The sequence below is a fragment of the Bufo bufo genome, chromosome 2 (genome assembly GCF_905171765.1).
Source record: "Bufo bufo chromosome 2, aBufBuf1.1, whole genome shotgun sequence".
NCBI lineage: Eukaryota > Metazoa > Chordata > Amphibia > Anura > Bufonidae > Bufo > Bufo bufo.
This window is the reverse complement of record NC_053390.1, coordinates 74,013,451-74,157,629: the sequence shown is the minus strand read 5'-3', so window position 1 is coordinate 74,157,629 and position 144,179 is coordinate 74,013,451. Positions and strand designations below refer to the sequence as shown.

Here is a 144,179-nt window from a genome sequence, read left to right as displayed (position 1 = left end):
CAGGTCCAATATGGTCACATTGTAGAATTAATAAGAAAAAAGTAAAGTTAGTAAAGATGTTTGCAGTTGCCGGTTTGAGGTGGCCCCAACACTATGCAGGGACCCCAGGACACCATGTGTTGCTGCTCTCTGGAAGGGATGGTAAGGTATGGTGCACCCCAATGGGAAATTATTCCTGAGAGTCTGGGTCTTCAGTAAGGGTGGGTTCACATATGCATTGTAAATTATTTTACACCGTTCCGTTATAACAGGGTTATAATGGAATATAGCGGAATTTAACGACAGCATGCAAAACGGAACCCTTTAGAGGCATTCCGTTTTGATCCATCCTATGTGTTCTATAGGCACAAATAACGGTTACGCCTTGTTCCGTTATATACGACAGAAAAAAAAAGTCTATAAAAAATGTCTACAAATGTCCATAGTCCAAAATACCCTTGCTGTAGGGAGCTACATGTTCACACAACAGCTGGAGAACCACAATGTGCACCATTCCACAAAACTGTACAAATGCTATGATAGTAAAGTGAATGACTACCACACAACAAAATGACTTCAGTAGTCAATTATTGTCATTTATGTTTAGATTTCAAGAAAATGTGGCCCTAGGCCTATAGATACATGCAACTAATATACCACCATATAGTGTTCAACACCCAGTATCATGCAATGGTCCTATTTTACTGACTAGGACTCAATACTTACTGAGCATTATTCAGTAGCCTTAGCAACTGTGCCACCTGTCATTCAGTTGTGTCTCTCCACGCCCAATGAAAGATCGAGCAGTAGACTTTTTCTAGAGATATGCATTAATGAAGGAGGACATAGGACCAGTATAGGATAACTTGTTTATTATCTCATGTTCCAGGTTCTTCTTTTGGTGAATCTACCAAAGATAGAATGGAGTTGCAGAAATGTTCTGAAGATCCTGAGGTGTTTTATTTCTGACCAATAGCAGAGAGTAATCTTTTTGGATATACATTATGTGGCAATGTCCCTGAACAAAATGTCCTCCTGAAGATAAGTCATGTTGCATAGAGTCTCAGTAGCGGTATATACTTTCCATACCGCCCTTCTCCAGGACTTTGCTCTGTCATTGTCTTTGTGTGGGGTATAAAACTTGCCTTTCGTTTCAACTGGAACTTTTTAAAATAAAACTGAGGAATTTCTCTAGTCAATTAATTGGTTTAGTCTGGATTTAATATTGTATCTGGTGTAATGGAATTTTCTGGGATTACTATGGTGTTTAACCCCTTTAGTACCTCACGATTTCTCAAAAGAATGGGTTCGCAATTCAGAGCAGCGGTGCGGAACGGAGGCACGGAACCCCACGGAAGCACGGATCTTCCCTCTCTTTCTCACTCTAGAGCACCCTGTTCCTCCCCTCTTGGTAGGAGCGGGTTGGTTCTGCTTCCTGCCATGAGGGCATGGGTGTTCAAGTCCATATAGAGTGGAGGTAGGAAGCCCATGCCAGAGCTTCTACTCCAAGGGACCGTATCCAGTTCTTATGTGAGACCTTCATTCCAGAAAAATAGGCAGAATTGTGAACACTGCTTCCAAAAGCCTAGACAGCAAAGTGATCAGCAAAATCACAGCTTTACAGGCCCTGCTGCAGGTGAGAGAATTTGGCTCAGACACCCAACACCACGGCCTCTTTCAGGCCAGGCAAACACCAAGTCTGCATGACATTGTGGACACCTATATTCACAAGTGTCATTTAATTGCCACCTAAACAGCCACCATATCTCAACATCTGGTGACAGAAACTGCACCTTGTACCTACTACTGCTGGATGTACCACAAGTTATATTTTGCACTAAGTAGAGAGAAAATTTTGTACTTCTGGCCTGGTTCTTCAAAATACCTTCCGACAGCCATGACCCAACACCTCATCAGGGTCACTACTACTCCCAACCTTTGCACTGGTTCATGCTGCCATCATTCCACTGCCACTGTTGTCTTCCTACCTTCATTTCCCATAATGTATGAATACTGCTGCTGCCATCATGCCACTGCCGCTGTCTGCCAGCCTGCAAACATGTTCTGTACCATATGACTGCTGCTGCCGCCACAACCACAGCTGCTACACCTTGCTGCTGATCATCTACTGCAACCACTATTAACGCTACAAAGCCGCAACAGAACTACTACTACTACTTCCCTAAACAGCCTACTACTGCCTTGACTGTTCCATGCTATGCTTCTTATGCTACCCTATCCACATGCCAATATTACCCTAACCTTTCCACATCCACACTGTACTCCTGCTGCTCCCAAATAAAATGGAGAATTTTTCTAGGTGCGTTCAGAATGAGCCTCTCTTTCTTCTGACAGTTTTCACTTATGGATGTATAAATACGGGCAAGCATTGAGCCCCCATTAACACATAATTTCTGGATGCTTGGTCTGAATAAGCCACTCTTTCTTCTAACAAGTAGCACTTATGAGTGTCATATAGGCAGGCATTCTCACCTGTGAAGGTGCAATTTTTGGATGCTTGGTCCCCCAGCAAGCCACTCTTTTTTTCCCTTAACACCGTGTGTGTTTAAAAACCATCTGCCCCGATAAGGGACAATTTTTGGAAGTTTTATAATGTGAAAAAGCATAATACATGCCACGGCACGGTGTGTTTTTAAATACATTCTTAATTAACGCCATTAAACATGCGTTTACCCATTGCTATGTATGTCATTGTCACTCTGACATTATTTGTTATTGCATTCAAGATCTTAGGGAGGGGGAGAGAAGATGCAAGAATTCATTAAAAATGTAACAAAAAGAGAGAGTATCTTTTTCTAAGAATTCTGAGTCCTATGAGACTAGAGGGAGTTATCTACAAATTTTCAGGGCAATTGGAGCAACTCTGGTTTGGGTAGAATCAATTCGGTTCAGAACCAAACCTTTTGAAAAATTCAGTGAACCTGAAACGAACCAAATCTCAAAATGTTTGATCTATAATTTAGATCCTTTACTCTGTACTTAGTTGAAATTCCTTTGATAGACAGCCATTTTCAGGTCTCTCTAAATATGATTGATTGGGTTCAAGTCAGGGCTTTGACTGGGCCATTTAAGGACATTCACAGAGTTGTCCCTAAGCCACTCCTGTGTTGTCTAGGCTGTGTGCTTAGGGACATTTTCTTGTTGGAAGGTGACATTTCAGCCCAGTCTGAAGGTCAGAGCACTCTACAGGGTGGGCCATTTATATGGATACACCTTAATAAAATGGGAATGGTTGGTGATATTAACTTCCTGTTTGTGGCACATTAGTATATGTGAGGGGGGAAACTTTTCAAGATGGGTGGTGACCATGGCGGCCATTTTGAAGTCGGCCATTTTGAATCCAACTTTTGTTTTTTCAATAGGAAGAGGGTCATGTGACACATCAAACTTATTGGGAATTTCACAAGAAAAACAATGGTGTGCTTGGTTTTAAGGTAACTTTATTCTTTCATGAGTTATTTACAAGTTTTTGACCACTTATAAAATGTGTTCAATGTGCTGCCCATTGTGTTGGATTGTCAATGCAACCCTCTTCTCCCACTCTTCACACACTGATAGCAACACCGCAGGAGAAATGCTAGCACAGGCTTCCAGTATCTGTAGTTTCAGGTGCTGCACATCTCGTATCTTCACAGCATAGACAATTGCCTTCAGATGACCCCAAAGATAAAAGTCTAAGGGGGTCACTGGATATGCGAAATTACTACATGATGATGTGTTTCCCTCTTTATGCACTGAAGCTGGCACGTTCCTTGAGTTTTTCCAGCAAGATGGTGCACCCACCACCACATTATGGGTGTCAGGTCTGAGCATTCCTAGATGAACAGTTTCCTGGAAAGTGGATTAGTCATCGTGGGCCAGTTGAATGGCCCCCAAAGTCTCCCGATCTGACCCCCTTAGACTTTTATCTTTGGGGTCATCTGAAGGCAATTGTCTATGCTGTGAAGATACGAGATGTGCAGCACCTGAAACTACGGATACTGGAAGCCTGTGCTAGCATTTCTCCTGCGGTGTTGCTATCAGTGTGTGAAGAGTGGGAGAAGAGGGTTGCATTGACAATCCAACACAATGGGCAGCACATTGAACACATTTTATAAGTGGTCAAAAACTTGTAAATAACTCATGAAGGAATAAAGTTACCTTAAAACCAAGCACACCATTGTTTTTCTTGTGAAATTCCCAATAAGTTTAATGTGTCACATGACCCTCTTCCTATTGAAAAAACAAAAGTTGGATTCAAAATGGCCGACTTCAAAATGGCCGCCATGGTCACCACCCATCTTGAAAAGTTTCCCCCCTCACATATACTAATGTGCCACAAACAGGAAGTTAATATCACCAACCATTCCCATTTTATTAAGGTGTATCCATATAAATGGCCCACCCTGTAGATCAGGTTTTCATTAAGAATGACTGATCTCTGATTTTGTACTGTACTTCCCTCCCGGTTTTGACCTATAGTATCTCACAAAAGTGAGTACACCCCTCACATTTTTGTAAATATTTTAATCTATCTTTTCATGGGACAACACTGAAGATATGACACTTTGATACAATGTAAAGTAGTCAGTGTACAGCTTGTATAACTTGTAAACTTGTAAATTTTGTGTGCCCTCAAAATAACTCAACACACAGCCATTAATGTCTAAATTGCTGGCAACAAAAGCGAGTACACCCCTAAGTAAAAAAGGCCAAATTGTACCCAAAGTGTCAATATTTTGTGTGGCCACCATTATTTTCTAGCACTGCCATAACTCTCTTGGGGTCATTATCATGTTGGAATACCACCCTGCGGCCCAGTTTCCGAAGGGAGGGGATCATGCTCTGCTTCAGTATGTCACAGAACATGTTGGTATTCATGGGTCCCTCAATAAACTGTAGCTCCCCACAGCTGGCAGCAATCATACAGCACCAAACCATGACACTCCCACCACCATGCTCGACTGTAGGCAAGACACACTTGTCTTTGTGCAGTGTCCCACTCTGTGTTGGAAGTGGGCCCCTTAAATCTCATGTATGTCATTTTATGCCATTGTATTTTCTATGTATTAAGCTGCAAATTCCCTACAACAGGCTGGTAGTTGCATTACATCCATTCACCCCTAGGTGGTGCTGGCACCACATATATTATACACCTTAGGGTGTGTCAGTTCTGTGTAAAAGGAAGTAAGTTAGATGAGGAGTAAGGAGAGAGGTAGTGATGTGTGAGGAGCAGGAGATGCAAAGTCCAAGATGTAGCTGCTATCCTAGCCCCTTGGCCCTGGCCAAGCTGAGGGAGCATGGAGAACATCCTTACTGCTACCTAGCACAGACCAGAGTAAACTGTGGATATAGAGAAATTAACACTTTTTGACAATGTTATGAGATAATAGTAAGTACTTTTATTTAATATATTCACTCTATTCGAACTAGGACCCTTAAAATATACCTTTTACTATTTATCATTAAAATATATGCCCCGCTTTGGTGGCTGATAATACACAAAATTGCAGACCTAAAGCCGGCTACTTACTACTACACGTATAGCAACCACCACGTTTGTGACAAATATACAACCATACACAAATAGATAGAGGGGAAGGTCATACCATACTTAGGTGAAGCGGCTAGTATCCTTATTAGAGATGTCCCGAACTATTCGCCGGCGAACAGTTCCCGGCGAACATCGCTTGTTCGCATTCGCCGCGGCGGGCGAACATATGCGATGTTCGGTCCGCCCCTTATACGTCATCATTGAGCAAACTTTGACCCTGTACCTCACAGTCAGCAGACACATTCCAGCCAATCAGCATACCCTCCCTCCCAGACCCTCCCACCTCCTATCAAAAAGCAAGGACAGCATCCATCTTAGATTCATTCTGAAGCTGCAGTGTTAGTGAGAGCAGGGAGAGTGCTGCTGCTGCTGCTGATTTAATAGGGAAATCGTTAGCTAGACCAGTGTTCTGTGTCCACTCCAGTCCTCAAAGACTCATCTGATCTGCTGTAAGGACAGCATCCTGACAGCACCCCAAAAATCCCTTTTTAGGGCTAGTACATCAGTCTGATTTTTTTTTTCTCTGTAATATAATTGCAGTTGCCTGCCAGTGTGTGTCAGGCCCACAGAGTGTACTGTGCCCACTGCCAGTTCCCACCACTCATATCTGGTGGCACAGTAGCTTGCAGATAAAACAGTAAAACAATTTTTTCTCTGTAATATAAATGCAGTTGCCTGCCAGTGTGTGTCAGGCCCACAGAGTGTACTGTGCCCACTGCCAGTGCCCACCACTCATATCTGGTGGCACAGTAGCTTGCAGATAAAACAGTAAAACATTTTTTTCTCTGTAATATAATTGCAGTTGCCTGCCAGTGTGTGTCAGGCCCACAGAGTGTACTGTGCCCACTGCCAGTGCCCACCACTCATATCTGGTGGCACAGTAGCTTGCAGTTAAAACAGTAAAACTATTTTTTCTCTGTAATATAATTGCAGTTGCCTGCCAGTGTGTGTCAGGCCCACAGAGTGTACTGTGCCCACTGCCAGTGCCCACCACTCATATCTGGTGGCACAGTAGCTTGCAGTTAAAACAGTAAAACAATTTTTTCTCTGTAATATAATTGCAGTTGCCTGCCAGTGAGTGTAAAGGGCTAGTACATCAGTCTGCTTTTTTTTTTTTCTCTGTAATATAATTGCAGTTGGATGCCAGTGTGTGTCAGGCCCACAGAGTGTACTGTGCCCGCTGCCAGTGCCCACCACTCATATCTGGTGGCACAGTAGCTTGCAGATAAAACAGTAAAACTATTTTTTCTTTGTAATATAATTGCAGTTGCCTGCCAGTGTGTGTCAGGCCTACAGAGTGTACTGTGCCCACTGCCAGTGCCCACCACTCATATCTGGTGGCACAGTAGCTTGCAGTTAAAACAGTAAAACAATTTTTTCTCTGTAATATAATTGCAGTTGCCTGCCAGTGTGTGTCAGGCCCACAGAGTGTACTGTGCACACTGCCAGTGCCCACCACTCATATCTGGTGGCACAGTAGCTTGCAGATAAAACAGTAAAAAAAAAATTATCTGTAATATAATTGCAGTTGCCTGCCAGTGTGTGTCAGGCCCACAGAGTGTACTGTGCCCACTGCCAGTGCCCACCACTCATATCTGGTGGCACAGTAGCTTGCAGTTAAAACAGTAAAAAAAAAAATCTCTGTAATATAATTGCAGTTGGATGCCAGTGTGTGTCAGGCCCACAGAGTGTACTGTGCACACTGCCAGTGCCCACCACTCATATCTGGTGGCACAGTAGCTTGCAGTTAAAACAGTAAAAAAAAAAATTCTCTGTAATATACAGTCAGGTCCATAAATATTGGGACATGGACACAATTCTAACATTTTTGGCTCTATACACCACCACAATGGATTTGAAATGAAACTAACAAGATGTGCTTTAACTGCAGACTGTAAGCTTTAATTTGAGGGTATTTACATCCAAATCAGGTGAACGGTGTAGGAATTACAACAGTTTGCATATGTGCCTCCCACTTGTTAAGGGACCAAAAGTAATGGGACAGAATAATAATCATAAATCAAATTTTCACTATTTAATACTTGGTTGCAAATCCTTTAGTCAATTACAGCCTGAAGTCTGGAATGCATAGACATCACCAGACGCTGGGTTTCATCCCTGGTGATGCTCTGCCAGGCCTCTACTGCAACTGTCTTCAGTTCCTGCTTGTTCTTGGGGCATTTTCTCTTCAGTTTTGTCTTCAGTAAGTGAAATGCATGCTCAATCGGATTCAGGTCAGGTGATTGACTTGGCCACTGCATAACATTCCACTTCTTTCCCTTAAAAAACTCTTTGGTTGCTTTTGCAGTATGCTTTGGGTCATTGTCCATCTGCATTGTGAAGATGTAACGGTTTCGTACACACACACACAGGGGGGAGGGAAGTGACCACTGCGCTCCACCCTTACCCCTGGCCCTGCCTACTTGCCTCGCGAGTCCTAATGACAGGGGACAACTGGACGGCAATCCCTAACTTGGAGTAAGTGCAGGGATGACAGACAGACAAACAACAGGACGTGAACGGACCGAGTCAATACCAGGAGAGCTGCAAAGTACAAATGGAGCAAGCAGAGAATTGTCAGGAGAAGCCGGGGTCATAAATACCAGGAGAGCAGAGAAGTACAAGAGGAGTCCTAAGAGAGTAGTCAGGTGGGAGCCGAGGTCACAATACCAGGACGGAAGCGCAGTACAAGAGGAGCAGGCAAGAGGATGGTCAGGAACAGGATCAGGTAAGTATTTAGCAGTCCAACAAATAGCCAGGAACCTAGAAATTAACAGGCAACCTGTAGCCAGCAGGCTGCCTGTATTTATAGTGGGGAGTGAGGGTCATGTGACGTGGCCAGCGTCACATGACCGACAGACAAACCAGTCGAGCACCGAGTGATTAGCTCGGCGCTCAAGGCAGACTAGGAGCAGGGAGCCACCCAGCTAGTAAAGCCGCCCTGGGAATGAGGTCAAACACAGAACCTCATTCCAAAAGCTAAGCAACAGTTCTGCGGGCAATGGGGGACCGAGTGCACCTTCGGAACCCCGTGACAGTACCCCCCCTTTTTTACGAGGGGCCACCGGACCCAAGACTTCAGGCGATGGCTTTTCAGGGTGTTCTAAATGAAATTTACGAACAAGTCTAGGAGCATGAACCTCCCTGGCAGGTACCCAAGATCTCTCTTCAGGTCCATACCCCTTCCAGTGAATCAGGTACTGCAAGGAATTACGCACCTTCCTGACATCCACTATTTTAGACACCACATACTCGACAGCATCATTAACAAGAACCGGCGGAGGCGAGGCTTTTGATGGTACTACCGGTTCAAAATATTTTTTAAGCAGAGATTTATGGAACACATTATGAATGTGGAATGACTCAGGCAGCTCAAACCTAAAAGATACTGGGTTAATCACTTCTGTGATCTTATATGGTCCAATAAAACGAGGAGCAAATTTTTTAGAAGTTACCTTGAGAGATAGATTCTTGGAGGACAACCATACTTTATCCCCAACCTGAAAGTTTACCCCCCTTGAACGTCTCCTATCGGCCTTGAGTTTTTGAGAACATTGAGCCTTTTCTAGGTTCGATTGAACCCGGGCCCAAACTGTGCACAGTTCGGAGGAGAGTTTATCCGCTTCAGGGTTAGAGGAGGAGACGGACGACCCAGAATGAAAACGGGGATGAAAACCATGGTTACAGAAGAAAGGGGAGACCCCAGCAGAAGAATTGACATGGTTATTCAAAGCAAATTCAGCCAATGGAAGGAATTTGACCCATAATTGCTGGTCATCAGCAACATACAACCTCAAGAATTGTTCCACAGACTGATTAAGGCGTTCAGTCTGCCCATTACTCTCAGGATGGTAGGCGGTGGAAAAAGACAATGAAATTTTACATCTTTGACAGAAGGCCCTCCAGAATTTGGACACAAACTGCACACCCCTGTCAGAAACAATATTTTCCGGGATGCCATGTAAACGAACAATCTCTCTCACAAAAATAGATGCCAGGGTTTTAGCATTCGGAAGTTTAGACAGGGGAATGAAATGAACCATCTTGCTAAACCTATCGACCACTACCCAAACCACAGTCTTACCCTCCGCCAGCGGTAGGTCAGTTATAAAGTCCATCGAGATATGGGACCAGGGTCTACTGGGAATGGGTAGGGGTCGTAGGTTACCAGCAGGGCGAGTCCTAGGTGTCTTGGACCTGGCACAAACCTCACAGGCTGACACGTAGGACTTAACATCCCTAGTTAGAGTGGGCCACCAATAAGATCTAGAAACCAGATCCTTAGTGCCCTCAACACCTGGATGTACACAAAAGGCAGAATCGTGACACTCACCCAACATCTGGAGACGAAATTGTACGGGAACAAACAACTTATCTGTTGGGGTGGATACCGGTGCCAGATGTTGTTCAGACCTAATGCGAGCCGAGATATCCTGGGTAAGAGCTGCTAAGAAGATTTTTGCTGGTAGGATGGATTCAGGTGGTACCTCAGTAGGTTGAAAAGCCTGGAAGCTCAGAGATAATGCGTGCGCCTTCACATTTTTACTTCCCGGCCTGAACGTGATGGAAAAATCAAAACGAGTAAAAAACAGAGCCCATCTGGCTTGACGGGGATTCAACCTCTTAGCAGACTCGAGAAACATAAGGTTTTTATGGTCAGTGACAACAGTTACACAATGTCTTGCCCCCTCCAGGAAATGCCTCCACTCCTCAAATGCCCATTTAATGGCCAGCAGCTCCCTATTCCCTATGTCGTAGTTTCTCTCCGTGGGAGAGAATTTCCTGGAGAAGAAGGCACATGGTCTCAGATTAGTGAGGCTAGCAGGACCTTGTGAAAGGACTGCTCCTACGCCGTCCTCGGACGCATCCACCTCCACAATAAAAGGTCTCTCCTGATCAGGCTGGATCAGAATGGGAGCGCTACTAAATGCCTCTTTTAATTTTTCAAATTAAGAAATGGCCTCAGTAGACTAATTCTCCAAATCCGCCCCTTTCTTAGTAAGGTCGGTCAACGGTTTAGCAATTACGGAAAAATTCATAATAAATTTACGATAGTAATTGGCGAAACCTAAGAACCGTTGTAAGGCCTTTAAGGATGAAGGTCTTACCCATTCCTTAATTGCTAGTACCTTACCAGGATCCATCTTGAAGGCGTGAGGAGTCAGAACATGCCCTAGAAACAGAATCTCCTGTACACCAAAGACACATTTCTCTTGTTTAGCGGATAGCTGATTCTCCCTCAACACCTCTAATACTTGTTTAACATGAGACACATGGGATTTGAAGTCAGGAGAGAATATCAAAATGTCGTCAAGATAGACAATAACAAATTTACCTAAGTACTCCCTAAGAATGTCATTCATGAAGTTTTGGAACACAGCTGGGGCATTGCTGAGTCCAAAAGGCATCACTTGATATTCAAAGTGTCCTACCGGAGTATTGAACGCCGTCTTCCATTCGTCTCCCTCCTTGATTCGGATTAGATTGTATGCCCCTTTCAGGTCAATTTTGGAAAACCAGGTTGCCCCCAGAACCTGGTTAAATAAATCCGGAATCAATGGGAGGGAGTATCTATTCTGGACAGTGATTTTATTTAATCTCCGGTAATCGATACATGGCCTAAGACCACCATCTTTTTTCTTAACGAAGAAGAACCCCGCCCCCATAGGAGAGACAGAAGGTCTAATATGCCCTTTACCAAGGCTCTCCTTAATATAATCTTCCATGGCCTTGCGTTCGGGCATAGAAAGATTATAAATTCGTCCTTTAGGAAACTTGGCCCCCTCTACTAACTCTATGGTACAATCATAAGGTCTATGGGGGGGTAGAACCTCCGGGGTTGGTGATGAGAATACATCAGAATATTCTCCAACAACAGAGGGTAAAGTATCAGACTTTACTGAGACCCCAGCCTGTACCACGGACAAGCACGAGTCACACTTAGGCCCCCATCTCACCAACTCCCCATTGGACCAATCTATAGTGGGGTTATGTAGTCGGAGCCAAGGCAACCCTAGTACCACCTCAGCAGGTAGGTTCTCCAGGACTAGAAGCGAACATCTCTCTGAGTGGCACACACCCACGGTTAGAGAAATCTCCGAGGTACATAAGCTCACCGTACCACCAATAAGAGGAGTAGCATCAATAGCCATGACATGGATAGGAGTTGGTAAGGCAAACATAGGAATACCCAATCTTACAGCATACTCAGAGTTAATAAAGCTAGCCGCTGAGCCAGAATCAATAAAGGCCTTACCCGGCCATTTATCTACTCCCAGAGAAATCGTAATGGGTACCGAAAGCTTACATTTAGAAAATTCAGGGTGTACCTGGTCTTTAGGTTGCCTTGTCTTAGGAGACTTGACAGAGAGGACCTTCTTAGGACACTGGTTGATCCAATGGTCAGGATCTCCACAGTAAAAGCATTCTCCACGTCTGCGGCGAAGATTCCCTCGGGTCATGCCAACCTGCATGGGTTCCTCGGTGGAGACCTCAGCATTGTCTCTGGGATAGGCCTCTGGCTGGACCACCATCTGGGAAGAGAACTGTTGTTCCTGTCGTCTCTCTCTAACCCGTCGGTCAAGTCGGACAACAAGGGTCATCATCTCCTCTAAGGTCTCTGGAAGTTGATAACTGACCAGAAGATCCTTTAATTTATCAGACAGACCTGACCTGAACTGACTCTTCAGGGCTGGTTCGTTCCATCCTGAGGGGACACACCACCTTCTGAATTGGGTGCAATAATCCTCCGCTGGTAAATTGCCCTGAACCAGTGCCTTTAGAGCCGTCTCGGCTACTAGAGCCCTGTCTGGTTCATCATAGAGGGTACCTAAGGCCTGAAAGAACCCCTCCACAGAATATAAACAACTGGTGCCAGCAGGTAAAGAGAACGCCCAGTCCTGGGGATCACCCTGTAATCGGGAAATGATAATGCCCACGCGTTGACTCTCGGGGCCAGAGGACACGGGGCGCAAACGGAAGTAAAGTTTGCAACTCTCCTTAAAAGAGAGAAACTTCCTCCGGTCTCCAGAAAAGGGTTCTGGGAGCTTAATCTGGGGCTCAAAATGCGGACTGGAGGCCTGAGGAGAGGAAGAACCTTGCCCTAACTCAAAAGAACTGAGTTTTTCCCCTAACTCCTGCACCCTCTGCGTCAGATTAGAGACATGGTCAGTCAGGGTCACCAGAGGATTCATAATACAGTAGTTATTAGGCCTGTTAATCTGTAACGGTCGTGTACACACACACACCGGGGGGAGGGAAGTGACCACTGCGCTCCACCCTTACTTCTGGCCCTGCCTACTTGCCTCGCGAGTCCTAATGACAGGGGACAACTGGACGGCAATCCCTAACTTGGAGTAAGTGCAGGGATGACAGACAGACAAACAACAGGACGTGAACGGACCGAGTCAATACCAGGAGAGCTGCAAAGTACAAATGGAGCAAGCAGAGAATTGTCAGGAGAAGCCGGGGTCATAAATACCAGGAGAGCAGAGAAATACAAGAGGAGTCCTAAGAGAGTAGTCAGGTGGGAGCCGAGGTCACAATACCAAGACGGAAGCGCAGTACAAGAGGAGCAGGCAAGAGGATGGTCAGGAACAGGATCATGTAAGTATTCAGCAGTCCAACAAAGAGCCAGGAACCTAGAAATTAACAGGCAACCTGTAGCCAGCAGGCTGCCTGTATTTATAGTGGGGAGTGAGGGTCATGTGACGTGGCCAGCGTCACATGACCGACAGACCAACCAGTCGAGCACCGAGTGATCAGCTCGGCGCTCAAGGCAGACTAGGAGCAGGGAGCCACCCAGCTAGTAAAGCCGCCCTGGGAATGAGGTCAAACACAGAACCTCATTCCAAAAGCTAAGCAACAGTTCTGCGGGCAATGGGGGACCGAGTGCACCTTCGGAACCCCGTGACAGAAGAGCTGTCCAATGAGTTCTGAAGCATTTGGCTGAATATGAGCAGATAATATTGCCCGAAACACTTCAGAATTCACCCTGCTGCTTTTGTCAGCAGTCACATCATCAATAAATACAAGAGAACCAGTTCCATTGGCAGCCATACATGCCCACGCCATGACACTACCACCACCATGCTTCACTGATGAGGTATTATGCTTAGGATCATGAGCAGTTCCTTTCCTTTTCCATACTCTTCTCTTTCCATCACTCTGGTACAAGTTGATCTTGGTCTCATCTGTCCATAGGATGTTGTTCCAGAACTGTGAGGCTTTTTTAGATGTCGTTTGGCAAACTGTAATCTGGCCTTCCTGTTTTTGAGGCTCACCAATGGTTTACATCTTGTGGTGAACCCTCTGTATTTACTCTGGTGAAGTCTTCTCTTGATTATTTAAAACACATGCACCTACCTCCTGGAGAGTGTTCTTGATCTGGCCAACTGTTGTGAAGGGTGTTTTCTTCACCAGGGAAAGAATTCTTTGGTCATCCACCACAGTTGTTTTCTATAGTCTTCTGAGTCTTTTGGTGTTGCTGAGCTCACTGGTGCGTTCCTTCTTTTTAAGAATGTTCCAAACAGTTGTTTTGGCCACGCCTAATGTTTTTGCTATCTTTCTGATGGGTTTGTTTTGTTTTTTCAGCCTAATGATGGCTTGCTTCACTGATAGTGACAGCTCTTTGGATCTCATCTTTAGAGTTGACAGCAACAGATTCCAAATGCAAATAGCTCACTTGAAATGAACTCTGGACCTTTTATCTGCTCATTGTAATTGGGATAATGGGGGAATAACACACACCTGGCCATGGAACAGCTAAGAAGCCAATTGTCCCATTACTTTTCGTTCCTTAACAAGTGGGAGGCACATATGCAAACTGTTGTAATTCCTACACAATTCACCTGATTTGGATGTAAATACCCTCAAATTAAAGCCGACAGTCTGCAGTTAAAGCACATCTTGTTAGTTTCATTTCAAATCCATTGTGGTGGTGTATAGAGCCAAAAAAGTTAGAATTGTGTCTATGTCCCAATATTTATGGACCTGACTGTAATTGCAGTTGCCTGCCAGTGTGTGTCAGGCCCACAGAGTGTACTGTGCTCACTGCCAGTGCCCACCACTCATACCTGCTGGCACAGTAGCTTGCAGTTAAAACAGTAAAACAATTTTTTCTCAGTAATATAATTGCAGTTGCCTGCCAGTGTGTGTCAGGCCCACAGATTGTACTGTGCCCACTGCCAGTGCCCACCACTCATATCTGGTTGCACAGTAGCTTGCAGTTAAAACAGTAAAACAATTTTTTCTCTGTATTACAATTGCAGTTGCCTGTCGTGTGTGTCAGGCCCACAGAGTGTACTATGCCCACTGCCCACCACTCATATCGGGTGGCACAGTACCTTACATGCATAGTACCACTAATCAAAAAAAAAATGACAGGCAGAGGCAGGCCACCCCGCAGGGGCCATCGTGGTGCTGTGATTTCCTTTGGCCCTAGAATAATGCCCAGTGTTCAGAGGCCATGTACCCTGAACTCGAAAAGTTCTTAAGACATAGTTGACTGGCTAACACAGGACACCCAATCTTCTACAGCTTCCGCTCGGAACCATTGACGTACCATCCTCCTCCAGCTCAGCTTCGGGCACCTCTCAAGTTACCACTCGCCCTCCTGCCGCCACCACCAACACTAGCACCACAGCTGCTTCACTTGATCTGTCAGAGGAGTTATTTACACATCAGTTGGAAGAAATGAGTGATGCGCAACCATTAATGCCAGAGGATGTAGATAACAGGGCTATGTCTCAGTCAGGCAGCATTACACACATGGACGTACGGTGTGATGATGATGATGTTGTACCCGCTGCTGCTTCCTTTGCTGAGTTGTCAGATACAAGTAAAGCGGTTGATGATGACGATGTGTCCGTAGATGTCACGTGGGTGCCCGCTCGAAGAGAAGAAGAACAGGGCGAAAGTTCAGATAGGGAGACAGAGAGGAGGAGGAGACGATTTGGAAGCAGTGGGAGGTCGTCGCAAGGAGCTAGTGGCACAGTCAGACAGCATGTATCGGCACCCGGGGTCAGCCAGACAGCACGCCAATCAACGCATGCTGTTTCCACCACCAGAATGCCGTCATTGCAAAGCTCAGCAGTGTGGCATTTTTTTTGTGTGTCTGCCTCTGATAACAGCGATGCCATTTGCAACCTGTGCCAAAAGAAACTGAGTCGTGGGAAGTCCAACACCCACCTAGGTACAACTGCTTTGCGAAGGCACATGATTTCACATCACAAACGCCTGTGGGATCAACACATGATGAGTACAAGCAGCACACAAACTCAAAGCCACCATCCTCCTCCTGGTCCAGCATCTTCAGCCACGTCAACCACTGCTGTCCTCCTTGCCCCCTCTCAACCACCCGACACTCCGCCTCTCACCTTCAGCAGTTCCTGCTCATCTGCCCACAGTCAGGTGTCTGTCAAGGAAATGTTTGAGCGTAAGAAGCCAATGTCACAGAGTCACCCCCTTGCCCGGCGTCTGACAGCTGGCTTGTCGGAACTCTTAGCCCGCCAGCTTTTACCATACAAGCTGGTGGAGTCTGAGGCCTTTAAAAAATTTGTAGCTATTGGGACACCGCAGTGGAAGGTACCCGGCCGAATTTTTTTTTCACAAAAGGCAATCCCCAACCTGTACTCTATTGTGGAAAAGGAAGTCATGGCATGTCTGGCACACAGTGTTAGGCAAGGGTCCATCTGACCACTGATACCTGGTCTGCAAAGCACGGTCAGGGCAGGTATATCACGTACACTGCGCATTGGGTAAATCTGCTGACGGCTGCCAAGCATGGAATGCGTGGCTCTGCAGAGGAGTTGGTGACACCGCCACGACTTGAAGGCAGGCCTGCTGCCACCTCCTCTACTCCTCCTACTCCATCCTCTTTGCAAACCTCCTCGGCTGAGTCCTCTTCTGCTGCTGCGTCTTGCTCCACATCAACTGCACCCCACCAGCTCCCCAGGGGCTATTCCACATCCCGGATACGACAGTGTCACACCGTCTTGGGGTTGACTTGCCTGAAAGCAGAGAGTCACACAGGACCAGGACTCCTGTCCGCCCTGAACGCACAGGTGGATCAGTGGCTGACCCCGCACCAACTGGAGATCGGCAAAGTGGTGTGTGACAACGGAAGCAATTTGTTGGCGGCATTGAATTTGGGCAAGTTGACATATGTGCCGTGCATGGCACATGTATTGAATCTGATCGTACAACGCTTTGTGCATGAGTACCCAGGCTTACAGGACGTCCTTAAGCAGGCCAGGAAGGTGTGTGGCCATTTCAGGCGTTCCTACACGGCCATGGCGCACTTTTCAGATATTCAGCGTCGAAACAACATGCCAGTGAGGCGCTTGATTTTCAAAAGCCCGACACGTTGGAATTCAACACTCCTAATGTTCAACCGCCTGCTCCAACAAGAAAAAGCCATCAACGAGTATTTGTATGACCAGGGTGCTAGGACAGCCTCTGCGGAGCTGGGTATTTTTTTACTGGACGCTCATGCGCAATGCCTGTAGGCTCATACGTCCTTTTGAGGAGGAGACAAACCCAGTCAGTCGCACCGAAGGCACCATCAGCGACATCATCCCATTTGTTTTCTTCCTGGAGCATGCCCTGCGAAGAGTGCTGGATCAGGCCGTAGATGAGCATGAAGAGGAAGAGTTGTGGTCACCATCACCACCAGAAACAGCCTTATCAGCATCGCTTGCTCGACCTGCGGCAACGCTGGAAGAGGAGTCTGAGGAAGAGAAGCCAGAGGAGGAATGTGGCTTTGAGGAGGAGGAATACCAACCACAGCAGGCATCCCAGGGTGCTCGTTGTCACCTATCTGGTACCCGTGGTGTTGTACGTGGCTGGGGGGAAGAACAGACCTTCAATGAGATCAGTGAGGACGAGGAACGGGACATGAGTAGCTCGGCATCCAACCTTATGCAAATAGGGTCTTTCATGCTGTCATGCCTGTTGAGGGACCCTCGTATAAAAAGGCTGAAGGAGAACGACCTGAACTGAGTGGCCATGCTACTAGACCCCCGGTATAAGCAGAAAGTGGCTGAAATGTTACTGAATTACCGGAAGTCGGAAAGGATGCAGCAGTTCCAAAACAAGTTAAAAAGTATGCTTTACACAGCATATAAGGGTGATGTCACAGCACAACGGGAATCTAACAGGGGAAGAGGAGGTGAAAGTAATCCTCCTCCTACCACAACCACGCCGGCAAGGACAGGACGCTTTACAGACGTGTTGTTGATGGAGGACATGCAGAGCTTTTTAGGTTCTACGCATCGCCACAGCCCTCCGGGGTCCACCCTCAGAGAACGACTCGACCAACAGGTAGCAGACTACCTCGCCTTAACTGCAGATATCGACACTCTGAGGAGCGATGAACCCCTTGACTACTGGGTGTGCAGGCTTGACCTGTGGCCTGAGCTATCCCAATTTGCGATAGAACTTCTGGCCTGCCCCGCTTCAAGTGTCCTGTCAGAAAGGACCTTCAGCGCAGCAGGTGGTATTGTCACTGAGAAGAGACGTCGTCTAGGTCAAAAAAGTCTAGATTACCTAGGGACTGACAGTGGGGGATGCATTTTACTAAAAAAGGCCTGATGAGATGCCTTGGGCTAAAAATGGTCCACACGCTGCTGTATTTAATCTCTGCATGCCGGATGACTTGCGTGACTTCTCCGCCACCAACTAGGGCTCAAGCCGCAATGTTTTAGTGCACTTTCTGCCTGGAACAATACCTAATTTTTCAGGCATGTGTACATGCCTAATTTTTCTGGCCTCTGGTGCTGCACTGTGGCTGCAAAAACAAAACAAAAAAAAAGGCACATACATGTGTCAATTCCCCTTCGTGATCGTTACCTTGTTGTGGTGAAGGGGCTTGCGTATCACAATGAAGCGATCACCTCTATGAGTGTGTTGGCAATGGCAATGTTGGCACACCCCAGATGATAAGGTCGTTGCTTCATTGTGAACAGACTAAAAGCGATCGGCTGGATAATTTTGCATAGAAAAAACATTAATTTTCTTTGTGATCATCTAAGGTGAACATTAAAGCCTACAAGGCCAACAATGGGCCCACACTGGAGAATCATTGTTTTCTGGGTCACTTAACTGTCACTGAACTACCTCAGCACGACCATAGGCTTTGAAAAACTGCCATCGCCTGCAATCTCCCAAACGTGCGCACGAGCACAGTCATCACTTCACCAAGATTGACGCATAGAGGAATAAAATTTATGTCATGAGTGTGTCAACTATTGACAACTCTTTGCGGTTGTCTAAACTCTATTCCAGGGGTACTCAACTAGTTTTATTAAAGGTCTACATACCTGGGTCTGCAGTCAGGTGAATGTCCGAGCTGAACGCCAACAGTAAAGATGCCATCTTTTTAATGTCTTGCAAACTTTGTAGAACTATTTATAATTGTTTTTAGTGTGAAAATTGGCATTTTTTCTCTTTCACCAGCCCTTTGAAATTCGGTACAAAGGGGGTGACTGCCATTCGAACACACTGGTGCAAATGCTCATCTGTGATCTGAGTGCGGTATCTGTTCTTCACCAGATTCATAGTGGAGAATGCAGATTCACAAGTGTATGTAGAACCAAACATAGTAAGGACATGGATTGCTATTTTTTGTATAAGTGGATATTTAGCTGGAATAACCAGTTTTGTCCAGAAGAAAACGGGGTCACAATCATTCAACTGAACTTTTAAGGCTGGGTTCACACGAGCGTGTCCGGATTAGTTCCGGATGCGTCCCGGTGTGTTGCGGCAAACCCGCGCGAGTAGGAATGCAATTGCAGTCAGTTTTGACTGCGATTGTGTTCCGATGTTCAGTTTTTATCGCGCGTGTGCAATGTGTTTTGCACGCGCGTGATAAAAAACCGACTGTGGTACCCAGACCCGAACTTCTTCACAGAAGTTCAGGTTTGGGATCGGGGCTGTGTAGATGTTATTATTTTCCCTTATAACATGGTTATAAGGGAAAATAATAGCATTCTGAAAACAGAATGCTTAGTACAAGGTCAATTGAGGGTTAAAAATAATAAAAAAAATTAACTCACCTTCTCCTCTTGTTCGCGTAGTTCTCCCGGGCTTGAGTTCTTTAAAAGATAAATTATGGGCTAAAGGACCTTTGGTGACGTCAGATCACATGCTACATCACCGCGGTGATGGACCATGTGATTGGAGCATGTGATCTGACGTCACCAAAGGTCCTTTAGCCCATAGTTTATCTTTTAAAGAACTAAAGACCGGGGAGAACTACGCGAACAAGAGGAGAAGGTGAGTTAATTTTTTTTATTATTTTTAACCCTCAATTGACCTTGTACTAAGCATTCTGTTTTCAGAATGCTATTATTTTCCCTTATAACCATGTTATAAGGGAAAATAATATAGTGAATAGACTGTCACCTAGCAACCATGCGTGAAAATCGCACCGCATCCGCACTTGCTTGCGGATGCTTGCGATTTTCACGCAACCCCATTCACTTCTATGGGGCCTGCGTTGCGTGAAAAACGCAGAATATAGAGCATGCTGCGATTTTCACGCAACGCACAAGTGATGCGTGAAAATCACCGCTCATCTGAACAGCCCCATAGAAATGAATGGGTCGGGATTCAGTGCGGGTGCAATGCGTTCACCTACCGCATTGCACCCGCGCGGAATACTCGCCCGTGTGAACGCAGCCTAAAACAGCATCTTCTTGCAGATCAATTAGCTCCATCTGTAGGGTAGCAGAATTTGCCCAGGTAAAAGCATGATGGGCCTCAGTAGCAAAACGCCCAATGTTTTTTACCAGATATGGATTTTTAATACATAGCAAAACTTCTTGGCCAATTGTGAAGTCTTGGAAGCGACTTTTAAAATTGTCAATTAGGCCTTGCATGAAGTCCCCATGGTTGGAGAATACTCTTTCTTTGGTATTTTCTTGTTGGCTATATTCCTCAAGCTTTGGAAAATGAAGCAAGTTCTCTTTAAGATCACTTTGAAAAACTTCTAATTTCTTCTGAAAAGCCCTCACTGCTTCCACAAGGTCAAAAATAGTTTGATTTTTGCCTTGTAGTTTTATATTTAAAGCATTTAAATGACTTGTAATATCTGCCAGGAAAGCAACGATTTCCATTTTGTCTTTGTTACTCATAAATGTCAAAAATGCTTTTGCTTTTTCTGTCTTCTCTTTTCCAGCTCTTTCCGAATACTCCAAAAGCGTTCTAAAACTCTGCCCTTACTAAGCCACCTTACATTGTTGTGGACACGTAGATCACTGAAGGCAGCATTGACATCAGTTAAAAAGTCTTTCAGCAGACGATGTTGAAGTGCTGAAGAGGCCCGGAGAAAATGAATCAGCTTCATAACATTTTCCATGACATTTGCATATTTTTCTCCAAGGTTAGCACACAAGATAGACTGGTGTATTATCCAATGGTAAGAAATCAAACTAGGATTGAGCACTTTCAAGCGTGGCACCAACCCTTTCTCTTTTCCTACCATAGCAGGAGCTCCATCCGTTACAACTGAAATAACTGAATTCAAGTTAATGTCCCTTTTCTTCAGCATTTCTGTAATTGCTCCATAAAGATCTTCACCTCTTGTGTGAGCATGGAGGGCAGTCATGCCAAGTAGATCTTCACAAAAATCTTTTTGTGTGTCGTCATAAAATCTAACAAATACCATGAGCTGGGCATTTATCAGTGGCATCACACGATTCATCCACAGCTAATGAAATGCAATCTGCCTTTTTCATTTTCACCTCAAGCTGGGAGAGCAGATCTTGTGGCTTGACTGGTAGGGCAATGCTTTGCTCAACTAGGCAACAATTGTTGTCTCCTACAGACCTGCTGCTAGATTTTCAAGTTGTTTCCTGAGCTGTCTTGTCTCTGTTGCTCCCCCTGGCAGCACTTTGATACTCCCCCTAGCAGCACTGTGATGCTCGCTCTGGCAGCACTTTGATACTCCCCCTAGCAGCACTCTGATGCTCGCTCTGGCAGCACTCTGATACTCCCCCTAGCAGCACTCTGATGCTCGCTCTGGCAGCACTTTGATACTCCCCCTAGCAGCACTCTGATGCTCGCTCTGGCAGCACTTTGATACTCCCCCTAGCAGCACTCTGATGCTCGCTCTGGCAGCACTTTGATACTCCCCCTAGCAGCACTCTGATGCTCGCTCTGGCAGCACTCTGATACTCCCCCTAGCAGCACTCTGATGCTCGCTCTGGCAGCACTTTGATACTCCCCCTAGCAGCACTCTGATGCTCGCTCTGGCAACACTTTGATACTCCCCCTAGCAGCACTCTGATGCTCGCTCTGGCAGCACTTTGATACTCCCCCTAGTAGCACTCTGATACTCCCCCTAGCAGCACTCTGATACTCCCCCTAGCAGCACTCTGATGCTCGCTCTGGCAGCACTCTGATACTCTTCTGCTCCCTCTGGAAGCACTGTGCTACTCTGAAACTTTCCTGCTTCTTCTGTCTGAGCGTTGGTGTTCTACTTAGGCTACATTCTCTCCCTCATAAGCCTAGGGCTGGATGATATGACTTAAAAATTTTTTTTTGATGATCTTTAAATATTGCAACAGAATGAGATAATAGTACACTAAGGTCTCCATTAAAAATACACACTTGCTTCTAGTGGTTTTTATTTTTGGTTCGCGAATCCCATGGATTTCACGTGTTTTTCACAAATTTTTTAGTTTTTTTTATATGTTCTTACATTTCTATTACAACGGATATGTCAAAAATGTCAAAAAGGTATGACTTGGAGCATACTGCATTTTAAACATCTCCAATAAACCAAATAAAAAAAGGTTGTCCGGTTTCAGAAAGTATCCGGACAACACTGAAGATTAGCCTGAATAGAGAATAGAATGGTACTTACCCTGCAACTCTAGAACTGCCGCTCAAGTTTTCCAATCTGGGTTCTGTTTTCTCAGCTGCGATGGTGATGTCATGTCCATAACATGTGATCACTGCAGCCAAGCTGGCCTCTTGGCTGCAGCGGTCACTTGTGAAGTTGCTGTTGCACCCAAGTAAACAGAGCCTAGTAGGGAGAACCAGAACAGCAGTGCTGGATTCTCTAGGTAGGTACTGCTCTGTTCTTTATTGCATCCTATTCCTAAGTGTTGTCTGGTTTCTTATTCAAACTGAACAGCCCATTTAATGGCCAGACACTTTTTTGTGATTTAGCGATTTGGTGGTGTAATGGGCCACTTTTATTTTTTGGGATGCCAAAATAATTTTGGAGTTTTTTTTATTTTTACATGACTCAATTTTCTGTGACACTTTCTTTGTTATTAAGTTTTATCACAGATTTTTTTTTTTCCTGCAGGGGGGAAGACCAAAGAATTTTTAATGTCTTTTACAGTATTTTCACACCTGTGGCATGGCTATCCGGCAGGCTGTTCTGGCAGGTGAACAGCCCGCCGGTACCACCATGCCGCAAGTGCCCGTGTGCTGCCGCTCCGTCCCCATTGACTGTAATAGGGGCAGGGGGCGGAGCTACGGCACAGCACGGCCAGAGATTGCTGGTCTAAAAGTCCTGCATGTCCAACTTTTTAGTGTGGCGATCACTGCCGTGCTGCGCCATAGCTCCGCCCCCACCCCCATTATAGTCAATGGGGACGGAGCGGCAGCACAGCAGTGCACGGGTAATTGCGGCATGGCGGATCCGGCGGATAGCCATGCCGAAGGTGTGAAAGTACCCTTAGCTTGCAAATTGACACTAACAGTGCTTTAACTCGCCAGATTTTGTGGCAGAAAATTTTGCGACTGAAAATCAGTTCCATTCATTTCAATGGGGCGGCAAGCACATGGATTTTTCCATGACTTCAGGTGGAACTGGTTTTCAGTCACGGAATTTTCTGCCACAAAATCTGCCACTTGTGTAGGTGCCCTATAATACATAATTAAAATAGGTTCCCTATTCTGTGTTGGTCATTTTGATATTTATGTAGTCTTGTGTGAATGGGGAGGATGTTTATTACAGTTTTGGGGAATTTTTTGTTTTAGTTTGTATGTGGTTCGACATGGTGCAGATTAGGTCAATTTCTGCACCTAAAGCAGAGTGTAAATGAAATTTGAGTAATCTCATTTACACTCTGGCGGTAATGTATTATGCTGTGGCTTATACGTATGAAAATCTGTGAGGAAAAAAACGCACTTGGGGTGCTTTCACACTTGCGTTGTGAGGATCCGGCAGGCTGTTCAGTCCCGCTGGATCCGTCACACCGCATGACAACTGAAAGCATTTGTAGACTGATCCGGCTTGCGGATCCATCTACAAATGCATTGCAAGTGCGGATCCGTCTCGCCGTTTGCCGTGCGGAGAGACGGATCCGTCTTGTATTTTTTTTTCACAGTTTTAAAGGTCTGTGCATGAGCAGACCGGATGGACGGATCCGTCCTTCAGTCTTTTCTTAATGCCGGATCCGGCGTTCAGTCATGTGTTCCGGCATTTCAGGACGGAGATAAAACCGCACCATGCTGCGGTATTATCTCCGTCCTGAAATGTCAAAAAGACTTAACTGAAGACATCCTGATGCATCCTGAATGGATTTCTCTCCATTCAGAATGCATTGGGATAATCCTGATCAGTTTCTTTCCGGCATAGAGACCCGAGGACAGATCTCTACGCCGGAAAGGAAAAACGCCAGTGTGAAAGTACCCTAAGGCCTCTTTCACATTGGCGTTGTGAGGATCCAGCGTGCACTTCCGTCGCCGAAAATGCCCGCCGGACCCGTCACAACGCCACACACCTGAAAGCATTTGAAGACTGATCAGTCTTAAAAATGCTTTCAGTGTTACCATGGCAGCCAGGACGCTACTAAAGTCCCGGCTGCCATGGTAAAGTAGTGGGGAGCCGGGGGAGAAGATACTTACCGTCCGTGCCCCTCCCGGGGTGCTCCACAATGACGTCACAAGGCCCCTACGTCGCACGGATCACGTGATCCATGCGATCATGTGATCCATGCGCGTGGGGCGCTCTGACGTTATAGTGGAGCGCCCCGGGTAAGTCCCAGAATTAGTAATGGCCACATTAGTGCCCCAGTAAGAATAATGCCCCCAGTAAGAATAATGTCCCCATTAGTGCCCCAAGTAAGAGTAATGCCCCCATTAGTGCCCCCCTTCTCTGCTTTTGCAAAAAATTATAAATAAAATTAGCATTCACCTGGCTGCGGTAAACATTCGCTGCTGACTGCAAGCTCAGGACCGGTGCTCCAACGTGATGACGTCTTGTAGGTCCTGTCCTGAGCTTCTAGTCAGCAGGGAGTGTTCTCCACAGCATGAGCAAATGGAGGTGGAGGTACCGTAATTTTATTTATTTTTTTACTAGCCCAAGTAGCGGTGGAGGTAAAGGCTGTACTAATGGGCGTTCCATGATGGAAGCGCTCATTAGTAAGGGTACTTTCACACTTGCAGCAGGACGGATCCGACAGGCTGCTCACCCTGTCAGATCCATCTTGCCACTACTTCGCCGTGCCGCTGCTCTGTGCCCATCGACTATAATGGGGATGGGGGCAGAGCTACGGTGCAGCACGGTGAGAGGCCGCCAGACTAAAAGTACTACATGTCCGACTTTTTCGTCTGGCGGCCTCACGCCGTGCACTGCCATGCTGCGCCGTAGCTCCACTCCCGCTATAGTCAATGGGGAGTGGCAGTCCGGCGAAATAGCGGCAGGACGGATCTGACAGGGTGAACAGCCTGTCGGATCCGTCCTGCCACAAGTGTGAAAGGAGCCTAACAGTCCTTACAGGAAAATTCTGGCACCGGCAAGGGAACTAAAATACCAGCCTTGCTGGTGAACTACTGGCCGGGTGGCAACCCAAGCCACAGAACAGACATATGATAGTTTTGTTCCACATCCAATTCCCATTATTGGGGGATTGGATGCGGCCCCTTAATTATAATGGGGCCACAAGAGATGCAGACAGCACACTGTGTGCTGTCTGCATCTTTTTCCGCTCCATTGAAACTAAGGGGTCCACATCCAATGCCCCAATAATGGGAATTGGATGCGTAACAAAACTATCATGGTTTGATGGGGCTTTATCACTTTATTTAATCAGGTTACCTAAAGAAGATGGCCCAGGAGAGATGGGAACACGACACTGACTGGAGTCCTTTCCTGCAGTCAGTGACGTGTTCCTGCCTCTCTGTAGCCCTCTCCACGCCCCCCTTCCTCCCCAAATGTGACATTTATTTCATTGGTGGCAGCGGTGATGTCCCTCCCCTCTCCAGCAGCAGGTAAGTGTCCTTTGGAGCTTGAAGCTCCCTTACGTGCTGCCGCTGCTGCAGGGGAGGAGGGACCTGTGAGCGCCCTGAGGGAGAAAGCGCTGGTGCCTGCATGTGGAGGGAGCCGTCTCTCACTGCGCCCCTGGGAAGGAGGAAGTGCGTCGGTAAGCTCCTCCTCCTGCACGTACCAGAGTGTGCAGGAGAGGAGGAGCGCTACATGTCTCACTGCGCTCAGTGCTCTGGGAGTGGGACAGGAGGAAGTGCGCCGGTAAGCTCCTCCTCCTGCACGGTACAGTGTGCAGGAGGAGGAGCGCTCTGAAGGATGGCCAGGGTCCGGACAACTGGCGGCCGCGGTCCGTATTTGGACCGCGGTCCGCCAGTTGAGTACCCCTGCTCTATTCGATACACGTCCCCTGATAGGGGACGTAACAGGGATTAAACTGATAAGAATAGTGCTACTTAACACACCACTCATATAGGGTGGCACAGTACATTGCACGGCGCACGTGCAGTGCCCCAAATTGGAAGTGTGAGGACCAACCAAGCATCTTTTTCCATCTCCTGGTTCCTAAAATCTATTCCATACACCGACCCCTGATAGGGGACGTAACAGGGATTAAACTGATAGGAATAGTACTACTTAACATACCACTCATATAGGGTAGCACGGTACATTGCACGGCGCACGCGCAGTGCCCCAAATTTGAAGTAAGAGGACCGACCAAGCATCTTTTTCCATCTCCCGGTTCCTAAAATCTATTCCATACACCGGCCCCTGATAGGGGACAAAACAGAGATTAAACTGGTAAGAACAGATTTTTTAAATAAAAAAAAAAAAAGAGGACAGCCTCTGCGGAGCTGGGTATTTTTGGGCCGCGTTACTGAACGCTCATGCACAATGGCTGTAGGCTCATGCGTCCTTTTGCGGAGGTGACAAACCTGGTCAGTCAAACCCAAGGCAACATCATCGACCTCATCCCATATGTGTTTTTTCTAGAGTGTGCCCTGAGAAGAGTGCTGGATCAGGCCGTAGATGAGCACGAAGAGGAAGAGTTGTGGTCACTATCACCACCAGAAGCAGCCTTGTCGTCGTTAATTGCTGGACCTGCGGCAACGCTGGAAGAGGAGTCTGAAGAAGAGAAGTCAGAGGAGGAAGGTGGCTTTGAGGAGGTGGAAGACCAACCACAGGAGGCGTCACAGGGGGCTTGTTGTCACCTTTCGGGGACCCTTGGTGTTGTACGTGGCTGGGTGGAGGAAGAGACCTTCAATGACGTCAGTGAGGACAAGGAACGGGACATGGCTAGCTTGGTATCCAACCTTGTGCAAATGGGGAGTTTGCGGTTGTGCAAATGGACTGTTTGCGGTTGTTTGCGGTGCGATAAACGGGGAGTTTGGTCTGTCAGAGTTTGGTCTGTCACTGTGAAGCGGGCGTAACCCTTACACTACCTGATCGATACAACATCATACCTGATGTTTTAAAGCACGTTATTCCAAACAATTTAGGAATGTTAGGTGATTTATTCCCTTTATGGATTAAAACCCGACTCTGCGTCAACTACGTAATTTTCCATGGGAGTTTTGCCATGGATCCCCCTCCGGCATGCCACAGTCAAGGTGTTAGTCCCCTTGAAACAAATTTTCCATCACTATTGTGGCCAGAAAGAGCCCCTGTGGGTTTTAAAATTTGCCTGCCTATTGAAGTCTATGGCGGTTCACCCGGTTCGCCCGTTCGCGAACACTTGCGGAAATTCGCGTTCGCCTTTCGCGAACGGAAAATTTTATGTTTGCGACATCTCTAATCCTTATATGTGGGGAGTCTTTCCCTAATGCAGTCCTCTCTAGCCTTTGCCCAGGGACCACCCCTGATGGTGGGGTTTCCCTGTCCCCTTACTTTCCCTACTTTCCCTATATCACCCTAACAGTGAAAGTGAACGGTGAAACAAAAAAATTTCATATAGCAATGATACTGCCGCAACTAAGATAGATGTTGCCCAGAAGTCAGGTAACAATAAAATACCCCATAACACAATACACCAACGCGTTTCGCCCACTCAGGGGCTCCTCAGGGGGTCTAGGTTCAAATGATAAATTCAAATAATAGCACAAAATACAGTGTCAACTTGGATATATTCACCATAAGGTACATTCTATTATAACAACTGTCATCCTGAAAAATGCTGCAGACATCACAAATAATGAGACAGACCTTACTGTATATGCTGGGAACTGGAAACATCACTAGCTCCTAATAGATGACGGAGATGCTACTAGTAAATCCCCGTTCCTGTCCTGACTGCCTCCTCCCAGGGACTCGATGTGGCAGTGGCATGAATTGGGGAGATTTGCTCTTTAAAAATGTGCGGACCTTCATGCATGCCCTTAGGGAGACCGCCCTGTGGGTTTCCAAACACAAGTAAGAGTCACTATTATATCCAGCATCTGGCTACTAGAGTGTGGACAAAGTGAGGACGGTTAGAAAGGAACTCTCTCATACCAGCCAAAGGAAAATCTCAATGCACCTATTGTCAAGCCTGTTACTAGGATTGCAGCTAAGTCAATCGTGTATGCATCATATGGGTTGTCACCCTTGCCATGTAAATGTACTGCACTAACTACCTCAAGGCAACTGATTAAGTAAAAAGTTAAGTTGTTTACAATCATTGACTCCTCATCATTTCTATCAGCTTCCTTTGCACCTAACGGTGCTGGCGTCACGAACACCACCTCCACGGCACCTTAAACCATTCCACCAAGGGCACCTCAACCACCATCTTGTGGCAGTCCCTGGACAACAGAGTGTGCCCCGAAGGAACTGGTGCTGTCCTTCTTTTCACTGCACACCAGCCCACGGAGCCCTACAGAACAGTGAGTAAACAACTACTACCCCTATCGGCCCACCAACACTCACATATTTCCCCTGCGGCCCGGTCACTACATTTGTACTCCTCACCTGGTTGCCACAAAACACGCTTGACATCATCTGAATTAAATAAGTTTATCTTGGTCTCATCAGACCACAGCACATGGTTTGAGTAATCCATGTCCTTACTCTGCTTGTCTTCAGCAAACTGTTTGCAGGCTTTCTTATGCATCATCTATAAAAGAGGCTTCCTTCTGGGTCATGCAGACCAAATTGATGCAGTGAGCGATGTATGGTCTGAGCACTGACAAGCTGACCCCCTAACCTCTGCAGCAATGCTGGCAGCACTCATATGTCTATTTTGAAAAGACAACATCTGGATATGACGCTGAACACGTGCACCCAACTTCTTTGGTCGACCATGGAGAAGCCTGTTCTAAGTGGAACACCTGTCTTGTTAAACCGCTATATGGTCTTGGCCACAGTGCTGCAGCTCAGTTTCAGGGTGTTGGCAATCTTCTTATAGCCTAAGACATCTTTATGTAGAATAAAAATTCTTCTTTTCAGATTCTCAGAGAGTTCTTTGCCATGAAGAGCAAGGTTGATCTTCCAGTGACCAGTATGAGAGAGCATGAGAGTGATAACACCAAATGTAACAAACCTGCTCCCCATTCACACCTGAGACCTTGTAACACCAATGAGTCACATGACACCATGGAGGGAAAATGGCTAATTTGGCACAATTTGCCCATTTTCACTTAGGGGTGTACTCACTTTTGTTGCCAGTGGTTTAGACATTAATAGCTGTGAGTTGAGTTATTTTGAGGGCTCACCAAATTTACACTGTTATTCAAGCTGTCAGATCTTCAGTGTTGTCCCATGAAAAGATAGAATAAAATTATTACAAAAATGTAAGGGGTGTTGTCACGCCCATATGTAGGAGGGAGACACCACAGCGGATGAAGAAGGAGAAGGAACAAGGTCATGGGCGTCCGCAGAAATTTTTCCAGGGGGGGGGGGGGGGGGCATAATTTTATTGACATCCATGCTCTGCTTGTTTCTGAGAATGTAATGAAGGGGAGGGGCATATTCATTATCACAAAGTATAATAACGCATGAGCTGTGCAGTGGCAGATCCAGAGCCTGGTCTCGGGAGGGGCACTTCCAGATTATTTTCTGTCCGCCGCCACAAAACAATGGTGCTTATAGAACAGACTACACAGTGTAGCGGTATACTTTATATTGTGTGGCACAGTGTAGGCTATATGTGTATAATATAAACATATTTCATATGAAAACTTGGCTTGGCCCTTTGGGATCTCGGACACCACTTCAACACTGGCTGGGGGGCTCGGTGGAGCTGATGTTGTGTTTTATCCTTATGAGAAAGATTTCATAATAAGGATTTGGAGAAGGGGCAGCGGAATAGCAGAGCAGGGAGAGGCTGGTGCTGCTACTAGGGGGTCATACCATGGGGGAGTAATAAAGCCCACCATAAACATACCATAAAAATACCCCCTTGTAATGCCCAAAGTTGAGCTAATGTCCCCATAGTGCCCCCATAATGTGCCAGTATAAAATACCCCTATATAGTGCCCCCAGTAAATGCCTCCATGGTGCTCCTCTCCCCCCTTCCTCCTAGTGCCCCCCATAATGTACCAGTATAAAATGCCCCAGTAGATGCCCTCAGTGTCCCCCATAATTTGCAAGTATAAAATACCCCTTCCTAGTGCCCCCCATAGATGACCCCATAGTACTCCTCTCCCCCCTTCCTCATAGTACCCACCATAATGTGTCCCAGTATAAAATTCTACTGTACAGAGCCCCCCATATAAAACACCCCTTCTTTGTGGCCTCAGTAGATGCCCTATAGTGCCCCAAATAATGTGTCAGTAATAACAGCCCCCCATCATGTGCCAGTAATAACAGCCCCCATCATGTGCCAGTAATAACAGCCCCCCATCATGTGCCAGTAATAACAGCCCCCCATCATGTGCCAGTAATAACAGCCCCCCCATCATGTGCCAGTAATGTCAGCCCCCCCTTGTGCCAGTAATGACAGCCCCCATTATGTGCCAGTAATGACAGCCCCCCATTATGTGCCAGTAATGACAGCCCCCCATTATGTGCCACTAATGACAGCCCCCCATTATGTGCCACTAATGACAGCCCCCCATTATGTGCCAGTAATGACAGCCCCCCCATTATGTGCCAGTATCCAGAGCCCCCCATTATGTGCCAGTAGCCAGAGACCCCCATTATGTGCTAGTAGCCAGAGACCCCCATTATGTGCCAGTAGCCAGAGACCCCCATTATTTGCCAGTAGCCAGAGACCCCCATTATTTGCCAGTAGCCAGAGACCCCCATTATGTGCCAGTAGCCATAGACCCCCATTATGTGCCAGTAGCCAGAGACCCCCATCATGTGCCAGTAGCCAGAGACCCCCATTATGTGCCAGTAGCCAGAGACCCCCATTATGTGGCAGTAGCCACCAGTATTGTACACAAAAAAAAAATAAACACTTATATGTGCCAGTAATGACAGCCCCCATTATGTGCCAGTAATGACAGCCCCCCCATTATGTGCCAGTATCCAGAGCCCCCCATTATGTGCCAGTAGCCAGAGACCCCCATTATGTGCCAGTAGCCAGAGACCCCCATTATGTGCTAGTAGCCAGAGACCCCATTATGTGCCAGTAGCCAGAGACCCCCATTATGTGCCAGTAGCCATAGACCCCCATTATGTGCCAGTAGCCAGAGCCCCCCATTATGTGCCAGTAGCCAGAGCCCCCCATTATGTGCCAGTAGCCAGAGACCCCCATTATGTGCCAGTAGCCAGAGACCCCCATTATGTGCCAGTAGCCACCAGTATTGTACACAAAAAAAAATAAACACTTATACTTACCTCCTTGGCAGTGATGCGATGCTGGCCTCTTCTGGCCTGTGTCGCGCGCTGTACGGCTCAGGCGGCGTGATGACGTCATCGCGCCGCCTGCGCCTGCCTCTGATAGGCTGCAGGCCTAGTGCCTGCAGCCTATCAGAAGAAGGGAAAGAGACACGCCTCTCCTTCCGCTGCCTCAGCACAGTCATCTGTATCGCTGCCCTGAGGACGGCGATACAGATGAGATACCCCGCCGCCGCCCCCCCCCCCCCACTTCTGAGCAGCTCGGGGGGGCAATCTTTCCAGGGGGGGGGAGATTCCAGGGGGGGGCACGTGCCCCCCTTGCCCCCTCCTGCGGACGCCCATGGACAAGGTACAAGGCCTGAAAGCAAGGGAAGAAAGAATGACACCTCCTAGTCAAATCCCTAGTCACAATCCTGACTCCTTTTTAAGCATCCTCCACATGGGACGCCATCTCCATATTACCGACCATTCTACCACTTAGCAATGCTTTGAAAAAGGTCTATCGGACCGAAACGTCTCCCCTAGTCATCACAATTTAGAGTGCTTTACAAATATTACAAACGGAGAATAGCTTGATTTTTTTATTTTTTATTTTATAATTTTTCAGAGGGAATGCCATGAAGTTTCAAAATGTTGTCAACAAACACTTGTACCACAAGCCGATACATAGTCCTTAACACACTTACGCAACCCCGGCTACCAGAATCTATGAGAGATGAGGTCGGCAGTGGATCTACTCCCAGGGTGTCCCGTAAGAACTGTACAGTGATGTTCCTCAAACACCTTGGGCAAGAATCCGATGCATCTCCCTGAGCCTCTAATACTTTCACCTCTAGGTCAGGGTACAGAGCAGAAATTACCACTCCTTCCGCCAGTATAGGACTCGGATTTTCAAAATCACCACTATGTGACAAGGCCTCTGCCTTGACGTTCTTACCCCAGGACGATAGGTGACAGTGAAATTGAATCTAGTTTAAAACAATGACCATCTAGCCTGCATCGGGTTCAGTTGTTTAGCTGACTCCAGGTAGGCCAGATTTTTCTCTGCAGCAGAGAGTTTTTAGAGAAAAAGGCACATGGGCGCCATTTAAAAGGTGATGGGCCCTGTGATAAAACTGCTGCTACCCCCACCACGGACGCGTCCACTTCCACAATGAAAGGTTGTGAAACATCCGGCTGCACCAATATAGGGGCAGAAGCGAAGCACTCCTTAACCGCAGAAAAGGCTTGCAACGCCGAATCAGACCACACTAAGACATCCGTCCCTTTCTTAATCATGTCAGTTAAGGGTTTTACCACTGTCGAATAGTTCTGGATACATTTTCAGTAATAGTTGGTGAATAGAGATGAGCGAATTTCTCAACAATTCGATTCGGTCGGTTCGCTGAATTTTCTGAGAAAATTAAATTTGATCCGAATTAATTCGTGGCGAATCGCGTTAAAAAAACTGCTATTTCCTGGCTGCAGAGAGCCTGTATAGTGGTGTAGAACACTGTGCCTTGCAGCAACACGCATAGTGAGTCTGCTGTGGTAGTGAAACAATACTGTGAGTCAGTATGACATGCAGATGACAGACATCGCTCTTAGAATTACTGCACACTTCACTTCTTTGGGAAGTTACGGGGCCAAAACTGACCAAATTACTCAAGTGTGAACTCAGCCTTACAGGTCGATGTTAGCGTCAGGTATAAAGAACCGCGCAGATGTGAGATGGGGAAACAGCTCTCCTTGTCTGAACACTGTGTAGATTAAATTAAATGATCTGGACTGACATTCTGCTGTTTGGTCACAAGATTTCGCTGTTTCCTAAACACAGCGAACAGACTGCATACACTGCATAAACACTTCCATATTCATGAGAGGGTTACACAGAGCCTGGAGAGGAAGAGAAATGGTGCAGCCCTATTAGAGGGAGCTGAGGAACTGTGTCAGCAGAGGATCCGACGGTATCCAGGTGTGAGAGCACCCTCAGTGACCAGAGCTGCAGGTAAGTGAAGCTAATCGTGTCAATACCATGTGTCATGGATGTTCCCGCGACAGGTGGCAGGAGATCCGTAAGACTGGCAACACGTGGTTTGATCTGACATGTTTTCCGTTTTGATCAAATGACATCTGTGTTGTTTCTGGTGCTTGCCACACCTTCTTTCCCCAGGTGTAGCTATTCGGGTTATTTAACCATCTCTACTTATAGTTTCTCTCCTCACAATGCTGTGCGGTTTATAGCTTCTGTTTGGACCTTTTGGATAGATTGTGGTTGGATCTCGGCTGAGTTCCTGGTGCTTCCATTGCTCCTTTAAAGTTAAGTCTTTCCTTTGCCTTTTGTATTTTGCTTGGGTTCTGTGTGTTGCATTTCCCTATTGTTTGTATTAGGCCTGAAGGAGACTCCTGTTCGTCCTTCCTTTTGGAGGAACAGGTAGTCTCATCCCTGCCATTAGTACCAGGGTCCTATAGGGCTTGATAGGATTCTAGGTATTCCTGCGTATGAACTAACCTACCTTTGGGATCTGTTCATACTAGTAGTCAGTCAGGATTTTGGTTAGGGTTTTCACTAGGAGGTGTCCATTTTCCTTCCCTAGTTCTCAGGCCTGATTCCCTGTTCCCCCCTTCCCTCCTATGCTCAGTGTGGTGTTTCCCTCCCACACCAAAGGTGACACCCTAAACCTGGCCAGAGGAACGAGGATTACTTTCAGGAACGCTGATGAGAGCAGAGGAGCAAAGCTACAAACACTGCGGGACCATATGCTTATTGGAGAGGCTTTTGTTCGGTTCAGAGTCACCAGCGGATGAAGAGCAGACCCGCGTTGGTAAGATGGTTCACGCACCTAATTACAGTGTCGGTGTCTAGAGACTGAGACCAGGCCTGTAGTTAGTTAGTTAGGGCCTCTGTTTGTGTCAGGCCACAAGTGTTGCTATTGTCCACTGCAATGACTCCATAACTTAAAGGGACATTTCACATTGGAGAGCTGATAAACTTCCCACAAACTCAAGCCAGGCTGACAGTTTGCTCAGAAGGAATACTCAGGCGCGCGCTACAAGACCAGTTATAGAAGAGAGAATCCTGTAGAGCTTTGTACGATTGTAAGCTGTTGTGCTGCACCGCAGGCTAGCACGCACCACACACCCATACAGTTATTCTTGTTTTTTTAGGGTAATAACAGGTAAGGTGTGGCAGTTTAGTCATGCCCGCCAGTAGGTAAATTGCCACACTTTCCTCCTGCATCCATCGGAGGGCGCCGTGCTAAGTGTATGTAAATCTATTGGAGATTTCCAGAATTTGTGGTTGTGTTCATTACCAAGTTTAAATAAAATTATGTTTTGGCAAAAGCTGGTGGTGGAGTTGTTTTCCTCGTTCGTGACTTCGCTATATCCCGGGGAGCCCACCCCGGTACACGGCTTACACAGAGGCCCAAAATCCTACTATAGCGTGAATCACCATCATCAGCTGATTCCACATAGATGTCTACAGAACCTGTTCTACTAAACGCTTGTACAAGTAGAGCCCCCCTGACAGAGTGGAGAGGGTGTCGCCACTAAGTTTGTGTTGATTTCACTGATTATTTTGCCCTTCCTCTGATCCATCAGAACAATAACCCCCCAAAAAAACGATCCTGTCTGTTGAGCATCCGCCTTCACTCCGTCAGCTTCCATCAGTATTGCTAATGCCCAAAAAATTAAACAGGAGTGAATCCAAAACAGAGATGACACATGAATGGAATATTTGCATGTCTTCTGTGTTTTGTACCCACTCCTGCTTTTGGCTCCCAAATCATAAGCCAATTCTGATGGGACCATACAGGTCTTACAGCTGCTACACAGACAGGATCCGTTGTGTGTCTAATTTTTCCTTCCTTCTGACAGATCAGAAGAAGGGTAAAATAAATGATGATGTCAACCAGGCCAAAAAGGCAAAATAGTGGCCCAGTCATAAAGTGGGGAGGGTGAGAACAGCATGAGAAGTCCACAGAGTAGCCCAATGTCATAGTGTGGAGGTGGCAGCAGCATCATCAGGAGACCACAGAGTGGCAAGGTCGCAGCAGCATCAGGAGACCACAGAGTGGCAAGGTGACATAGTGTGGAGGTAGCAGCAGCATCAGGAGAACAAATAGTGGCACAATGACAGAGTATGGAGGTGGCAGCAGCAGCATGAGGAGACCACAGAGTAGCAAGGTGACATAGTGTGGAGGTAGCAGTAGCAGCAGCATCAGGAGACCACAGAGTGGCAAGGTGACATAGTGTGGAGGTTGCAGCAGCATCAGGAGACCACAGAGTGGCAAAGTGACATAGTATGGAGGTGGCAGCAGAATCAGGAGACCACAGAGTGGCAAGGTGACATATTGTGGAGGTGGAAGCAGCAGCATGAGGAGGCCATAGAGTGGCAAGGTGACATAGTGTTGAGGTAGCAGCAGCATCAGGAGACCACAAGGTGGCATAGTGTGGAGGTAGCAGCAGCATCAGGAGACCAAAGAGTGGCACAATGACAGAGTTTGACAAAAGTCATTCTCTCCACATTTTGGGTGGACAGTCGAGTTCTCCTTGGGGTAACTATGGCCCCTGCCGCACTAAACACCCGTTCTGATGCCACACTACTGGCCGAGCAGGACAGCTTTTCCAGGGCAAACTCGACCAGTTGCGTACACAAATCCAGTTTGGCTGCCCAGTAGTCCGGCAGATCTTCAATGACGGCTGGCAGGGTGCACTCCAAGTATGCTGGTTCAGGTTCTGCCCTATGTCTAGCTGCTGGTGGGTGAAGAAAGCTGGTCATCAGCAACTCTAGACTCAGGCGGCTGCTGCTGATGGAGCTGGTACTGCTCCTACCCCCCCCCCCCCCCAGCAGCCTTGGAAGAAGAACGTGAGCACAGAGGGCCCCCCGGTCAGACCTGCGAGAGGATGGACGATGGAGCAGATAGGCAGCGGTCAACTGACTACATAGGATGTCTCTAAAGTAGTTCAGTTTGTCCTCCCTCTCAGCAGGTGTAAAAAGGCCCACATTTTGGACTGGTAGCAAGGGATCTAACATGGTGGAGAGCCAGAAGTCAGCCCTCTGCCGAATGGTGACAATTCAGCTGTCATTACGCAAGCAAGTCAGCATATATCGGGCCATTTGCGCAAGTGACTCGGAGGGACTCCCTGCCTCCATCTCCACTGCATACTGCCATGGTGTGTCTGGGTCATCTGCCTTGTCTTCCTCAACTCCCTCTTGCTCCTCCGGCTGCTCCTGCTCCTCCTGTCCTGTCACCTGTGTAAAAAAAAACACCCATTTTGCTACACATTTCTTGTGCTCCAATGTCCTCCTCCTCCTCTAGTTCAGCCCCCACAGGGCTCATGTGGCCGCGAGTTGAAGGCACCACATGTCCAGTCCCCTGACCAGCCAGATTTACCAGCATCTTTTCCAGGATATGAATCAGTGGAAGGACGTTGTTCATCCCGTAGTCCTGGCAACTGACAAATAAAGTGGCCTCCTCAAAGGGCATGAGCAAACGTCAGGTGTCACGCATGAGCTGCCACTGGCTAACATCAAAGTTACACAGGGGAGTACCTCTGTCCGCCTGCATCATCAAGAAATCGTTTATGGCCTTTCTGTGTTCGTACAGTCAGTCCAACATATGGAGGGTGGAATTCCAACGGTTGGAAACGTTGCATATCATCCTATGTTGGGGGATGCCGTTCTGCCTCTGTAGCTCAAGGAGGGTGTGCTTGTACGAGTGGCTGAACTGGGTGGAAGACTTCAGGAAACGCTTGACAACCAGATTAAACTAGGTGACACCGCAGGGTGACACCGCCGTGCCCTGCCCATGTGGTATTCTGGGGGGGCACTGTGAATTGTCCCTGAAGTGGAGGCTGAGGACAAGGTGGAGGATGAGGAGGCGGACATTGTCGCAGGACCAATGGTGTGAGAACGTGCAGGCGGAAGCGGCGTAACCTGGCGAAGTTGCTGGTTTGGCTGGGCAGGAACCACATTTACCCAGTGGGCCGTAAAGGACATATATTGTCCTTGACCTTAGTTACAGCTCCACATGTCGGAGCTGCTGTGCACTTTGGCAAACACTGACAGGCTCAAGGACTGGCCCACCTTCTGTTCTACATACGTGTGCAGGGCTGGTACATATGTGTACAGAGCTTGGGACTCTCCACCTCGGCTCGGCACAACCCATCAGTTCTCTGAAAGGTGCAGAGTCCACCACTTCACTTGGAATGGGAGGGACTGCAGTACCAGCAACTTGGCCAGGAGCACGTTCAGCTTCTGCACCGATGGATGAGTGCACGCATACTGTTGTCTCTTGGCAATCGCTTTGGTGATCGATTGCTGACGGAATGACTGACTAGGAGGAGGAGGAGCAGAAGCATCGGACCAGCAGATGATGGGAAGGACAGATAGATTCCTTCAGCTGAGGTGGTGGAGCCTTGACTGCCTAAAATCAGGTGCTTGCCACTGGCGGTTGCTGCAGCAGATTGTACCACCACATTGGAGCCACGGTTTTCCCAGGCCACTTTATGGTGATGCTGCATATGTTGACGCAGGGCCATGCTTCACCTTCTGCCCACAGATTCGACAAATGGCCATGTTCACCTTCCCCAGCAGCTTAACAAAAAACTGCCACACCGCCGAGTAGGCGATTTTACCCTCAACACTCCGCACTGACCGACTGCTACTGCCACTGCCTCCGTGAACCCCTACACCACTACTTTATGGGCCGGTAGGGTGCTGCGAAGCGGGGGGTCTACCCCAGGCACATTTGGCTCCCTACCTCCCACTGCTGCCACCCTGCTGACTCCCAGCCACGCTACCAACTTGCTGGCTCCACTGCTGCCTAACGCGCAAGCTGCCACCCTCTTCTCCCGATGATGATGAGGCCCCTTCATCACCCGGCTCCCAATTGCGATTGGCTACATTATCATCGAGTACTGTCTGCACGTCACTGATGTCCTTCTCGACGGTCTCTGAGCCAGGAGCCTGACAGCTCCCATCACCAGCTCCCACGCCACTCTCCTCATCACTACTTGCCCGCCGACCAGAGGCAGATGTCTCCTCCGGATCTTGGCTGGGCAGTAACTGCTGACTGTCCCCTAGTAGCTCGTCCTCGCTGTATAGTGCAGCTGAGCCCACAGCATATAGTACTTCTCTGGCTGAGGGAACAGAAAAGAACAGAGGCAGGTTGGGGACAGGTGAGGGCACAGGGCCTGCTCCCGGGCCATGCCAACTAAGGGCTCTTTTACACGAGCGGATGCCGTGCGGGTAATCTCCTGCGTGAAAGACAGCCAAGACCCATTCCGGACAGCAGAGAAATGGAGCATTAACATGATTAATAATGCTCCATGCCTCTCTGATCTTTTTACTACAAAATCACAGTGAGATAAAGTTGTCACTGTGATTTTGTAGTAAAAAGGTCACAGAGAGGCAAAGAGCATTATCAATCATGTTAATGCTCCATGTCTCTGCTGTCCTGAATGGGGCTTGGCACTCTTTCATGCAGTGGATTCCACGCACGGGATCCGCTCCTGTGAAAGAGCCCTAAGGGTTGTAGTAAAAGAAAATCCAGCACCTCGTATCTTTGCTTGACAGTGTTTATTCCACAATCCAAAATGTAAGCGGTAACGGAACCTTCAAAATACAAGCCCCAATACAAATACAGGGTGTGAGTATGGGAGCTAAATTTTCCCAGTCACTTGCAAACGTCACCATGGCATACTGGGAGGAGCGCTATATATATGATGTTGACAATCCCTTTGGGCAGCATATAGAGTGGTATGGCAGATATATCGATGATATGCTGTTCATTTGGTCTACGGATATATCTGCCATACCCTCTTTCTTGCAATATCTGAACGATAACCTCTATGGCTTGCGGTTCGTTGGAGCACATGACGGCTGCACAATTAATTTCCTGGATTTAACATTGACTGGTATTCCAGGCCAGACAATATGTACCCGAACCTACCGTAAACCCATAGCGGGAAATACGGTACTTCGAGCTGACAGCCATCATCCGCTCCATACGATAAAAGCCATCCCAGTGGGTGAGATGATTAGAGCCAGGCGCAATTGTAGCAGGGACACTGATTTCCATGAAGAAACACAGATAATTGCAAACAGATTACACGATAGAGGATATCCACTGTGGATGACTGAAAGGGCAACCAATATAGCCAAAAATAAAGTGAGGCAAGACCTTTTTGTTTGGAAGCCCCTTGAATTATAAAAAATCCAATAGAAATGATAATAATAAAGAAAAAAATGCTGTAAATAGACAGGTGAGGGGAAATAAAATTAAATCAGACCATGAGGATAAACCCACTAATATCCCAACACTTGTACTAACTTACAGTAATCAATTTTCCACAATAGAAAAAGTGGTATCTAAATGTATCCCAATCCTGTATGAAGACCCACAATTATATAAAATATTAGGAGGAGGACACAGGGTGGTATCCAAGAGACCTGCGTCTTTGGCTACCGTTTTGTCTCCGTCATTTTTTAGTTCAAACCCAGTGAGAAAATCACGGACATGCTGGTTGTGGTATACAGGCTTCACACGATGTGGTAGCTCACCATGCAGAGCTTGCAATTATGTCACTCCAAAAAAACTATTCCAAGATTCAGATGGAACTAATAAATATCATATTAAAACCTACATCAATTGCAACACATCAGGAATTATATATATTATCGAATGTGAGGAATGCCGGTTAATATATGTTGGTTGTTCAACCAGAAAATTTAAAGTAAGGTTGCTTGAACATATCAACTATATATTAAATCCTGCATATGTCAACATCTCAAGTGCGGCAAAGCACTTTATCATGGCACACAATAGAAGTTTATCTTCATTTACAGCTTATGCCATTGAAAGAGTGTTTCTGCCCACAAGAGGTGGAGACTTCAAAAGGCTTGTATACCAGAGAGAAGCTTTCTGGATTCTTAAACTGAATTCCAGATTCCCTGCAGGATTAAATCAGAGAAAAGAACTCATGTATATTCACTAATAGCATTAAATCATACAATGTTGCAACTTTGAAGAAAATATAGCCTAATTGAACTGTGATGTATTGTAGCCAGCAGATATAGAGGAGTATTCAGACAGAGCGTTTTTTTATGCTGGGATCCCTCAGTGTATTTATACTGAGTCATGTATTCATTCATTCATTATTATTATTTTTTTATATCCCTGACCTGTCTTTGTCTGTATTTTTCCTCCCTATCTGCTGGACCTTATACTATGGAATGTCTGTTTATAATGGCTTATTCCGGATTTTAACTTTAACGTTAAATGTGTTTTTGTACACTTAAATTTCTGTGAACACTTCTAATTAGAACACCTGGGATGACCAGCACCGCCCTGCTAGTTTAATAGGGGAGGGATTTGTTAAGTTCACGTCTATTTATACACTGTGTTGGAAATTTATTGTGGAGGTCATGATTAAGAACCATCTGGTTCGAAACATGTAGACCGCATTGGGGCTTGTATTTTGAAGGTTCCGTTACCGCTTACATTTTGGATTGTGGAATAAACACCGTCAAGCAAAGATACGAGGTGCTGGATTTTCTTTTACTTCAAGTTTGTCAAATCGGGGTCTCATCCCTTCCGTGCACCTTTTAAACTGCAGATGCAGGTGAGCTGGACTTTTACCATTATGTCCCTAAGGGTTGTGTCTGACGAACCCACGACTCTTGGCTGCGGGTGTCTTATGTCACTTGGGACGAAGTGGATGACCGAGTCAACCATTCAAGAACCGCTGGGTTGCTGGTCAACCGCTAGATGACATCGGGAGCTCAGGCCTCTCGAAGTGACCCCTGCTGCTACACCCCCTTATTCTGCTGCGGCCTGTACCTGCGCCAGAAACATTTAGGCCTGTGCCCCTCCCCTGTGCAGGGCCTGTAACTTCTCTGTCTGACATACTGTTTTTTTTTTTTTATTATAAATATCTTTATTGCTTTTCTTACATATAAACAATGTAAAAGAGATATCTGGTCACAGAGAATGAGCATTTTTGACAGGTACATTTGAACAATATGTTACTTTGATGCTAGGCAACGTACATACCTACAAAGTCATCTAGATCAAAAGATGCCCTAAATTAAGGTAAATTCTCTGTCACACATATCAAAACAAAAACAACCCCCCCTCAAACACCAGAACCACCCCAACGTACCTGGCCTGGTACGGCCGCCACGACGGGCGATAGGACGCTCATGCCCCTCTCTAGGGTATTTCTCAAACCTACATAGGGACGAATCCTATTTAATGTGGACTAATTATAATGATTATTAATTATTTTTTATTATTTATTATTTAGAGGTGATAGAGAATTTATTTATTTAAATTAGGGCGTGGCCACAGAGAATGGGTGGTCATCAGTTCCAGTCCGGATATTTCTTCTTCTCGCCACCTCCCCTCTATAAACCTATTTCTGTAATATAGCTCATCCCACGCCGTTTCATACTCTCAAAGTTTGTTACTCTTGCCATTAGACTTTGCATTCATTTATTGTTGGCGATCTATCTTTCACCCATTGTCTCAAGATTATTACCTTGGCCAATAGAAGTCCCTTCAGCCAGTAAACCTGTTCGTTTTTAGTAGTTTTATTTTTGTACTCGGGGGGGAGAAGTCCAAGCACAACCACTTGGATGGTTAAGGGGGGGCTATTCCCACTTAGTACCGCCATCTCCTGAAATATGCTGCCCCAAAAGGTCTTGATAACTGGGCAGTCCCACAGCATATGTACATACCCTGCAGCTACAAGAGAGCATTTCAAGCAACTAAATTCTTGTCCCTTGTTGCTATACATTTTAGATAGAAGACTCGGGGTAACATATAAACGGTGTATTATTTTAAATTGTGTCAACCGGTGTTGTCGTGAAAGGGAGGCCTTCTTAATGTTTTGATATATTTCCCGCCATTGTGAAGGGTTACATTCCCCTATATCCACCTTCCATTTATCTACACTTTTAAATTTAATGACCGTGCTTAATTCCTCAATAAATCTCCTATATATTAACGAGACCCTAACTTTATTCCCTACTATATTATAACAAAATAATAAAAACCTCTGAGTGGTTGTTATCAAAGGTATTTTTTTAAGTGTGCATGCTAATGCATGTTGTAATTGGAAATATCTATAGTGTTCTAATGCAGTAATTGGTGTCTGCTGAAACAATTCCCCTATTAATTTAATTTTCCCTTTCGTGTATATATGTGAAAATAACGTAATACCTCTCCGAGTCCAATAGTCGTTTTCATTAAGGGCAAAAAACTCTGTTAACGCAGGGCTGTCCCATAGCGGGGTAAAATCCAGAACTTGAGGGGCCTGAGTAAGTGCCTTAATTTTATTCCAGGTCTTCTGTAACGCTGCCCCGATGGGACAGACGAAATCCGCACACTCCAGAAGCCCGGATTCCAATATGCTAAATATATTGTATGTATGCTGTTGGCGTTGCCCTAGAATATGGGATAGTAGTACTCCATCCCCCGTATTGACGCACCACTGTAGTTGTGAACACAAGTAATAGATTTGAAAGTGAGGCAGGCCAAGGCCACCGTTACTTGCCGCCATTCGCAGGTATTGTAGCTTGATGCGAACCCTTTTTCTGCCCCATATCAGGTCATTTATCAATCGATCAATCAAATTAAAAACACTATCCTCAATCCAGGCAGGGCAGCAACTAACCGTGTACAATATCCAGGGCAACAGAACCATTTTGATCAACGCAATTCTATTAATCTGCGAAAGCGGAAGTTTCTGCCAGACCCTTATTTTTTCCCTTATTTTCCCGACTAGGGGGGTAACATTTAATATATTGTAGTCCCTGATGGTGCTGCCAATTTTTATCCCTAAATAATCTAAGTGGTCTGCTGGGGCAATAATTCTGACCCTGAGATCGTTCAAGGGGGGTATCCGATTCAGGGGGAAGAGTACAGACTTTCCCCAATTTATCTCATATCCGGCAATTCTACCAAATTCCTCTGTTATCCGCATAACATCTGGGACGCTTCTCCATCCGTAATAAAGGGAACACTTAAACAACACAATGTAACTTCTCTGTCTGACATACTGTTAAATCAAATCAGTAAATAAAAAGGAAATTAATACATGCCAAAAAGGGCAGTAATTTTCTCACTTCACCACACAACAGCTAATAAGCCCCTCCCCCCCCACTAATTCACAACAAAAAAGGCTTTAGAACATATAACTGCGGCAGTGAACGGCAAATAATAAAAAAAAAATTGCCACTAATATACGCCAAAAAGGGCTGTAATTTTCTTACTTCACCACACAACGGCTAATAAGCCCCCTTTTTTCCCCCACTAATACACGACAAAAAAAGGCTTTAGAACATATAACTGCGGCTGTGAATGGCAAATAATACTTTTTTTTGCCATTAATACACACTGTCAGGAAGTAATAATTCAATTAAGAATTATTAATTATGGTCATAAAAATAATTAACCATAAAAAAAAAAAAATTATAAAATTTGTCATAAATTCTTAAAATCATGATCTGGTGAATTGTAGACAACCTAATTGATACAATTCACATCTGAGTCCGACTATTTCCTCAGATAAATAAGTTATTTTTGACATGAGATGACGCTAATGATAAACATGTAGTTCTGCATTATACAATAATACACAGATTTATTGGTTACAAGGTTATATACATATATAAGTAAATAAACACAATGATACATGCAAATGAATATATATAGCGTTAATATAAAACATTACAAGCTTAACAATACATGTGAGTGGAAATAACTTGTCACATTATGACCAAGCTATTATTAGGTTAGGATATCCAAATAGGAACATACTTTGTATACATTACTTCTGTTCAGAGAGAACCTCATGATATCAGGATGGGCATGTCTAATCCTAGACATCAATATGGAATGCTAAATACATTCCGCTCCCCCCCCCCCCCTCTCTAACCAACTACACATCACATGACTTCAAGATGGGCAAATCCATTCAAGGATATAACTTAGAAGAGATAACTGTATCCTTCCCCCCTATCCTGGACTATTTTCACACATATGACTTTGGTAAGGCTATTAAGACAAATAACAGGGATCTAGGATCTTTGCTAGACCATATCTTAAATGGGTAGGACTTGAACAAGTCTTTCCTGTGGGAATCCATCACTTAGCTTGGCGAAGAATGTTCTATCTATATATATATATATATATATACACTGCCCAAAAAAATAAAGGGAACACTTAAACAACACAATGTAACTCCAAGTCAATCACACTTCTGTGAAATCAAACTGTCCACTTAGGAAGCAACACTGAGTGACAATCAATTTCACATGCTGTTGTGCAAATGGGATAGACAACAGGTGGAAATTATAGAGAATTAGCAAGACACCCCCAATAAAGGAGTGGTTCTGCAGGTGGTGATCACAGACCACTTCTCAGTTCCTATGCTTCCTGGCTGATGTTTTGGTCACTTTTGAATGCTGGCGGTGCTTTCACTCTAGTGGTAGCATGAGACGGAGTCTACAACCCACACAAGTGGCTCAGGTAGTGCAGCTTATCCAGGATGGCACATCAATGCGAGCTGTGGCAAGAAGGTTTGCTGTGTCTGTCAGCGTAGTGTCCAGAGCATGGAGGCGCTACCAGGAGACAGGCCAGTACATCAGGAGACGTGGAGGAGGCCGTAGGAGGGCAACAACCCAGCAGCAGGACCGCTACCTCCGCCTTTGTGCAAGGAGGAACAGGAGGAGCACTGCCAGAGCCCTGCAAAATGACCTCCAGCAGGCCACAAATGTGCATGTGTCTGCTCAAACGGTTAGAAACAAACTCCATGAGGGTGATATGAGGGCCCGACGTCCACAGGTGGAGGTTGTGCTTACAGCCCAACACCGTGCAGGACGTTTGGCATTTGCCAGAGAACACCAAGATTGGCAAATTCGCCACTGGTGCCCTGTGCTCTTCACAGATGAAAGCAGGTTCACACTGAGCACATGTGACAGACGTGACAGAGTCTTGAGACGCCGTGGAGAACGTTCTGCTGCCTGCAACATCCTCCAGCATGACCGGTTTGGCATTGGGTCAGTAATGGTGTGGGGTGGCATTTCTTTGGAGGGCCGCACAGCCCTCCATGTGCTCGCCAGAGGTAGCCTGACTGCCATTAGGTACCGAGATGAGATCCTCAGACCCCTTGTGAGACCATATGCTGGTGCTGTTGGCCCTGGGTTCCTCCTAATGCAAGACAATGCTAGACCTCATGTGGCTGGAGTGTGTCAGCAGTTCCTGCAAGACGAAGGCATTGATGCTATGGACTGGCCCGTCCGTTTCCCAGACCTGAATCCAATTGAGCACATCTGGGACATCATGTCTCGCTCTATCCACCAACGTCACGTTGCACCACAGACTGTCCAGGAGTTGGCAGATGCTTTAGTCCAGGTCTGGGAGGAGATCCCTCAGGAGACCGTCCGCCACCTCATCAGGAGCATGCACAGGCGTTGTAGGGAGTTCATACAGGCACGTAGAGGCCACACACACTACTGAGCCTCATTTTGACTTGTTTTAAGGACATTACATCAAAGTTGGATCAGCCTGTAGTGTGTTTTTCCACTTTAATTTTGAGGGTGACTCCAAATCCAGACCTCCATGGGTTGAAAATTAGATTTCCATTTTTTTATTTTTGTGAGATTTTGTTGTCAGCACATTCAACTATGTAAAGAACAAAGTATTTCAGAAGAATATTTAATTAATTCAGATCTAGGATGTGTTATTTTTGTGTTCCCTTTATTTTTTTGAGCAGTGTATATAAGCAATCATTTAATGCTTTGCTAGATTATGAGTCTTGATTCTTCTGCAGGTAGAATGAAGTCTCACAATATCCTAAGACTACATCTCAATATGGAGATGATCAATTAATTAATTAATTTATTTATTTCCCAATCTAGATCGTATAATTTCACCCACACTATCAAATTAGTCTTAATAAAATGAAATATCATTCTCTGTGTCTCTTACCAAGTCCTAGTAGGAATCTCACTTCTGCTCCTAGGAAAGCTGGGTGGTCCATCATAGCATATCTCACCATGGCTTTCATCTTGATAGACCCCTCTAGAGAGCTCCACTTCTCTCTCCTTTTCCTCTCTCTCCATGTGGTTTATGACCACAAACTTATCAGTTAGACACACCTTCCTAGTTTGGAACTTTCCAATCATTGTCAGATGGGCGTGACTATTGATAAAAAATGTGACATCATAACCTTACCCAGAATGCACTTTTGCTACTGTTGTAATGTCACCTACTCATACCTAGGTGGCACTGCTGTATAAGCTATTTGCATCATAGTATAAAGGGTTAACTTATGTAAGTCTGAATAAAACGTATTCTATACATTTGACCTTAGAAGCTTTAATTCAAATCTATAGGGATTAATTCTGACACTTGTAGCAATTAGAGACAGACCTCTAGGCGTCTCTCTGAATGTTTCTCACACTGTTGATTTATGGACTGTAATGGTATGAATGGGCCTTGTTTTCTCACAGAGATATCAGTACGTCCTGTCATACCAAAGATGTGATTAATTGTTACAAAACACACATCTTTAAAGATACTCCTTTAGAGACAAATATTCTCTTAATGAGAAATATATATAATATACTGGATGCATTTTGTCTTCATAACATACAACTATATAATATAAAGTAATATAAATATATATATATATGTCCTACTGATTGTTTTATGCTAAGGACTAACTAAGGCTCATTAAATGAATACATATTGTCACGACTGTGACTGATCCAGACAGGTCTGGGAGGAGAAGGTCGCAGCGACTTGCTACTCGCGATAGCTTGTGAGTTTGCTCCATGGTTCAGGGTATGTCATCTGGGTTTTGCCTTGTGAACCTTTTTGTCCTGACTGGGAGTTTGTAGGCTTCCTTCTCAGGTGAGTCCTGTCTGCCACTCCCAGCTACTATATTAGTTTCACTTTCACTTGCAGTCATTGCCAGATATAGTCCTTACTTCCAGTTCTATTCTGACCTTTGAAGGAGATCGTTTGATGGTGTTGCTGTGGAGCTCTTGTCCGGCGTGGACTGTCGTTATTGGGATCGCCTTCTCTGCTCGTGACTGGATAAGTCTATCTCTGATATAGTTTGTTTGTTGCTGTCTTCCCCTGCTGTTCTCCTAGACATGAGTGATGGTGACTAGTGCTCCCATCGGCCTTCCCCACTCAAGGCTTTTTAGGGTGACTGAGGGTTTAGGCATCCTGCCCGCCGCACGGGTTCACACCCCGTCTAGGGTATCAGGGCAGACAGGTGCCAGCTTAGGGTTAGTCAGGGGTGGCCATACTATTCCCATCCGTAGATAATGGTCCCCCTTCCCCTCCGTCTGGTGCGACACGACTGCTGCTGCGGTAGCGGTCGTGACAGTATATCTGGCCTTTTAAAAAAAAAAAAAAAGTGACATTTCTCTTTTTTTTTTTTTTTTTTGCTTGCTGTTTTGCTTTGTATTTTTCTGTTCCACTATGGATCCGGTTATGGTTTTGGCGAAACAATTACAGGGATTATCCCTTGAAGTGGCAGGATTAAAAGCAACAGTGCTGCAGCAGCAGCAGCCATCCTTGGGTTCCACCGTTGCTACGGGAAACCAAGGTACTCCTGAGCCAAAAGTGGCTTTACCTGATAGGTTCTCAGGAGGGAGAGACCAATTTGTAACCTTCAGAGAAGCTTGCAAATTGTTCTTCAGGTTACGCCCTAGATCCTCCGGCAGTGAGGAACAACGGGTGGGTATTGTAATTTCTCTCCTGCAAGGAGATCCGCAGGCTTGGGCTTTCTCCCTACCATCAGACTCTCTGGCCCTGGGTCTCGTATATGATGACCCGGACAGGGTCTCACTGGCTGAGTCTAAGCTACGTAGACTTCGGCAAGAGAACCGGTCTGCTGAACTATATTGTTCCGAATTCCGTAGGTGGGCTACTGATACGTTATGGAACGACTCGGCCCTTAGGAGTCAGTTCTGCCAGGGGTTGTCTGAAAAATTAAAAGACGCGCTGGCGGTATACGAGGTCCCTGGGTCTCTGGAGGCTGCTATGTCTCTGTCCATAAAAATCGACAAACGACTCAGGGAGAGACTATTAAATTTTACGGAGGCCTCTATAGGGCAGGGATCGGTTTGTTATGATCCAGTCGAACCAATGCAAATAGGGGGCGCCACTAGACGGGTGAATCCTCCTAAGTTCCGCTGTAGGTCAGAGGTTTGTTTTCGTTGTGGGGGGAGGGGTCATTTTGTAAAGGTTTGTCCCTCAGAACCCAAGAGACCACAAACAAAGGAGCCGCCGGAAAACTAGAGTCCCCAGATTGTGCGGAGGATAACAGTCTGGGCGTATTCGTTTCCTCCATACGCATGTCTCAGTTTTTGTTGTCCGCTACCGTTGAGGCGGGCAATAAGACTGAGATCTGTTCCGTCTTTTTGGACAGTGGGGCGGGGGTCAACTTGGTGGATTCACGGTTTGCTCAGGCTCTGGGTTTTACTCCAGAACCGATACGCAGAACTATTCCTGTTTTTGCCATCGACTCCTCCCCTCTTACTCAGAAAGAGTTAACTCAGATCATTCATAATATCCATCTGCAGGTAGGGGACCTCCATAAAGAGCATATCTCTTGTTATGTCCTGGACGGTCTTCCGGCTGCTATGGTATTGGGGCTTCCCTGGCTGGTGACTCACAATCCAGTGGTGGATTGGCAGGCCGGGGAGATTGTGGAGTGGAGTGAACATTGTAAGGACAACTGCTTGAGTAGTAGGTGCTCTACACTCTCTGTAACATCTTTACCTGCCTTTCTGTCAGATTTTATGGATGTGTTCTCTGAGAAGGGTTGTCAGGGGTTACCACCTCATCGTCCATATGATTGCCCGATTAATCTATTACCTGGGGCAAAACTACCTAAAACCCGGTTATACAATCTTTCCGGCCCGGAGAGGAAGGCTATGAAAGATTATATTTCGGAGAGTTTGGCTAAGGGACACATCAGACCCTCTTCTTCACCTGTGGCTGCAGGGTTCTTTTTCGTTAAAAAGAAAGATGGGGGCCTACGTCCTTGCCTGGATTTCCGGGAATTAAACCGGATAACTATCCGAGATCCCTATCCTCTTCCTCTCATTCCCGACCTCTTTAATCAGGTTGCTGGTGCTAAATGGTTCTCCAAAATGGATCTCAGAGGAGCCTATAACCTGGTTCGCATCAAAGAGGGGGATGAGTGGAAGACGGCTTTTAATACTCCGGAAGGGCATTATGAAAATCTGCTCATGCCATTTGGTCTTACTAATGCGCCTGCAGTATTCCAACATTTTGTCAACGATATTTTTAGTCACCTTATCGGGAGATTTGTTGTGATATATCTTGATGACATCCTGGTCTATTCCCCGGATCTGGATACACATAAGATCCATGTGAGACAAGTGCTGCAGATATTAAGGGCCAACAAATTGTTTGCTAAGTTAGAAAAATGTGTGTTCGCCGTAAAAGAACTGCCATTTCTAGGGTATGTGTTGTCAGATTCAGGTTTCCGCATGGATCCAGAGAAAGTCCGGGCGATTATAGACTGGGATCTGCCTGAGAACCTGAAGGCATTGCAACGCTTCCTGGGGTTTGCCAATTTTTATAGAAAGTTTATAGAAAACTATTCCTTGGTGGTCAAACCACTGACGGACATGACCCGAAAGGGATCCGATTTTTCCAAATGGTCACATGCAGCCAAAACTGCCTTTGCATCTCTGAAGGAGAGATTCACCTCGGCCCTTATTCTCGTACAGCCAGATGTCTCGCTTCCTTTTATTGTAGAGGTTGACGCATCAGAGGTGGGGGTGGGAGCGGTACTATCTCAGGGCCCGTCCCCTGGTGAATGGCGTCCGTGTGCTTTCTTTTCGAAGAAATTGTCTACTGCAGAAAGGAACTATGATATTGGCAACAGGGAACTTTTGGCTATTAAGTTGGCTTTTGAGGAGTGGCGTCATTTTTTGGAGGGGGCGGTTCATCCCGTCACGGTGATTACTGATCACCAAAACTTATTATATCTGGAGTCTGCTAAACGTCTCACCCCTAGACAGGCTCGGTGGTCGTTATTTTTTACTAGGTTTAATTTTGTAATAACCTATCGCCCGGGGGCAAAAAATACTAAGGCGGATGCATTGTCTCGAAGTTTTCCTGGAGGGGGTGATGTTGAGGTACCAGAGCCCATTTTGCAAGAGGGGGTGGTGGTCTCTGCATTACACTCAGGTTTAGAGGGGAGGGTGTTGGAAGCTCAGGGGGACGCCCCGGCCTCCTGCCCCTCGGGTAAACTGTTTGTGCCAGAAAATTTACGACTGGAGATACTAAAAGAACACCATAACTCCACACTGGCAGGACACCCAGGTAGTAGGGAAACCTCTGAGTTAGTGTCGCGTCGGTTCTGGTGGCCTAAATGGCGCCAGGAGGTGTTGAATTTTGTGTCTGCATGTGCTACCTGTGCTCGTTCTAAGGTAGATCATACTCGTCCGGCAGGGCGTCTTTTACCTCTGGCCATCCCCAACAGGCCTTGGACGCACCTGTCAATGGATTTCATTACGGATCTACCAGTATCAGTGGGGAAGACTGTTATTCTTGTAGTTGTTGACAGATTCAGTAAAATGGTGCACTTTATTGCTCTTGCCGCATTGCCTAATGCTAACACACTGGCTCAGGTTTTTATTGACCACATCGTGAAGCTTCACGGGGTCCCTTCCGATATTGTTTCGGATCGTGGTACCCAATTCGTTTCTAAATTTTGGAAAGCTTTTTGTTCTCGTTTAGGGGTTCATCTGTCGTTTTCTTCATCTTTCCATCCACAGTCCAACGGTCAGACTGAACGTACCAATCAAAACCTAGAGACATATTTGAGATGCTTTGTTTCCGAAAATCAGGAGGAATGGTCATCTTATTTACCGTTAGCCAAGTTTGCCATTAATAATCGTCGTCAAGAATCCACCGATAAGTCACCATTTTTTTGGTGCGTATGGTTTCCATCCTCAGTTTTGTACGTTTAGTGAGGGGGGGCCGTCTGGGATTCCCGAGGAGGAACGATTTGCGTCTTCACTTTCTTCAGTGTGGCAGAGTGTGCAAGAAAGTTTGAAGAGAATTGGTGGTAGATACAAAGGTCCGGCTGATAGGAAGCGCTCTGAAGGTCCGGACCTTGGGGTGAATGACTTGGTGTGGTTGTCTACCAGAAATATCAAGTTGAAGGTTCTCTCGTGGAAATTAGGTCCGAGATTTATTGGTCCTTATAGGGTAATTAAGATCATTAACCCGGTGGCTTTTCGTCTGGAGCTACCTCAGACTCTAAGGATCTATAATGTCTTCCACAGATCTCTGCTTAAGAGATATGTAGAACCTCCTGAACCATTGCCACTACCGCCTCCACCGGTGGTTGTTGATAGCAGTCTTGAGTTTCAGGTAGAAAAGATTGTTGATTCAAGATATTAAAATACTAAAATTTAATGTTGATAAGTGCAAGATAATGCACCTGGGACGTAAAAACCCAAGAGCAGAATATAAAATCAATGATACAGTCCTAACCTCAGTATCTGAGGAAAGGGATTTAGGGGTCATTATTTCAGAAGACTTAAAGGTAGGCAGACAATGTCATAGAGCAGCAGGAAATGCTAGCAGAATGCTTGGGTGTATAGGGAGAGGAATTACCAGTAGAAAAAGGGAGGTGCTCATGCCGCTCTACAGAGCACTAGTGAGACCTCATTTGGAGTATTGTGCTCAGTACTGGAGACCATATCTCCAGAAGGATATTGATACTTTGGAGAGAGTTCAGAGAAGAGCTACTAAACTGGTACATGGATTGCAGGATAAAACTTACCAGGAAAGATTAAAGGACCTTAACATGTATAGCTTGGAAGAAAGACGAGACAGAGGGGATATGATAGAAACTTTTAAATACATAAAGGGAATCAACAAGGTAAAAGAGGAGAGAATATTTAAAAGAAGAAAAACTGCTACAAGAGGACATAGTTTTAAATTAGAGGGGCAAAGGTTTAAAAGTAATATCAGGAAGTATTACTTTACTGAGAGAGTAGTGGATGCATGGAATAGCCTTCCTGCAGAAGTGGTAGCTGCAAATACAGTGGAGGAGTTTAAGCATGCATGGGATAGGCATAAGGCCATCCTTCATATAAGATAGGGCCAAGGGCTATCCATAGTATTTAGTATATTGGGCAGACTGGATGGGCAAAATGGTTCTTATCTGCCGACACATTTCTATGTTTCTATGTTTCTATGTTTCTATATGTTCGCCGCTCTCTTCAGTACCTGGTGCACTGGAAAGGTTATGGTTCCGAAGAGAGAATGTGGGTTCCAGCATTAGAGATAAAAGCGGACAGACTCATTCAGACTTTTCATAGCTCCCATCCGGAGAGGCCTGGTCTTGAGGGTCCAGGGGCCCCTCGTAGAAAGGGGGGTACTGTCACGACTGTGACTGATCCAGACAGGTCTGGGAGGAGAAGGTCGCAGCGACTTGCTACTCGCGATAGCTTGTGAGTTTGCTCCATGGTTCAGGGTATGTCATCTGGGTTTTGCCTTGTGAACCTTTTTGTCCTGACTGGGAGTTTGTAGGCATTCTTCTCAGGTGAGTCCTGTCTGCCACTCCCAGCTACTATATTAGTTTCACTTTCACTTGCAGTCATTGCCAGATATAGTCCTTACTTCCAGTTCTATTCTGACCTTTGAAGGAGATCGTTTGATGGTGTTGCTGTGGAGCTCTTGTCCGGCGTGGACTGTCGTTATTGGGATCGCCTTCTCTGCTCGTGACTGGATAAGTCTATCTCTGATATAGTTTGTTTGTTGCTGTCTTCCCCTGCTGTTCTCCTAGACATGAGTGATGGTGACTAGTGCTCCCATCGGCCTTCCCCACTCAAGGCTTTTTAGGGTGACTGAGGGTTTAGGCATCCTGCTCGCCGCACGGGTTCACACCCCGTCTAGGGTATCAGGGCAGACAGGTGCCAGCTTAGGGTTAGTCAGGGGTGGCCATACTATTCCCATCCGTAGATAAGGGTCCCCCTTCCCCTCCGTCTGGTGCGACACAACTGCTGCTGCGGTAGCGGTCGTGACACATACATATTATATATTTTGCTTCATTAATAAATACCTAATTGTATAGGAAATTATCACCAGCTGCATAGAGCTTATCTTCATCTCCCATCATAAATTTATAAGTAGACAAGGAGGCCTCTTCTCAGACTGGTACATTCATGAGAAGAATAGCACTGAAGAGCATGGCTCTTAAAGGCAATGAACATCCATCTTGACTAGAATAATTGGATATCAATGCATATACCTATGAAAAGGCACAACAACGCCAAAAAGGGCTGTCATTTTCCCACCACACAACGGCTAATAAGCACTTTTTCTTTTTCCCCACTAATACACGCCAAAATATGCTTTATAACATATAACTACAGCCGTGAACGGCAAATAAAGTTTTTTTTGCCGCTAATACATGCCAAAAAGGGCTGTAATTTTCTCACTTCCCCACACAACGGCTAATAAGCCCTCCCCCCCCCACTAATACACGCCAAAAAGGGCTTTAATTTTCTCACTTCACCACACAACGGCTAAGAAGCCCCTTTTTTCCCCCCACTAATACATGACAAAAAACGGCTTTAGAATATATAAATGTGGCTGTGAACGGCAAATAATACTTTTTTTTTGCCACTAATATACGCAAAAAAGGGCTATAATTTTCTCATTTAAACACACAACGGCTAATAAGCTCCTTTTTCCCCACTAATACACAACAAAAAAAGGCTTTAGAACATATATATAACTGCACTGCACAATGGCTAATAAGACCCCAATAACAAGAACGGTTTGCTGGAATTACAGAGGTATCATCTAATACACCCCAAAAAAGGCTTTAGAACATATACAGTAACTGCAGCCGCGAATGGAAAATAAAGTTGTTTTTTTTGCCAGCAATACTTGCCAAAAAGGGCTTTAATTTTATCACTTCACCACACAACGGCTAATAAGCCCTTTTTCTTTTTCCCCACTAATACACGCCAAAAAGAGGCTTTAGAACATATAACTGCGGCTGTGAATGGCAAATAATATTCTTTTTGCCACTAATACACGCCAAAAAGGGACGTAATTTTCTCACTTCAACACACAATGGCTTAGAAGCCCCTTTTTTTCCGCCCACCAATACACGACAAAAAAAGGCTTTAGAACATATATATAACTGCACCGCACAACAGCTAATAAGACCCCAATAACAAGAACGGTTTGTTGAAATTACAGAGATATCATCTATTGCAAACCTGAAATGAGCAGCAGTATAATGGCAGTTTAGTGCAGCAAGGTCTAATAGGATTGTTACTATTATCCAGGCTGTACACTCCCCTATTGGACTCTGTTCTGCTTCAATACTGTGGAATAATTCCTCCCTATCCTTTCCCTACACTTCTAATGCTCTTTCCCTGAACTTCTATTGAGCAAAATATAAGTTTTCAAGTCTTTCCTAGTACTTTCCCTAGCGCCTGGTAACATCTCTCCCTACAAGTACAGGCTCAGACTGGCCCACCGGAGAGGCGGGGGATTCCTCGGGGGGCCCCCAGTCTCCAGCGCCCGGAGCTAAGACGGAGGAGTAATTATTTCTCTTGTTTCTCAGGAGAAATAATTATTGTAACCACTAGGTGGCAGTATCGTACAGTGATGACAAAAAAGGCTTTAGAACATATAACTGCGGCCGTGAATGACAAATAATACTTTTTTTGCCACTATTACACGCCAAAAAGGGCTGTAATTTTCCCACTTCACCACACAACGGCTAATAAGCCCTTTTTCTTTTTCCCCACTAATACATGCCAAAAATAGGCTTTAAAAAATATAACTGCGTCCGTCAACGGCAAATAAAGTTTTTTTTGCCGCTAATACATGCCAAAAAGGGCTGTAATTTTCTCACTTCGCCACACAACGGCTAATAAGCCTTTTTTTTTCCCCCCACTAATACACGCCAAAAAGGGCTTTAATTTTCTCACTTCACCACACAACGGCTAAGAAGCCCCTTTTTTCCCCCACTAATACATGACAAAAAACGGCTTTAGAATATATAAATGTGGCTGTGAACGGCAAATAATACTTTTTTTTTGCCACTAATATACGCCAAAAAGGGCTATAATTTTATCATTTCACCACACAACGGCTAATAAGCTCCTTTTTTCCCCACTAATACACGACAAAAAAAGGCTTTAGAACATATATATAACTGCACTACACAATGGCTAATAAGACACCAATAACAAGAACGGTTTGCTGGAATTACAGAGGTATCATCTAATACACCCAAAAAAAGGCTTTAGAACATATACTGTAACTGCGGCCGTCAATGGCAAATAAAATTGTTGTTTTTTGCCACCAATACTTGCCAAAAAGTGCTTTAATTTTCTCAGTTTACCACACAATGGCTAATAAGCCCTTTTTCTTTTTCCCCACTAAGGCTACTTTCACACTAGCGTTCGGAGCGGATCCGTCTGATGTTTCATCAGACGGATCCGCTCCGATAATGCAGACGTTCGCATCCGTTCAGAACGGATGCGTCTGCATTAAAACGTAGAAAATTTTCTAAGTGTGAAAGTTGTCTGAGCGGATCCGTTCAGACTTTCCATTGAAAGTCAATGGGGAACGGATCCGCTTGAAGATTGAGCCATATTGTGTCATCTTCAAGCGCATCCGTCCCCATTGACTTACATTGTAAGTCTGGACGGATCTGCTCGACTCCGCACGGCCAGGCGGACACCCGAACGCTGCAAGCAGCGTTCAGGTGTCCGCTCACTGAGCGGAGCGGAGGCTGAACGCTGGCAGGCGGATGCATTCTCAGTGGATCCGCCTCCACTGAGAATGCATTGGGGCCAGACGGATGCGTTCGGGGCCGCTCGTGAGCCCCTTCAAACGGTGCGCACGAGCGGACACCCGAACGCTAGTGTGAAAGTAGCCTAATACACACCAAAAATAGGCTTTAGAACATACAGTATAACTGCGGCCATCAACGGCAAATAAAGTTTTTTTGCCGCTAATACATGCCAAAAAGGCCTGTAATTTTCTCACTTCACCACACAACGGCTAATAGGCACCTTTTTTTTCCCCCCACTAATACATGCCAAAAAGGGCTTTAATTTTCTCACTTCACCACACAACGGTGTTACGAGGGTGTCAAGAACCACGCCTGACTCCGTTATACCCGGGGTCAGGAAGTCGCAGCGGTTGGCTGCGCGCTCTATGTAAGATAGGGTTGTTTCATTATGGTAGCTTTCTGGGTTTGCTTTGCAACCCTTTTTGGCTCACTCAGGGATCCGTAGCTCCTTCTCCTCAGCTGTTCCTTGTTCAGCACTCCCAACCTCCTTACACTGCATGCAGAATTATTAGGCAAATGAGTATTTTGACCACATCATCCTCTTTATGCATGTTGTCTTACTCCAAGCTGTATAGGCTCGAAAGCCTACTACCAATTAAGCATATTAGGTGATGTGCATCTCTGTAATGAGAAGGGGTGTGGTCTAATGACATCAACACCCTATATCAGGTGTGCATAATTATTAGGCAACTTCCTTTCCTTTGGCAAAATGGGTCAAAAGAAGGACTTGACAGGCTCAGAAAAGTCAAAAATAGTGAGATATCTTGCAGAGGGATGCAGCACTCTTAAAATTGCAAAGCTTCTGAAGCGTGATCATCGAACAATCAAGCGTTTCATTCAAAATAGTCAACAGGGTCGCAAGAAGCGTGTGGAAAAACCAAGGCGCAAAATAACTGCCCATGAACTGAGAAAAGTCAAGCGTGCAGCTGCCAAGATGCCACTTGCCACCAGTTTGGCCATATTTCAGAGCTGCAACATCACTGGAGTGCCCAAAAGCACAAGGTGTGCAATACTCAGAGACATGGCCAAGGTAAGAAAGGCTGAAAGACGACCACCACTGAACAAGACACACAAGCTGAAACGTCAAGACTGGGCCAAGAAATATCTCAAGACTGATTTTTCTAAGGTTTTATGGACTGATGAAATGAGAGTGAGTCTTGATGGGCCAGATGGATGGGCCCGTGGCTGGATTGGTAAAGGGCAGAGAGCTCCAGTCCGACTCAGACGCCAGCAAGGTGGAGGTGGAGTACTGGTTTGGGCTGGTATCATCAAAGATGAGCTTGTGGGGCCTTTTCGGGTTGAGGATGGAGTCAAGCTCAACTCCCAGTCCTACTGCCAGTTTCTGGAAGACACCTTCTTCAAGCAGTGGTACAGGAAGAAGTCTGCATCCTTCAAGAAAAACATGATTTTCATGCAGGACAATGCTCCATCACACGCGTCCAAGTACTCTACAGCGTGGCTGGCAAGAAAGGGTATAAAAGAAGAAAATCTAATGACATGGCCTCCTTGTTCACCTGATCTGAACCCCATTGAGAACCTGTGGTCCATCATCAAATGTGAGATTTACAAGGAGGGAAAACAGTACACCTCTCTGAACAGTGTCTGGGAGGCTGTGGTTGCTGCTGCACGCAATGTTGATGGTGAACAGATCAAAACACTGACAGAATCCATGGATGGCAGGCTTTTGAGTGTCCTTGCAAAGAAAGGTGGCTATATTGGTCACTGATTTGTTTTTGTTTTGTTTTTGAATGTCAGAAATGTATATTTGTGAATGTTGAGATGTTATATTGGTTTCACTGGTAAAAATAAATAATTTAAATGGGTATATATTTGTTTTTTGTTAAGTTGCCTAATAATTATGCACAGTAATAGTCACCTGCACACACAGATATCCCCCTAAAATAGCTAAAACTAAAAACAAACTAAAAACTACTCTTAAAAATATTCAGCTTTGATATTAATGAGTTTTTTGGGTTCATTGAGAACATGGTTGTTGTTCAATAATAAAATTAATCCTCAAAAATACAACTTGCCTAATAATTCTGCACTCCCTGTATATTCCCCTCTCACACTTCTCTGGTTGCCAGATATAGAGCTTCCTGCCTGGACATCTATTCTGACCCTCTGGAGCTGTGTTGCTGCGTTCTCTGGTTGTTGGTCCAGAACGCTACCCTCCGGATCCCTGTTGGACCTTTGTGGTCTGCTGTGGTCGCCCACCTCGGTGTATGTGTTTGTCTGTATTGTCTGTCCTCTCCCTGGTGTTTCCCTCTTAGTGTCAGTGGTGCGGACTAGCGATCCCACCGGCCCGTTCACTATCTAGGGCTCATTTTAGGGAAAGCCAGGGTTTAGGCACGTGATCGCCGCACGGGTGAGGCACCCGTCTAGGGACGTCAGGGCAGTCAGGTGCCAGCCGCAAGGTGAGTCAGGGGTCACCACCTTTGCCTCTCCCTTGGGCAGGGCTTTCCCTTTTCCCTCCCTGTGCGTGACGCCGGTCATTACAAACGGCTAATAAGCTCCTTTTTTCCGCCCACTAATACTTAGAAATTATTTCTTTTGTTTCTCAGGAGAGATAACTATTGTAACCACTAGGTGGCAGTATCGTACAGCGATGCAGTCTCCTACTGGTGTAAATTGTACAGGAGGCCCCGCAGTATCTTCTAAACATCCCGGCTGCTGGCAGTGAAGGAGGAGAGAACATGTCTGGCCATCCTCCTGCCCTCCCTGCTGTCAGAAAACTGTCTCCTGGAGAGAAGGACTCCTCTGCGGTGCTGGGCTGATTTCTCAGGTGTGTGACAGTAGTGAGCTGTAGGAGACTGTAAGGGGGAAATAGGGGATGTGTTTATAGCCGACACAGATCTGTGTATGTGTGCCGCTCTCTGCAGAGTTCAGATGGCATTGGGGGGACTCTGCCCTAGGTCCCCCCAATGCCTCTGCTTTAGGTGCACCCTCATAAGTGTCCAAGCTCCAGATGCCCCCCAATGCCCCTACTCTAAATGCACCTCTAATATTGCATCTTTTCCAGTTGCCCCCCCCTAATACCCCTGCTCCAGGATCACCACTATTACACTGCCTCAGGTGACCCAAATGCCTCTGCTTTAAGTGCACCCCCATTAGTGCCCCAACTCCAGATGCCCCCACTCTAAATGCATCGCTAATATTGGCTCTTCTCCAGTTACCTCTGCTCCAGGATCCCTGCTATTACCCTGCCTCAGGCGACCCTAATGCCTCTGTTTCAGTTATGACCCTCCGTTTGTGACCTTTGCTCACATTGCTCCTCTAGCACCTTTGCTTGGGCTTTGTTAAAGGTTAGGACCTGCAAAGGGGGTTGGACTTATGCCCGAAAAATTCTGCACAGTGCGTCACATTCTGTATTGACACGAATGGTTTACATGGCGGCAGAGATGATATTCCGTATTTACAGGCATCACTGCTGCCATGTAAAGAGATACTAGTGGAGTGGTGGGGGATTTAAAGGGTTGTCCAGGTTTTCAAGTTATCATCTCCACACCATAGGGCATAACTATTTGATTAGTGGGGTCCGATTCTGCGAACTCCACTGACTCCGGGAACGGGTCCTGTTCCCCCTTTTTGATGGTGTGGCAGGCCACACATCCGCTCTGCTGCTCCATTTATTCTCTTTGGCACCACTGGAAATAGCCATCTCTAGTGACCCCATAGAGAATGGATAGAGAGGCAGGGCATATGCTCAACCTGCCACTCAATCAAGAAGGGGAATCAGTGGGGGCTCCAGCGTTCAGACCCCCATGGATCACTTAGTTATCCCCGATCCTGTGTATAGAGGATAACTAGAAAAGTGGACACAGGCCCTTTAACAGGCGAGCATTTCTATTTTAGTTTGACACATATTTTGGGCCAGATTTTTTATTTTTAATTTTTTTTACACCCAAAGAAGACCTTTAAGGATAGGGAATGTGAAAAAGTCCAACAGCTATGACACGACAGGTGATAAGCGTCTGATTGATGGGGGTCTGACTGCTGGGACCCTCCATGGGAACGTGGTCTTAAGACTGTTGTGTACATAGGTTGGCGGCAATGTAATTGAATGTCTCAGGACCCCTTTTTTCATGATCAGTGGGTGTTCCAGCAGTCAGACCCCAGCAATCTGATATTTATCACCTATCCTGTAGATAGGCAATAAGTCATTATGGCAGGACAACCCTTTTAAATATACTGCAGATTATGTGCAATCTGAGGAGGTTATGATTTGGTAAATTTCATGCCAGACATTTATGCTTAAAGGGGTTAAAGGGTTTGTCTCACTTCAGTAAATGGCATTTATCATGCAGTTAATACAAGGCACTTACTAATGTATTGTGATACTCCATATTGCCTCCTTTCCATCACATTATACACAGCACGTTTCCGTGGTTATGACCACCGTGTAATCCAGCAGTGGTGGCCGTGCTTACACACTATAGGAAAAGGCTGGCAGTGCGCATAGGCCAACACCTTTACCTATAGTGTGCAAGCACGGCCACCGCTGCTGGATTACATGGTGGTAATAACCACGGATACGTGTTGTGTATAATGTGATGGAAGGGAGGCAATATGGACAATCATAATACATTAGTAAGTGTCTTGTATTAACTTTCTCTACATGATAAATGCAATTGCTGAAGTGAGACAGCCCCTTTAACCCCTTTTAAGTGTGCTACACTTAATAGGGTTAGACATAAATGTCTTGGTGTGTGCATTGCATGTTTCCTAGGTGTGATTGGTGTGTGCTATATATGATCTATGTATCAGAGGTGTATGTGCAGCACGTGACATATGCATCAGTGGCATGTGAGCCACGTATAAGTGTCTTGTGTCCCACATGTGTCTAATGAGTTATTGGTGTGCGCTGCATGTGTCTTGTTTCTGACTGACTTAAGTGCAGGATATCCATATATGTATAAATTCTGCTGTGAATGTCTGCCATCATACTTCATCTTTAATATTTCTGTGATCACTGTAAGGGCTCATGAACACGACCTTCGGATATTTTGCAGTCCGCAAATTGGGGATCTGCAAAACATGGATACCGGGTGCGTGCATTCCACATTATGCAGAACAGAACAGCCGGCCTCTAATAGAACAGTCCTATCCTTGTCTGTAATGTGGACAATAATAGGAGATGATCTATCATTTTGCAGAACGGCCATGCGGACATCTAGACACAGAATGCTTTTTTTTTTTTTTTTGCAGCCCCATTGAAGTGAAGGGAATGCTAAGTACACTGGAAAATGGCTGAATCCAAGGTGGCTGAGGCTATTTATAGGGCTGTGCCATCACAGGGTTGGCTGGCTGCTGATTGGCTGCATGCATGGCATTGTGGGTGATCCCTCGTTCCCAGAGTTTATTGCTCCATGTCCTAACATGTGCAGCAGCCATTTTAGGAAAAAATTCGATTTGTTACCACGAAGCGTGAGGAAATTCGGATTCGGTGCGAATTGAATAATTCCTGAAATTCCGATCTAATTCCACTTTGTCAGCTTTGATTCACTCATCTCTATTGGTGAACCCCAAAAACCGCATAAGAGCCTTCAGATTTTCGGGAAGATCCCAGTCCATTACCGCACAGACTTTCTCTGGATCCATTCAAAAACCTGAAGTTGACAGCAGGTAGCCAGAAAATTGCACCTCGTGTACAACAAAAACACACTTCTCTAATTTTGCGTACAACTTATTATCCATAAGGATCTGCAACACCTGTCTAACGTGATCCTGATGTGTCTCCACGTCTGAAGAATAAATTAGTATGTCATCTATATAGACGACTACAAACCTCCCCACCAGGTGATGAAAAATGTTATTCACAAAATGCTGGAAAACCGCAGAAACATTGGTCAATCCAATTCAAGGCATGACCAGGTTCTCAAAGTGACCCTCTGGGGTATTAAAGAGACTTGGAGGGTGGGCAAAGGCAGAGGCTGGGGAGGAGTAAAGTGAAAAGAAGGCAGAGCAGCCTGGGCTCCTACACACTGAATGCCGCCCCTGGGCACTTGCGAGTGCTCATTTGCATATGAATTAAACTTAGTTTTTTCCTGCTGGTGCAAGTCTAAAGAAAAGAACAAAGGTACCGTTACAATCCTCTATAGGTGTGCTACAGAGCCATGTAAGCGCTGTATATGGCCATATGGAGGTAACAGACTCCCTTTAAAAGCCATCTTCCATTCATCCCCTTCCTTGATCCTGACTAGATTATATGCCCCCCTTACTGTAAGTCCAACTTGGAGAACACCTTGGCACCAACAATCTGGTTAAACAAATCAGAAATCAAAGGAAGGGTGTAAGGATCACAGACAGTTATTGGAAATCCAGACATGGCTGAAGACCTCCGTCTTTTTTTTTTTAACAAAAAAAGAACCCTGCTGCCACAGGATACTTGGAAGGTCTTATGTGTCCCTTAGCCAAACTCTCAGCAATATATTCTCCTATGGACAGTCTTTCAGGTCTAGAGATGTCGCAAACATCAAATTTTCCGTTCGCAAACGGCGAACACGAATTTTTGCAAATGTTCGCGAAAGGGCGAACTGCCATTGACTTAAACAGGCAGACGGATTTTAAAACCCACAGGGACTCTTTCTAGCCACAGTAGTGATGGAAAAGTTGTTTCAAGGGGACTAACACCTGGACTGTGGCATGCCGGAGGGGGATCCATGGCAAAACTCCCATGGAAAATTACATAGTTGACGCAGAGTTGGGTTTTAATCCATAAAGAGCATAAATCACCTAACAATCCAATTTTTTTTTTTAACAACGTGGTTTAAAACATCCAGTGTGTGTATACGATCAGGTATGATGTTGTATCGTAGTGTAAGGGTTATGCCCGCTTCACAGACATTGACAGACCAAACTCCCCTTTTAATGCACCGCAAACAACTGCAAACAGTCCATTTGCCCAACCGCAAACTCTCCATTTGCACAAGGTTGGATACCAAGCTAGCCATGTCCCGTTGATGTCATTGAAGGTTTCTTCCTCCACCCAGCCACGTACAACACCAAGGGTCCCGGAAAGGTGAATTGAATTGATTTTTCGAACGGGGAGATGGTTAAAAAAACGCTGGCTCCCTCCCCTTTGTTTTCATCCACGGTCACTGCGTCTGCGCCGTGCAATTTACTGTCACACCCGATATGAGTGGTATTTTCTGTAGTACTATTCTCATCAGTTTAATCCCTGTTACGTCCCATATCAGGGATTGCCTTTTGTGAAAAAAAATTTAGGCCTGGTACCTTCGAATGCCTTCACAGTGACAGACCAAACTCTGATACACCAAATTGAATTGGTTTTAGGAACCGGGAGATGGAAAAAGCAGCTTGGTCGGTCCTCTTACTCCCAAGTTGGGGCACTGCGCATGCACAGAGCAATGTGCTGTGACACCCTATATGAGTGGTGTCTTAACTAGTACTATTCCTATCAGTTTAATCCCTGTTACGTCCCATATCAGGGATTGCCTTTTGTGAAAAAAAATTTAGGCCGGGTACCTTCCACTGTGGTGTCCCAATAGCAACAAATTTTTTGAAGGCCTCAGACTTCACCAGCTGGTATGGTAAAAGCTGGCGGGCTAAGAGTTCCGTCAAGCCAGCTGTCAGACGCTGGGCAAGGGGGTGACTTTGTGACATTGGCTTCTTATGCTCAAACATGTCCTTGACAGACACCTGACTGTGGGCAGATGAGCAGGAACTGCTCAAGGCGAGAGACGGAGTGGCAGATGGTTGAGAGGGGGCAAGGAGGACAGCAGTGGTTGACGTGGCTGAAGATGCTGGACCAGGAGGAGGATGGCGGCTTTGAGTTTGTGTGTTGCTTGTACTCATGTGTTGATCCCATAGGCGTTTGTGATGTGCGATCATGTGCCTTCGCAAAGCAGTTGTACCAAGGTGGGTGTTGGACTTCCCACGACTCAGTTTCTTTTGGCACAGGTTGCAAATGGCATTGCTGTTATCAGAGGCAGACACACAAAAAAAAATGCCACACTGCTGAGCTTTGCAATGACGACATTCTGGTGGTGGCAACAGCATGCGTTGATTGGCGTGCTGTCTGGCTGACCCCGGGTGCCGATACATGCTGTCTGACTGTGCTACTAGCTCCTTGCGACGACCTCCCCCTGCTTCCAACTAGTCTCCTCCTTCTCTCTGTCTCCCCTTCTGAACTTTCCCCCTCTTCTTCTTCTCTTTGAGCAGGCACCCACGTGGCATCCACGGACACATCGTCATCATCAACCACTTCACTTGTATCTGACACCTCAGCAAAGGAAGCAGCAGCGGGTACAACATCATTATCATCATCATCACACTGTACGTCCATGTGTGTAATCCTGCCCGACCAAGACATATCCCTGTTATCTACATCCTCTGTCAATACACTGTGTGCAGAATTATTAGGCAAATGAGTATTTTGACCACATCATCCTCTTTATGCATGTTGTCTTACTCCAAGCTGTATAGGCTCGAAAGCCTACTACCAATTAAGCATATTAGGTGATGTGCATCTCTGTAATGAGAAGGGGTGTGGTCTAATGACATCAACACCCTATATCAGGTGTGCATAATTATTAGGCAACTTCTTTTCCTTTGGCAAAATGGGTCAAAAGAAGGACTTGACAGGCTCAGAAAAGTCAAAAATAGTGAGATATCTTGCAGAGGGATGCAGCACTCTTAAATTTGCAAAGCTTCTGAAGCGTGATCATCGAACAATCAAGCGTTTCATTCAAAATAGTCAACAGGGTCGCAAGAAGCGTGTGGAAAAACCAAGGCGCAAAATAACTGCCCATGAACTGAGAAAAGTCAAGCATGCAGCTGCCAAGATGCCACTTGCCACCAGTTTGGCCATATTTCAGAGCTGCAACATCACTGGAGTGCCCAAAAGCACAAGGTGTGCAATACTCAGAGACATGGCCAAGGTAAGAAAGGCTGAAAGACGACCACCACTGAACAAGACACACAAGCTGAAACGTCAAGACTGGGCCAAGAAATATCTCAAGACTTATTTTTCTAAGGTTTTATGGACTGATGAAATGAGAGTGAGTCTTGATGGGCCAGATGGATGGGCCCGTGGCTGGATTGGTAAAGGGCAGAGAGCTCCAGTCCGACTCAGACGCCAGCAAGGTGGAGGTGGAGTACTGGTTTGGGCTGGTATCATCAAAGATGAGCTTGTGGGGCCTTTTCGGGTTGAGGATGGAGTCAAGCTCAACTCCCAGTCCTACTGCCAGTTTCTGGAAGACACCTTCTTCAAGCAGTGGTACAGGAAGAAGTCTGCATCCTTCAAGAAAAACATGATTTTCATGCAGGACAATGCTCCATCACACGCGTCCAAGTACTCCACAGCGTGGCTGGCAAGAAAGGGTATAAAAGAAGAAAATCTAATGACATGGCCTCCTTGTTCACCTGATCTGAACCCCATTGAGAACCTGTGGTCCATCATCAAATGTGAGATTTACAAGGAGGGAAAACAGTACACCTCTCTGAACAGTGTCTGGGAGGCTGTGGTTGCTGCTGCACGCAATGTTGATGGTGAACAGATCAAAACACTGACAGAATCCATGGATGGCAGGCTTTTGAGTGTCCTTGCAAAGAAAGGTGGCTATATTGGTCACTGATTTGTTTTTGTTTTGTTTTTGAATGTCAGAAATGTATATTTGTGAATGTTGAGATGTTATATTGGTTTCACTGGTAAAAATAAATAATTTAAATGGGTATATATTTGTTTTTTGTTAAGTTGCCTAATAATTATGCACAGTAATAGTCACCTGCACACACAGATATCCCCCTAAAATAGCTAAAACTAAAAACTACTTCCAAAAATATTCAGCTTTGATATTAATGAGTTTTTTGGGTTCATTGAGAACATGGTTGTTGTTCAATAATAAAATTAATCCTCAAAAATACAACTTGCCTAATAATTCTGCACTCCCTGTAATGGTTGCGCATCACTAATTTCATCCAACTGATGTGTAAATAACTCCTCTGACGGATCAAGTGAAGCGGCTGTGGTGGCTGTGGTGGTAGTGGTGGTGGTGGTGGCTGTGGTGGTAGTGGTGGTGGTGGTGGTGGTGGCGGCGGTGGGCGGGAGAGTGGTAACTTGAGAGCAGGTGACCGAAGCTGAGCTGGAGGAGGATGGTGCGTCAAGGTTCTTAGCGGAAGCTGTTGAAGATTGGGTGTCCTGTGTAAGCCAGTCAACTATTTTCTCCAAATTTTTCGAGTTCAGGGTACGTTGCCTCTGAACACTGGGCATTATTCCAGGGCCAGTGGAAATCACAAGCATTTTTTTTTAGATAAGTGTCACTATGCGTGCAAGGTACTGTGCCACCCTATATAAGTGGTGGGCAGTGGGCACAGTACAGTCTGTGTGGGCCTGACACACACTGGTTTGCAACTGCGATTATATTTATTACAGAGAAATAATAAATTGACTTTAGTTTTATCTGCAAGGTATTGTGACACCCTGTAACGTATGAGTGGTGGCCTGGCCAGTGGACACAGTACAGTCTGTGAGCCTGCAGCCTCTCACTGTCTGGCAACTGCGATTATATCAACAACAAAAAATAATAAATTGACTTTTTTTTATCTGCAAGGTACTGTCTGTGACACCCTGTATGAATGGTGTACACACAGTATAGTCTGTGAGCCTGCAGCCTCTCACACACGGGCAGTCAACTGCAATATATATATATATATATATATATATATATAAAAAGTAGACTGATGTACCAGCCCTAAAAAGGGCTTTTTGGGGTGCTGTCAGGACGCGGTCCTTATAGCAGATGAGTCTGTGGACACAGAATACACTGCCCTAGCTAACGCTTTCCCTATTAAATCAGCAGCAGCAGCACTGTTCCTCCTCTCACTAAGAATGCAGCTTCCGAATGAATCTAAAATGTATGCTGTCCAGGAGGTGGGAGGGTCTGGGAGGGAGGGCCTGCTTCTGATTGGCTGGAATGTGTCTGCTGACTGTGAGGTACAGGGTCAAAGTTTACACAATGATGACGAATAGGGGGCGGACCGAACATCGCATATGTTCGCCCGCCGCGGCGAACGCGAACAAGCTATGTTCGCCGGGAACTATTCGCCGGCGAACTATTCGGGACATCTCTATTCAGGTCCAGAAAGGTTAAAGACTTTGGTAACTAGACATATTCCCTATGTAGAGGTAAATCCTGACATCCACTCTCAGAAAATACATCGGCAAAATCAGATATACTGTAAAAGAAGGCAATGTCTTAGTAATTAAATCAGGAAAAGATGTATTCAGACAATTGTCTACGCAAAATTCACCCCAATCTGTCTAGCTTGCCCATCAATTGTTGGATTGTGCTTGCTTAACCACCAGAACTATGAGAGCAGGGAGACCCTCCAACACAAAACACGAGATAAATTCCTGATGAAAGTCACCCACTCTTAACTTGATATCATTCACAACTTGAGACAAACACTTCTGAGCTAAAGGTGCAAAATCAATAGCAAAAATGGAAATGTTTTTCTCTAATGCAGTCGGTGACAAACCGTGCATACGAACGAACTGAGCATCAATCAGGTTTACCTTTGCCCCGCTGTCGATAAACCCAGGCGTATCTTCACCCAAAGTATCAGAGGAGGACAATACATCACGTGATAGAATGTCCCGATCTATGGGGGCCCATAGATCTCTCTCTCTCTCAGGCGTCTATCAATGTGTACGACAAGAGACATCACAGCCTCCATAGACACCATAGACACAGGAGACATCGCAGCCTCCAGAGACACAGGAGTTTAATGAAAGGCCAAAGCGTCCTTCAGCCTCTCAGATAACCCCTGACAAAACTGGCTACGGAGAGCCGGATCATTCAGTATCTGTAGCCCACCTCTTAAACTCCGAGCAATACATTTCCGCAGAACGATCTCCCTGACGAAGGCTTGAAATTCGTCCACCGACCGGAGAGACTGTGATCCGGTCGGCAGAGAAAAAGCCCATGACTGCGCATCCCCCTTAAGCAAAGAAATCACCACAAACTACTCGCTGTTCCTCATCACCAGATGAGTGTGGACGTACTGTAGCCTAAAATATAGTTTACACGCCTCTCTAAATAAAATGATATTATCACGTCCCCCAGAGAATCTGTCTGGTAGAGCAACTTTAGGCTCCAGACAGGTCTGGTAACCACCACCACCAGGATCAACAGCCTGTGGTCTCTGGATCTGAGAGACAGTCGTGCGGAGATCAGCTACTTCCACAGATAGACCCTGTAGCTGTTCTGCCAGTGCAGCAATCGAGTCCATGGCTGCACTCGAATTAACAAAAAATGACGGTTTGGTGGTTTATAATGTCACACCCGTGTGTGGGAGGGAGACACCACACCGGACGAAGAAGGAGAGGGAACAAGGAACAAGGCCGGAATGCAAGGGAAGAAAGAAGGACACCATCTAGTCAAATCCCTAGTCACAATCCTGACTGGCTATCAGTATGAACAGACCCCAAAGGTAGATAAGTTCATATGCAGGAGTACCTAGAGTCCTAACTCACCCTATAAGACCCTGGCGATAGTGACAGGACTGAGACTACCTGTTCCTCCAGAAAGGAAGGACGGCCAGGAGTCTCCCTCAGGCCTACAACAAAGGGCATGGGAAAGAAAACACACTGATAAATCAAAACAAAATGCAAAAGGGAAAGGAAACACTTAACTTTCCAGTAGCTATGGCAGCAACAGGAACTCAGCCGAGAACCAAACACCAGCAGACCACAGATACCACTCAAGCTATAAACCGCACAGCATTGTGGGAGAAGCAACTTTAAATAAGGAAAGTCAAATGACCACAACAGCAACACCTGGAGGATAGAGGTGTGGCCAGTATCAGAAACAACACAGACTTCTATTGATCCACAAGAAAACCTGTCAGATCAAAGCACGTGTTGCCAGTCTCACAGATCTTCTGTCACGTATGTCTCGGTACGTCCGTGACAGGTGTACTCACTTTTGTAAAATACTGTATGTAGGATGCACCTGTTCTACTTTTTGTGAAATTAAGACTAGAATAGGAGAGGAGAACAGAATATAGTGGTGGCACAAGCCACTTGTTTGATTGAAAGTATTTTATTTATTTAGAGTTGTTATAGATGAAGCATTTTTGGGTTGTACCAGCCCTTTCGTCACACCAAAACAACATTGTTACAAACAGTAACGTACGCACAATTTAAACATCCAATTTGGCATTATAAGCAGCAGGGAGGGGATATGCAAATAGAAGACAAACAAATAAATACATTGATTAATATGCTTGCTATAAATAAATAAATGCATATATAAAAAGTGGCACCAAAATATCAAATGCATTAAGACAATGTAGCAATAGTATTTAAAAGGAATGTGAAAATCAGGGGTTTGAGCAGCTCTCACCTGCCGAGGATTCCACTGATATAGCGCGGACCGGCTCCTTCACCCGAAGTAGGAGAAATATGAGTATGAAGAAAAAAGATTGGTTGGTCCAGCTTGTATTCGTGGTAATCCAAAAGGCTTTATTCAATATTCAATAAAATCCAGGTACAAGAATGCAGGTCTACATGTTTCGGGCACAATACAATCTCAGCCCTTACTCATGACAATTTCAAATACACTGCAAGGTGTTTTTATAGAGGGGAGGGAATGACTTCCTCACCTGAGGTAATTAGGCTGAGGGTCAACCACTCCCATCCACAAGTCTGCACTTAATTAAAAACATACCAAAAATTTATGTGGTTCATTAAAACAACATATTCAGAAAAATGACATATTCAGAAAAATAAAGGAACGGGGTAAAGGATATAAGAAAGGGATGAATAGTGGATGAACAATAAATTGAGGGTTAATATTGTAAGATGAGGTCAAGTCTTTTATTAAGACCATGAGGTTGGCGACTTTCTAATTGGAAAATCCAATAAGATTCTCTGTTCAAAAGCTTGCGTTTTCTGTCGCCACCTCTTAAAGGTTTTTTGACTTTTTCGATACCTTGTGCTGACATATATGAGACATCTCCACCATGTACCATGGCAAAGTGGAGACTTGCCGCAGATATATTGCGGTTCGCATGATGCGGTATGTCTGATATATGTTTTCTGATGCGTGTTTTTATGGCATTTGTTGTGCATCCTACATATTGCAACTTGCATTTTGTGCATGTTATACAGTAGATAGCAAAGGTGGTATTGCAATTGAGAAAAGAATGTATCTTAAAAACCTGACCATTAACAGTAGATTCAAAATTCTGGCTGGTTTTCATATATTTACAACAAATACAGATGGAATGACCACATTTGTAGTTCCCTTTTGTGGATAACCAGGTACTCTGGGTTAAACGGGATTTATCATTTTTGAAAAGGGATGGACTTACTGAGCTGGCTATGGTGGGTGCTTTTTTGGCTGCACATTTTACGCCTTTTTGTGCCATTGCTGCCCATATTTTGTTGCACGCTAAAACAGGAAAGTGTTTTTTTTTACAATATTGCAAATTTGGGTATATTCTTTGCTATATTGTGTAACAAAGATATTTTTTCTTTCATGGTTTGGTGTCTCTCTGATATTTTGACTGTGTTTTTTCACATTTGTAGTTAGTAATAAATTCCTATCAATATTTAATACCTCTCTGTTGCATTTATCCAACATTTTTTGTGGATAAGCTCTATGTGTCAATCTTTTGGTGATGTTTTTTGCCTCTGTTCTGTAGGTTGACTCGTCACTGCAATTTCTCCTAGCTCTGATTAATTCTCCCTTGGGTATATTCCTGATAGTGTGTGTGGGATGACATGACTGTGCATGCAATAATGTATTGCCAGCTGTTTGTTTCCTGTGTGTGCTGGTGTATATGGAGGCTGTGGCGGAGTCCCCCCTGAGTCTGAGATCTAAAAATTCAATGTTGTTAATGCTGTGTTGAACGGTAAATTGGATACCATTTACACATGAATTCAGATAATCTGTGAACAGCGGTACGGCCGCCACATCGCCCGACCAGATAAAAATCAGGTCGTCGATGTAACGGCCATACCACCTCACATGATCCGAAAAAGGGTTGGTGTCGATGAGGAGGAAGCTCCTCTCCCACCATGCCATAAAAATATTAGCAATGGAGGGAGAGAACTTGGCCCCCATCGACACCCCCGATGTCTGCAGGAAAAACTTTCCATCAAACATAAAATAGTTTCGTCTCAGGAGGAAGTCCACCACAGCCACCACATACTCTGACAGCACCACAGAGAAATTTCCAAAGTTTTCCAAGAACCACACCAAGGAAGTATGAACCATATCATGGGGGATGCTAGGATAGAGTGCAATTACATCTGCAGTAACCCATAAATATTTTTGGGACCATTCAAGCTCCTGTATTGCTTGTAAAACTGATTTGGTGTCCCTTAAAAAACCAGGAATATTGGGGATCAAAGGCTGCAGTTACGAGTCAACCCACTGGCAGAGGCGTTGAGAATAAGACCCTATACCCGAGACAATAGGTCTCAAGGGAGGGGGAAAGATTAGTTTATGTACTTTTGGTAAGGCATGTAAGATGGGAGTGACAGGAAAGGCAACAAAAATATAGTCCTGTTCTTTTTGACTAAGAATGCCTAAACTGAAACCGTGCAACAACAGAGTTTTTAATTCTGGTTGAAAAGAGGGGAGCGGGTCATTTGGTAAACTCATATAGGTCTTATCTTTGTGTAACATCTGATTAATTTGGCATCTATAGAGTTCACTATCAAGAATGACTACAGTTCCCCCCTTATCAGCTTGTTTCACAACAATATCATCTCTATTTTGGAGATTGCGCAATGCTAATGATTCTTTTCTAGACAAGTTGTCAGTATAAAGATCCTTATGTTGTGAAGCTACAAGGTTGCTCAATGAGACAAGATCCCTTTCAACCAGTTCTTGAAATCTATCCAGTGCATGGGATCTGGATTGCACCGGATAGAAATCACGGTTGGAAGGGTTAAAGTCTGATGAACAATGCATAGTATCAGGAGAGAGACAAGTATTTTTCAGTTCTATTAAATCATAAATATGTAACATTTCATTGAAAGACATACTAGTGGTATTAAATGTCTGGTCTGATATAGACAAGGCATTAGTTTCATCAAGGTCTGGTTTTACATTGGAGGTGAGCACACTGGCCGCAGCATCACTTGGATTACACACCTGTGAGTCTATTGATTGAAAATGCTGCTGCAGAGTTAAGCTGCGGGCCAGTCTGTTCACATCCAATATGGTTCTATATAGATCAAAATGACAGGATGGCGCAAAGGTGAGACCTTTGCCTAAAACTTTAAGTTCATGTTCCAAAAAAAGTGCATGCCGACAGATTAATTATCTGTAGTTCGTTTTCCCCCGTCTGGATCTTGCAGGATAGCGACGGCCTTCGATGTCTCCGTTCTCCTCTGCGTTTTTTGACGTTTGTCTGTGTGAACCAGGACCTTGTCATTTTTCTGAATATGTTGTTTTAATGAACCACATAAATTTTTGGTATGTTTTTAATTAAGTGCAGACTTGTGGATGGGAGTGGTTGACCCTCAGCCTAATTACCTCAGGTGAGGAAGTCATTCCCTCCCCTCTATAAAAACACCTTGCAGTGTATTTGAAATTGTCATGAGTAAGGGCTGAGATTGTATTGTGCCCGAAACATGTAGACCTGCATTCTTGTACCTGGATTTTATTGAATATTGAATAAAGCCTTTTGGATTACCACGAATACAAGCTGGACCAACCAATCTTTTTTCTTCATATTTAAAAGGAATACATTATTAAAATCCATAATTAACTAATTTGCTAGCCCTGTTATGCTAGATAGTGTCCACAAGGGGTCAGGGAAGTCCTGCTAAGGAAAAAGAATGAACAATAAATATGACTATAATAATAAAAACAACAATTATGAAAGTTTCTAAAAAACAATTTTCATATTTTTTCGTAAAAGGCGATCCTACATAACAATTTCAGCCTCTTCAACTGTCCCAACTTATATTTCTCTTCACTAGAGGACTTCAAAACAATATACATATTTGAAGGTACATGATCAGGGTGATGTAATCCAGCTCATCTTTATATTTCAAAGCACATTGTCTAGACAGGCCCGGCTTCATGTAACCGTTTCTAATATTGTACCGATGCTGGTTCACTGCGGCCTAGATATTGCATATTGCATTTGCACTGAATGAGATCAATGACGTACTCTGGTTTCCCCACATCAATAACTACCCAAGTCCATTGCCCTTAATGTTTTGAACTTATTCAAGGACTTATGCTGTTTAAGCCAGCTCAGGGCTACAATGTTCTTGAAGGTGGGAACCCTCCTAAAAGTGGAGGGAGTATTTCAGGGGGTCCTGAAGTAAAATGTGCCAATATTTGATTGAAGCGGGTTTTTCTGGAAAAGATAATGATAAGGCCTCTTTCACACTTGCGTTGTCCGGATCCGGCGTGCACTCCACTTGCCGGAATTACACGCCGGATCCGGAAAAACGCAAGTGTACTGAAAGCATTTGAAGACGGAACCGTCTTCCAAATGCTTTCAGTGTTACTATGGCACCCAGGACGCTATTAAAGTCCTGGTTGCCATAGTAGTAGTGGGGAGCGGGGGAGCAGTATACTTACAGTCCGTGCGGCTCCCGGGGCGCTCCAGAATGACGTCAGAGCGCCCCATGCGCATGGATGACGTGTCCAATGCGATCACATGATCCATGCGCTTGGGGCGCCCTGACGTCACTCTGGAGCGCCCGGGGAGCCGCACGGACGGTAAGTACGCTGCTCCCCCGCTCCCCACTACACTTTACCATGGCTGCCAGGACTTTAGCGTCCCGGCAGCCATGGTAACCATTCAGAAAAAGCTAAATGTCGGCTCCGGCAATGCGCCGAAACGACGTTTAGCTTAAGGCCGGATCCGGATCAATGCCTTTCAATGGGCATTAATTCCGGATCCGGCCTTGCGGCAAGTGTTCCGGATTTTTGGCCGGAGCAAAAAGCGCAGCATGCTGCGGTATTTTCTCCGGCCAAAAAACGTTCCGTTCCGGAACTGAAGACATCCTGATGCATCCTGAACAGATTTCACTCCTTTCAGAATGCATTAGGATAATCCTGATCAGGATTCTTCCGGCATAGAGCCCCGACGACGGAATTCTATGCCGGAAGAAAAGAACGCAGGTGTGAAAGAGCCCTAACTTATCCGCTGATTAACTGTTTCAGGGAGCCGCTGTGCTCATACAGTGGTTAGGTTTGAGGTGACACCACATGTTTTTGCTCTCCAGAAGGGATGGTAAGGTATGGTGCACCCCAATGGGAAATAAGTCCAGAGAGTCAGGGTTTGCAGCCAGTGTGCTTCTTTACTAGAGGAACTCAAGTGCAAAACTATACAGGCAATGCACTGAGCTGGCTTCTCCAGTCTCCTCTCAGGTAGAAGAAGGTTTGTTTCTGAGGAAATGCCTAAGGTAGCGGTCCCTCTCTCTCTCTCAGAAGGCTGGTACCCTGGCCAAAGTCTGAAGGCCCATGGTATGTGGCTTAGTAGTCTGGATGGCTCCTTGGTCACAGGGCTGGTGACCCGGGGTTTGTGGCTCAGTGTCCCCATCTCAGCGTCTTTTTCTTCTATTCACTCAATAGTCTGGCAGACTCTCCTCTTCTAAGCACCGATCTCTAACTGCAGAAAACTAGGGGCTCTGACTGTTCTCCTTATATAATAACTGTGTAAAATTATTACCTTCTCATTATTAGGTAAAAAGTCCCAAAAGTCTCTCAGTATTTATTAACCTTTTCCACAATGCTGTGCAAATACAGTACAAATACGCAGGATATAGATCACAAAATACATATAAAATGCAGTTACACAGTATTAAACAGTATAAGTCAATGCACTTTAAGGCCTCATGTACACGACCGTATGTATTTTGCGGTCTGTAAAAAACGGATCCGCAAAAAATAGGGATGACGTCCGTGTGCATTCCGTATTTTGCGGAACAGAACAGCTGGCCCCTAATAGAACAGTCCTATCCTTGTCCAAAATGCGAACAATAATAGGACATGTTCTATTTTTTTGCGGAATGGAAAAACGGACATACGGAAACGGAATGCATATGGAGTAACTACCGTTTTTTTTGCGGACCCATTAAAATGAATAGTTCCATATACGGGCCACAAAAAAACCCGGAATGGACAGGGAAAGAAAATAGGTTTGTGTGCATGAGGCCTAACCCTGTAAAGTGCAATAAAGTAAAGAGTTGATGACTTTGCATAGGGGAAGGAGAGGCAAATGTCTAGACTTCAAAGTAGCCCCGCTCCACGGCACTACACTCACCGAAGCTCAGGTGAACAATGCAGACTTCCGTCAGCTTTCAAAGGACAGCGACGTACATTGTGTAGTGGCAGTGCTTGGTATTGCAGCTTAGCGTACTCCAGTTTCCTCCCACTCTCCAAAGACATTAGATTGTGAGCTCCAAAGGGAAGAGAGTGATGATAATGTCTGTAAACGCTATGGAATATGTCAGTACTACGTAAGTGAGTAAACTAAATAAATGGAAAACTGTTAGGCCCCTTTCACACAAGCGAGTATTCCGCGCGGGTGCAATGCGTGATGTAAACGCATTGCGCCCGCACGGAATTCGGACCTATTCATTTCAATGGGGCTGAGTACATGAGTGTTGGTTTTCACACATCACTTGTGCATTGCGTGAAAATCACAGCATGTTCTATATTCTGCGATTTTCACGCAACGCTAGCCCCATAGAAGTGCATGGGGCTGCATGAAAATCGCATCGTATCCGCAAGCAAGTGCGGATGAGATGCGTTTTTCACGGATGGTTGCTAAGAGATGTTGTTTGTATACCTTCAGTTTTTTATCACGCGCATTAAATCGCATTGCACCCGCGCGATAAAAACTGAACAACTGAATGCGATCGCAGGCAAAACTGAATGAACTTGCTTGCGAAATCACGCATTTTTGCACTGAACGCATTCGCAGTGCATCAAGACCTAATCTGCTCACGCACATCTGCAAGGGGCCTTAGGGTAGGTTCACATCTGGGCAACCACTCCAGTAGTCTGTTCTGGCAGAGGAACAGACTACTGGAGATTACTATAGCTGGATACTGCCGCAGTATTTCCAGTATTAAAACGCAAGAAAAACTATATAAGTGTGGTATCATTGTAATTGTACTGACCTAGAAAATAAAGATAGGAGGTCAATTTTAGGTTACATGCACACGACCGTATGTGTTTTGATGTTCCGTATTGCATCCGTTTTTGCGGATCCATTTTTTTTTGTGGATCCATTGTAATAATGCCTATCCTTGTCCGCAAACTAGTAAAACATGCACTATTTTTTTTGCGGGGCAACGGAACGGACAATCCGTATGCGGACAGCAAACGGTGTGCTGTCCGCATTTTTTGCGGACCCATTGAAATGAATGGGTCCGCATCCTATCCGCAAGAAAAACGGAACGGACACGGAAACAAACAACGTTCGTGTGCATGTAGCCTTACTCCATAGGCAATACCATTTAAAAAAAAAACTGTGGCAGATTTGCATTTTTTCCAATTCCAGTCTATTTGGATTTTTTTTCCAGCTCCCCACTACATCATATGCAATATTAAATAGAGTCGTTAGAAAGTACAACTTGTCCCTCAAAAAATAAGCCCTCATAAGGCCATGTGAATGAAAAATAAAAAGATTATGGCTCTGGGAAGTCAGGGAATGAAAAATGAAAAAGCAAAAACAGAAAATTGCAAGGTCCTCTAAGGGCTCTTTCACACGGATGGAAGTCATGCGTGGAATCCACTGCGTGAAAGAATTCCAAGCCCCGCTCCGGACAGCAGAGACACGGAGCAGTACCATGATTGATAATGCTCCGTGCCTCTCTGCGATCTTTTTACTACAAAATCACGGTGACAACTTTATCTCACTGTGATTTTGTAGTAAAAAGATCACAGAGAGGTACAGAGCATTATCAATCATGTTACTGCTCCGTGTCTCTGCTGTAAGGAGCGGGGTTTGGCTGTCTTTCACGCAGCGGATTCCACGCACGGCATCCGCTCGTGTGAAAGAGCCCTGAGGGTTAAATCATGGGAATTCCTTAAAGGGTGTTTACTGTAAATGAAAGCATACTGGGGAGATTTATCAAAACTTGTGTAAAGGAAAATTGGCTTAGTTGCCCATAGAAACCAATCAGATTCCATCTTTCATTTTCCAAAGGAGCACTAAAAAATGAAAGGCGGAATCTGATTGGTTGCTATGGGTAACTAAGCCAATTTTCCTTCCTACTACTTCTACACAAGTAGGGGTGCATTTACTAAAACAAACATAGAAACTGGCCTTGTTGCCCACAGCAACCAATCATAGTGCAGCTTTCATTTATCCACAGCAACCAATCACAGTGCAACTTTCATTTATCCACAGCAACCAATCACAGTGCAGCTTTCATTTGTCCACAGCACTTCAAGAAATGAAAGCTGAACTGTTGCTATGGACAACAAGGCCAGTTTCTCTGATACAGTTTTGAAAACTTTTGATAAATGTGCCCTGTAGAGTTTATTATTGGCTAGGCAATTTGAATGCAATATATTGGAGGTCATTTATTAAGACTCCCTACTCCAGTTTTTGGTGTAAAAAAATTGCACGGCAATGTTTCGCAACTTTTTAAATACCGGTATGTTACACCACCAATGCCACCGAGGAGTGGTGGAGGCGGTGTGGGGGAGTGGCGGGGGCAGGGATTAAGTGACAAATTAAATCAGCTCCAGTCAGGGGTGAAGTAGATTTCAGTTTACGAGCACGAACTGTCAGAGGTTGCCTTTAATTTATAATGAGGCCCGCACCTCGTAATAAATTAATGGGGTTTTCCAAAGTCTAAAACATGCCCCCGGGCCCTTGTATAGATTATACTTACCCCGCTCCCTGGCACCAACGTCGCTCCTGATCCCTGCCCGACGGCCACTGCAACTTCCCGTCGCGTGGATCAAAGCAGCCAACGGGGGGAGCAGCCAATAGCAGGCTGCGATGGGGATGAGCCTTTCTAGCGTAACCCGTGATGCTAGGGCAGCTCATTCCCGTCGCGGCCTGCTATTGGCTGCTCCCCCTGTCCCCAGATGTTTTGATGCATGCGACGGGAAAATGCCGGGCAGGGATCAGGAGCGACGTGGGTGCCAGGGAGCGGGATAAGGGTCTATTCACACGTCCGTAAGTGCTCTGCGGATCTGCAAATTGCGGATCCGCAAAACACGGACACTGGCAATGTGCATTCCACATTTTGCGGACCGCACATCGCCGGCACTATAATAGATAATGCCTAATCTTGTCCGCAATTGTGGACAAGAATAGGACATGTTCTATTTTTTTTGCGGAAACGGAAGCATGGATGCGGACAGCACAGTCCGGCCTCATTGAAAACAAATGGGCCTGCACCCGTTCCACGGATGCAGACCCATTTTGCGGACGTGTGAATGGACCCTTAGTATAATCCATATGAGGGGCCCGGGGGCATGTTTTAGACTTTGGATAACCCCTTTAAGAGCATCCTCTGAAAGTGAGCAGGATATCAACGAGCGGGGTCACGTCGGTCTTTGATAAATGTGTTCCCTGTTATCAGCCATTTTATGCTGGTGAGTGGCTGACTGTAGTGTCATTCAAAGGAATGAGGTGCAGAAAGTACAGAAGATCCCCACTACTTTATATCACACCTTTCATTTTCCAAAGAAGCTGTGAAAAATGAAAGGTTGAATCTGATTGGCTGCGAGGGGCTTTAATAAATCTACCCCTTTATATCCATATGTGTGACTGATATCAGCCCCCACTCCGGACCTTTAGGCCCCTTGCAGACGAGTGTGCTGGATTCAGTCAGGATGTGTTGCAGGCAGGTTCAGGGAAACCTGCGCGAGTTCACACGCAATTTGTCTGTGATTGCGTTGCGTTGTTCAGTTTTTTCCACGCAAGTGCAAAGCGTTTTAATGCGTTTTGCATGCGTGTGATAAAAAACTGAATGTTGGTACCCAGACCCGAACCCGGACTTCTTCACTGAAGTTCGGGTTTGGGTTCGGTGTTCTGTAGATTTGATTATTTTCCATTATAACATGGTTATAAGGGAAAATAATAGCATTCTTTAATACAGAATGCTAAGTAAAATGTCCATTGAGGGTTAAAAAATAATAAAAATTACTCACCTCTTCCACTTGATCGCGCGGCCGTTATCGTCTTCTTTCTTCTTCTTGCAGGACCTGCAAAAGGACCTGCGCTGACGTCATCGCGCTCACCACGTGGTGAGCGCGGTGATATCAGCGCAGGTCCTGCTGAATGAAGATAGAAGAACCTTCTATCTTGACGTCAGCGCAGGTCCTTTTGCAGGTCCTGCAAGAAGAATAAAGAAGACGATAACGGCTGCGCGTTCAAGTGGATGAGGTGAGTAATTTTTTTATTAGTTTTTAACCCTCAATGGACATTATACTTAGCATTCTGTATTAAAGAATGCTATTAGTTTTCATTATAACCATGTTATAATGGAAAATAATAAAGTAAATGGACTTTGATGGGGTCCCGGGGCTCATCCCTATTTATTAACATCATCCCCTTAGCAACCATCCGTGAAAATAGCATTTTGCGGATGCAATGCGACTTTCACGCAGCCCCGTTCACTTCTATGGGGCCTGCGATTTTCACACAACGCACAAGTGATGCGTGAAACATCCGTCATGTACACAGACCCATTGAAATGAATGGGTCAGGATTCAGTGCGGGTGCAGTGCGTTCACGTCACGCATTGCACCCGTGCGGAAAACTCGCCCGTGTGAAAGGGACCTTAATGAGCTTTGCAGTGTAACTTCATATTCCTTTTGGGTACGGCCAGATATTGCCGCAGTGGTGCGGTGAATCGATTTAACATGTTTCACCTGGGAAAAAAATGCTATTGTGATAAAAATACATCTGTGCTTTTTATGTGTTTTTTTTTTTTTGCTAAGCATTTACGGTGCGTTTATAAAAAGGAACATGTAAACCGAGGCCTAGGAGCTAGGACATCCAAACAACTGAGTGCAAGGGGAGAATCAGAAGACTCCCATGGTTTTTTTCTTTTTGTAACCCTTTCATGCCCGAGGCAGTATAAGTAGTGCTGCAGCTCCCTGACACACCCAGCTCTGTGATGCATTGTACGCCTCCCTCCTTCCAGTGTTTGACTTCATAGATGGTGCAGCAGACATCCAGCCTTTCCCAGCAGAGCAGATCCTGAGAAGCCCACAAGGTAAGGAGACAGAGATGCAACACGGGAGAAGGATCTGGTGCTGGGGTCTTGTCAGTCACACTTGTCTCTGACCCCACAAAAGATTGGGTGTCACCTATCAAAGACCGGCTTTTTTTACGCTGGTCATTGATAACTGCCCCCTGTGCTGCTGGAAATGCAATCCTCATCATAAATTAGGAACACTTCTGGTAGTTCATGCCCCTGGAGTGAAAACTCCACCAGCCCTTGATGTAAATTTACCCTACACCATACCACCGCCCCTCCTAAGTGGCAAGGACCGCGTAAAAACACCAGTATGACAATATTTTCGCTAAAAAAACTTAGTGTTAGTAAATGACACCCCATTGTTTACAGCCATAGCAGAGCTGTATTTGTCTTTGCATTTGTTGTCATTCCTTTATTACACCACAGAGAAGGTGATAACTTTTAAGTACAGATAATGTAGTAGAGGTTACCTGCAGTCCTATGTAACACTACAGGTAAGGCTACATGCACACGACCATATGTGTTTTGCGTCTGTCATCCGTGTGTGGGTGTTTTTGTTTGGATCCAGTGAAATGAATGGGTCCGCAAAAAGAACGGAACAGACGTGGAAAGAAAAAGCGTTTGTGTGCATGAGGCCTAAAACAGTGATTACTGAGTACGGATAATGCAGTAGAGGTTTACCGCCATTATGCCAGTGTTATCCAATACATAGCATCATAAAGCAATATAATGCTGTGTGACCCCTCGGCAGCGCTGGGAGGTCAGGCCAGGAGCTGCAGGAGGGACGCTCATCAGCAAGGGGCCTTAGATAACCCTAACTTGAAATACAAGTTTGTTCGTCCTTATTTATCAACTGATTTTGCACCTGTTTTGGAGGCATTTGTGCCTATTTTGAGGTTTATGACTAATTCAGAAGTTTTCAAACTTTTATGCTTATCTTTCATCTATGTAGGTGTGCCTGATTTAGTCATAAAAATAGTCTAAGGGCTCATGCACATGACCATATGTATTTTGCGGTCCGCAAAAAAACAAGGATGACGTCTGTGTGTATTCCGTATTTTACGGAACAGCTGGCCCTTCATAGAACAGTACTGTCCTTGTCCGTAATGCGGACAATAATCGGACATGTTCTGTTTTTTGTGAAAAGGAAATACGGAAAAGGAATGCACACGGAGTAACTTCCGTTTGTTTTGCAGACCCATTGAAATGAATAGTTCTGCATACGGTCTGCAAAAAACTTTTTTTTTTTTTTTAACCAAAACCAGGTGCAGCTCTAAACACAACAGGTGCAGATCTTTCCCTTAGGCCTCATGCAATGTGCGGGCACTGGCTCCCCACATTACGGATTCAGACCTATTCACCTCCGCACCGCAAAAAAATAGAACATGTTCTATTTTATGGTGGGAACGGATCACAGACCCATTCAAGTTGAATGGGTCTCCATCCATCCTGGCCACCGCACGGATATTGCCCGTGCATTGGGGACCGCAAATTGCGGTCCCCAATGCACGGAACGGCCGCACATCGGCCGTGTGCATGAGGCCTTATGTCTGTGGAGGCTCCAATCCTGGTTTTGGCTCACAATTGGGGTCCATTCACACATCTGTGTGTGTGTTTTGCGGATCCGTGGATCTGCAAAACGGACATCAGCCATGTGCGTTCCGCATTTTGCGGGCCGCAAATCGCCGACACTTAATAGAAAATGCCTATTCTTGTCCGCAATTGCGGACAAGAATAGGATATGTTCTACTTTTTTTTTTCGTGAACGGAATTGCGGATCCGGGCAGCACATTGTGCTGCCCCATAGAAATGAATGGGTCCGCAAAATGCGGCACGAAATTGCAGACGTGTGAATGGACCCTTACTGATGAAAATCACTGAGTGAATAGGGCCTCACAGCTAATCCACCCCAGGGTTGGCGCGTGTTTCTTCATCTGTTTGAGTGTTGAATTGCACCACAATTTGCCTAGTTTCATAGAGATGTGCGCCCAACTTCAGCTCGCTTGTGCCACATTTTCATGTGCATACTAATTAGACCAGTCTTGGTGACTATGAACTTGTCTTGCAAGAAAATAACTAGAGGTCAGACTTGAAGAAAAAAAGAAAAACCTGATTTATTATCCCTTAATAAAATGAGATGCAAATTAAAGACTGGCATTTCCAATAAAACTTTAACAAACAAAAAAAAAACTTAAATGTGCCTCTGAGTACAGATAATGTAGTAGATGTTACCTGCAGTGTCATGTAACAGGACAGATGGTGATGATTCTTGGGCTACATGGAGACATGTTGCAGGATGTTTTCTTTATAATGATGGTCAACAGTGTCGCACTGGGACATGCTGCGATGCAACAGTCTAAAACAATTCATCCAAGTTTAAGTAGCAGTGTGTGACACCATTAACTATCTTTATTTTTATTTAATCTTTATTAGAAACTAGACATATACAATCTGCAATAAACTTCTATTTTGCATTGACTATCGTTACAAAAAACGTTGCGCAGCTTTTCTGCGACACGTGCCGCTTTGTAGCCCTTACCTTAGTACAGACCATATAGTAGGTGTTGCCTTCACCTGGTTATGTGATCTCGGCAAGCATCAAATATCGGGTATATAGAGCTATCCTGACCAGATGAAGTCATGTGATTTGGAGACAGGATTTTATAACATCCTTGTTGTGCGTCCATGGGATTTCATAGGGCTCAGCTGGTACGTGAAACTGCAGGTGTGTTTCCAGCCCATTAGGACTTTGCAGTAGTTTTGGCAGTGAACCATTGTTCCTAAATGAGGAGGTATTGCCCAAGTAGCAGTGCCAAACCGTGCTCAGTGACCATACGAGAGCAATGAAGTGCCCACATACTGACCTTTATAGTAAAGGTTCATTACATCAAAATATGTCACCCCTTGTCTGAGCTAAGATTCTCATGTTTCCCTAGAGTATTGCTACTTGAAACTCCTGGGCCCAGATCTCAAACAGATCCCCAACCATTACATGTTTTAGTAAATCCTTATATTTCCCAATCCTCCCTTATTCCTCCTGGATATGTCTGAATAAATTGACAACTGAGTGATACGCTTATCAGCAGGTGGTGTGCCTACCCAATCTGACCCTGTCAGACTCTATTGGACAGTGCCTGGCTGTGTATGGACATGCCTCTTGCTGATTAGGGGAACGGTAACGCCCAGTTATAAATGTATTTATATATTTTCAAGAGGAATTCCTGAAGGGAAAAGCACAAGGCTGAGTTCTCAAATAAGATGCTCCGTGGTTATTTCATTGGCAATATGTCCAGAGAGCTGTCCCCTTTATGGATGAGTGTTTGTTTTTTTTTGTTTTTTTCTTTTTATATCTCCATATATATCTAACTTACATGAAACAAGTGTGTGTACATATGCGTGATGACCTGGCTTCGTCTGGGTATATTTCCACTATTTCATTTAATAGTTGTGTGTTTGTTTCCCATAAGTGTGATCTCCACAGTGCTCCACCCCGTTAACTGTGACCTTCACAGCCTCCCGCCCCCATAACGGTGTTCTCCACAGCGGCCTGTACCCTTAACTACCCTGCTCCTTAACATTGACCTCCACAGCAGTCATCCCCTTGACCTTCACAGCTTCCTCTTTAACAGTGACCTCAAGAGCACCTCGCCCCTTAACATTGACATCCACAATACCCCATCCCCTTAACACTAACCTCCACAGTGGCCTGTCCCTTTAGAAGTGACCCTCCACAGCATTCTGCCCCTATAACAATACCCTCCACAGCAGCCCACCCCCTTAACAGTGAACCTCCGCACAGTGCCCTACACAGCAGCCCACCCCCTTAACATTGACCTGCACCACGCCCCTGTTAATATAAGACCTCCACAGCACCCACCCCTTTAAAATGACAACCATGGCACCTCACCGCTTAAAGAGGACCTTTCATCTGAATCAAGTAAGTAAACTGAATATACATACATGGAGAGCGGCGCCCAGGGATCCCCCTGCACTTACTATTATCCCCGGGCGCCGCTCCGTTCTCCTGTTATAGGCTCCGGTAAAGTCAGTTAGGCTCCACCCATTTGAGCCTGCCGCGGTCTTTCTCCTATGTTGTAGCGCTGGCCAATCGCAGCGCTCGGCTCATAGCATGGCTAAGAGCTGAGCGCTGCGATTGGCCAGCGCTACAGCATAGGAGAAGGAGACCGCGGCAGGCTCAAATGGGTGGAGCCTAACTATGACTTTACCGGAGCCTATAACAGGAGAACGGAGCGGCGCCCGGGGATAATAGTAAGTGCAGGGGGATCCCTGGGCGCCGCTCTCCATGTATGTATATTCAGTTTACTTACTTGATTCAGATGAAAGGTCCTCTTTAACAGTGAAGAAAAATGTCTGACTTGTTATGGAAACCTGGTGTAAGTGTGTGTCAAGATTGAAGGCCCTGCGAGTTTCTATTGGATAATAAGGGTCATGTGACTGCCAGTTAGAATGTGAGTGAAGCTGTGGGCTCATATTGGCTAATACATTTTTGGGAATATCTCAGGAACAGTACATCCTAGAGAGCTGAGACCTGGACACCTGATGTACCGGTGTGCCAAATTTAGTGCAAATCTATCCAGACGTTTGGCCATGCATAGAGAAAAGACAGGAATTTGTTTTTATGTATATAAGATAAGGTTAGCGGGATGACCCGGCTTCGCACGGGTATATTTCGACCATTTAATGTGTGTGTGTGTGTGTGTGTGTGTGATTAAAATACACTGCTCAAAAAAATAAAGAACACATCCTAGATCTGAATTAATTAAATATTCTTCTGAAATACTTTGTTCTTTACATGGTTGAATGTGCTGACAACAAAATCACACAAATTAAAAAATGGAAATCAAATTTTTCAACCCATGGAGGTCTGGATTTGGAGTCACTCTCAAAATTAAAGTGGAAAAACACACTATAGGCTGATCCAACTTTGATGTAATGTCCTTAAAACAAGTCAAAATGAGGCTCAGTAGTGTGTGTGTGTGTGTGTGTGTGTGTGTGTGTGTGTGTGGCCTCCACGTGCCTGTATGACCTCCCTACAACACCTGTGCATGCTCCTGATGAGGTGGCGGACGGTCTCCTGAGGGATATCCTCCCAGACCTGGACTAAAGCATCTGCCATCTCCTGGACAGTCTGGGTGCAACGTGACGTTGGTGGATAGAGCGAGACATGATGTCCCAGATGTGCTCAACTGGATTAAGGTCTGGGGAACGGGCAGGCCAGTCCATAGCATCAATGCCTTCGTCTTGCAGGAACTGCTGACACACTCCAGCCACATGAGGTCTAGCATTGTCTTGCATTAGGAGGAACCCAGGGCCAACCGCACCAGCATATGGTCTCACAAGGGGTCTGAGGATCTCATCTTGGTACCTAATGGCAGTCAGGCTACCTCTGGCGAGCACATGGAGGGCTGTGCAGCCCTCCAAAGAAATGCCACCCCACACAATTACTGACCCAATGCCAAACCGGTCATGCTGGAGGATGTTGCAGGCAACAGAACGTTCTCCACAGCGTCTCAAGACTGTCACGTCTGTCACATGTGCTCAGTGTGAACCTGCTTTCATCTGTGAAGAGCACAAGGCGCCAGTGGCGAATTTGCCAATCTTGGTGTTCTCTGGCAAATGCCAAATGTCCTGCACGGTGTTGGGCTGTAAGCACAACCCCCACCTGTGGACGTCGGGCCCTCATGGAGTCTGTTTCTGACTGTTTGAGCAGACACATGCACATTTATGTCCTACTGAAGGTCATTTTGCAGGGCTCTGGCAGTGCTCCTCCTGTTCCTCCTTGCACAAATGCGGAGGTAGCGGTCCTGCTGCTGGGTGGTTGGCCTCCTCCACGTCTCCTGATGTACTGGCCTGTCTCCTGGTAGCACCTCCATGCTCTGGACACTACGCTGACAGACACCGCAAACCTTCTTGCCACAGCTCGCATTGATGTGCCATCCTGGATAAGCTGCACTACCTGAGCCACTTGTGTGGGTTGTAGACTCTCATGCTACCACTAGAGTGAAAGCACCGCCAGCATTCAAAAGTGACTAAAACATCAGCCAGGAAGCATAGGAACTGATAAGTGGTCTGTGGTCACCACCTGCAGAACCACTCCTTTATTGGGGGTGTCTTGCTAATTGCCTATAACTTCCACCTGTTGTCTATCCCATTTGCACAACAGCATGTGACATTGATTGTTGCTTCCTAAGTGGACAGTTTGATTTCACAGAAGTGTGATTGACTTGGAGTTACATTGTGTTGTTTAAGTGTTCCCTTTTATTTTTTTGAGCAGTGTATATCCACGGTGTCCAAAATAAGTGACCTTCACAGCCCCCCACCCCCATAACAGTGTTCCCCACAGCGGTCTATCCCCTTAAGGCCTCTTGTCTATGACCGTATGTCCTCCGAGATGAGCGGGCAATATAATCATATGAGTGTGGGACAATAGCCCTGCGGGTGGCCTGACTTCCACAGCATCATTGCAATCTCTGATGCTGTGTGCTCACGATCAATGGTGCTCCGGGACATATGGCCCGCTCAGACTGTGTATATCTCAGAGGGCATATGGTCATGGACAAGAAGCCTAACGCTGACCCTCCATGGCACCCCGCCCCCTTAAAGGGAACCGGTCACCGGGATTTTGTGTATAGAGCTGAGGACATGGATTGCTAGATGGCCACTAGCACATCCGCAATATCCAGTCCCCATAGCTCTGTGTGCTCACGTACAGGACTCATCTCAGGTTAATTTGCATATGTATCAAATCGTTTTTGTTTTTTTACACAATCGCACACAGAGCTATGGGGACTGGGTATTGTGGATGTGCTAGCGGCCATCTAGCAACCCATGTCCTCAGCTCTATATACAAAATTCTGGTGACAGGTTCCCTTAACAGTGACCCGTCCTCAACAGCATTCTGCCCCCCTTAATATTGACCTGCAAAGGGCCATTCCCCTTAGTCTCTCCCACTGTGCCACACCCCTTTAATATAAGACCTCCACAGCAAACAGTTGTAACAGAAACTCGGTGTAACTGTGTATGTCAATATTTAATAATAAGGGTCATGTGACTGTGAATGGCAGTTAGAATGTGAGTGAAGCTGTGAGCTTCTATTGGCAAATTTTTTGGGGGAATAAACTGTATGGTACATCCTAGAGAGCTGAGACACGGTCTAAAACCTTCCCAGACACCCAATGTACTTGTGTGCCAAACTTGATGCAGATTGGTCGTCATTTGGCTATGCATAAATAACAGACAGATTCATTTTTATATAGACAAGAGGCTAGCGGGGTATATTTCACCTACTTAATTTACTGTTTTCTGTGTGAGGTTAAGATATCCAGTGCCTCTCCCCATTACTAGTGACATCCACAGCATAGTAGTGACATCCACAGCCTACTTTTTTTTTTTTTTTTTTTTTAACTCTTTTTTATTGAAGCTTAACAAATAAGGCATGTGACAAGAAAGCATAGCGGGGATACACTGATGCATAAGAGATCCTGAGGAGCTTACAGCAGGTGTAAGAAAAATCCATTCTAAATTAGAGAGGAGTAAGTGGCAGGTATGATAAAGCTATAATCCAGAACCTGAGAGCCGTGCATTATTATACAGCAGACGTATGAGCAATATCGGCCAGAGTACATGCATGCATTATGCAATGTTAGAGAAGATGAACACCACTCTCCCCATACCTTGTGAAACTTTTGTGGGCATTTTCTGTGAATGAATACTTTTTTTTTTTCTTATCCAAACTCTCAGCATGATTGACCAGTGATTTCCACTGGCTTAGTGTGGCCGCTCTATCGGCCATCCACCTCAAAGCAATGGCTTTTCTAGCAAAGAATAGTCTCACTCAGGCACACCCTGTGATAATGTCTCCCAGAACGCGAACTTTAGGGCATAGCAGTACTGCAGAAGGAACCATAGTTGATAATACTCCAACCACATCTTTCCAATAGCCTCCCAAGTAAGTGCAATCCCACAGCAGATGCCAAAAATCTGAATTATCCTCTAAACATCTGTGGCATCTATTGTGTGGTAGTCTACCCATCTTGTGTAACCTAGTGGGCGTAAGTTAACTTCTGTGCAAGATAAACAGCTGAATCAACCTATTGATTGATGGAGAGACCTTCAGCGGAGCCATTAAGGCTTCGTTCCAATCAGCCGCCAGACTGTATTGAAATTTTCCACTTTCCCTCGATAGCTAGAGGGTTCAACATCATGCAGTTACTGAGCAGGTGTGTATAAAGCGCAGAGATGATGCCCCTCGGACCCTGCGACCTCAGTATATACATATTAAAGGGTATTTTGAGATTTTTCGCCCTCTCCCTAAACTGGGCCTTTAACGCGTGTCTCAGTTGCAGATATCTAAAGTTATGGGGTAGCTTGAATTTCTCCTGCATCTGCGAAAAGGAGCGCAAAGTACCTTCAACATATAGGTCTCACAGGATGAGTACACCATGACATTTCCACAAATTTGTTCTCTCAGATGAGCAAACATGGGATTATCTCATATTGAAATATCATCCGGGAGACTTCTAAATGATAGCATTTTAGCAGCACTCCACACTTGATGAGCTAGCTTATGTAGAGGGAGTAGATGTGTGTGGGCAAGCAGTGACCCCTCCAGTAATGGCCACAGAGGACATATGTAAGTATTCCCTAAGATAATATTCCGCATATGGTAATTCTAATGCTGAAATCCAAGAAGATAAGCATTTCAGCTGACCAGCCAAATGTAAGAAAAAAATTGGGCAGGGTAGCATCCCCTTCTATTTTAGATCTCTGCAGAACACTAAGGGAGAGTTTCCTTCTGGCTCCTCCCCAGATAAAGCTAGCCACCAGTGTGTGCATGCATGTATGTGCCAGTAGGTAGAGACCCTTGGGCAAAAGAATAATTTTGACCAAGTTCAGTCTCCCCGTGATTGATAACGGTAGGGACTTCGACGTTCTGAATTTATCAATAAACAGGGATTCCAGGGGTGCTATATTTAGAGTACGACAGTTGGGGATCTGTGGTGACCACAATTCCCAAGTATTTAAAGCCATCCACAACCAGTAAATTGCAGTATCATGAGGACCACGTATGTGCCCAGAGGGGCATTATTGCAGACTTCGTCCAATTTATGTGAATGCCTGAGTACTTCCCAAAATTTCAATTGCTCTAGGAAGCGTAGTCTCAGGCTTATCCATAAAAGATAGTCTGTATAGAATCCCACCTTATCTACTCTATCCCCCATGTTAACACCTATAAAAAAAAAAAAAAATGATCCTGCCTTATCCTAAGGGCGAGATGTTCTATCACTGCCGCAAATAGCGGCGACAGGGGGCACCTTTGCCTAGTGACTCTCTGTGGAGCCTAAATGAATCTGACTGGGACCCATTCACTAATATGTTAGCCTTGGGAAGTTGATATAGTATCTCTATCCAATTGATAAACTTGGGGCCGAAACCAAAGCTCTGCCACACCGCCAATAAATACATCCACTCCACAGGCAGCCTGCCTTTTTACAAGTGACCGCCACAGTGCCCCACTCCATTTAACTGACCTTCATAGCCCGCCCCCATAAGTATTCTCAGCAGCCCATCCCCTTAACACTGACCCTCAAAAGCACCCTGCCCCTTAATATTTACCTCCATAGTAGCCCACCCCCTTAACTTTGGCGTAGCTAGAAATGACTGGGCCCCACAGCAAATTCTTTTTATGGGGGCCCCCCTCCACCAGTAATTTTTTTTTCACAACCCCTTCCTTTCATGCCGCCCCCATTCCTGTGGCTAGTAAAGATCGCTCTCTCAGACCATAACCGGCAGCTGTTCCATCCATTTTCTACACTGTCACTGTATATAATTTCATTGTGTAATACAGGCTCTGACAAAATCTTAGCCCTCCTCTTTCTGGATGGGCCCCCTTCTGGGTCAGGGCCCCAAAGCAGCCGCTTCCCCTATAGTTACGCCCCTCCTTTGACCTTAACAGCGGCCTGCCCACTAAACAGTGGCCTCTACAGAGGCTTGCCCCCTTAACAATGACATCCACAGCACCTCTCCCCCTTAACGGTAACCTCCAGTTCCCTGCCCCGTTACACTGATCTCCAGTGTCTCACCCCTTAAGTGACCACCTACAGCAATCTACCCCTTAACAGTGACCGCCCACAGTGCCCTGCACAGCAGCCCACCCCTTAACAGCCACCTGCAGAGGGCCCCCCATTACACCACACCCCCTGAATATAAGACTTCCACAGCACTCTACCCCCTAACAGTGACCTCTAACAGTCGTTATGGAAACCCAGTGTAACTGTTTGTCAAGACTGAAGGACCTGTGAGTTTCTATTGGATAGAATCTGCAAAATCCTATTGGCTAATACATTTCATTTTGGGAACAGGAATGATATGCCCAAGAGAGCTGGGATTGGTCCAGTTTGGCCATGCATAAAAGACACAGACAAATTCATTTGTTTAGCAATGTGTACTTAACAGCTCAGTTTGTTCTACTTATAGGCTGTCCTTCCCGTTGTTATATTTGTATACCTAATGGCATTGTATGGACAATTAAAGGTTAATGTGACGAATACCACACCTCGTGCCAGCTTGACGTCGCGCTCATGAGACGCGGTATGGTCACGGTTTATGAAAAATTTGACTTTACGCTCTCCAGAGGAGCACGTAAGGTCAGCTTGGTACAGTTTACACATACACCTCCTGTCCATGCGGGCACAGAGGGGCAACAAGCTGAGAGAGCCTTTTCACTGCCGCAGTGAAAACAGCACGGTTTCAGCCCGGGAAATCTGCCAACAGCTTCTCGTTTGATATAAGCCTGGTTCGCTAACTGGATTATATAGGGTGAGAAACCAACCCACGGTAGCTTATAACTTGGCCAAAACACGGACGTGGGGATTCGTGATCGAGATACAAGCCAACACAAGATTAAATTATATATTATATCTAGTGTGCCTTTACGGCGATTAAACACAAAATATACACAGAATATATACAGTGGTCTGAGGTTACAGATACAGGTTATATGGGTACAACAGGGTTAAGCAGAGAAAGTCAGTTACCGGGTAAGATGAAAGTTCCTTTTGTGTTGTGAGGTGTTTTTTGCTGTAGTCACATGAAGGGCTGTGATCTCTAGTTCCTGGGTCCCTCTAAACACATTACACGATGTGACCCTTCTTCAGAGAAAGACACCGCCCTCTGGCTTGCATAGGCTTATGACCTGTAGCCGGCCACTCCCCTGCCTGCCTATGGGTAGGGTCCACCTATCCTTCTCTGGTGCTGGGAGCAAATGACCCATAGGGCTCATAGCCCCAGACCAGAATGTCGCAGGAAGATGGTTCCGGGCCCAATTGATCCACCTGGGTTCTGGCTACAACTAGTGTCCAAACATGGTACCATTGTTTGGTTTCTGTGGGGAGATATCCATATCTCCCTTCCCTGATATCCCCCCATCAAACAAAGTCCATGGGCACGTACATCGTGGCCACTGGGACACAAATATGTATCCGGTTTGTGCCTGTGATGGCCGGGCGATTCATAATTCCTTATGAAATGCAGGTGCCAACGTGTCTGGGAGGTAGCATTGATCCTGGCAAGGGCTGATACCTCCTGCTGGGGGTTTTACCTGCAGGATTTAGCTTGCATAGAAACATAGAATGTGTCGGCAGATAAGAACCATTTGGCCCATCTAGTCTGCCCAATATACTGAATACTATGACTAGCCCCTGGCCCTATCTTATATGAAGGATGGCCTTATGCCTATCCCATGCATGCTTAAACTCCTTCACTGTATTTGCAGCTACCACTTCTGCAGGAAGGCTATTCCATGCATCCACTACTCTCAGTAAAGTAATACTTCCTGATATTACTTTTAAACCTTTGCCCCTCTAATTTAAAACTGTCCTCTTGTAGCAGTTTTTCTTCTTTTAAATATTCTTTCCTCTTACCTTGTTGATTCCCTTTATGTATTTAAAAGTTTCTATCATATCCCCTGTCTCGTCTTTCGTCCAAGCTATACATGTTAAGGTCCTTTAATCTTTCCTGGTAAGTTTTATCCTGCAATCCATGTACTAGTTTAGTAGCTCTTCTCTGAACTCTCTCCAAAGTATCAATATCCTTCTGGAGATATGGTCTCCAGTACTGAGCACAATACTCCAAATGAGGTCTCACTAGTGCTCTGTAGAGCGGCATGAGCACCTCCCTCTTTCTACTGGTAATTCCTCTCCCTATACACCCAAGCATTCTGCTAGCATTTCCTGCTGCTCTATGACATTGTCTGCCTTGCCTACCTTTTTTAAGTCTTCTGAAATAATGACCCCTAAATCCCTGATTTTATATTCTGCTCTTGGGTTTTTACGCCCCAGGTGCATTATCTTGCACTTATCAACATTACATTTTAGTTGCCAGATTTTTGACCATTCCTCTAGTTTTCCTAAATCCTTTTCCATTTGGTGTATCCCTCCAGGAACATCAACCCTGTTACAAATCTTTGTCATCAGCAAAAAGACACACCTTACCATCGAGGCCTTCTGCAATTTCGCTGCCTTCAAACTGGCTGATTGAAGTGTGACATTCTCCACCTGGGGCCTCCTTGAAGCCTGGACCCCTGGGGCTTTCTTCCTTGCTAGCTGACAATCAGATGGCTGGGGGGTGGGAACTTATTTTGCATGTACACTGATGTACATGCCAAAAGGTGAATCAATTGACAATCAGGGCTGCCAGTAAATAATCCATTTCCTTAGTTAACACCTTGGATCATCCGGTTTAGTTGCCAAGAGGTGGACCTGGGACTGCCCCCTGGTTAGTCAGAGGGGAGTGAGTTTAGTTGTCCTATATTGAGGACCTACATGTGCAAGCTCCTCCAAACTAGGCCTAAGCTTAGAGAACCTTCATCTCTGAGGCTTATGCCTCATTCACACATCAGTGTTTGTCTTTTTTTTAATTTTTTTTTTTATAACCCATTGAAATGAATGGTTCCGTATACAGTCCGCAAAAAAACGGAACTAACACGGAATGAAAATGTGTTAGTTTTGCATGAGGCCTAAAGAGAAGACAATCAGAAGGTCCAGAATCTACAAGACCAGAAGGCCAGCACCTCCAAGGCGTAAAGGGCAAGCTCAGGCCATGTGCCCAATTAGGAGACCCAGAAGTTGCAGGGGGCAGAACCATCAGTCAGTTTGTGTAGGCGTGTGCAAACATACTGCCCCACCATGTCGCACGTCCCTGTGATGTCCACGAACCAATTGGATATCTGCTCTATCAACTTTCGATGTTCTCTTCTGCGCCTACAATGTTGATCAGTTAGCGGCGAATCGGGGTTCCATGCCGGAAAGGGAGACCACATCCAAGGTAGATCAATGGATGAAATTTAATTGTGATTGAGCGGAAATGTGAGAGAAGCTATTAAAACGGAAGAATTGAAGGAAAGGAGGGGGCGCGCGGCAATTACCCACGCCTGACTTGGGGAGCTAGTGACGATAATTAACAATACAGGACTCTTAAGATGCCCTGTTAGTGGAATGATTAATAAAAAATTACAGGGAATGTCACTGCAGTAGTTTGGATTAGGAAACGTTAGCCAGGAGAGGCCCTGCTGCCGCTTTGACTCTAGATAACTTCTACCTGATTGCATGTCCCTGTGACATCCACCATCCATTTGGATATCTATCAACTTTCGAAGTTCTTTTCTGAGCCTACCATGTTGATCGCGGTTATCAGCAAATCAGGGTTCCACGCCGGAGAGGGAGCGTGCGAAAGAGACCACATCCAAGGAAGATATATGGATGGAATTTTATCTTGATTAAGCGGAAATATGAAGTTTTTAAAGCAGAAGGATCGAATGAAGGCCAATTAAAGACTAATTTTAGAAATTTATGTCCATGTCAACTATGCAGAGTAGGGGGTTTTTCATTGCCAGAAATGGGTTAATGTCACCCACCAATGGAACAGATTATTTAAAAAAAAATTGTCCCTGTCACCTATGCAGAGCAGGGGTTTATTCACGTCAAATTTAAAAATTTGTGAAATTGATTAACCTGTCTACTAGGTAGAGCAGGGGTCTATCCTACAAATTGTTTAATGGATATATGAAGAAAACAGGCACTCGAGTCATAAAGAGTTGCATCAAAAAGTTTATATAAACATATCACCATAACATTAAAATTGGAATTTAAAACCTAACATTTAAAAACAAATCATTCTATCATTTTCGAATATAAAATCGATGTTCTAATTGACTCTTGAGAATAGTAGTTGAACAATATAAATTAAGATACTCAAAAAGATCAATTGTGAGCATCGACTATTTGAAAAAAAAACACAGGGAATGGAAAGGTAAAAAAATAAGGAATCCTAAAAGTCTTCCAGGTGCTGTTCCCAATGGTAGCATATGAAACCACTTATATTTTCTTAAGATGTATTACCACTCGTAGCTAGATATAAACAAGTGAACGAACATATGGATAGAAATAAGCAGTCTCTTTACCGTGTCTTCACCACTTCCTAGTGGTTTTTATTTAGCAGCAATAGTTTATTTTTCAATAGTCCGATATGGATGTAGGCTTCAGTAGCGTGTTAAGATTCATACAGAACTTTCGAGTAGTGATCCCATATTTTCGGATGGTGATCACGTACCTGGCGTCTCACGTGGTTTCTAGAAGTCACATCTTTACGAATTACAGTGTGCTGTTTCTTTCAGGTTATATCATCCATACAGTTGCTGTAATCGAAGTACGCATTTTGAGGTTTACACACCTTCAATGGATGTTATGAGTCTTTGTATGTAACAGTCCATATTTTATATGGTTTTAATGGGGTGTGGTTCGAACATCCATTGGTCCAGGTTTAACTAGGAGTGGTTCTCAGCACTCAGCTGTTCTATAATGTGGTTCTTCCCATCTCATTAGTCGACATTTTAAAACACAAGTGTTAATTTAAAATACATATGTCAGTTTAAAATAAAGAGTTCAAAATAGTATCCAGAGGGTGTTATAAGAAGGGAATAGATATGATACGCATCAGAGATGTATATACGATATCTGTGCGATTTAATATGCCACTTGGTTTTTCAAACAGTACGATCTAATAGTTCGCATCACATATAAGCGGCTTCCTTTCAAATCTTTTCTCAGACTTTTCCCTCAAGATATTTCAAGGTATTTCACTAGATCCAACATCCTCAGTATGTTAGAAGATGTAATGGAATATCTAACAAATTCTCTATTTGGATTCGGCAATAAACTAAATCGCATAGAAAACGCACCAAAAACGCAATTGCGATCTTCAAATAATTAATGTATATCTCTATCCTATCATTCTGAACTGCCTTAGGCTTAGTTACGAACTATTCTTAGAGGGACAATATAGTCGATTCTCCCCAGAGAGTCTTTTTGGAACATTATCTATTTGAAAAGCTCCTTCGGAAGAATTAACTCTATCTTTCTTGAAGTCTACCTCGAAAAAATACTCTCAAACATCCTCTCGAAAGTTTCTCCAGGTTTTCCCAAAACAAAAAAAAAAAAATTAGTCCTCTATCAGATGATACATACTCCAAAACCTTTTTATGTTTTATACTTTTGAGGTGCGGGATGTATTTCCAAACAGGGATGATCACTGTACAGATTAACTATGTAGAATGGGGCATGGGACCCCTTTCCCGAGGGAGCATGGAGGTGCTGATAAACAGCCAGACACTCCATGATACATCGGGAGGGGGAACCAGGCCCGTACTCACAGGAAACCAAAGATTTTGAGTTCCGCGTTCAGACCTTTCGGGACGAGCGAGTCAAATTCGTATAGTCTTTGTTTGTTTTTAAAGTGTCGGGAAAGGCAATGTTGTTCATACCCTTTCCTGATATTATTAACATTGCCTTTCCCGACACTTTAAAAACAAACAATCAAGACCATCAGGCTTAATCTTCACAGCTATCGAAAAGGTGAAAAAACCATGGCGTGGAGGAGACCACATCTCTGCTATGTCCAGACTCGAGTCAAAAAGAATATATGAATTTGACTCGCTCGTCCCGAAGGGTCTGAACGCAGAACTCAATCTTTGGTTTCCTGTGAGTACGGGCCTGGTTCCGCCTCCCGATGCAGCATGGAGTGTCTGGCTGTTTATCAGCACCTCCATGCTCCCTCGGGGGAGGGGTCCCATGCCCCATTCTACATAGTTAATCTGTACAGTGATCATCCCTGTTTGGAAATACATCCCGCACCTCAAAAGTATAAAACATAAAAAGGTTTTGGAGTATGTATCATCTGATAGAGGACTCTAATAAATTTTTTTTATTTTTTTTTGGGAAAACCTGGAGAAACTTTCGAGTATGTTTGAGAGGATTTTTTTGAGGTAGACTTCTTCAAGAAAGATCTCTCGAGTTAATTCTTCCGAAGGAGCTTTTCAAATAGATAATGTTCCAAAAAGACTCTCTGGGGAGAATCGACTATATTGTGCCTCTAAGAATAGTTCGTAACTAAGCCTAAGGCAGTTCAGAATGATAGGATAGAGATATACACTAATTATTTGAAGATCGCAATTGCGTTTTTCTATGCGATTTAGTTTATTTCCAATTCCAATAGAGATGGAAATTTGTTAGATATTCCATTACATCTTCTAACATACTGAGGCCTCATGCACACGAGTTCCATTTTTCCGTGACCGTTTTTTCGTCCGTGGGTTTTCCTTGAGTTTTGGAGGATCCACGGACATGAAGAAAGTAGTTTTGGTGTCCGCCTGGCCGTTCGGAGCCAAACGAACGGACCCATTGAAAGTCAATGGGTCCGCGAAAAAAAAAAAAAAGGAAAACTGCACAACGGCCACGGATGCACACAACGGTCGTGTGCATGAGGATGTGGAGGATCTAGTGAAATACCTTTGAAATATCTTGAGGGAAAAGTCTGTGAGAAGACTTGAAAGGAAGCCGCTTACATGTGATGCGAACTATTAGATCGTACTGTTTGAAAAACTAAGTGGCATATTAATCGCACAGATATCGTATGTACATCTCCGATGCATATCATATCTATTCCCTTCTTATAACACCCTCTGGATACTATTTTGAACTATCTTAATTTAAAATACATGTCAGTTTAAAATAAACACTTGTGTTTTAAAATGTCGACTAATGAGATGGGAAGAATGCTGAGAACCACTCCTAGTTAAACCTGGACCAATGGATGTTCGAACCACACCCCATTAAAACCATATAAAATATGGACTGTTACATACAAAGACTCATAGCAGCCACTGAAGGTGTGTAAACCTCGAAACACGTAATTCGATTACAGCAACTGTACGGATGATATAACCTGAAAGAAATGGCGCGTTTTAATTTGTAAAGAGGTGACTTATAGAAACCACGTGAGACGCCACCAGGTACATGATCACCATCCGAAAATACGGGAGCACTACTCAGTAGTGATCACCACTACGGGATCACTACTGAAGCCTACATCCATATCGGACTATTGGAAAAAGACCGCACATTTAATCAGCGATAGTATCTATCTTGCTGAATAAAAACCACTAGGAAGTGGTGAAGACACTGTAAAGAGACTGCTTATTTCTGTCCATATGTTCGTTCACTTGTTTATCTAGCTACAAGTGGTTATATATCAAGAAAATATAAGTGGTTTCATATGCTACCATTGGGAACAGCACCTGGAAGACTTTCTTTATGATGCCTTATTTTTTTTTTTTTACCTTTCCATTCCCTGTTTTTTTTTTTTTTTTTAAAATCGGTGCTCTCAACAATCGATCTTTTTGAGTATCTTAATTGATATTGTTAGACTACTATTCTCAAGAGTCGATTATAACATCGATTTTTATATCAAATTATAGAATGATTTGTTTTTAAATGCCAATTTTAATGTTATGGTAGATTTATATAAACTTTTTGATGCAACTCCCTATGACTTGAGTGCCCGTTTTCTACATATCCATTTTGCGCTTGTTTATTGGGGTGAACATTTACATGAGCACCTGATCTCATTTGGATTGGAGGTGAGCCGCCCGTTGACATTTTCCAAAAATTGTTTAATGCCACCCGAAAATGTAACAGACAAATTAGTGAAATTACATTTTAAAAAAGTGCGTACAAATAAAAAAAAAAATCTTTATTTATGAGGTGGAGGTCCATATGGAGTAGGAGTTTGAGGAGGCAGTGGACCCAGCGGTGTAGGTGGAAGCGGCAGTGGAGGAGGACGAGGTAGCCAACGTTTTTTTTATTTTTTATTAGGGTACACTCTAAAGAAGTTGAAGGGGACAGACCCGTCATTCAGTACGTGTAGGTGTGCACACATACTGCTCCACCATGTTGCTGAAATGCTGCCTCCTGCTAAGACGTAGTAACACTGAGAACGGCGTTATCGGCACTGGCCATGTTGGTGGAGTACTCAAAACAACGTGACAAGGAACACGGGTCTCGCTTGGAGGCCCAGTCATTGGTGGTGAAGTGGTGCTGTTCCGCAGAGCAACTCACCCGTGTGTGCTGCAGCTGAAACTCCACTATGGCCTGCTGCTGCTCGCACAGTCTAGCCAGCATGTGCAAGGTGGAGTTCCACCTTGTGGGCACGTCGCATATGAGGAGGTGAGCGGGAAGGCCAAAGTTACGCTGACAGGCGAGTAGCAGCAAGGTGAAAATGCCAAAAGCGCACACAGACGGCTCGCACTTCTAGCAGCAGCTCTGATATATCAGGGTAATTTTTAATGAATCTCTGCACCACCAAATTCAGCACATGCGCCAGGCAAGGGATGTGCATCAAACAGGCTAGTCCCAGAGCTGCTACAATATTTTGCCCATTATCGCACACCACCAGGCCGGGCTTGAGGCTCACTGGCACCAACCACTCATCGGTCTGTTGTTCAAGGCCTGTCCACAGCTCCTGCGTGGTGTGGGGTTTGTCCCCCAAACAGACGTTTTAAAACTGCCTGCTGTCGTTTACCCCTGGCTGTGCTGAAGTTGGCAGGGAAGGTGTTGCGCTGACTGGATGAGGAGGCGGTAGAGGAGGAGGAAGCAGAGTAGGAGGAGGACAGGAGGCAAACTGAAGTGCCCTGCAATCCTCGGTGGTGGAAGGAAATGCGACAAACTGCTATCTGCCTCAGGCCCAGCCGCTACTGCATTTACCCAGTGTGCTGTTATGGAGATAAAACATCCCTGACCGTTCTTACTGGTCCACGTATCCGTAGTCAGGTGCACCTTGCAACAGATGGCGTTGCGCGGTGCACACCTGATTTTATCCCCCACTTGGTTGCGCAGGGAAGGGATGTCTCGCATGGAAAAGTAGTGGCAGCTGGCCACGACTTACTGTGGGACAGCCACCGCCATAAGGCCTTTAAAATTCTGTCTCCACCAGACGGAATGACAGCATTTCAAAGGCCATTAATTTTGGCATTCAGGGCTAGGGATCGCGGGTGGGTAGGGGGGTAATTCCTCTTCCGCTCCAGTGTTTGGGAAATGGAGAGCTGAATGCTTCCGTGGGACATTGTGGAGATGCTTGGTGACCCAGATGGTGGTGTTGCTGGCAGATCCTCTGTTTGCGGGGTGGCAGGTGGCACTGTCACTCCAGAGGTGGATGAGGAGGCCGAGACTGCAGCAGAAGAGGAAGCAGGAGGAGCCAGAGACCTTTCTTGGGTTTTTGAGGTGTCTACTCCACTGCAGCTCGTGCTTTGCACTTAGATGCCTGGTCATGCAGGTTGTGCTCAGGTTTAGAACGTTTATGCCACGCTTCAGGCTGATTGCACAGCGTGCAAACCACTCGTGTCTTGTCGTCAACACATTGTCTGAAGAACTGCCACGCCAGGGAACTCCTTGGAGCTGGCTTTGGTGTACTCGGTCCCTTGCTGCGGTGGGCAGTAGCAGGCGTACTGTCTAGGGGACGGCCTCTCCGCTTTTGCACCCTGCTCCCTCTTGTTGGTCTGCACACTTTCGAAAGCCCCAGCAGTTGCCACTTGTTTTGTCATCATCCAAGACGTGCTGAGATGGTCCTCCCATGTACTCATCTTGAAACATAAGTGGTTGGGCATCGGTGCACTCAATCTCCCACTTTTGGGGTAGGGCTAGGTGGATGGCCTTGGGAAACCCTGCTTACTGAGTCCTCAAAAAGCAGAAGAGACTGCTGCATGACTTGGGGCTCAGACTGATTTGCAAGGGGGTGAGGTTAAAGACTGACATTGGCTGCAGGTGCCAACTCTGTCTCCCACCCAGTCTCCTGCTGAAAGATCAATGTGGAGGCACTGTCAGCGACCCAATCTACTATCGCCTGTACTTGTTCTGGCCTCACTATTCGTAGAGCCGCATTCAGCCCGACCAAATACCGCTGCAGGTTCTGTCGCCTACTCGCACCTGAGGAAGGGGTTTCACTTGTGTGTGTAGCTGGCACAGATCGACAACATCCTCTCCCTGCAACAGGAGCTCCACCAGCGGCTAGAGATGGCCTTGCGGTTCGCCCGGCGGTCGTTTCACAACGCATTTGCCGAACATATGGAGATATTCGCGCCCGCCATATTTTACATTGTGAAGAACCATGACACATCCATCAGGTGGTACAGGACAGACAATTGAGACGTTTCAGCACATGGACATATTCCCTACCTTATAAATAAACCTGATCTGGCCGCCATTTTACATTCAGTTTTTTGCCAGTATAGGGAGAGGTTGCTGTGTGGAGCAGGGACAGGCTGTTAGGGACACCAAACGCTAGCTAATAGGGCCACAAAAGTCCTTTTTAAGGACTGGTGTAGGTGTGATACACAGAGGGGTGCAATATACTTTTTTTTATAATAAGTCAAAAACACAGATCTATTTAGTGATTTCCTGGAAGTCAGGGGCTAGGGGCTTACTAGGGCCATTTTTATATAGGGTAAGGTTCTGGACAGGGTCGCTCTTATCAGGGCAGGTGGTCTTTGGTTAGGTTATCAGGGCCAGAATAGCACCCCCCTGTAGGGCAATATCAGGGACAGTTCTTTGCCCACCCTGTCCTTCAATACCACATCATCCTCTAGCCCAGGGATGGATGTTTCTTGCTTTCCCTCTGGGATTCATGGATGTGCACTGGAACCCCCCGGATTGTGGTAGGACATATGGTTTCTGATTTGGTGCCGCCGAGCACTTGTTATTGCCTACCACATCTATGCTTTTTGCTTAACTTTAATAATTTATTTTCATTTTGAGGGATAACTTTTCCATTCACACATCCGCAATTTTGCGGAACGTGTGCAGACCCATTCATTTTCAATGGGGCCAGAATGTGCTGTCCACATCCTCATTTGCGGATCCGCACTTCCGCATCCGTGCTTCCGTTTCTGCAAAAAAATAGAACATGTCCTATTGTCCGCAATTGCAGACAAGATTAGGCATTTTCTATTAGTGCCGGTGATGTGCGGCCCGTAAATTGCGGAATGCACATTGCGTTTGTCAGTGTTTTGCGGATCCGCAAAACACTTACGGACGTGTTAATGTACCCTCATAGTAACATTAAAGATTATGTTTTATCTTTATGTATATTCTAATGGATTGCCTTCCTTGTAGAATGTTATAATATACTTTCTATGTTAGAAAGTATAGTGCAGGTGTGTGCAGTTCTGCTGCGATACTTCAGGTATATAGAGGGACAAGCGTTATTGGAACAAATAATTTCTACCGGTGTGATATACCAGTCGCCCCTCAAAAAAAACTGAAGTGGGGTGTTATAGCCCAATATACTTTCTTTATAGTGCATTTGAGCGTATGTGAAAATTATATTGCCGACATTTCGCATTGAAAAAAAAATAATGAATGGAGATTGCAAATTCGAATACTACATCTGGTATGTCACTGTCCATGTTGTGGGACGATTTGTGGACTTGGCTGCAAATATGAGCTAAAGGTTTCAGGTTCGCCTGCCATTAAAATGAATGGGACCCGCGGTTCGAACATTTGATAGTGTTCGCGAACCGTCCCGGCAGATGTTCATCCATCACTACCAGCAGCACCACGACCTGGGCCATGTCCCTTATTTGACACTCTCTCTCTCCTCATATTTCTCAAATTTCGGATCATGCCCTAAATGGGTGTTTTATTAATAGCAGAATAGAACCACAGTATCTAAAGGGTGTATCTCACAATGACATATGCAGCAAAGGCTGTAAAATGAAGTTGTTTTGTTTTTTTATAACAGAATATAACCGCAGTATATAACGCTTGAATTTCACACGTGCAGATGCAGCAAGGGCTGTAAAATTGTATTTTGCCAAAAGGTGTTTTAAAAAAAACAGAAAATTATGGCTGTATTTCTAGCTTAACTGCCTAATGCAGGATTGCGGTCCGGAGGCGGCAGCCCTGCGCTCAGCGACGCATATACGCGTCATCTCGCGTGAGCCGATATTGCCTGTGAACGCACACAGGCGCACGCTCGCTCACAGGATCTGAAGGTAAGAGTGGATCTCCAGCCTGCCAGCGGTGATCGTTCGCTGGCAGGCTGGAGATGCGATTTTCTTAACCCCTAACAGGTATATTAGACGCTGGGTGAGAGAAATATCTTGGCAAAAGACAACTTTTCCCTTTTTTTTTTTTTTTTTTTTTTTTTTTTTTATACAAAGTTGGCATTTTACCGAGATATTTATCTCACCCAGCATGGGAATATGTAAAATGACACCCCAAAAAACATTGCCCAACTTCTCCTGAATACGGCAATACCACATGTGTGACACTTTTTTGCAGCCTAGGTGGGCAAAGGGGCCCACATTCCAAAGAGCACCTTTTGGATTTCACCGGCCATTTTTTACAGATTTTGATTTCAAACTACTTTGCACGCATTTGGGCCCCTAAAATGCCAGGGCAGTATAACTACCCCACAAGTGACCCCCTTTTGGAAAGAAGACACCCCCAAGGTATTTCGTGATGGGCATAGTGAGTTCATGGAAGTTTTTATTTTTTGTCACAAGTTAGTGGAATATGAGACTTTGTAAGAAAAAAAAATCATCATTTTCTGCTAACTTGTGACAAAAAATAAAAAGTTCTATGAACTCACTATGCCCATCAGCGAATACCTTAGGGTGTCTACTTTCCGAAATGGGGTCATTTGTGGGGTGTTTCTACTGTCTGGCCATTGTAGAACCTCAGGAAACATGACAGGTGCTCAAAGTCAGAGCTGCTTCAAAAAGCGGAAATTCACATTTTTGTACCATAGTTTGTAAACGCTATAACTTTTACCCAAACTTTTTTTTTTTTTTTTTTTTTTTTTTTTTTTTTTTTCCCAAGCATATACATATTTTTTTTAATCAGACATGTAGAACAAATTTAGAGAATTTATATATGGATGGTTTTTTTTGCAGAATTTTACAACAAAGTGAAAAATGTCATTTTTTTGCAAAAAAATTGTTTAAATTTCAATTAATAACAAAAAAAGTAAAAATGTCAGCAGCAATGAAATACCACCAAATGAAAGCTCTATTAGTGAGAAGAAAAGGAGGTAAAATTCATGACGGGGGTATTGGTCATATTTTGCTCGCCCCTACTACAACTAACTGTTCTCACCTGTTCCGCCCCCACCATATACCAACATACCCAACCATCCCAAAAAGACTCAGACACCTGTTGGAATATATTGGCCACAGCAGCCGTTTATTAATATAAATACAACATAACATAAACCATAACAATGACTCCTCCTAACGGGGGAGGTCCTTAGAGCCCCACAAACCCCCCAGCTGCTGATCCAGGGTGAGCCATTTTGCCTCCAGCCGTGACCCCCAGCTCGGAAGCACCACAGAATGCCCCCCCCCCCTCAACAGCTGGGCCACCATGGGAGTCCAACCCCAACCGTGGGGGCCCTCCCAATGTCCTCCAGCTCCACCGTAACCAACTCCAAGGACCCCCCACCGCCACCAACGCACAGATTAGACTCCTCAACTCTGTGCGTTCCTCCACATCCTCAGGGCCACCTCAATACCCTCCTGCAGCGCCAGGCTCCACATATCCACCCCTACTGCATTCAGGTGCACCCCGTCCGCTCTCCAAAAGGAACCAACCCCGCTCTCCAAGTCCCTATGCCTGACCACCACTGCCCCCTTCCGTGCCATAAACCGCCCGATTAACTTTAACCCGAGCCTTATTTACCGCCTCCAACGACCTCGCCTCCCTCCAGACTCTCCTCGGTACTATGTCTGACCACACGGTCACCAACCCAGGGAACAATGACCACAACATGTCCCATTTTATATCTTTCACCAGCTCCCTGATGGGTCTCTCAGCCAAATCATTTCCACCCGCGTGGATCACCAACACATCAGGTGCCCTATCCATCCGAGCAAAACGATGCACTTCCGGCAGCACCCCTCTCCAAATCATGCCCCTGTGCCCTATCCATCTTACCGACGCCCTGTCGAAACCTAGTTTCTGACCGGCCGAACTGCTGCCCGAACGTCCCCCCAGAAAACATAGTGTCCCAAAATCCACACCAGGGCGGGTGCTGCACCTGAAACGAGAAAAATAATGCAAGAACACTGCCAACATAAAGCAAAATATCACCCCCCCCCCCCTTTTTTTTTTTTTTTTTTTTTTTTTTTATAAACGATTCAGCCGAACATATGACCTAAAACGCGTAGATTCCCATCGTCCTATGCGTTTTATGACCTCATCCCCCAAACCCAGCCTTGCTGCTTCAGTGGCTGCACCAATCCTAAACGAATGACTGGAGTACCCCTCCCGATCCAGCCCCAACCCCTGCAAACATTTTGCAAACACTGCCGAAAATTGAAAACGGGACAAATAGGACCCATCCGCGTGAACTAACAGTGGACCTAGCCCGGACAGCTGACCGGACACATATCACAATCCTCCACCGCAAACAACACCACCCTATGACCCCGACCCTCCACATCGGTCTTTGATCTACGGATAACGAACTCCACCCTATCCGGAAACAAATCCACATCATCCCTCATCAACCCCCCCCGGTCTATACACCGACGGACAAACTAGTTCACCCAAACGAAGCGCCCCAAAGAACGCCAGCGAAAAAGCCAGTCTAAACAAACGGACCTCCTTCACTGAATTACACACACCCCTCAACTGCTCCCCCAATTCCAACAATAACGCAAACGATACCGGCCTCCTGGTATCCACCCCTGATCGCAGCCTACGCCATCCTTTTAACGCCTGCACCACCAGAAACGACTTAGTAAAATCAAACATCCGTCTCATTTTAAAACCGAAAGCCAGCCCAGCCATACAACCATTAATTTTACTAACTGACCATGCCTCTTCCTTACAATGGCCCAAAAACATCAACAACGCTACCTCCAAATCCTCCATCCTAGCCCCCAGATCCACACACAAGCCTCCCAATGATCCCAAGCTCTGACATACATAGCCCACGTACCGGGCGCCAACGACGCTTGAATGAGCCCATTCACGGTTCTTCCAGCAGATCCCACAGGCAAGCCGGACAAGGTAGGCCCGTAGCTTCCGCGTCCGGAGCCAACTGACGAAAACGATCCCACTGTGAATGAGAGAGGGCGTCGGCAATACAGTTCTCCACCCCCGGGACATGCACCGCCACCACCCAGGCATTAAGCGACAGGCACTCCAACACCAACCGCTGAAGAAGCCGTACCACTAAAGGCGAAGATGCCGACAAACCATTTATAGCCTGCACCACCCCCATGTTATCACAGTGAAAACGAATCTTCCTATTCCGAAAACGGTCCCCCCACAATAACACCGCCACCACAATTGGGAAGAGCTCCAATAACGCCAAATTCCTCACCCAACCGCGCTCAAACCACCCTACCGGCCACTGCCCAGCACACCATTGGCCACCACAAAATGCACCAAAACCGGAACCACCCGCCACATCTGTAAACAGCTCAAAGTCAAACGAGTCCATCACATCCCCCATAAATAACGAGCGACCGTTATACTTTTCCAAAAATGACAACCACACCTTTAAGTCCGCCCGCAATTCCTTCCCCAGCCGAATGTAGTGACGAGGCGAAACCACACCTGCTGTCGCCCTAGCCAGTCGTCTACAGAAAACCCTTCCCATAGGCATGACCCGGCAAGCAAAATTAAGTTTCCCTAACAATGATTGAAGCTCCCGTAGCTGCAACTTCTTCTTCCTCTGGGCATTCACCAAATTCCCTCTTAAATCCTCTAATTTATCTACTGGCAGTCTACACTCCATCTTTTCGGAATCAATCACAATCCCCAAGAAACTCAATACCGTTACCGGACCCTCCGTTTTTTCCGCCGCCAACGGAACCCCAAACCAACCAAAAAGCGAACGTAACGTTTCCAACAACAAGGAACACACCCGCGAACCCGAGGGGCCTATACACAAAAAATCATCCAGGTAGTGAATCAGAGATGCACAACCTGATGAGTCTATCACAGCCCATTCCAGAAACGAACTGAACGTTTCGAAGTAGGCACATGACAAAGAGCACCCCATGGGCAAGCATCGGTCCACAAAGAAACCCCCCTCCCAAAAACAGCCTAACAAATGGTGACAATCCGGATGTACCGGCAGTAACCTAAACGCCGCTTCAATATCCGTCTTTGCTAGGAGTGCCCCCGCCCCAAAGCGCTTCACCCACGCGACCGCTGCATCAAATGACGTATATACCACCGTACAAAGTGCGGGGTCAATACCATCATTGACCGAAGAACCCTTTGGAAAAGACAGGTGATGAATAAGCTGAAACTTATTCACCTCCTTCTTAGGGACCACTCCCAGCGGTGACACTCGCAAATCCGCAAAAGGCGGCTCGTGAAACGGGCCCGCCATCCGACCCAACAACACTTCCTTATTTAGTTTATCCGTCACCACCTCCGAATGCTCCCTAGCCGAACGCAATTTTTTTTAACAACACTGCCCCCCCTGGTACAAACGGAATTCTAAACCCCTCCCCAAACCCTGCCTCAAGCAATACCGCCGCTGCCCTATCCGGATACCTAGCGAGAAAAGGCACCATCCTTTTCAGTCTGACCGGCGTCGCCCCCTTTGCTATTGGCGTCCCCTTTCTGCTTCCCGCCCCTAAAGCATCTTGCCGCTCCATGGTTCCCCCCCACAACCTGAGCATTCGTGTTTAAATTTGCATTTAACCCCGAATCTACAGTTTCCTTCATTAAAGGCAAAGCACAAGCTTCTTGCTGAGGCCGACGCCATGCTGGAAGACCCCCCCACTCCCTCCTTCCCCCCCGAAAGGGCTGCCCAGATCTAACAGGTGCCGTCACCCTCAGCCATAAGGCAATATCTTTGTGATCCCACCTTATGTCTGGACGCACCGCTTTTCTCTGCCGGAATTGTTCATCGTAACGCAACCAGGCAACCCCCCCCCCCCGTAAACCCTATACGCTTCGCCTATAGCATCGAGATAACAAAACAGCGCCGAACAATTTTCCGGCGCCTTCTCCCCAATCACACTCGCCAAAATAGCGAACGCCTGCAACCAATTAGCAAACGTCCGTGGAATCAACCTGAACCGTCGTTTTTCCTCCATCTTTTTTACCCTCTTCCTTTTTTGCCCTATCTAGATTAAACCTCTCCAAGGGGAGCAAAGAGAAAAACTCTACATACTCCCCCTTCCAAATCCGCTCCCGCACCTCCGCCTTCAAATGAGCCCCCAAAGGCCCCTCAAAGCAAACATACACCTCTCCCTTTGCCTTATCGTCCACCCGCACCGTCTCCTCCTCTGCCTCAGCCCCCCCCCTGCGTCTGCACTGACACCCCCACTCCCGGTAATGCCCGCCGAGGCTCACCCCCCAACCCGAAACCTCCCGACGGACCCTGTACACCCCACGCCTGTAAAGGGGATCCCCCCGCCACCCCCCAACTGGCCATCAATCCCGCCAAACCCCCCAACAATTGCCCTAAACCCCTGCTGACATCCTCCTGCGGGCCACTACCCCCCCAACCCCCATGCCCTGCATTACCTGAGCTAACGGTCCCCAAGTAATCTCACCTGGCTGCCTGGGTGCTGTGTCCCCATCAGCCGCGATTCCTGACTCCAGACGAACCGTCCCTTGAGGCAGATCTTCGGATCCCGCCGCCAATCCATCTTCATACTGTCCCCTGGAAACGCTGGTACCAGGGACGATGCGTCTCTCCATGACTGGATCCTGAGGGGCAGAGCTCTCCTCTTCACTCTGCCTCCTGGCAGAGCTGGAGTCAGCAGCAAGGCAGCACTCTCTATGGCAATCTGGATCCATCCTGCTGCATCTTCTCCCTTCTGCCTGTCCCCTGGCCAGCCTCAGACCAGGGACGCTAGGGTTAACTGAGGCACGGTGGGCGGAGCTACTGTGGGCGGAGCTACCCCTCACACTGAACGGAGGGCCTGCTGCTCGTTTCTCCTTCCCTTGCAGCAGCCCCGTATTGCAGCCTATTCCTCCCACGCCGGGCGGTCACCCCCCTGCCAGGAGTTAGGGGGGGCCCCCGCCGCACCTGGTCCAGAACCCCCGCCGCTGCCGCTGGATGAAGGAGATGGCCAGGCCCGGCCACCCCTGGGGCTCCGCCTACCAATTGGATTCCTTCCACGTCAGGGCCTTGAAGCAGCTGGCACCGGAGGCGCCCGACGTGAAGGGTCCTGTGAAGGGCTCCGGACACGGCGCTGAGCCCGAGGGGGGGATGAAGGACTAAAGCGCGCCGGCTGCCTTGCCCACCGCGGCCGTATTAAAGGTGGCTGAGGCAAGACAGGAGCCTCAGCCTCCCCCCTCAGCAACAACCGAACCTGCTCCTGGGCCCATGCCGATCCGTGGACCGCTGCTGCCGCCCGCAGCTCCTGAATCGCCGCTTCCAACTGCTCCATCTCTGCAACAGGTCTGGCCAGCTTTCTCAAGTAACCAAAATGGCAACTGTCCACTGTCCCCTACTCTATTTAACCCCTACGCTCCTCCCCTCCTGCTCAAACCCACCAATACGACCCCCCTGCATCCACCCCACCCCCTGCTACCCCAATCCTAATCTCCCTGGGGCTCACTAACCAAACCCCCCGTCATGTGGGCCTACCCTTAGGGGCCCCCCTTTCTCCCCCCTTCCAGTCCGGCCATTTCCTTTGGGTGGTAAGTTGCATGACCGAGCAATAAACGGTGAAAGTAGGGTAGGTCAGAAGTGTAAAGTGGCCTGGTCATTAAGGGTGTTTAAGCTAGGGGGGCTGAGGTGGTTAAATAGCACACTGACTAATCCTGCAAAAGCACCAGATGTTGGATATTGCCAATTTTTTATTTATTTTTTTAAACCAGAATATTGCAGTATTTCAAGCTTGGATTTGAATGTCACAAAAGCTCAGCTGTAGTGCTGGTGCATGGAGCTTGCATAAAATGGCCACCACCGCCCACCTAACTAGCAGACTGATAAAAATTATTTTTTTCTGTCACTGGGCTCAGGGCAGGGTAAAAAGATTGTGCACCCAAACAACTAAATGTATGTAGATCGCTGAGTTCAGTTGGAGTTCTGATCAGATTTTGTCCTATTCTTTCCCTCACAGCAGCATCATCCTTTCCCTACACTAAGCACAGCAGAGTGACGTTCAGCGCTACGTGACTCCAGCTTATATAGAGGCTGGGTCACATGCTGCACTGGCCAATCACAGCCATGCCATTAGTAGACATAGCTGTGATGGCTTCTAAGGTCACACAGTTAAACACTTGTTGTTTGGCTGCTCTGCAGATGTTCAAAAAGCTCCAAGATATCGCCGAACCTGAACTTTTACTGAAATGTTCGGGGTCCAAAAATCCTAAAGTTCGGTACGAACCCAAACTTTGCAGTTCGGGTTCGCTCAATCAATATGCTGCTATTGGGGAAGGACTGCACAGTTATATGCCTTGGAACTGTGCTTTGTCAGATGCACTACTACTCCTATCCTGCACTTTAGTACAGAGACCTATTTATTGATCCCAACTGGCCTGGTTACCAACTGCACCTGCTTTCATGCCTTACACCCAGACCATAACCTAACATCAAGGGCATCCCAACTACCACCAGGCAGGAACCCCAATATCAGGATGTGTAATGTCCCGGAGTGCCACTACCACTTCTCTTTGGCACCTTGCTACTGTCTCCTATGTGCTAATGTATATAATCTAATGTACTTCATGTCCTCTTCTAATAATGTGCATATTTATTCCTAAAACTGGTTATGTTCATGTAATAGCCTGGTCTACCAGCAGATGGTGGCAGCATTGGCAGAGTCTCTCTGGAGAGGAATCTTTTGGTTCCTCCCAGCCCCAATTTTTAGAGAGGGAGGAGTTTAGTTAGTAAGCCAGGTCAGTCTTGCCTACCCCCTTGTGGTGAGAGGTTGTATGAAGAGTCCGTCTGACTTAACCCCTAAAAGGAGAACACAGCAGGCCTGGTCCTGTCTGGACAGGTTCTGTTGGACTTGCACCAGCTTTATCACTGGAGGTTGTGTCCAAAGCCAGGACAAGAAGTTCCTAGGACTAAAGATAAAGTAAGACTAAAGCTAAACAAAGTTGCAGAAGATGAAGGTTCCTATTTATGCCAGCTAGCAGAGATGAGGTTCTTGCAGAGAAGTGTATACCTGCTGATGACCAAGATATCGTTGTGGAAACAGTTTGGATTACCATTTATGCCAAGTAAAATAAACTGTTCAATGTTACTACAAAGTCTGGACTAAATTTATTCCACTCTTCCACCATCCAAGTTCACCTACCCCTTTTTGCACTGCTTCGGACTACACCACGTCTGGGATTCAGATATCCAGGTAGGAACACCGTGACACGTGTGTGTATATATTATCTACAGAGACTGTAGGCAACCCTGGCAATCCTACCCTGGGTTCCAACATCACTACCAAAGGGACCCTTGTGCTTCTGCTGCTTAACCACAGCTGGCATCATGACTACTTGCTCTAAAAGAGGGACATATTTCGTAGATGCCTTCAGAGGGGTGGCTTAGTGGGACGTCTCAGATGTGCCTTGAGGGAAGAAAGCGTGCACCTTCCGGTCACTGCATGGCCTTAGGGAGCCATAACCAATACTCCCATTCTTTGCTCACACCTCTTGGGCTGCTGCATCTCATGCTTGTAGAATTGGGAAACCAATTGCCAGTGTAACCTGAGTGGGTAATCAAGCCTTACACTCTGAACTTTGATCTGAGCCAAAGGCTGATCCATTACCTGTAAATGCCTGGCAAAGGGTAAAGCTGTGTGAACATGGTATATGATAAAAAAAAAAACAGATATGCCTGTAGTGGAGAGGTGGTTATAATGGACTGGTAACTCTTTATTGTAATCTCAAAACGTGTGATGTATGAGTATATGATAGTATACTCTTACTGTGCTCCCTTTTCAAATGTACTATTAACACAAGAGGGGCAATTATAGTAAGATAAAACTTGGCTTTTAATAAATCTGATCTAGAAAGACAAAAATGCACCATAAATACAAACATTTAAAAGTCTTACTGGTATACTGATGATTTGGTTAAAACCTGGATACCGGACTGGTTGGGTAGATACTGCTGACGGGGGAGGGGGGGGGGGGGGGGGGAAATAGGGTGTTTTTGATGATGCAATGCGCGTATCCTGTCCCTACCTTGCCCTGTCAGGTCTATTTTTGCCCTAAAAACCTCCTAATACGGAGTCATCATCGCCCTGACAAGAGCTGCCCCATCCAGAACCTTGCCCTGTTATCAATCCCTGGAAAACCCAGTTAGGGAAATGGTTGGACGGAATACCTGTCACTACCCTACCTATTCCAGACCTAAACAAAAAAAAACTCAAAAGTAGTTCTAAAGCGTTTCATGTTAATGGATACCCCCAGATTCATCAGGGGACAAGGGCCAAAATTGAAAGTGTTGAGCACAACAGTTGGTCCGGTGTCACTAAATACTGAGGGAGGGCCAGTGTATTGCCTTACTACCTCAGTGTATTAAATATGGCAGCATGATATGTTCACATATGCCCAGTGGCAGCCCCACGCTGCCGCTTTAAATACATAGAGACTGCGCCTACCCTACTGCTTCCGGGATGTCTGCTGATGTCACCGAATCACCTATTTGAGAAGCAACTGGGTACATCAGAGGAAGCGGAAGCATTTCTGCTTCCTCTGTTGTACCCAGTTGCTTCTCAGACTATGGGGTCGGTGCTGCTTCTATAGGTGATCATTCACCCATATTAAGTATTGTACCTAGAACTCATCATTTTCAGCAGGGAGAGACCTCCATTTAAATGTCCACCGGTGTGTTATCTTATGAGACCTAATAATTGAGGCGCGCACATCAAACCCTGCACTGAGATGCCAGCATGAGCATCAACTGTTGCTAGGCATCGCTGACATCTCATCCATGCCTTCTGCTTAAAGAGGACCTTTCACTAGTTTAAAAACTAAAAACTATATCAGTGGGCAGAGCGGCGCCCAGGGGCCCCCCTGCACTTACTAGTATGTCTGGGCGCCGCTCCGTTCTCCCGGTATAGGCTCCGGTGTCTGCAGCTCCCTCTGTTGTACGGGGCAGAGTTTTTGTATTAGGGTTGTCCCTTGCTGCAGCGCTGGCCAATCGTAGCGCACAACTCATAGCCTGGGACTCCCAGCTGCAGACACCGGAGCCTATACCGGGGCGAACGGAGCGGCGCCCAGACATACTAGTAAGTGCAGGGGGGCCCCTGGGCGCCGCTCTGCCCACTGATATAGTTTTTAAACTAGTGAAAGGTCCTCTTTAAGTGAAGCGCTCCGGCAGTACACCGGTGACGTCAGCGGACAACCCGGAAGCAGTAGGGTGGGCGCGGTCTTTGTATCTATTTAAAGCAGTGGCGTGGGACATATGTGAACCCATCACACTGCCATATTTAATACTGAGGTAGTAAGGCAATACACTGGCCCTCCAGTATTTATAGTGACACCGGACCAACTGTTGTGCTCACCACTTTTTCAATTTTGGACCCTCGTCCCCTGATGAATCTGGGGGTATCCATTCACATGAAACGCATTGGTATTACCTTTTGAGAACAACCTTCCATTTTTTATTTTTTTTCCAGGTCTGGAATAGGTAGTGACAGGTACTCCGTCCAACAATTCTCAGGGTTTTCCAGGGATTGATAACAGGGCAAGGTTCTGGACGGGGCCGCTCTTGTCAGGGCGATGATCCGTATTAGAAGCTTTTTAGGGCAAAATAGACCTGACAGGATGCAAGCATTGGATCATCCAAAATCCTCCCCAGTCAGCGGTATCTACCCAACCAGTCCAGTATCCAGGTTTTAACCGATTCATCAGTATACCGGTAAGACTGTTCTAAATTTTGTATTTATGGTGCATTTTTGTCTTTTTATCTTGCTATAATTGCCTCTCCTGTGTTAACTCTTTATTGTAACCACTAAGCTTAGTGACTCTGCCTAGAGATGTAACCACCAATTGTCGTGCCTGTGTAGAGACTTTAACCACCATGCTATTTGCCACAGCTCGGTTCTTGTTGAATCTGCTGAGTTCATGTCAGTCATTGTGCCATCCTCATGTGGGGTCTGGACACCACAAAAACCAATACAACACTGATCTCCTTACAGGGTTTGCAGACTCTATGGATAAACTTCATACAGAGCTTGACAATGAGGAATTGAAACCCAAAGTATATTAGAAAATTGCAGGATTTTTCATTATAAGGAAATTACATTTTATTTGCATATACTTAGAAAAGCTCTTTTGATGGAGTGATCTGTGACTCCTAGCATCAGGACATATGGTGGCATATGCCACTCAGTTATTGGAGGTGCATGTATATTTAGTGTATGCAAGTAAATTATTCTTTTGTCCCTTCTAGATTATCTGGAACCATGCCGTCCGAGATCATGGACTGTTGCGGCCTCCTAACGCAGGAAAAACAGCCAAGTGAGTGCTCATTTCTCCAAGTGTTTAAATATGATCCACATTCTAACATTGGAAGTTTTACTGACTGTCGCTTTGCCAGGTGGCAGCTATGATTCTGCTAGGGTAGCGTTGTGGTTTTATTAAGAACCACACTATTTAGTACTTTCACTTGTAATCTCCACAATCTGGCTGCTTTTTGGCTCTGCAACAGCCGGTACACTTGATGTCCTTAGGCTGAGTTTCCATGTTCAAGTTTTTTGATGTAGTGTTTGAGGCTTAAGCCAGGAACAGGTGAAAAAGCTGAGGATATGTTTAACAAAGTTATCTCCTGTTCAATCCACTCTTGGCTTTTGATGTAAAAACTGCATAAAAAAAACATGGAAACCAAGTTTTTGGATGTCCGTACATGTCCATGTATTGATTAGGTTTTTGAGGTTTGAGAAACCAAAATCGGGTGAGGATTGCTAAAGCGAAAAAGTATATGGGAAATATTTTACACTTAATTTTTATATAAACCCACTCCCGCATTTAGCTTTTGAAACTGCATAAAAAAACTAGAAGTGTACTGGCAGCCTAAGGTCTGATTTACACAACTGCACTCGGTCTGAGGAACACAAGTCATCAGCTGACTGTGGCTCCCCTGACCCAAACTGCATCATAGTGATCTACTATTAGTTCTAATCTGATCATGGGTCTATTGAATACAGTATATGATTGGAGTACAGTACAATAGACCCTATATCGTAAATCACTCTGATGCAGCCAGTTCTGGTCAGTGGACACTCTGGGACAGTCTGGGAAATTCGGTTGCAAAGAAGGAGTGGGGAAAAAAAGGGGGGTGGTATCGGTCAGCACATCAGTGCACATTGCTATGGCTGAAAACACAAAGTAATAATTTAATAAAATATGCTAATGCTATGCTTATTTTGTAAATTAGAGATGCTTGACAAATACAATTTGTACAAAATTATTTGGGCCCGTCTGCCACACGTCAAGGCGCTCTGTAAGACAGGAACCTAACACTAAATTAGACCTGTTATGTGCCATAACAGCTACCATAAAATTCAGGGAGTGTAGGTTCCACATGCAAGCTGGGGGACCCCTTTGCTTTTTGGTGCCAAAATGGCATCCATTGAATGCAGGTGCCTGCTCCACACCTCCCCTGGTGCCAGATGGCTACTAACGAATACAATGAGAGTTCACCCTATACCTCTCCTGGTGCCAAAGGGCTTCCAGTGAGTGAGGGAGAGCAGGCTAAGCTTTATACTCTCACAAATTAAAATCTGCCTATGGGGCAGACAGGCTGGTCAGGAGTGCACAACTGAATGAAGTGTCAGCCACACCTCCAGTACAAACTGCAAAGAAGGGGAAAAAAGTCAGTCGGCACATCCCCATGTACTGGAGTTGTGGCTGACACTTCAGTCGTGCACTCCTGACCAGCCTGTCTGCCCTATAGGCTGATTTTAATTAGTGAGAGTATAAAGCTTAGCCTGCTCTCCCTCACTCACTGGAAGCATTTTGGCACCAGGAGAGGTATAGGGTGGACTCTCATTGCATTCGTTAGTAGCCATCTGGCACCAGGAGCGGTGTAGAGTGGGCTCGGCATGCATGTTGGTACCTGCATTCCCTGAATTCAATGGAGGCCATTTTGGCACCAAAAATGAAAAAAATCATAGTGGGCCCAGCATGCATGTGGAACCTACACTCCCTGAATTTTATGGTTGCTGTCATGGCACATAACAGGTCTAATTTAGTGTTAGGTTCCCATCTTACAGAGATCGCCTTGACGTGTGGCAGACGGGCCCAAATAACTTTGTACAGTATATATTTGCCAAGCATCTCTAATTTACAAAAGAAGCATAGCATTAGAATAATTTTTTTTTGTACTTTATTTGGTTTGCGGAGTGCTGTTGCATTGTGTTTTTTGTTTCTTTGTTTTTTTTACTTTGGGAAGTTTTGGTTAACACACAGCCTTTAGTTTAGATCTCATTACTTTAAAGTTTAATATAGATAACAATCGTGTCTCTGATATTGGGTCCTAAAAGTTTGAAAACCTTACAGCTGACGGAACATAGAAAGCTCCACTTTTGTCTTCAGTTTCATGATCTCTGGGTCATAAACTGCATTATACATAATGGTCTATTCACTTTAATGCAGGTGCCTTCAATGTTAGCAGAGGTCCAGCAATGTTGTATCATGTAATATACTTCAGAGCTGCATTCATAACTACCGTATTAACAGCCATGGCAACTTTTTATGGGGCCTGAGGTCTCATGGTGGCTCAGCCATGCATATAACATTCTGACATGGGCCAGGGTCACGAGCTTGAGAGTTGAGCTTGTTAGCAACAGTCCACAAGCTTGTGGACAGACACTCTTGTGCTGGATAAAGAATACACTGCATGGTATAAAGACTTCCAAGAATGTGGGTGGAGATGCTGAACCGGTTGGTAATGCCATAAGTTCTTAGCTCTGAAGACAAAGTATGGCAGCTCCAGCATATAATACACTTCACAGGACCCATTAAAGATATTCATGTAATTCATAACTTTTGACTGAACATTAGAAAAACTCATACTTCCTGTGTTGTCTAGTTCCTCTGCAGGGGATCGCAGTTGATGTCCATGTGAATGGCTTTGTGGCTGATGTGTCTGCAACGCTCAAGTACAAAAACAAGGAGGAGAAGGCGGTGGAGGCTATATTTGTCTTCCCCATGGATGAAGACTCTGCGGTCTACAGCTTTGAGGCCACAGTGGAGGGGAAGACCATAGTAGCTGATCTCCAGGAGAAGGAACAGGTAAATGGTATTATGGCTTATCTTCCAAGACTGACATCTGAGACGGGCTGGAATTTTACTTTTTCTATACTTTGCCCAAACGCACTTGGGCCTTGAATAATTTCCTCTGGTGGGCCTCAAGAGCCCCAGTCTGACGCTGTCTAGTACGGTATTAAAAAATTCTGTACAATACAACCTACCAAAGCTCTATAATCTACGGATTGAAGAACATTGCGCTGATTCTGTGGTTTGTCTAACTCTTAGGCACACAAAACCTACGATGAGGCCATCAGCCAAGGCCAGCAGGCTTTTCTTCTGGAAGAAGACGAAAGTTCTGGTGACATCTTCAGCTGCAGTGTTGGGAATCTACTACCTGGTCAGGAAGCTGAAGTGACCCTGAGCTTTGTTCAAGAGCTGCAGGTTGAAGCCGATGGTGCTGTGCGTTTTGTTTTACCTGCAGTCCTCAATCCCCGATACACCCCAAAAGGTATGGTCGGCAGAAAAGTGGGTTTCACAAAAAATACCTGGAGGATGTGTAGCACTTCACACAAATAGACGACCCAGGGGGGGGAAAAAAGCTTAGTGGGGTTTTTCTATTCATTTGCAATAGAAATTCTAGATCTACTTTAAAGAGAACCTTTCATCGGTCCAAACATTGTGAACTAAGTATCATGATCTGTACAGCGGTGCCCAGGGATCTCACTGCACTTACTATTATCCCTGGGCGCCACTCCGTTCTCCTATGCCCTCCGGTATGTTCGGTGACTTGGTTATAGTAGGAGGAGACTGCCCTTGTTCTCCTGGGCTGTGAGGTCTGTGCTGCGATTGGCCAGCGCTACAGCCTGGGAGAACAAGGGCAGTGACCGAACATACCGGAGGGCATAGCAGGCGAACTGAGCGGCGCCCAGGGATAATGGGTGCAGTAAGATCCCTGGGAGCCGCTGTACAGATCATGACACTTGGTTCACAATGTTTGGACCAATGAAAGGTCCTCTTTAATTTTGTTCATGCTGCCAAAAAAGACCGTAGTCTAAGATTTTGTCACCTAAAAGTTGGCAAAGTTTTACTCCAAAAATGTGACTTGTCTAAATCTGGCCTGTTAGTTCTTGCTGTTTTTATACTGTTTTTTTTTTTTTTTTTTTTTTTTTTTTTTTTCACTGACTTATTTTTATATTTTGTTTCCTTTCTTCCTGTAGGACAAAAGGACAATGTGACCATGACTCTACCGGAGCTGCCAATAAGTGAGATCCCATACACTCTGAGCCTGACTGCTAGATTTCAGTCTGCATACGGTATAATGAAGATTGAGTCTAACTGTGACCTCACACCTCTGAGGTACACCAACGACGACAAAACTCAGGCCGAGGTGAGTTTAGAATAGAGAACACTATCAATGGAAATGACTAAAATAATCATCCCTATGGGCATATATGTAATGTGGCAGCTGGCTGGTAACAGTTGCAGATGTCAGCTTATCCTGGGTATGTTTGTCAACAATTTTGAGGATTTAAAGTTTGCATAAAAAAAATAATCGCATAACCCCTTTAAAGCGCACCTATACCTACATGATGGAGTTTGAGTAAAGCTAAGAATTATATCACACCCCTCAGTCGTATGGGAAACTAGGGACTGGGTGTAAATAATTGGCATATTCATAATGGTGGATCTACATGCGCTAGTCAGGTAGACTCATCGGGGAAGAATGTTCCTGCAAAAGCTTGTATCTAACAATCTGGCTGCACCTTTAGGCAGCCAATCAACCAATAAATGAGCGAAACGCTTGTTTATTGGTTGACACTAGTTTGTGCAGGCACCTAAATTAGTTTCTGGGCAGCAGATCTTACTGTCTAAAGAGATCTGCCTCCCAGAAACAATGCAGCTGCATAAGAGTGAGCAATTGCTCGGTCTCAAACTGTGGAGGTGATTGCTGCATGTAAATTCTGCTGCCCCTTCACTGAACAAGCATCCAGTTGTCGGGAAGGAATGTTTACTTCCTGATAATCAGCTGCTTCTCCACTGTCTAAACCCAGTATTAAGCGAAGTAAACTATGTACGGTATTTAAGACCAATAATAAATGTTGCTCCGAGCAGAACGCCCACTTTTCCTTTCCCTGCAGGTGACGCTGGCAGAGGGACATAAGTTTGATAGAGACGTCCAACTTCTTGCCTACTTCTCGGAGGTGAACAAGCCAAGCGTTACATTGGAGGAGGGACATTCTGAAACTGAAACAGGTATTTAAAAACAAAAATTAAGGCGCTCCATTCACAGGAGCCCAGGAAGCTGAGATGGAGAGTTCTGTTCTGCAGGATCCTTAAGCTTTAGAGCTGCTAATAATTAGGTATTGTATTTATATTCTGTCCGTAACTACCAGTGAGGTATGGCTAGTAAGGGTTAACAAGGAATAGGGTTCACCACCCTGATCATTCCCCCTTGGTAAGAGTGGGCTGGTTCTGCTTCCTGCCAGCATGGTAGTGCTCCAGTCAAGACTGAGAAAGGAGAGAAAGTACAGGTCTGGGCTCCTGCTAATGCTCAATAGATTAAGTGAATCCTTAAAAGGAGGTTCAGCAGAGTTAACACCTAAATCAAGCATCTGAACATACCACTGTGAGGTGAGGGACTACGACTAAGACAGCCATCACCCAGAACATTACTAGGCCAGTACCAGTGCCTAAGTGCTAAATAGCAGCCACCCAACCTGCCTCCATAATCCTTGCTGGTGTCAGATTGCTCTCAAATTATTCTGCTGCTGAATGTATTTGAAATTCTACCTTGCACTTAGTATAAAAACTCTGTTTAATTCTGGTCTCATTCGTCAGTATTACATTTCCACTGCACCAATCCCCAAGGATCAATGACCTGAGGGAGTACATTGTGACACAACACTTCGTCAGGGCCACTACCACTCCCATCCTCTGCCCCAGCTCCTCCAGGGCTCGCTACACACAAGATTAAGATTAGCCAGATTTTGTCAAATCAAACTTCTGTCGGATTGTTCAGGTTGGATTTGTGCAATGTGGGAAATCGTAGGACAAATTTGGTGGCTAATGCCATATCCTTGCAGTTTCAGCAGTTGACCAAATTCTAACCAGATGGATCCCATTATTTTTTCTGGTGTAGACCATATCCTTCTACTGATCAGAACGATAATTCTCAAAAAGTCAGTCATAATGGTCAAAATCGGCCATTTCTGCTGACTATCACATTATGCATGTAGGCAACTTGACTAATATCCACAATGTAAGTTTTTGTAAATGCCTAAACTTCAAACCATGAAACAACTAATGACTTGATTCTATCTTTCGTATAAAGGTTCCTTCATGGATGATGCTGTTATTATGCTGAATTTCTACCCCAGTTTCCCAGAGACCCAAGAACAGTCCTTGTGTGGAGAGTTTATCTTTGTGGTCGACCGGTCTGGAAGCATGGAGTCTCCAATGAACTCTGAGCCAAACTCTCCACAACGTATTCAGAGTGCAAAGGTCAGTGAACATATAAACCTATAATCTCTGCTATATTATCTGCTTGCTGCCATTGAATTGGAAATTCTTGCTTTACAAACAGAGGATGAAAATCTGCCCTGACCTAATGCTTCTTATAGAGGACCTTTCATTGGTCCAGACTTTATAAACAAGTATCGGGGTATGTAGGGCATAGTGCATGGATCTAACTGCACTTACTATTTTTTACTTTTTATTTTCTGGGCGCCGCTCCGTTCGCCCGCTCTGGCCCCCCGTTAAATTCTCCCTCCCTGTATGGTAACTTTAGCATCTGTACAGGGAGGAGACTCCCTGTACAGAGATTATAGGTTTATATGTTCACTGACCAATGGGCGTCCCCTTCTCCCTTGCTGTGAGCTGTCCAATCGCAGCAGAGAGCGTCACAGCCAGGGAGAAACAAGATTGCTTTCTCCCTGGCTATGATCCTCTCGTCACTGATTGGACAGCTCAAAGCTAGGGAGGAGACTCCCAATGAGAAACAGGGCAGTCTTCTCCTCCCTGTACTGATGCTAAAATTGGCATACAGGACGGGAGAATTTAACGGGGGCCACAGCGGGCAAACGGATCGGCGCCCAGAAAAAATAAAAATAAAATAGTAAGTGCAGTTAGATCCCTACACTATGCCCTACATACCCTGATGCTTAGTTAATAAAGTCTGGACCCACGAAAGGTCCTCTTTAAAGCTCATGGTTGCTACAATTGTATTTAGTCAATGCAATCTTCTATGAGTTTAACAGTTTGGATTCTAGACTGAGACATTGTAACAAACCATCAGGACAGGAGAGAGATTTGTGCTGCTGATGTGTTGAACATGGTATCGCCTATTTTTATTCTTTTGACCATCTCCAGGAGACCCTGGTTCTTCTAATGAAGAGTTTGCCTCTCGGATGTTACTTCAATATCTATGGTTTTGGGTCCCAGTTTGAGTCCTTTTTCCCGTAAGTAAAGCTTTGAAATAAGATCTGAGAATGACTTTGATACTAGATCTCTACAGTTTCTGCAGGTACTAATTGGGATTAGAAGGTAGGAGTTTTTATTTTAATTTTTTTTATTTGGTGAAAGAGGAGCACACCCACTATTCCAAGTAAACAGTTTAAATGGCTTCTGTCAGTGTTCACACCATCCTGCCTGGCCCTGTCGGTCAACATGTGGGCGTGACCAGAGGAGGGAGAACAGAACCTCTAGGAGTAGAGGAAACGCCCCCATTGCTCCTAGAGGCTCATTTTCATAAAACATTCATTTTTCACAAAAATTGAGGCAGATAAAAAGGAACAAAGGCTGTTGGTGTCAGGTGATATTTGCACATGTCTAAAGTCCCCTGTTTAATAACCATGTTCCTTATGACAAAAGCCCTCTAATTCTTCTCCTGTAAGAAGGAGAAAATGTGTATTGACCAATGAGAGATTCCAATTAGTGGAAAGTCCACCTCAGCCTTGTGGGTTTCATTAGCACTTTTTGAAGAAAAACTGTTGTGTGGGATCTGTCCATCTCTACATCTCATTTCATATTTCACAAGAAAAGATGAGAAATGGCTTGGCAAAATATACAACAGATTGGAAAGTCTTCAGACCCTTTCACTTTTTTACATTTTGTTATGTTGCAGCCTTGTACTAAAATAATTTTGTTTTCCTAATTATTCTGCACTCTATACCCATAATGAGAAAGTGAGAACAGAATATCTGAAATCTTTAATTTATTGAGAAGAAAAAAAACTAATCTTGATGTACATGTAAGCATTCAGACCCTTTACTCAGGACTTAGTTGAAGTCCCTTTGGTAGCAATTACAGCCTCCAGTCTTCTTGGATATGATGCCACAAGATTTGCACACCTGGATTTGGGGATTTTGTGCTAGTCTTCACTACATATCCCTCAAGCTCTGTCAGGTTGGATAGGGACTGGTGGTGAACAGCCATTTTTCTGGTCCCTCCAGAGATGTTCGATTGGGATCAAGTCTGGGCCACTTAAGGACATTCACAGAGTTGTACCTAAGCCACTCCTATGTGGTCTTGGCTGTCTGCTTAGGGTCATTGTCTTCTTGCAAAGTAAACCTTTGTCCCAGTCTGAGGTCAAGAGGAGTTTGTTGTGTATATTCTTTATCTAAAAAAGTCGCTTCTAGCTTCTGTTAACCAGGCCTCTAAATTAGGAGCCACCTGCCAGGAACATGGCCATACTCTTAGGCAAATATTGATTAAAACACTTTATGCCAACCATTATTTGTATGTGGTGCTGTATCCACAACAGCTCAATGTATTTTTTTTCTTTACTAAGGATGTGGAGGATTTAAAACATAGCTTTTATTCAATGAAGGATAAAATAAATAAACCTTACGTGAACCTTATGTAGAATTAAAGGATGTATGAACAGTTAATAGCTGAGTCAGACAGGTGTGGTTGCACCTGAGTGGCATTATAGAGGGTACTCCAGTGTGTATTGGGGGTCCCTGAAGCCCTGTTTTAAACCTCACTAATGGCCGGTTGTCTGATGTATGCTCTGCCTCTGAGAAGGGCTACCACTGACTTTCCCTGAACACTGACCCGTCTGCCCATCCCAGCTGCTAAAAATCGCCCCCACAGCATGATGCTGCCACCACCATGCTTCACTCTAGCGATAGTATTGGGCATGTGATGAGCAGTGCATGGCTTCCTTCAGACACTGTTTAAAATTAAGGCTAAGAACTTCAATCTTGGTTTGTTTATCACAGTCTGAGTCCTTATAGGGGCTTTTTTTGTATACTTTCATGTGTTCTTTTTTTAATTACATATATATTTTTTTTGAGGCTTCTTTCTGGTCAATCATAAAACCCAGATTGGTGGAATGCTGCAGTTTCTCCCAGTTGTAATGGTTCTTTAGAGCTCAGCCAGAATGACCATTGGGTCCTTGCTCCCTTCTTACCAAGGCAATTCTCCACCGATTACTTAGTTTGGTGGGTCACTAGCTCTAGGAAGGTTATTGGTTGTTCCAATTCCTTATGGAAGCCACTGTATCCTTGTTGTAAAGTTTCAGTGCAGCAGTTTTTTTTTTTTTTTTCCACCCTCCAGATATGTGCCTCCACACAATCCTGTCACTGAGCTCTATAGGCAGTTCTTTCCTCCTCATGGTTTGGTTTTTGCTCTGATATGCATTGTCAGCTGTGAGACCTTATATAGACAGGTCTGTGTCTTTCCAAATGTCCAATCAACTGCATTTACCACAGGGGTCTCCAATCAAGGTTTAATACTTCCATGCACAATTTCAGTTTTTCCTTTCTTTTTTTTTTTTTTGTAAATATTTCTAAAATTTGCTTTCCCGCATGGGGTATTGAGTGCAGAATGATGGGGGGCATTAGGCCATAATATAACAAAATGTAAAAAAAAGTGAAGGGGTCTGAAGACTTTTTGAATGCATTGTAGGTTTAAAGGGGTTATTTCATTATGACAATAATTGTCCAAGGGTCCAACTAACAGCAGCTTCCACCATGGCAGACTGGAGCCTCCTTGCTTTACATGGACAACCATTGATCTGCATAACCACCATGTATTGCGTAAATTCCCATGCCCACAGAAGAGGGAATGTCTGAGCCATGGTATCCACCTACGAAATCAACTGGAAAGTTGTTTTTTTTACCATTAAAATAAATGGAGAATGTGTGCAGAAATGGATGAACATGGTGCTAAGTGCAGCGAGCCCAGGAGGAACCAAAACTGAGAATGGAAGTGTATTGTTAACCCAGGCTGTGCCAATCATGCATAGCTATACTGGGTGAACACAAAATAGATACCAGTATATTGCATGACAAACCATTTGCAGATACCACCTGCTCTGGGGTACTGCTTTCTGCTAATCAGAGGAGAGAGAAATACAATTAAGGCTGGTGTAACAGGAAGTTCCTCCACCGACCATGTACTGTTTTTATACTGGTGTCTTCCTATGTGGCGGAGGGGCCTTTGAACCCTTTTATGCACAAGGCCTGGGTGTAATTGCCTCTTCTCCACCAGCCATAGTTACACCCCTGATGAAAGTTTTGTAGGTTATATCGGGGGTGAAAGTTGAAAAAAAATCTAAGTTAAGGCAGATTAAGTCGTGTTTTTTTTTCCCTAGGGAAAGCGTGGAGTACACCCAACAATCAATGCATGATGCTGTTGAAAAGGTCAATCAAATGCAAGCAGACTTAGGAGGGACCGAGATCCTTGAACCATTAAAAAAAATCTACGAAACAGCAGGAAGACCAGACCACCCCCGGCAGGTAATGGTGTAAGAATGGAGATCAGAGTGTAAAGTGTTTGTCAGCATCCTCCAAAACTGCAGCTGTTGTAAAACTTCAAATCCCAGTATGCACGCTTCCTTGGCTGTTCTCCCATAGAAGTGAAATTGTGGTTTCACAACAGCTGGCATGCTGGAGATTGCTGACCCCTGGTCTAAAGTAATGCCTTGTCCCCTAACTCCTATGTAGTCATTGCAGTCAGTTAGCACTCCAGGGGCATTGCTAGTATCTAAAAAGATCTAGGACAGGAGGCATGTGTTTTTTACCCCCACCTAATCCCAAAAAGATATTTAAGACTGCATAGCTATAAGAGCACATCCGCGCACAGTGTAAACGTTTCCTGCAGTCAATCCAAGGTTTTACTGTGCCAGCATAAATTGACCTGTGGTACAGATTTCATGTCATTTTAAGCTTTTGAATTTCTATAGTAGCAGGCTCTGAATTTTCACTGTTCCATCAGGCAGCTCATCTAATGGTTCCTTATGTCTGACCTTATAAACACTCATAGCTCAGTTCTTATCTTGCTAATAACAGTTTATAACCTTTTAGTAATTTAAAGAAGTTTTATTAGTTTATTACAGTTAGTGCTCTGACAGACTAGCTCAATATGTTTAATAGTAATTGAAGAGAATTTTTTTGCCAAAAATAAGTAAAATACAATCCTTAAAAAAATGCCCCCAAAGGTGTACATACATGCAGCCGTTAAAATACCTGATAATCAACTTTTGGAATGCAAGATAATCATTAGTTTACTGCTCTCCGTAGTGCACCACCCAGTAATAATGGTTCTTTAGAGGCCTCCATAGTAGTAATGTCCCCCACACACTAATGGTGCACCCTTAGATCAAGTATTGGTGCCATGTATAGGTGGCCCACTTGGTTATGATGCCCCTTTAGTGCTCCACACAAGGTAAAGGTCAACCCTCCCCCCCCCCCCCCCCCCCCAAACTGTGCACCCTCTAAGTAATGGTGCTCCCCAGATAAAGCGCCACAAAATGCTATACTTCCCTCTCGATTCACCTCGGTCTATTCATGTCTGCAGCATAGATGTAATGTGATCTAAGGACCTCATCATGCAGGACACACTTAAAGTGGCCTGCAGCTTATGAGACCGAATCACAGAGCAGGGAACTCATGGCACCCAGTTCTGCCATTCCGTTCAATGTGCTTTCTGAGGACAGACAGTTGAAAGCAGCTGTCACGGGACATCTGGGCACTGGGTCGGAAATTTAGATGCCAGTATGCGTGACACCACTGGCAGGCTCAGTAGCTGGTCCTATACCATCACTTACAGGTGCCAGATATATTATACAACTGTGACCCTTCTCTCATTGCCAGACTGGGATTGGAAGTTTAGCCCCTCAGATGACGCGGTCAATAGCGCAATTGGCACCCTGTCATGCAATCTTAGGGTGCCAAGAAGGATGTAATAGAAAATCTAAGAATTCCTATACATTGAAATATAGAGATATTACACTGTATAGTGCAAGCAATCAAATTATCATAGGTTCAAGTCCCCTAAAGAGTCTAAAATAAAATGTGATAAACTGTTCAATAAAAAATTTTAAGTATTGAAGAAAACCCTAAATTAAAATAACAAAACCTTCCATACCACATTAAAAAGCAGATCAATATAATTATGTATTTTTCGCTTTATAAGACACACTTTTCTCCCCCGAAAGTGTGTGTGTGTGTGGGGGGAAGAATGAGTGCGTCTTATAAAGCGAATGGTGCAATTTTTTAATGTCTGACACCTCACCGGCCACTATGCAGCACAGCTCAGCCTGCGATGTATCAGTTACAGTAGACCTCTATCACACGGGGTGGGAGGAGGGTCTAGAGGCCAGCAACTGCTGTTGCACTCACGATGGGCCCCGCTCACAGCAGTCTTTACTTGTAAAGTCTATTTAATGCTCAAGCAGTGGTTCTGGTTTGTTAAACTAGCATAAACATCTGTAGTACTGACAAAGCGGTGGGCAGGCTGGCAGCATATCACTCACTCGGTCATGCTCCTCCCACTTCATTAATGGAGCAGGCGCGTGAGTGACGTTACGCTGCCAGCCTGTCCGCCGTTTTGATAGTGCGTACTACTACAGACTATTAAAAAAAACAGAGCCACTACTCGAGCATTAAATAAATAGACTATACATGTAAAGACTGCCGTGAACGGGGCCTGGTGTAATGGGGTCAATAGTCACACAGGGACATGAGGGGACATATTAATAATGTAATACTGTAACACATAGGGCCATGAGAGGGCCAGCATAAGATGCTGTCATTCAGATTCTTCCCAATCCCCCATAATGGTGTCACTCACAGATTCCCCCCCCCCCCCCCCCCCATAATGGTGCATCAGCCACAGATCTCCCCGTATCAGTGTGTGATCCACAAATAACAATGCTTCAGCCACAGATTCCCCCCCCCCATAAGTGTCATCCACAGATCCCCCCCCCCACCCATAATAGGGTCATCCACAGACCACCAATAATTCAAAACCCACCAAAAAGCACACCTTTTGGTTCAAAATATTTTTTCTTTTCCTCCTCAAACTTAGGTGCGTCTTATAAAATGAAAAATACTGTGCTATTGCTGCATCTCTAACAACTTGATCTATTAAATTATCCTATTTAACCCACAGTGAATGTCAAAGCCAGAATTTTATTTTTTTATTTTTTATCACCTTGCTTTTCAAAAAAATGAATAACACTAATCAAAATATCAATGTAACTCAAAATGGTGTAAGATGCTCTTCTTCCCCAGGTTTTTATCTTCACTGATGGAGAGGTTGGGAACACTAAAGAAGTGATTGCTGAAGTCCAGAGAAATTCACACAGTCATAGGTAATGTATTTGTATCAGCCTGTAGAATGAAGTGGTGGTCTCCAAACTTCAGCAGTTTCAAACCTTTTATTTCCCTGCTTGCAGCTGATGGTTGGAGCCCTCTGCTCTAAACACCCTTGTGATGGTTAATGTGCCTTCTTTTGGATATGAGCTATGCACATACTGATTTCCCTACATTATTTCTTTCTTGATCAGGTGTTTCACTTTCGGCATTGGAGAAGGCGCCTCTACTGCGCTCATTAAAGGGGTTTCACGGGTTGGAAACGGCACATATGACTTCATAACTGGGAAAGACCGGATGCAGCCCAAGGTATATCCTTTGCCTAACCAAGCTCATACACCTCTCTAAGTGTCGGACTGACTCACCAGTGTACCGGAGGATGCTCCAGTGGGCCCAGGCTCTGATACCATATTTGGGCGCAGAGGTCCAGGAGAAAATAGGTTATTGGCTCCAAAGGCAGCACCAAATACTTATCACTAGGTCGACCCCCCCCCCCCCCCCCCCCCCAAAAAAAAAAATCAAACCTGACTTTAATTATGGGGTTTGGGCCCAAATAACTATTTCCTCTGGTGGGCACCGAGTCCCAATCCGACCTTATCTCTAAGGATAGGCATTAAGTGGTTTGCCAGAATTAATATATGCATACTAATGTATGCCCCAAACAGTGCATGCTACTAATCAATGCCAGGTATGATACTGAAGTTGCAGAGAAAAAAAATCTCATGTAGTTTAGTTATTCCATACTTCCTAATTTAAGTAGAGCTTGTGCTTCTACACCTCTATCTATCTGAGCAAGGAGAGTTGAAATTTAAAGCATGGGGAGGTACATAGCCTAAGACTCATGTGGATTTCAGTAAACTATAGAAAATTTAAAAATAGGCAAGCGGTAGGTTCACCAGCATATGATACTTGATCCAATAATACCAGTTGCAGCAGACCATAAAGAAAATGTCCAAATTCCACCAAAAGACAAATCGAGTAATACTTGTCATGCTCAGCTGGCATTGGTTTATGACACTGGTAATGCTGATTCCACTTCTCTCCAATGCCAAGATATAGTGGACAATCAAAGGTGTGAATACAGTTCAGGCTTGCACCTTTCAGAAGAAGCCATGAGGTGAAACTCAAGTTGGGTTATGTACCCAATGTTAAAACCACATGGAATCCTCACATCACCCAACTCCAGTTTTACCTTAATCACAGCTGTTTCTGGAAGATGCAATCTTAAAGGGAACCTGTCACCAGGATTTTGTGTATAGAGCTGAGGACATGGGTTGCTAGATGGCTGCTAGCACATCCGCAATACCCAGTCCCCATAGCTCTGTGCTTTTATTGTGTAAAAAAAACCTATGGGGACTGGGTATTGCGGATGTGCTAGCGGCCATCTAGCAACCTATGTCCTCAGCTCTATACACAAAATCCTGGTGACAGGTTCCCTTTAAATGGGTTATCTGTCTGTAACTGAATAAAGCGTGAACAGGGATAAAAGTTTCTAGAGCATCTGGTGCCACAAGAGGGGAATTTCAATTACCCCTCTGCTTCTAACATTACTACTATTTTCCTCTTCTGCAGGTTCTTAAAGCATTGAAGTGTGCCCTACAGCCCACCGTGAAGGATGTCTCCATAAACTGGGCCCTTCCTCCTGACGTGGAAGTAAATTTAATTTCTCACATCCCCATTGCGATTTATAGAGGTCAGAGGTCTATCATTTATGCAGTGCTGAAAGGGAAGGTATGTACTGAAGGATAGATCTACTCCAGGCTTTAAGCAGTGATGATAACAGGAGTTTATATTAACGTGGCCATTCCTCCCGATGTTGTGTAGCTACTATGAGCCCACATCACATAATTTAGTGACGTCTCCTATGTGTCTCTCCTGGATGGACAGTCCTCACTTTTAACCCCCATCTTTCTGTTCCCCCCCCCCCCCCATCCCTTCTAAAATGTATGATATAGGCTGAATTGGATCTCTTCTCAGATAAAATAAATTACCAAAAACTCCACCTCTTTCCTGTACCCCCTAATCTTGGTGAACATCTGATGTGTTCAGAAATATAATTTTCTTTTCTACATTTTGAAGCTGAATAAGGAGACAGAAGGTGAAGTAACTCTTCAATACAAGTTTAAAGATGAGATCTTTTCAAACCAATTAAAGTTCCCATTAAAGGCCAACCCCAAAGAAAGGTGAGTACTGACACTGCGCAAACCAGTCTCAGGTCAGGAAGGCTTTGCCTTAGTTTTCCCATACACGCCCCTTTTCGTTACCCTTGGGACAGTTCCTCACCCCTTTGTTTGCAGTTTCTCTGTAGAGGGGAGTCTGGCACGTGTTCATGTCACCTAGTAGGAGAAGGGACAGAACTAGGGTTGGTCTCCAAGGGCCCACGTAATATAGATATAGAGCCTCCCTTTCTCATCTCTAGTCACACTTGAACAATCAATGGAGTGGAGATGAGAACCGCATTGGACCTTGTTCACTTCTAATGGCAGGGAACTGACACCATTGCAATGAAGGCCCAGTATTAAGACTCTCAAATACATTCCTGTGGGTGCCACTCTCCTATAACACTACACATTAGGCATTGAAAGTTGTCATCTAGTCTTGTATTCCCTCAGACCCACCATCCACCGATTGGCAGCTAAGTCTCTTATCTCCCAGCTGGAGACTGAGTTGGACTCCGATGAGGTCAAGAAGAGAATCCTGGAGACCAGTCTACAGTCTGGAGTCATCTCTTCTCTTACAGCCTTTGTAGCTGTCAATAAGGACTCCAAGGCCCTGGTGGAGGGTCCTCCTGTGCGCAGATTCAACCCTCCTATTGGTAGGCTTTACAAGCTCAGCGGCTTTACATTATGCAGCAGTATGTGGGTCAGTGGGGGATAAATGAGTGACTAGGGTTATTTTTATTTTCCCAGCAATGGCTTGTTCTATGCCTTGTCCAAAAAGTTTGGTATGCTACTTCTCAGCCCCTGTGGCATTACCTGACATGTTGGGTGGAGTGATGGATGCTGCATATGACGAGGCACTGCCACAGGATGCTACAGATCCATCCATACTGCTTGATGCTCCTCCATTTATAGAGCGTGATGAACCAGCACCTGGTAAGTCTGAAACATGGAGTGGGGGATTGTCATCCAAAATTGTGTACATTTGACATGTTAAAGCAGTGTAAACTAGAGACGTGCACAAATTTATTGAGTAGCTTGTACCAGTTTCAGTGAAGACTGTACCCAAATTGGTCTCGTATGATGAGAGGCAAAAATTGTACAATTTCTTTTTTTTTTTTTTTCATCACTTTCCTAAATTTGAAAAGTTAATATGGTCTCTAAGGGCTCATGCACACGACCATATGTATTTTGCAGTCTGCAAAAACGGATCTGCAAAAAATGCGGATGACGTCCATATACACTGAATGGGTCTGCAATATGGAAGGTTGGTGCGGAACTAAGAAATGCACTACCTTTTTTTAAAAAAAAAAAAAATTGTGTGGACCGTCCGATGCAGATCGCAGCCCCCATTCAAGTGAGAGCGGCGGCCCTATGCTCTGTGCCCGTGCATTGCGGACCACAATTTGCAGTCTGCAGCACAGGCCCGGCTGGCACACATGTGCATGAGCCCTAAGACCAATTTATTATACATTGAAAGACTGCAAATGTTGGTGCAAAAAGTTTCTTTGAATTGTGCCAAATCTATTAGAGGCCTCTTAATAGCTTTAGTTAGCACATTGTGAACTGTCCTAAAGTCATGAATTAAGTGGTGTGCACTAGAGATGAGCGAATCAATTTGTTAATCGGCGATCTTGAGCGGTCAAGTAAGGGGCTGTGCGCTTTGCTTAAAAAGGCTGCTTGATTGTCAGGGATGGATGAGAAGTCTGGCCCTGGTAATCTTGCATCTGTGGTGCTGCTCCGTGTAATTGCTTTTTTTTTTTTTTTTTACCTTGACATTATGAAATGCATATCTGCCACTTAGGGGAGCAAACAGAAGACAGGTTTGTACAGGACAGCTAGAGGCTGACTTACAGTAGATTTCAGCTATGATTTCTGCCAATATTCTGGCATAAATGATGAATCCGTTGTGCCATGGTGGCCTTCCCCTTTCTGCTAAGCCTTACCCACCTTTTGAAACATGGCATGAGTGAAAAAACAAGTAAGCTCTTCAGTTTGCTGCCCCTAGTGGTGGCATACATTAATGCCAGTGTATACTAGAATGAACATGTATGCAATTACAAAAAATGATAAATGACATTTAAAACAAAATGGGGAGATTTATCAAATCTAGTGAGAGGATAACTAGCTTTGTTGCCATAGCAACCAATCAGATTCCACATTTTTAGAGCTTCTTTGGAAAATGAAAGGTGGACTCTGGTTGCTATAGACCAGTTTTCCTTTACACCAGTTTTCATAACTCTCACTTTGTGTCCCATTTTCCATACTCTTTGGATGACTAATAACCTATTTCTCATTAGTAACAGATGATGGCTCTCCTAAGACAGAGGATACCCCCGCTCTGTTCAGGCTGATTTCTCTGCAGAATGCAGACGGATCCTGGAAACCTAGCGCTGAGCTGGCATCAATTCTGGGAACATCAGAAGACTTCAAAGAAGGCTGCCCTGATGCGGTAACTTTCCTGATATACAGCTGGCAAGGGCATGAGGCCCATGATAAGTGGGTGGAGGCCTAGCTCTGGCTTCGTCTAGTGTTGATCGAGCATGCTCGGCCGAACACCAGTTCGGCTTAAGCATCTCTATGCTCGGCTCATGGCTGTATTCAGCCGAATACCGCATATGCTTGAGTCTCCTCCCCGCACGTTTCTTGACTGCCCTCACTGTAATGCCGTAGCCATGTTGGTTACTGGCATTATAGTGATTGGCTGGCTGGAACGCATCATCGGGTGCTATATAGCACCCGATGACTTGTGTTCGGCTTGGTCTTAGTCAGGGAATGCTGTGCTGAGGAAGAGACGGTGTAGGGAGTGATATAAAAATATTTTAATTAGAAGAACTTTTCAGAGACCCAAAAGTCCTTTTTAAGGACTATTGTGTGTGGCAGTAATATCTAATTTAGCGCTTCCTGCGCTAAATAGTGTGCAATAGTTAGGCCGCTGCAGACTCCGATAACTACATTATCTGCGCCACATCTCCTGTGTAAAGTGTGCGCATCCCAATAAAAGTGACATCCAGTGTACTTTTTCTGTAGACTGTCCGCTGCAGACAGTAACATTAGCTGCACCACATCTCCAATGTAATGTGTGCGCTTAAAGTTTATCTGACTGTACTTTTTCTGTAGACGCTGCAGACAGTGACCTTACCGGTGGTACCTCTCCTGTATGTTTCCTCATCCCAAATACCTGTGACATTCCCTGTAATTTTTTATTAGCTGCTGGTGTCAACATTGACATTATCTGCAGGATATCTCCTGTGTTAAGTTTCCACATCCCGAATGTAATTTTTAATTTAATTTTTTATTTTTTTGCACATACACTTCCAAATCCTATGCTACTGTACGTGTGACATGCTTCCATGCATATATAACATTTAATATGAAGAAGGCTAGTGGTAAGGGACGGGGAAGTGATCGTGATGGTGCACGCAGAGGCTGTGGCCCTGGGCGCGTTGAACTGTCTTTCTTGTGCTCTGGAAGAAGGCACAATCATCCCCAATCCCTAGCTTAATGTCCCAGTTTGCAGGGCAGTGAAGGACACTACTCCAAGTCAGACCAGTGTGACCAGGTCGGTTGGATTGCAGCAGATAATGCTTCCAGTCGGTTAAGCACCACCCTGTCTTCCACTACGGCCAGTCTCTGTAGCCAAGAGTCTGCTCAACCCAATCCTCACCCTGATCCTCCTTCCTCCCACCATGGAGAGTCTGGGCAAACGAGTGATCCCACACTCGGATATTCTGAGGACCTATTCATCGCCATTCCTTGATTTGGCCCTCTCACCAAGCATGCTTGAAGAGGGACAGATCTTGTGCCATGATTCCCAAACTCTTGAGCATCCACAGTCCTGAGAAGATGACTGTGGGGAACGGCAATTGCTGTTTAATGAGGTGGCTGAGACACAGTTGCCAAGAAGTCAACAGCAATTGGTGTCTCAAGAGGTTGATTAAGAGGATAAGACAGTTGTCAATCACTGAGGTTGTTGGGTCAACAAGTCAGGAGGATGAGCAAAGTGAGGTGGTGGATGATGAAGTCACTGACCCAACCTGGGAAGGTGGAAAGCCGAGCGAGGACAGCAGTACAGAGGGGGAGGGATCTGCAGCACCACAACAGGCTGGAAGAAGCAGTGGGGTGGCAAAAGGGAGAAGGCAGGGCACACTAAACAGGCCTGCAACCGTTACACCAAGCACCCCCTTGCGGAAATCTCTCTTGCCAAGGGGTAGATGTTCCGCATTATGGCGCTTTTTTTTTTTTTTTTTTTTTTTTTTTTTTTTTTATAGCAAAGTGCGGACGATAAAAGAATAGTTTGCAACTTGTGCCGTACTAAAATAAGCCGGGGCATGAGCACTAGCAACCTCACCAGCATGATCCGCCACATGGCATCCAAGCACCGTAATAAGAGGGACGAATGCCTGGGTCCACAATCTGTCTGCGGGTCACACCACTGCCTCCTCTTCCCCTGTGTTGCGTGCTGGCCAATCGCCTGTCAAAGGCGGAGGCCCAGATTCATCCCGCCCTGCACCTAGACCTTTGCAAGCACCATCAGCGACCACATCCACTTCTGTGTCCCAGCGCAGCGTCCAAATGTCCTTACCCCAGGCCTTTGAACGCAAGCGCAAATACCCAGCCACCCACCCACAGGCTATAGTACTAAATGTGCAGCATTCCAAATTACTGCCCTGGAAATGTTGCCATTTAGGCTTGTGGACACTGAGGCCTTCCGCAGTCTGTCAGCAGCCGTCTCGCGTTACGCAGTCCCCAGCCCCCACTATTTTTGAAGGTGTGCCATGCCCACCTTACACCAACATGTGTCCCGTAACATCACACGTGCCCTAACCAACGCAGTTACTGGGAAGGTCCACTTAACCATGGACAAGTGCATTCGGCCAGGGACGCAAAATATCCCTGACGGCACACTGGGTGAACGTTGTGGAGGCTGGGAGCGAGTCATACCCTGGGATGGCACAGGTGCTAGCGATGCCAAGGATTGCAAGCCCTACATCGATCAGGGTTTCTGCCAGCACCTACATTAGTGGCTCCAACCCCCACTTCTCCTCCGCCACTTCAACCTCTGACTTATCCGCGTGCAGCACCAGTCAGCCATCAGTGGGTAGCTGGAAGCAGTGTAGCTCTTCAGTGGGGAAGCGGCAACAGGCCGTGCTGAAGCTGATCTGCCTATGTCACAAACGGCACACCGCCGCAGAGCTGTGGCAGGGATTAAGAGTCCAGAATGAGCTGTGGCTCTCGCCACTCAACTTAGAACTAGGCGTGGTTGTGTCTGATAATGGCCGTAACTTGGCAGATTTGGAGCTCGGCAAGCTCACACACATCCCATGCCTAGACCACGTCTTAAACTTAGTGGTTCAGCGGTTTCTCAAGACCTACCCCAATTTGCCTGAGCTACTGGTAAAGGTATGCCGCGTGTGCACATTTCCGCAAGTCATCAACCGCTTCAGCCGGTCTGTCAATGCTGCAGCAGCGCTGGAAATTGCCAGCTCACTGGCTGTTGTGTGACATGAGCACACGCTGGAACTCAACGTTTTGTGAGCAGCAGAGTGGTATACCAGCTGCAACATGGTCGTTGCCTTTCCAGTCAGCTTCTACTATTCACAAGCGAGGAGTGGGCATGGATGTCTGACCTTTTTGAAGTTTTAAGAAACTGAGGAATCAACACAGATGGTTAACGGCAATAATGCTATTATCAGCGTAACCATCCCACTTCTGTGTCTACTGAAACACTCGCTGCTCACAATTAAGGACAACGCTTTGTATGTGGAAATGGGAGGGGGGGGGGAGACATTACACAGGGTAATAGCCAGACGACCCTCAGTTTGTCTTCTCAGCATGAATTGGATGAGGAGGAGGAGGAGGAGGAGACGGTTGCGTCTGGTACAGAGGGTAGTACTCATGGAAGTTTAATTCCATCTGTTCTGCGTGGGCAGAAGAGGATGAGGAGATGGACAGTCATCCTCCTGATGACTACAGCGAAGTCTTACCTGTTGGTACTCTAGCACACATCGCTGCCTTTCCCGTGACCCTCTCTTTATACGCATTTTAGACAACACGGATTACTGGTTGTTCACCCTTCTCGACTCCCACTCCGCTACAAAGAGCACTTCTCATCTGAATCTTCTGGTGGAGAGCACGAGCAGAACAGTGCAATACCAGAAGGTCCTTGTTGACAAATCGCTCCAAAAATTTAATTTGACAACGCTGGCGGCAGTGTCCATAGTTCCTTGGGGAACACACAGCAGTTCCAACAGAGGCAGGGCAACACTCTCCAAAGCCTGTGATAGTTTCATGACGCCCCGCCAGCACCCTCACTCTGATGCGTGCCCTACTGTCACAAGGAGGGAAACATTTTGGAAGATGGAGTACATGGCGTCCTCTGATCCCTCAGTGCCTTACAACTGAGTGTCCAAGCTGGACTCATGGCACAAACTGGCACTCTACGCTTTGGAGGTCCTGGCCTGCCCTGCCGCCAGCATTTTGTCTGAGCGGGTATTTAGTGCTGCTGGTGGCATCACAGGCAGATACTCTTGTCAACTGGTTGACTTATAAAAATGAATTGGGCCTGGATTGACCCTGACTTCTCGACTCCACCAGAGCAAAGCTGATAACATAAAGGCACTTTAAATGTGTTTATAATGTACTGAATACAGTATTCCCATGGACCCCTTCCACCACAAAGGGCATATGGTTAAATCTTCCTTTTTCTCATCCTCCTCCTCTTCCATCATATCAACATGCTTATGCAAGGGCATTAAATGTGACTAATGTTTTTAGAGGGTCAGGTCACCTACAAGTCCAGTCTCGGTAGCCAACAGTCTGGTCAACAAAATCCTCACCATGACTGCACACTGGGTGAACATTGTGGAGGCTGGGAGCAAGTCTGCTGATGGCACCAGACTTGCTCTCCAATAGATCCTTGTTTTAAAGGATTTAAAGTGTACTCACTCCAATTACAGGGCCTCGAAAGAGTCCTGTAGTGTTCATTTTTTTATCACTACCTCCCTGAGTCGGAAGTGGGTAATTTGCACGCCTGCTGCCTTCCTTGGATGTGGTAGCCGTTTCTCAGGCTCCCTCTCCAGAATCAAACCCTGATTATTTTTATTTTATTTATATATTTTTTTCTGTGACCAGTGGTCACCATGGTAGGCGCAGAAAGTACCATCGAAAGTTGATGGGGCAGACATCCGACTAGATCATTGCTGTCACGGGGACGTGCGATCGGCCTGCGGTTATCTAGAGTCTCCAAAGCGGAAGCAGGCCCTCGGAACTTCAATGAATGCTATTCTAAAATCTTTAGGCAATAAAGCCGTGAGTGAGCGGTGGGGCCGGAGTACAGTGACCACACCGGCCCCGCCGCATTTTCATGCCACCGGCCCCTCCCACAGGTATATTAGGGCATATGTGGATGGCACTGTTATGGGGTGGGGGATCTGTGGGTGACACATATATAGCAGTGCCGTCCACAGACCATTAGTTCAAAAGCACACCTTTCGGTTAAAAATATTTTTTTTATTTTCCTCCTCAAAAACATAGGTGTGTCTTATGGGCCGGTGATATATATATAATTTTTTTTTTCAATGGTCAGCTCAGCAGCAGGCCCTCGTCCCTAATGTTTTAGATGGTCAGATCAGCAGGCCCTTGCTCCAAATGTTTTTGAGGGTCATTTTTTAAAGGGTGTGTATGATGCCCTCTGTGTACTGGAGTGCTGGTTCCTTGTAATTTTTGGCAGCCCTTTCACTTAGTGCATAGGCTTTGTGTAGGAGTCCCATTACCTGAACAATTGTACCACAATGTGAATGAGACCCTACTTTATGTGATATACAGGTTGTATCGGAGTGCCTCTTGCTTGTAATGTTTGGCAGCACTTGCACTTTATATACAAGTAAATATACAGGAAAGAATGTTTCCTAACCATTTGTTTTTTCACTAAAATCTATTTTATCTTCAGTTTTGTGCGTATTATTGTCAGTCTGTAAAAGTGGCGTACTGCTCTGACAACATTAGTCCCAGCAGAGACCTGGGAGTCCAAGATGCATCCAGACATCCTCCCCATACTGTTCCCAAACCATTTTGGTGGTGTTTCCATCAATTTCTGACCTTTTCCTATGAAACTGTCTCCCTCCCGTCTTAAGAGCCGGGGGTGCCTGGTTTAATGCTTGGGTTTTCCCATTGACTTCCATTGTGCTCGGTAGAGCACCCGAGCACTTTGGTGCTTGATCAACACTAGCTTCGTCCTATTAGCTGTTTATAGGGGTCACTCTACACACTTCCAGAGAAATACTGACCGCACATACAGAGGAGGACCTCTCCACCTCTGCTTCCTACAATATGACTAAAGGAGGAAGAGCTAGTCCTGTTGTGGTTTAAGTCAGTCAGGGCCCATTCACACAACTGTTTCTTTCTGGATGCGGACCCGTTCATTTCAATGGGACTGTAAAAGATTCAGACAGCCCACAAGGTCCTGTCGGCATTCATATGTCTGTTCTGTGGCTCTGCAAAAAAGATAGAACATGTCTGTATTTGCAGACAAGAATGGGCATTTCTATCGTGGAGAAGGATGTTCCGTAAAATGTGGAAGGCACAGGGCCAGTATCTGTTTTGTGGACTGCAAAAAATGCATACGGTTGTGTGAATGAGCCTTCAATTGCAGTGTCAGTCCTAACACCACTGCTCCCTAGGGTCATGCAGTGAAAGGAGGGCACACCTGTTCTTTCCTCAGGACACCCTGGTTCTTGGGTTCCTGCCTGATGGTAGTTGGGGTGCCCATGATGAGTGTTTGCATGGATGCATAGCAGGGCGTGTGGAGTGCAATGGCCAGTTTATGGTGCGAGAGTCAGAAAACAAGGCCAGTGGTAGAATAAATGTCTCTTTACTCGAGTGCAAAATGGGAGTTGTAGTAAATTCAACTATAGCAGATGCAATTCCACTGTACACAGTGCAGTTCTCTCCCAGAAAGCGATACAAGGATTGGCGTTCTCTGTACACTATTGTGTTAAAGTCCTGCTTGGGGTTGCCACTCGGACCACCCTCAAAAGCTGGACTTTAGAACCCTGACTCTGCTAAGCCACGACCTGATCCCATTAGGCCCTGCCCCCTCCGCGCACACAGCCAACAGAGATTAAAAAAATGAAATGCAGAACAAACTTCAGGTCAGCTGTGGGGGGCGGGTGGGAGGTTAACATTCTTCCTGCCGTTCACTCTTTGACAGCACAGTGCTGCTTTCTGAGCATGAGCTGTTCCAAAGCACATCCCTGCGTCTGTCCTGTGCTCAGTCTGGTGCAGGGCCTGGAAGTCTGAAAGCCGGACTTTCCGGCCTAAACCCGGAACTTTGGCCACCCTAGTCTCACTAGGTAAAATCTATGGTTTGCAAAAGTACCTTGGCAATATTGGCTGTAATGTCCACTGCAGGATATGGAGTTTTGAAGTTATTTTTTTTGACAGCCAGCATGGATTCCATATAACGAAAGATCAGGATGATCAGACAGTTTGGTTGCTGAAAAAGAATCTGCTTTTCTCCCAGAAACAGTGCCAGGCATCTCCATAGGTGTTATCTGGTATTTCAGCCCTATTCAAACAAGTAGAACTGAGCTAGAATACCAGACACAGGCTAGGGACAGGAGTGACTGGGCAAAGTAGATTCTATTTTCTAATCCAGGAAAATCCCTGGTCAATCCTGGAAAATTCAGCAAGGCTTTGGGGAAGAGGGGTGGAGGTTTTATGGTTGGGTCTTCGGCCTACTAACAGTCTCAAACAGCTGTTCCATTCAAAGGGCTATTTCCAGTGTTAGAGGCGGCTGAGCGCTTTCAAATCAGTTACTGGCATCCCCCACTGGTCAGAGGACGCTGGTAACAACCCCAGAAACGTGAGGCATATAAAGGCTTTAATTGCCACAATCGGCATGCCGCATACGGGCGCCATGTTTGCCTATCGCTCCATCGCTGTACATGTACACTCTGGTTGGTTCTGAGCATCAAAGACCTTTTTCTTGTTTTAGACACCTATCATTAATCTACCTGTATAGAGCTATTTTTCAGAAATGGTCGAGCTGATTTCCAACAGTATGTGGCTCCATAGGGAACATTATTTTGTGAAATTAAGAGGTTTTAAAATGGAGCTAAATGTTGTCATATGAGCTAAGAATGTGATTGCTTCTCAGCAGGAAATGGATCCGTCAGTGTGGGCAACAATCCTGGCCTTGATCTGGCTTCACAGCAACTGTTTGGAACAGAGGGATGAATGGGAGCTACTCGAGCTGAAGGCCATTGCCTTAGTGAAGGCAAAAGCTGGTAAGTATCCACCAAGTGAAACCATCTACATCAATGGCGGCGCAGGCAATGACTGGATGGGCTCTCATGGATGACATTGATGGAAAGAGGAGCATGGCCGAAAATCACTGTTTTCAAAAGCCAGGCTCTTTGAATGTTGCCAAACTTAAAGGGGTTGTTTCTAAAATAGAGCTACAATTGTGCAGGGCTGTCTGATATTACAGCTCGGCTTCACTGAAATGAATGAGGCTGAGCTGCAATACCACAAACAACCTGGTGACCCATGTGCTTTTTGAAAGATCAGCCATGTTTTATTTCTTTGACTCCCATGCAGCTCCTTTTTAAAGACCTTTTTTTAAAGACCTTCCTTATTGGTTATACAACGTTTCCCACAAGACTTCTCATCATTATGTAGATGGCACAGAACAACTTTCTGGTACCTTTTCATTCCTTGTTTTAGTTTGTCCTGATGCTGCATGAGGAGATCGGCATCCTTCAGACTCCTGCATTCCATGCACTTTTAGATATTGATGACCTAGTCTCCGATCAGTGGGGGTCCAACACCTAGCACCTACATGATCAGCTGTTTGCAGCAGCCCAGTGGCCAGAAACAGAGAGGAACAGAAGTATTTGAACACCCTGCGATTTTGCAAGTTCTCCCACTTAGAAATCATGGAGGGGTCGGAAATTCACATTGTAGGTGCATTCCCACTCAGAATAAAAAATAAATTCAGGAAATCGCATTGTATTTTTAAATAATTTTTGTCTGCTGAACATAAGTATTTGAACACCTGAGAAACAGCAAGAATTTGGTTACTGTGCCTTAAAGTCCATCTCTACTCCTCTCATTAATCTAACTTGGTAGCACCTGTCTGTCTGAGCTCTTTAAGACCTCTGTCCACCCCAGTCAGTCAGACACCAGCTACTACCATCGGCAAGAGCTGTCAATAGTGGGCTAGCAAAAGGACCTGGCTTTGCACGGGTATATTTCATCTAATTCATTAAATGTTTGTGTTAAAAGATATGGCCAGTATCCCTCAAACAGTAACATCTACAGTACACCGCCCCCTTAACAGTGACACCCCCCCCCCCCACAGTGCTCCGCCTCCTTAAAATGCAACCTCCACAGGAGCCCACCCCCTTAACTTTGACTTTCACAGCAGCCTGCCCCTTTGAAGTGAGTTCCACAGCACCCCACCTGCTTGAGTGACCTCCACAGGGGCCTGCCCCCTTTGGTGACCTCTACAGCACCCACCCCTCAACACTGACCATAGGTTAGTCTCCTTAACTGTGACCTCCACCATTCCCGGCCCCCTTAACAGCGACCTTCACAGCTACTGCTCCTTTAACAGTGACCTCACAGTACCCCACTGCCCCTTTAATGGTGACCTCCACAGTACCCCGCCTCCTTAACAGTGACCTCCACAGAGCTCCATTCCCTTTAAAATGTGACCTCCAACACCCCGCTCCCTTAAGTGACCTCTACAGCACCTCGCCCCTTAACACTGGCCTCCATAGCGGACCACCACTTTAAATGTGACCTCCGCAACAGCCGCCCCTATATTAGTGACCTTCACAGTACCCCATCTCCTTAACAGTGATTTCCACAACACCCTGCTCCCTTAACAGTGACCTCCACAGCACTCTACTCTAAGAGCCTGCGAGCTTCTATTAGCTGATGAGGGTCATGTGAACGTCTGGCAGTTGGGATATGAGGAAGACCCTGTGGGCTTCTATTGGCTAATGTAGGTCATGTGATATTGCTATATTTGCATTTATTTTATTTTTTTATATCTTGGGAACAGTACGTGCTAGAAAGCGAAGACCCGGTCTAAAACCTTCCCAGAAACCTGATGTGCCAAATTTTGTGATTGTAAAGCCTCATGCACACGTCCGTGGAACACAGAAGAAATCCACGCCGGTATCACACGGTCTGAGTGCAGGAGCGCACGGCGTCATTGGTTGCTATGAGGCCGTGCGCTTCCGGCTGCTGCCGCAGTACGGTAATACACTAGTATGATCTAGATCAGTGTATTACTGTACTGCGGCAGCAGGAAGCTCGGTGTCATAGCAACCAATGACTCTATGCGCTCCTGCACTCAGAAGAAATCCAGGCCGGTATCGCACAGTCTGTGTTCCACAGATGTGTGCATGAGGCTTAAATATTGCCTTGTAATGTCATTTTTAGGTGTAACTTTCCGTGCTGTTTAATTTCTTAATGTATATCTCTTGCGTTCAGAATTCCATATACCTTACTTAGATATACCATTAACCCCCTAATGCAAAATAAGCATGTACATCAGCTGCGGCATATAATTGCACGGAATTTTGTACATGTATATAGCAGTCTAATGGCATAAGCACAGTTGCCCTGCCTGCTGGAGCCATCAGACCATCTGGGAACTGCTGTCAGGATTGAAGATGACTCCAATCCCAGCCCCTCATCAGCTAAGCAGATTGATATGCAGTTCTAGGAAAAGATTCAGTATAAATTGGATCCCCCCCCCTTTTTTTTTTTTTTTTTTTTTTTTTTTAAAGAGAGTCTGTCAGCCATATTGACCATGTTAAATCAATGATTGCACTAGGTGGGGGCTGAGGAGAGAGACAAACATACGTTTTGTGGAGCTTTTATTATCAGGAGTGTTGTGAATATGAAGTTTTATTCTACTCCTGAAGTGCCCAGGAAGCGGAGCTTCACTGTAGTGCCTTCTGCAAAGGGTTGCTTCACAGCCCCTCTCCTCTGCTGAGTCAGAGCTGTAGTGATCTTCTAGTTGGATGCTACAGCCACAACTCAGAGCAGAAGGGAGGCATTGTAAAGCAGCTCAACGCAGAAGGCAGAGTGCACTTCACAGGGAAGCTCTGCCTCCAGGGCACTTAAATAGAACCTGTCACGTTGAACTTGGTGTCTGAGCTGAAGGCTGCATGTTATAGAGCAGGAGGAGCTGAGCGGATTGATAGTTTTATGCAAAAATATTCAGTGTTACTTATAATTTATTCATTTATCTCCGTGTTCGTTCTGGGCTTTGAAGTCAAGGAGGCGGTCCCATCAGTGATTGACAGCTGTGTCTACACAGACATAGGGAGAAGGCTGTCAATGTCTGTGTAGACACAGCTGTCAATCACTGATGGGACCGCCTCCTTGATTCAAAGCTCAGAATGAGAAGGAATTTAAATGAATGATATGCAGCTTATAATACTTTTACATAAACCATATATCAATCTGCTCAGCTCCTCCTGCTCTAACATCCTTCCTGCAGATTATTTAACACTTTCATGGTGATGGGTTCCCTTTTAAGGAGCAAAATCTGGTAAAACGGTCAAAACTGCTTACAGAATCCTATTAATCCCAATCTATGGTCCTAATCGGTGATCAACAACTATCTGTGTGTTGTCAATGACTGATTAGGACCTTCTACTGGACTCCTAAGCCCAGTATGTGTGTGGATTGATCTGCTCAGCATCCACTATTGTATAACCTGCTGCAAATTAGGTGCATGTTCAAAATGACAGTTTCCCTTTTAAATAGGTGAATATATGATTTGATAATTCTGTTTAATTTTCCAGGTTCTTCTCTGGATCAGTCTATCAAAGCAGGAGTTGCATTACTGAAATCTTCTGTGGATCCCAAAGTGTTTGGTTTCTGACCAATGTGAGAGGAGTAAACTTGGAAGAATGTCGGCATGTGCCTGGAGTAATGGCCTTGTTACATGGCTAGTAGTTGCTTCTTATGTTGTCCTTTGAGAATTTTCGATGTGAGAAATAAATAAAAATTTGCCTTTATTCAAAAAGTTCCAATAAAAAAAAACTTCAAGGATTTCTCAGTCCAGTTAAACTATTCCTGTGCTTACCCAAAATCGGTTCAGCCATAGGCAGTTATTAGATGTTATATTGCATCTTTTTTCTTCCACTCTTTGAAAATGTTTGCAAGCAGTTTTTACTGGGATATACATGTATACACTGAGCCAAGCAATGCTGTAGCCTTTCCTACCAGAGCATGCAGCCTCACAGAGAAACTGCATCCCCCTCCTCT

General features: G+C 45.4%; 1 protein-coding gene across 2 annotated transcripts; it reads left to right on the top strand.

The window, feature by feature from the left end:
- The first annotated feature begins 80,514 nt into the window (after positions 1-80,514).
- Positions 80,515-143,956, top strand: LOC120992316 (von Willebrand factor A domain-containing protein 5A-like). 2 transcript variants are annotated; one of them, XM_040421229.1, is made up of 18 exons: positions 80,515-80,601; positions 114,321-114,388; positions 116,961-117,163; positions 117,407-117,629; positions 118,339-118,508; positions 119,260-119,374; positions 120,453-120,622; positions 121,490-121,578; positions 124,719-124,863; positions 127,642-127,721; positions 127,917-128,031; positions 129,295-129,453; positions 129,802-129,905; positions 130,335-130,537; positions 130,632-130,817; positions 132,182-132,333; positions 140,044-140,170; positions 143,714-143,956. In XM_040421229.1, the coding sequence occupies exons 2-18, from the start codon at positions 114,334-114,336 to the stop codon at positions 143,791-143,793; spliced, it is 2,376 nt and encodes a 791-aa protein (XP_040277163.1). In that variant the 5' UTR covers positions 80,515-80,601; positions 114,321-114,333; the 3' UTR covers positions 143,794-143,956. The 2 variants fall into 2 exon arrangements, with proteins under 2 accessions (XP_040277163.1, XP_040277162.1); XM_040421228.1 differs by having other exon boundaries at positions 140,041-140,170.
- The last annotated feature ends 223 nt before the right edge of the window (positions 143,957-144,179 follow it).

Excerpts from the sequence above, each read along its gene's own strand:
- LOC120992316 (XM_040421228.1), top strand. The coding sequence starts at position 114,334 with ATGCCGTCCGAGATCATGGACTGTTGCGGCCTCCTAACGCAGGAAAAA. Across the intron at positions 130,538-130,631 it reads CAGATTCAACCCTCCTATTG|CAATGGCTTGTTCTATGCCT; the intron begins GTAGGCTTTACA and ends TTATTTTCCCAG. Across the intron at positions 130,818-132,181 it reads GCGTGATGAACCAGCACCTG|TAACAGATGATGGCTCTCCT; the intron begins GTAAGTCTGAAA and ends ATTTCTCATTAG.